Source organism: Struthio camelus, chromosome 16 (assembly GCF_040807025.1).
Source record: "Struthio camelus isolate bStrCam1 chromosome 16, bStrCam1.hap1, whole genome shotgun sequence".
In the NCBI taxonomy this organism is placed as follows: Eukaryota; Metazoa; Chordata; class Aves; order Struthioniformes; family Struthionidae; genus Struthio; species Struthio camelus.
Window position 1 is genome coordinate 18,970,830 of NC_090957.1, and position 139,873 is coordinate 19,110,702.

The 139,873-nt window shown below is 53.5% G+C and overlaps 4 protein-coding genes across 19 annotated transcripts in view; 1 reads left to right on the plus strand and 3 right to left on the minus strand.

The window, feature by feature from the left end:
• The first annotated feature begins 23,179 nt into the window (after positions 1–23,179).
• Positions 23,180–32,988, plus strand: LOC138061235 (uncharacterized). 7 transcript variants are annotated; one of them, XR_011134931.1, is made up of 8 exons: positions 23,192–23,492; positions 25,168–25,407; positions 26,132–26,171; positions 26,482–26,612; positions 27,041–27,134; positions 28,477–28,543; positions 31,175–31,368; positions 31,880–32,988. XR_011134931.1 is itself a non-coding variant. In XM_068910226.1 (7 exons), exons 2-7 carry the CDS (start codon positions 25,250–25,252, stop codon positions 31,236–31,238), a joined length of 513 nt encoding a protein of 170 aa, XP_068766327.1. In that variant the 5' UTR covers positions 23,180–23,492; positions 25,168–25,249; the 3' UTR covers positions 31,239–31,363. The 7 variants fall into 7 exon arrangements, 5 of the variants coding, with proteins under 5 accessions (XP_068766327.1, XP_068766322.1, XP_068766323.1 ...); XR_011134932.1 differs by having other exon boundaries at positions 31,178–31,368; XM_068910226.1 differs by lacking the exon at positions 31,880–32,988 and having other exon boundaries at positions 23,180–23,492; positions 27,041–27,093; positions 31,175–31,363.
• Positions 32,989–34,111: 1,123 nt separating this feature from the next.
• On the minus strand, positions 34,112–62,482 carry TBX4 (T-box transcription factor 4). The gene is made up of 9 exons (XM_068910220.1): positions 62,198–62,482; positions 60,451–60,609; positions 59,630–59,724; positions 48,182–48,301; positions 46,610–46,757; positions 39,987–40,139; positions 37,128–37,216; positions 36,563–36,804; positions 34,112–35,144 (listed from the first exon to the last, which is right to left on the minus strand). Exons 2-9 carry the CDS (start codon positions 60,604–60,606, stop codon positions 34,519–34,521), a joined length of 1,629 nt encoding a protein of 542 aa, XP_068766321.1. The 5' UTR covers positions 60,607–60,609; positions 62,198–62,482; the 3' UTR covers positions 34,112–34,518.
• A 25,455-nt stretch (positions 62,483–87,937) lies between these two features.
• TBX2 (T-box transcription factor 2) lies at positions 87,938–99,172 on the minus strand. Its single transcript, XM_068910230.1, has 7 exons — positions 97,979–99,172; positions 96,590–96,857; positions 93,880–94,026; positions 92,699–92,775; positions 92,428–92,597; positions 90,228–90,841; positions 87,938–89,509 (listed from the first exon to the last, which is right to left on the minus strand). Exons 1-7 carry the CDS (start codon positions 98,341–98,343, stop codon positions 89,063–89,065), a joined length of 2,088 nt encoding a protein of 695 aa, XP_068766331.1. The 5' UTR covers positions 98,344–99,172; the 3' UTR covers positions 87,938–89,062.
• A 17,857-nt stretch (positions 99,173–117,029) lies between these two features.
• BCAS3 (BCAS3 microtubule associated cell migration factor) overlaps positions 117,030–139,873 on the minus strand; it is a 386,186-nt gene continuing 363,342 nt past the window's right edge. For 4 of the 10 annotated variants that reach the window (XM_068909660.1, XM_068909667.1, XM_068909659.1 and 1 more), the window contains 2 exons: positions 134,598–134,663; positions 117,168–118,062 (listed from right to left, as the gene is read on the minus strand). In XM_068909660.1, the coding sequence (XP_068765761.1) occupies positions 117,914–118,062; positions 134,598–134,663 (215 nt within the window). In that variant the 3' untranslated portion in view covers positions 117,168–117,913. Of the gene's footprint in view, positions 118,063–134,597; positions 134,664–139,873 lie in introns of all 10 variants that reach the window. The other 6 variants (XM_068909668.1, XM_068909666.1, XM_068909665.1 and 3 more) reach the window with 2 other exon arrangements.

Genomic DNA, 139,873 nt, shown 5'->3' on the forward strand with positions numbered 1-139,873 from the left:
TGGCTATTCCAAGCACTTTACTGATTTTACAGAGAAATGTGTTGGATATGCATTCACCTGTATTTTAAACCATTTTAAACTTTCTTTTCTAAACTTTTTCTTCTAGTCCTTTCTTTGTTCTTTGCTTTTTGGATTGCCTTTTTTAAAAAAAAAAACTTTTGCACGGTGGTGCTAGCTATAGCAGACTTGCTTATGTACCTGGATGATTAGTGTTTGACCATCGAACTAGCAATAAAATCCACACTGAATGTACAGAACTTACTTTTTAAGATAGAAGAATATTTTTGAAAGAAAATAGGTTTCTTTGACACTAATTAAAAGTGATTGCTAGGATCCAAAGCAAATTACTTTGGCATGTAGTTTACATATTCCTTATGCTATTTTATTTAAATATTTGTATCTAAAGCAAACTCTTCCAGAATAAAAAAGTACTGTAGATATTACGGTGTTGATATTTAGTATAAGGGCATCTTAGAACGACAGTTGTCACCTCCTTCATGTATATGTCATTGAAGCATCTCATCAAAACCTGAATGCACTGGCAGTTGTGGTGCTTCAGTCCCTCCTGCCTAAATGCGGATTTTAGTACACAATAATTACTGTATTCCTGGGAGACCCATGAGAGATTTTATGAAAGTAAAAATAATTATATTTGTGGCATTTTTGCTCATTTTGCTCTTCTCCTCTTTTTGCTTAAGGTCCAAATCAGCAAAAACACACATGTGACATCAGGATAACACTTGTTAAGTCTTGGCAGTCAATTCCTCTGTTTTGTGGATAGAAATCTGAACAGACAACTTTTTTACTTTTCCCCAGCAAGTTTTACTTTCCTGTTTAGAAAGAATAGTGAATTCATATGGTAGTGAGTATAATAATAACAACGGTCACAAGTATTTAAAATTCAACTAGGAAAAGATGCTCACCCTGTTTTGCAGGGCAGAGCCAGTAGTGAGGCTCTCTGGAGAGGTTAGCTCTGTGAGGTTGCTTGCTTTCATTTTCCTAGACCTCTGTACAGGAAGCCGTGCAATTCGCTCCTGCGACCATTGAATCACCAGGAGGTTCTGCCACCAGAAAGTTGCATTTATCTAATGTGCCTGTTGCCTGTCTTCTTCCATGAGAGCGTCCTCTAACAAGGGCTTCTGCATCCCTCTAGCTGTTTGTTCTAGATTCCTCCCACTCTTTTCTTCACAGTCCACCACCTTCAACGCTTACTTCGGCCTCGCTCCCTCTGCTGTCCATGGTGTGGATTTTTGATTTAGGGGGCTATGAGGACAGAAGAAAAATGTATGCTTGCTTGCTTGAGTCAAGTATGTGCTGCAATTGCAGTGTTCCCAAAGGGTGAGAGGGAGAGTAGGCAACCTGCACGAGTTAATGCTTTTGCTTTTACCAGCAAAGACTCCAGGAAGTGAATCTCAGTACTGACATTTGGAACCCATTTCTCTAAGTAAATATTGGCCTAGATCCCTCTTTCTTCCTTCTTTCCTTCCTTCCTTCCTTTCCTTCTTTCCTTCCTTCCTTCTTTTGTTCTTTCTTTCTCTCTCTTTCTCTTTCTTTCTTTTGATAGTAACTTTCTGTTAAATTCAGCTTCTCAGACCCTATCATGAATTATCATTTGAATTGACTCCAGGTTCAATTTTTTATACTGCACAAGGTTTAATTGTGAAATGAAAATTTCAGTTCCTTTCAACAAAACAGCCTGCACTGGTTTATTGGAGACCTGAGTTTTTGTTCAAACAGCAGCTACTGCTCACAGCTAGCTGAGTGGTGCTGGGTGCGCAGCTGGATTGTAAATTCTGCCCTATTTGTACGTGTTGGGTAGAGACTCGTATGAGTCAAGAGGGGAATGGAACTGATACCAGGGTGTGTTGGAACAAGGGTCTCAGCTATGTGAGAGGCAAGCACCAGGCTTCAAAAGCTTGGTACAAATGAAATCTAAATTTCAGTGGGAATAGTTTCCTTAGGTTCCATTCCCCCTCTTACCTCATGATTTATTTGCTCTCAAGCTATAAGTTGTTACGTCTTTGCTTTAAATTCTAAGTGAAATATAGTCCTGCCTTTAGAAATGTCTTAAGGTTCCAGCAATGTCAGCACTATCCTCTTCTGTTCACCAGGAACTTTGGAGGTCAGGTAATTCACAAAGGGGTTTTGTTCCTCATCATAACAACCTGCCCCACACACACATGCACACTGTCTCTCTTAATTTCTGTTACCGTTTGTCTTAATGTATGTAGATGAGTTTGATTTTTCCTCATAATAATTAATTATATTTTATTTTATTTTAGAACATTTTTGGAAGAGGGACAGAGAAATAATCCTTGTATAGCTGACTGTTATTGCAGGTATCAAACACAGAAGCAAATAAACTTAACCTTTCAGATAAGCGTTTTCGGTGAAAAATCTAACAATTTTTTGTAATAGAAGCTTGGACAACTCTATAAACCTTTTATAACTTAATGAATGTTTCACACCAGATGCTGACTCCCTAGGTAAGCAAATCTGTAGTTAGTGAGATGCAGTCTCTTCTCGTGATTTAAGTTTGCTGAAATCAGATTGAGACTTTCCAGACTTGAGAGTGGTCGCATTTTTCATAGCTTAACTGTAAATCATCTTTCACTTAGAAGATTTAGAGACAGACTGAGGAGCTAAATCTTTTAGTTTGCCTTCCTAACAAGTTGAAGCCACTAGATGAGCCTCATTATGTTGTTTCCTAAAGGATTAGATAAAACAGTTTGGTAATGTTCAAAGCAGGACAAATACCATTACAAGTGTAACAGCTTTATCCTTCTAATGATTTAGAAGTAGAATTAGGTGTGATTATAAGACACTTGGAAATTGCTTAGATTGACAAAATTGATAATTAAAATGTTTCAGCTGTGAAATCAACAGTAATAAATGATATTGCCAATAACAATGAACTAAAATGCTTGAAATGAACTACATATACTTTTGAAATTATAAGCTAAAATAGTTTTGTTCTAGTACCAGTCAGTGGCCAAAAAGTGGAGTTTTTAGTGTCAGTGCTGGAGCTTGCAAGACTGCACTCAAGTGAATAGTCCTGTTGATGTCAGTGAGACTGCTCGCATACTAAAGATTTAGAGAAAGTGGCCTTTACTTTGGAAATTTGTTTTATGATAATTGGCTGCTTAAACATTTGCTGTAGGTAATGTACAAGTGAGGACTAGGACCCTTCAATATGAAACAGATTCAACGGCTATTAAATTGTAATAATAATGGTAATAGCTGGTTATTGCCAATTCTGCATGTTTGAGTTTTGTTCTGGATTTAAGCATTTCGGCTGAGATTTTCAATCTTTTCATTCTTCTTGAAGTTTAAGTATTAAAGCAGTGTTACTTAGGCATCTTTATTCCTTCTTTAAGTTTTGATTTTTTTTCCATTTAAATAGTGGAGTCCCCTGTCTGATCTGATTATTTAAAATTCAACTAGGAAAAGATGCTCACCCTGTTTTGCAGGGCAGAGCCGGTAGTGAGGCTGATTATTTGTATGTATTTTGAATATGTCTATTTTTAATACTCAATTTGTATTTATACTAGTATTAAAGCAATTTAACACAAACTCTTGGCTAAAGAAACACAAAATATATTTCACAGATTTTCTACAAAATAGAAAGCAGTTTGGAACACCAGTGTAGAGGTTGTACTAACCCTAAAGCAGAACCAAGAATAAACCTTCTTCTTTCCACCCCTCCTCAGATAGTCTCTTTTGGAAGTAAAGAGAACTCCTTGAAAATGAATTGTTCTTCTCTTTGTCATATAAAACAAAAAAGCTGACAGTAAGATGAAATGAGACATTGCTCATTGACCTTCTTTAAAAATAATGCTTTGTAAATTAAATCCATATAGTGAGAAATACACCACTCAATCACGTTATATGAGAATCACTTTATGCACTTCTTGTGCAGACACAAAGATAAATTAATGACCATATTCTCTTGGTGTTATCTCAAGGCAGTAAAGGGGCATTAGTGTTTTAGCCTTAACAGTCTGGTGTCTTCCTCGAAGGGGCATTATAATTCTCTTTATGTTAGGTAACAATTTAAACTAAAACAACTGGTCTTGGTATCTAGTAACTTTCTATCTGGATATACACTGTTTACAGAAAGAATTCTGCTTTATGTGTATCGCATTGTGAGATGTAGCTGTAGTAAGCTGCAAACTCAGTACCCTAAGGAAAAGACCCTTTTAGGACTAGGATTTAGTGTTCCAGTTACAAGTTCTTTTGCTGGAAAATAGCAACTAAAAGATAATTCTCACAGGCACGTTTATGGATTTCCCCCTCTGTAAAATGGTAGTGTAATTTATTTGAAAGCTGCTTTTGTTTTATTTTTGATAGTATAGAGAAGCTCTTAGTCTTATGAGCTTTGTCTGATTAAGTGCGCAAAATGACAAACAAGGTTGTCCTGTGCTCATCTTCTTCCTTCTTTAGGCAGATAATCACCTTTAGAAGCCTGGATCCTATTCAGCTACTCTGTCAGTCAGCAATACCAAGACCCTCGTAAGCCGCATTTATCAAACTAAACACTTGATCTGTATCGGCACATCAGCTGGTGGCAAGGCCTAAGACACAAGATGAAAGTTGCAATTAGGATTTAGGAGGACATTTTATTATCTGAGATTTGAAATAGGTTTTCTTAGTTAATCCAAACATCTTTCCACTCAGATATGTTGACAGAGCCCTTCTGTACATGTACTTACTTCAGCTTAAGTGGGAACTGCTATGGATGTTGCCAAGATTTAATACCACTAAAGGAGAATGCTGGTCAAGGGCAGGACAGCGAGGGTGGAGCTGGAGCACTGACTATATTCTCTGTTTGTACAGTCTTTCTTTAAATGAGACCCAAAAGCTGGATAGCAGTAAAATTTTACTGTCCAGCTTTTCCTGACAAAATAAAAGTTCTTTCCTAATAAAAGATAATTACTAGGTTGAAAGATTAAAATATATCCCAGCAGCTTTTATATGTACATAGCACGTGCAAGTCAATAGATTGTGTATGAATTGTGTATGTACCCTGCTCAGGCATGACAGAGAGGGTGGCTTTCCTAAACCCTATGGGGCAGAATAAAATTCTTACCTTTCTCATGGCCCGTGAAGTTCCTCCTTACTTTAATAACAACCCTTCCTTTTTTCTTTTTTTCCCCCCATTGGCATTTGTAACCCTACCTTTAATATTTCTCCCTTGTATGTAAGATTGAGGCTTGGTGATTAGCAGGTCGATCTGGCTGGCTCATGGTTGGGGCTCTCGTGCCGTTTGAGCTGCCCTTGAGCTGCAAGTACCTCTGCCCTTCTGGAGTGGCAGCTCGAGGCCCCTGGGCATCTCAAAGAGCCCTGGGCATCTCAAAGAGCGCTAAACGCCCACATGTGGGCAGCTGGATCAGACACCAAAGGCTGAAGAAAGCGATCTTCTTGCTGCTGTCCCAGGCTTTGGGGTTTCAGGGGTTGTGGTCTGCCGTAGGCCTGAAAGATGGAGACTCTTCCTATGTAGACAGAACTGTGCAAAGATTTCCGCCCATCATCAGTTTGATTTATCAGTGTACAACACATCAGACTGTGTATGCCCTCGCTCTTGGGTGCTTCGATGACTCCAAGCTTATCTATGAATTTTTGCTTACTCCACCCTGTTTGGAATGGTAAAAGGAAAATATATGCAAATCTCCTAAAGTTTCACTGTCAGCATGCAAATCTAAACGTGTGAGTGATACAAATGTGGAATTGAAATATTGGCTATTTAACTTTTCACGGCACAATCTCCAACTTTCTAAACGATAGATAACTAGATAGAAAAGACACTCTCTTTACAAAGTTACTGAGGATATCATACTCGATGAAATAGCCATTTCCAAATTTCAGTGTGATCGCAATATGTACAGCTAGAGTAATTGCTAAAGAGGAGGCAAGACTGTTCGCCTCTGCTCCTGAGTGGAGACGATATTCTGGACATCTGATTGCTACAGTGCAGTGTCTGAACAGCAGAGGTCCTCAAGAGCTAGCTGTTCAGTCTCATGTAGAAATTTTACACTAATTACATTCCAGTAGTTATTTTCTAAAACAATTTTACTCAACAATTTTGTCATGCAGTTAACCAAAATGGTCATCTTGTTTTCCTTAAATATTTTTTAATTATTGTGAAATATTATCTGATATTATTTCTCTTGCAATATTGCAGTAATATTTTAGAAAAGCACTGGGAAGGTTTAAGTATTTTTCCAACAACCCTTCTGAAGAAACATACAGCTATATTTTAGCAAAGTAGTTCCTGTGCCTCCTTCAGTGTTAAATGGCAGTGTCTAGAAATATATTTTTTTATTATTAAAAGCCATACAAGCACTTGAAATATGATGGTAAAATGTAACTGTGCTACCCACAAATTATCAGTTCATGTTCTATTAAGACTGTGATTAATTTGTACTTCACTGTTGAGATACTGCTTCAAATTATTTGAATGTGCTCAGCAAGTAAAAAGTTGGTATAGTTTATTGAATTTATGGGCTTAGACAAAACTAAAATACTTATGCACTTATACACTTAACTATATTGCCAACCTCTTATTCATAGATTTATAGAGATATCTTGTTAAATACAAGGGCATGGACATGAAATGCTAAATAATGAGAGGTTTTTTTTTTTTCCCCCCTCTACCTATTCTGTTGTCTGAGCACCTTAATTATTTCTATCTGGCCTGAGATCCCTTCCAGCTACAGGAGTGAGTGCATGGTACTTGTATTTGTTACTATTAACTTCCAAATAACCTGGACAACTAAGCATTGAATTGAAAGCAAGAATATAAATTAAAATATCTGCAGTTTAAAATATTTTCCATGATTAACGCATTTTAATGGCAGGAAACTCTCAGATTTTGGCTTCATCATTAAATATGCTGGAGAATTGTTTCTGCATTATAATAGTTGCTAACTTTGTATCTCCACTCAGAATTATTTCCAAACTGTCACATTGCTTACCCGTGCTACTAAAATCAAGTTGGTTGGTGATTCACAGATTTTTCAGAAGAGGAAAAAAATTGCATTTTGCTTCAGGTTAGTTCACTACTGTCTTTAACCTGTCATGTTTTCTGGAAAATCTCATGACAGTGCCTTTTTATAAAAGCTCTCCAAATGATGGATTAAGATCTGTCTTGGATTTTACATGGATTAAGTTTTAAATTAACATAAAAGAATAACAATGTGAATCAATTTGATCAAAGAAAAAGTGTCACTAATTATTTAAACAGGACACTTACTGCAGAGGTTTAAAGGCAAAGAAGCGGATTTCCCTTGCATGTGGATCAAATCAGAAGTATCCCATAATTGACTCTTTACAAGACCTTGCTGCAGTGTAATGGACTAGATATTAAAGCCTTAAGTATTTAAAGCTAGTTTCCGTCTTTCTCTAAATGGGGGTCTACCACTAAGAGCTATTTTACAAGTCTGACACATTAGCTACATCACTGTGAAATACACTGGGTTCTGGCTTCTCTGGCCCGGAATTTCAAGAGCTTTCAATAGTTAAATGGTGTGAAATGGGTAGCATTGAACCTGTGAGAAGGAATGAGCATCCTAAAAATAAATTCCAGATGGGGATGTCTGTTAGAAAGGAACGGAGATAGTGGATGTTCGTTTTTATAAGCATTTAATTAATTTTTATCTTTGCCACCTATTTTTAATTTTGTTGGTGCCACTTGCAAGATCTCCCTCTCTAATAACAATCTCTCTTATGGCACATGAGACTTCTTTTCCTTTCTGTGTTCTGAAGATGTCGTCTGCATTTATTTCTGTTTCTATTTCAAAATTGGATGAGATGAATGCCATTGCAAATAAAATACTGGTTTGTACACGAAGGACTTTTATATTTTCTCGTCTGTGGAAACCAGGCCAGGGATTTTTTGGGGGAGGCATGCGTTAAAGCTATTCCAAAAAAAAGACACTGCCATCCTGTTGTCCAGTCCTTCTCATTTGGGCAAGGAATATTGCATGACTTACTTAAACTTTCAAAATATTAGAAATGTTATTTCTAAGGCAACTGAAGGTAGTTCTGTTTATCCAATCTTAACCTAACAATCACAAATAAGTTATGAAAATGTGAAGTTCGGAGGTACCCTCCTTAAAGGACTTGCAGGATTGAGCCTATGCTTTTGGTTGGTTTTAATTTTTGTTTAGTCTTGCTAAATATAATATAGTATGTGCTGCATTAGATTAGGTTTCTGTCAATATAAACTTTTGATTGTATTGATCTGTGTTTAAATTGTTGGTATGCTTTGCTCTAGAGTCAGTGGATATCCTCCATGCTCTTCTATACTCCTCAGTAATCTTTCCTGCAGTATACCCCAGTCTTTACCCCCTTTTTAGACAGCCCCGGCTATGTGGTTTCAGTGGTGTTGCATGGATAGAAGAAAGTTGTGTGCTGTTATTTCTCAGTCAGTTTCTCTTTGTATGGAAATATTTAATATATAAATATTCCTTTACTATAGTGGTTTGTACTATATATACTTATAGGATAATGTTACTTGGCAAGCAGAATAATTCCTTAATATGATCCAAAATTTACTTTTAGCCAATTTCTCTCTTCTAATGTCAGGTAGAAATCAAATCATCCTGGAATCGACTGGGCTTCTCTTAGCGGAAACTGGGGCCTTGTGAGTGATGAAATTTTGTCCCATAGGCCCAATTTAAGATTCTGAAAGATACAAAAAGTCTGAATATCTTAACTTCCCTTTTTAACATGTGTGACATCAGACCAGACAATTCTGATTGAATTATGTATTTCATGTTTTCTCAAAGTAACATGGAAAATATTAAAGTCACAAATTATACTTTAAAATGAGATTGGACATTGATTATGTTTACTCTGAAAGATGAAGTATTTCATACACTAAGATCAAAGTGTGCTGTGTTCAAAGGAGAAATACTTTCTAAAAGTTAGTGAGAAACTTTGGCTTATTGATTTAACTGTTCCTTTTTGTGTAGGTGAAGAAAGGGAGCCAAGTTTTTGAGTATTTATTTTAACAATTATTCCTTAGGCTTGTCGTCTTCTCTGAGGAAAGGACCTCCCATATTTTGGTTAAACCATGTGTTCATCGTGGGAACGTTGGGGTTTCTTCACTCAGCTGCAGTCAAGGTTTGAGCAGCTAATAACAAGTAGCTTAACAAAACCTCATTTTTTATATTTGGCAGGTTGACACCGTCTGTCCAACAGGGCTACTGCTAGGGTTAGAGTAATATTTTCAGCAAGCATTGGTTTTGCAAAATTATTTGAGTTTTGTGCAGTTCAACCACATACATGATCAAATGAACCCAGCTGACCACATCCTCTCCAGGCCTGGCAATGAGGGCTGGGACCCATCTTTTTATAGTCTAGACAAGGCCCTAAGAAACACACTTATGTTTGTCTGAGTGATTCTAGGATTTCTGCTGTTCCCTTGAGACTGATGCTGGATCGGTCCTGTGTCTCTGTACAACGTCTAGGAAAAGGGTTTCGCGCCGTTGTGCAGAGCGGCCGACTAGGGGAGCATCGCCAGAACGGTGATGTTCTCCCAAACTGCTAGAGCTGCCCTCCCCCTGTTTGGGCTGGTTTTGTGCTCATGGCTTGCATTCCTCAGTTTTTCCCCAATGGTTTCAAAATGGAACAAAATGGAGTTCCTACGGCACATATTTTTTCCAGGGACCTTCCAACTTTCCACATCCGGCTCCCGCGCCATCACGGAAACATTCTCGCTCTTCTGCTGCTTGGACTGCAGGGGTCTGTTGAGTTGCTAAATGGTAGACACTGTATATCTTTCTTTAAAGCTAGTGTCAAGGTTAATATTATTAAGGAAAAATTTGTTCACTTAGATTGTGTCAGAAGGAGATAGTGGGGCCCTCAAGGGTCCTGAGCATCACTGTACCAAAAAGAGTGCTTGTTAGTTTCTACCTCCTCCAGAGAAAGCAAAACCAAGAAAACCCTTAACTCTTAATCCGGTTTTAAAATCTTACCAGTCTAGCTTTTCAGTCATGAGATTTCTGCCTGAAATGCTTCTCCCAAGCTAGCTTTGTTTTACACCAAAACAAATATTTTAAAAAAAACCATTTTCCATTGATTTTCTTACCCAGAAAAGCAGCAAAGTGCTAATAAAAGGAGGAAGGCTGGTCCAAAGTAAGCACTGTGGCTGATGTAGATTTGGAGAGCTGGTCTGGGGAGCAACAAGAGCTGCTGTTGGACTCCTTCCTTTTCCTTCTTTCCAAGGCACAGCTGGAGAAGATCTGGGCATGTACCCACATTGGGGCTCCGCTCCAACAGCATCCAAATAGAGAGAATAAACTAACATAAACCTTAATTTATGTTTAAAATTAACCTGAGTAGCCAACAAGAATCATATGAGACTAATCAAGAAAAAGCTGATCACAAAAAGAAAAATAAACTCTTTTGCTAAAGGTCCTTTCTCCAGAGGCGCTGATACTTTCCTTCAGCTCATCAGGTCACATCAGGACTAACTATACATACTAAAAAAAAAAAAAAAAAGTAATTTCTCTTTTTCTCTTTTAACTACCTACCCAAAAAACTTACTGAAGTAAATAGCACAGAAAATAATAGGTATCAAACTGTCAGGAAAATATATGCAAGGAAGGGAGGAGGAAAGTCTCTTATAGCTCTTATAAATGACAAAAATTTGCCTGAACCTCCATTACCAGAATATTAGAAATACAGCAGTCTTGCCCTCATCTATCTTTTCTATATATTTGTATATACAAACATGAAAAGAGCCATTAAAATAATTAACTTGAAAGGTATGTGAAGTAGATATGCAGATTTAAAAGATACATAGACTAAGCAGAACACCAGCATGCTTCGTACTATATTTTGAAACAGCTTAATCTCGCCATAACTGATAAAGGGTGGGTGTGTGTGGGTGTGTGTGGGTGTATGTGTGTGTGGGGGTGTGTGGGTGTGTGTGGGTGTGTATTAGTTCATAATTATCTCTTAATTCAGGTTGAAGCCAGTGCATTTATTTTAAATCTCGCATACTGGTTGCCCTTAGAAGACACCAACATTTTGATTTCCTAAAGAGATTTCTTGTGCTTCTTTGTGTCCTGAAACAAGACAGAACTTTGATAGGTAAGGAACATTTTGTTCCTCGCTGTATTTTTTGAATTTCCAAAGAACTTGTGATACCTGTTTTCCAAGGTAGGGATTGGAGAAGTTGTGGTTTCAGTTATAAAGTCCTGGTTTATCTTATGTACCAAAAAGTTTGTTTTGCCCTCCTCTCTGATGACTTTGGTCCAAAGACCCATTTACCAAATGCAGCTTTCCCAGGTCTCATTCAGGCTGAAGAGCTACCAAACCCTTGCCATTTGGCATTCCTGTCTCTTGCTAACTAAAAAGAGAAAATGAACCGTGTTTAAATAATTGGAGCAATGCTTGGAGTTGCAGCTGGCAGAAAAGCATACCTGTATGCTGAAGGGGAAGTGCAAGGAAGAAAACATTATTAACAGTAAATTATTCATTAAAACAATAATACATTGTTATAACTATTACTATTTTTTTCTGTGAGAATAGTGGTACCTATAATCTAGGAGTTCCGGTCCTATCGTAGGAGGTATTCTGTTAGACAGTAAATGAATGTTGGTCCCAGAAAACTCTTAGTCCAGGTTTATGGCTGAAAGAAACTGATGAATAAACACACAAATGTAAATAGGTTAGAGGGGAAGCAAAAATAGAACTGAAAATGTGCAGCATTCACAGGGGCCACCAGTGTAGCCAGTGACCGCAGTCATGATTTATAGTAAATCTGCATCTTAAATCTCCCCAACTAGTGATTATCCAACCATCATTTGCATTGCCTAATCTTCCTGGGAAGTACTACTGGGGATTTTAGGAATCTACTACGTTGGGCAGGTATACTGAGCAAAACTGGAGATTTCTGAGCCATTTTGGAAGTTCCTGGCTGACATTGCCTTCTCCCAAAGACTGTCTCGTGTCCGGAGGTGGGCAAATTCTAACTGCGATGCCCGAAAGCACCAAGGAATACAGAGGCGGGAAAAGAATTGAATCCGCATCTCCTAGGCCTACCTAAGGTCTTGATCATGAAGCCGCTCATCCTGTATTGCCAGAACAGACAGAAGATGAGTGATTGACTGGAGCTCTGCTATGATCCCTCAAACACGAAACACCAAAGTTGTTAGGGAGAGCAGAGGAAGAGAGCAGCGGCTGGGTAGTCCTGCAGCCTCCCGAGCCAGGCAGGGGCTCAATGATGGGATATCAAATACAATCATAAATTAGAATATTTTAATAGGTGCACACTAGATGGCTGCCTGCTCTGCACTTGCTGCTGTGCATCTGTTCCCGAGGTGGAAACATGGGCCTGCTGTTTGTCTTATGCAGACGCAGGGATGGTTTGGGCAAAAGCTTTGTGCAGTTATCCTGAACCTGTTTATGCGAATAAGCAAGGTATACTCAGCTGTTATCTTTACGTTTTCAATGCCGAGTTTCTCTAGCGGATAAAGACCTTAAGGACCCGTTAAGTTTTGTCTAAGTCTTTGTAATTACCAAAAGAAACATTGGAGCACACAGAGACAAGAATCGCCTTGGTAGTTACGAGGCAGACCATAGACAGCTTAGCTAGCGCTTGCTAATCTGTCCAACATAAAAAACATGAGCTTGTGTGTATCGACTTTCTTCTGAAATTGCAGCCTTTTAAAACTTCTAATTACGTAATTATTGATGCATCCAGTCTTCTTGTTAAGCTTTCTTTGCATACTGGCTTTCCATCAGCTCCCATTGGATTCTTGACTTGCATGCAACTGTGTGTTTTGATCAATAGTGTTTCAGTCAGTCCAGTCTTAAATCGTACAGCATTTTGTTTTTACAGGAAGTTCTATAGGGAACCACAGAGATTTTCAAACCTAAGACAAGCAACCTGTTCGTTTGGGTTTGAAACAAAATAATATCTTTTTTTTTAAGGCTTGATTTAATTTTCAAGCATTCTGTAAGTGCCCTTAGAATCTACCAAACTAAGCTAATGTAAATTTATGAATAATATCCTCAAGATGCAAGTAAAATTTACTTGTGCCTTTAAGCTGTTAGACTCTCTTAAAGACTGCAACCAGTTAGTGTGCCCCAGGCTCTGCTTCCCTCAGTCCAGCATACCCTTAAGAACATTAATTTAATTGTGTTAAATTTCCTGGGGGTGTTAATGGAAGATATTGGAAGTAAGGGTATGAATCTTAGTTCGCAGTCACAAACGTTTTATTTCATGTCCAGATAGATTATTTTTAAATAATAAGTTATTTGGTTTTCATTTCCTCTCTGTTTAAAGATATATAAAAGAAAAAGCTTTCTGCATTGTTATTTGCTGTTGCAGTTAAGGTCACAGCAGAGAAGGCTGGCATGCTACTTGGAAAGTTTAATCCATCATCCTTTGTTTATTTGTCATCTGTTTCGATTTTGATCACTTTGAGTCACATTCTCTACTCTCCAACTTGCGTATGAAGTACCAGATACGTTGGAGATAAGTATAGAAGTTTGTGTAGGTGTGTACCTGAAAAGCTCTATTCTGGTAGTCAAATATTCTTTGACTCGTTTCTCTCATTTTCCTCAAGAACATGACTGCAAATCAAGATGATCTTTTTTCCAAAGAGATCACAGGAAGCTAGCTGGGTAGGAAAGCTGTCCATAAGCCCTCTAACTGTATTTGGGAATCTCAGGTTTAGTGCACGCAGTGCAGACAGATCAGCTACGGAGCCCATGCGTACCATTTAGATGGCTGTTTCTGAACATTGTCATCACAGATATTTTTGATGAAAAATACTTCCACCTTTTCACACTCCTCCCTCCTTTTATTACTTGATTATATGTATATATATATATTTATGTGGTAAATAATATGTTGACAGAAGGCAACTAGAGCATTCATGTGCAAGGCAAACCGTCCCCTGTTTTTTCACATTAGGAATATAGCATATGAAGTTATTTGTACGATGCTTCCGCCTTGCAAACTTCTTCATCATCACAGACGTTTTCTTAATATTATCACGTTCACAGCGGGTCAATAATCTTTATGTAAACTGATAGATTATCCTGATTATTACTCAGGGTTGCTCCTTTCTCCAGTCATTCACAGGCTGACCCATAGCTCCAGTGTCAACAGCTTTTCAAGGATAGTTTCTGACTGAGAGTTTCCAATTGAACGCAATGCCCGTAGGCTCAGGTCTGCAGTTCTTCCCACCCGTAGTACCTTGTCACTGCGTAAGAAAAGGTGCCACTCAAAAGGAACGATGTCCAAGGAAACTCCCATCTTTCAGCTTATGAAAGCAAGAAAGTTGCCAAGTGAGTGGAGCCAAGTCAGTGGCATAAGCTTGAGAGCACTGCACACCTCACTGTTTGCTGAATCCCTGTTGTTGCTTTTCATTGTAACCAGCTGGGAAAAGGATCTTAACAAGCTCCAGAATATGGCTGGGCTCATCTGACCCAAAACGACGTGGCTGAAGCAGCGTGAGATAAAGGAGGAATCCTACCACCAAAGAGGACCTATTTGCACAGTACCGCTGACACATGTGAGTACCACTGCTGTCAAATACTTATTTGCCACAACCAGTGTATTTCTGCTCTTAATATTAAAAGCGTGTCATAATTAATATTAAAAGTGTGTCATAATTTCCATTATAAAACACTTATTTTGTGGGTTTATAGCTTTGCCATAAAAACACACCTTGGGCTGAGTCTTGGCATAGAGCCATTTGGCTTTTGCCAGCTCAATATTAATTCAGAACATCCAGACAGCGTTTTTAAACACCAGTATCTGAAACATGTTGTTGCTTCTTTTCTTTTCTTCACAAGTACCTTGTTTTCTGCAGAAGTCAAAGACTGTCAGATACAGTTAAAACAAGAATCTGCAATGTCCAGATACCTCCTTGGAAGGACTGAGACCTGCAGTGAGAAAGAAAAATCTGGGGACATCTACAAAATTCTCCGGCTGGACTGGGACCTGAGTACAAACCTCCAAGACTGACCTGACCAGATCCGTGTCTTGCCCAGCAATCTGACTGCCGTCACCTGGAAAGTCTACCAGAAGATAGCAGAAAGCAAGAAAGTTGTGGCCAACCTGGAACTTCCTAGCACTGCTGAAGATATAAGCTAAAATATCTATTCTGGAATGAAATCAAAGAATCTTAGATCATGTTTGAAGTCTGTAGCTTTAGAAAAAGTTTTTCAGTCAAAGATCTCTGTGAGATGGGAAATTAGGAGAAAAAAAAAAAAGTGCTTGTAATTTGAAATTTACAGATACTCAGATGGGATATTTCAGGTCAGCTCAAAAAATACAAAAAAGCAGCTTTTGAAGGAAAAACATCCATGAGGAGCCCATATGGTCCATTCAAATCACAGCCCAGATGAATGACTGGAAAGATGGACAGAAAATGGGGCTACTAGCAGCCAAATCCTGTAACTCAAACACTGTTTATAAAGTGAATGATGAAAAGGGGTGATCCTAGTCTGATCCCTGGCCTTACTGCACAATTAGAAAAAGTGATAATCTTGGTTTGTAAAAGGAGGAAAATTGGCAGCTGTGGAAAAATTAAAGGAAGTAGTTCAGTTAAATATTAGACCTCTGAAAAAATTGGCCATAAAAGTTGTTCCGAGGCTGGCCAGGACACAGCCTCAGAAATGTCCAGGGAAAGTTCTTCAATCAGTTCAGGAAATATGAAGACATGAAGCTGAGAGTGCTGAGCTCCAAAGGAATGAGGATAAAGCTTATAGCTTTTCTCTAGATTTGGTCAGTTTACTTATTGAATGTATATTAGGATCTGTGAAATGAGTAGAATAAAGTAACCTTTCTCAAACTTAAATTATTAGGTGTACTGAAAAAGAATATATTGGTCTGAAGCAGAGACAGTGACTGCTGGGAAACATGACGCATCCAAAAAGTGGGAAAATTGATTCTGAAAATTGGACCTCTGCTTGTGAGCAAGAAATGTGACTAGAATGATGGATAAGCTATGAAAGATTTGGATTTCATTATGGCTAATAACAGAGTAATACATGCTGGAAATATTGTCTTACAAATTAAATATCCAGAAGTTTCCTTGAAATATGTGGTCCAGGTGAAATGTAGTATTTGTGGATAACTGATTTGCAGTGAGCAGGCTTTCCTACTACAGCAGTGAGTTAAAACAGCAGCTGCTTGTTGCAGTACCTTTTTACTCAAGGAAGAGTGATGCAAGTCTTGTTTTAAGGACCAGATCTTTGCAGAAATCTTACCTGCTAATGCATTTATAGACCTGAAGAAGAGGTTAATTTTCTCTGGCGCTAAGAAATTTGAATTCTGAGTTCATTTAAATGCATGGCAGCAGCATCTTCTAAAGTATTTTCTTCACAGCATATGAGGAGGTAAGTAGGTATGCTCGCCCACCCACCTAGCACAGGTAAACATAACTTGAAAATATGACAGCTCAGAGGTCAATACAAGTTATAGAGGTCCACGAAGTGTCTCCAGTCTATCCTGAGATTGCTAGCCTCTACTGAAATTACATTTGCCATTACTATTAGTACTTGTGCTAATAAGATTAAAGACAGCATGTGCCACAATCACAATTTCAGCTTGCTGCTTAGATCCCTTAAAAGTTTTTCCAGTAAAAAATCTGTTCTCTGGATCCAATAAACGTACTGCCTGCGCGCAGTGGTCTACCACAGGCCGATTCCGCGGGAAACCAGCACCTTGCGCTGCACCTCGCTGTTTAGCAAGAGTAAAGTGGGAAGAAGTGCTACTGGGCATCAAGGAAATGAACTGGGATGGGATAAGTGAGCTTTCAACAATTTTTGGACCTCACTCGCAGTTCTGATTAAAGTCAAATGGGGCCCTACCAGCTCCCGTGAAGCCACGGAGCAGGAGGAGGGGCAGGAGCTGCTTTCATAGCAAGACGAGACCTCCTGCAATTTAAAAAGATGTCTCTTGGCACAGCACCTGCTGCATTTTAGGGGATGGAGAGAAGGTATCGTACGGCGTGCCTGTTTCAGATTATCTCCGGATGATATCTAGGTATGAAGTAAAGCATTTGAACAGGAACTGACGTGTTTACAAATGGTCTGTAATACGCTGAGAGTCATCAACTTGAAATCAAATCCGAAGACAAGTGAATCACTGCGAGCAGAAGTAATTAATTACGAGCACATAGTCAGCCAGGGAACGCTCTGCCCGGAGAAAAAGAAAATGGAGGCAACACAGTCCTGACCAGCTCTCCCAACAGGGGCAGGCAGGTAAAGGGCTTTTTTTTTTTTCCTTTTTTTTTTTAAACACAGATTACTACGACTACCACTACTATTTCAGAAGTTTATTTGTGGCTTTGTTAATACCGTAAAACCACGGCATGAACTTGGTGAGAAGGAAACCATTTCAGTGGCTAGCATAGTGTGATTTAACATTTTCAGTTTTTAAAAACGCTCTTGTAGCTGCTCCCATTTTAGCCTCCCCATGTTTCAAACACCTTTCAGGCTGGACACAGATGCTAGCGCTTATGGTCTGAAGGCAGCTTTGACAGAAGAAATCAAAGGGCTTGAGAGGATGGTGGCTTATTACAACGAAAAGTTTATGTTCTCTGGAGAGAAATTAATATTCTGCTCAAAGAACATCTGACAGTGGTTAAATCTATAGAACGTTTTCGCTGCCATTTCTTTAGAAAAGGATATATGGGGTTGGACAAATCATCAGCAGGCTGCGGGGACGCGGGAGGGCGCGTTGCCTCCCGCCTGGGGGAAGCAGCAGTGTTATCCTGCCCAACCTGAAACAGGCTTGTGCACAACCTCGTCTGGAGAGCAGCGCTGGAGGGCCGTCGCAGGCACTGCCCCATCCGAGGGAACAGGGAACAGGCTGCGCGAGGAAATCCTGATGTTGCCATCACGTGCAGCTGTCCGCGGCTCTCCTGGAAGTCTGCGTTCCCTTGGGACAGGGAGCCGGACCTGTGGGCAAAGGCAGCGTCTCCTGTTATTTTTTTCCTGCAGTAGGCAGGGTCATGGACTTTTCTGTTAGTAAATAAACATAACTGTACTGCAGAAATACATGGCTCTATCTTTTTTTTTTTTCCTACCAGAAATAAGCTGCAATACATTGAATATTGTTAATTGCTTAATGTTAAAGGAGGCATATTGCTGTTAAAATTCTCCATCTCTATTAGTGGAAGAAGTAAAGAAAATCAGTACCTTAGTAAAGGAGTGATACAATACTGTGTGGCTGAAATACATACATACATACATACATACATATATATATATATGTGTGTGTGTGTGTGTGTGTGTGTGTGTGTGTAATTATACACACATATATATATCATTAAGGTTACTTGGATCTATCTGTGAACTAAGAAATAGACTGATAATTTTCCTGCTGTAATAAAGCAAGTGCTATTAAATGCTGAGTCTGTTTGCTGTAGCAAACAGTGAATCAACTTTAAAGTTATTGTATCTAGATCCGTGGTTTCCAAGTTGTGCCCTGCTTTTTTATACCTGAGCCATCATAGAGCCGTCATGTCACGCTGCTAGTGTCTCATTGACGTAGGCAGCAGCTCGCAATATCACGGTTGCAGAAGTAAGGACAAGGCCATCATTATAAGAAACTTCCTCTGAGCGCAGGTATCTGAACTGCTGGGCATCGAAGGCAGCTGCAAACCAAAAGGACAAAAGCTGGGAGAGTAGGTGCTTGTGAATAATCTCATTTCAAGAGAGCTATTCCATTTTAATCTGTTTGAAGTTTTCTTTAGGCAGTAGGTGGGTTCAAACACTGGAAAAGCAGATGTGCAAAGATTTTTCATCACTTTGTAAAACTCCTTTTGAATAAGCTTGTATTTAAATCAGTAGTATTGCCAGGTTACTGTGGGTTATCCAGTAGCGTTTAATTGTATCAGCAGAGTTAACATTTCATGAAGCACTTTTTATTTTCATATGTAAGCTGTTGATGTATGTTTTGTATACAGAATAAGCGCCAGGTACATTTTTAAAAACGCAAGTGGGAATGACAGCAATAGAAAGCTAGCTCTGAGAGTGGGAAGCCCTCCAGCAGAGACAAGGACATTGCCATTAAACAGTAGAGTCAGTTAACTATTATTTGTGCCTGACGTTTGGGGCTCTTTGGAGCAATAACCCCAGAGGATTTCTGCACTTGGGGGGGGGGGGGGGGGGCCTGGATTCTAGAGTAATCAGAAATCTTCTGAGTACCTAGACAGAGTTCAAGGAATTAGTGCTTTAAAATTTGACCTGGTGGTGGCTGCAGAGAAGATTTGAGGTTGCTTGACGTTGCTTGATGTGACTTGTCCTCCGTTCCCATTTTCACCTTTATTGTGCCTGTTTAGCTATCCAGTGTGATAGCTCTTCCGTAGAGCGCCCTGTCCTCCAGGGGTGGGATCGATGGGCTCACCCAAGCCCTTGGAGCTCCCTCCTGGACAGGCTTCAGGGGCTCGATGCAGGACGCTGTGCTGCATGTCATGCTCAATGGCAGATTGAAATGATTTCTTCTGGATCCCTTTAAAGTCCATTAATCTTTGTAGGGCTGGGAATTTAACAACTAATGGTCCATTCCAGCAAAGTGCTGAGCTCCCTCAATTCAAAACATCTTGCAGAATGAGGCCAAAGACCGTGAGTTAGGAAGAGGTGTGAGGAGAGCTTTATTAGTATGGCACATATTTAACCCATAGGAAAACCCACAAATTTTACTCATTTTAAGTGTATTTCACACTTTTTGACTATTTGAAATAACCACATTTGTAAAAACTTCTTTTAATGAATAGAGCTCTTTATGTACAAAGGCAAACCTTTTTTCCCCTAAGTACAGTACTTTTAAAATACTCTTTCTTTTGTAGGTCTGGCTGCTTCCATCGTCTGTTCATTATTGCTTACTGCTACAGACCCCTCAAGAACTGAAAACAGGCCATTTAGATTATACTTTATCTTAAAAGATTTTGCTGATCCATACCATATATTCACCAGGACTAACAAGACAGATAAGTGAAGGATTTTGTTATTTAATCTGAACTCTGATAACACTATTCTTCGCGCAGTTGGCGAGGCAGCACACTCTGTGCGTGTAAGTGATGGGAAAGAGCTACCTGGTTACGATTCTGGCCCCATTGGAGTCAGTGGGAGTAAAGCCACTGACTTCAACAAAGCAAGGATTTCACCTTATGTTTAAAAAATATTTCACTGTGAATCTTGTCAGAATGCAGGTAAATACATAATTTTTAAATCCACCTTCTTTGTATCATTTGGATGTTTATTTGCCTTACACGCACTTTGAAGTAATTAGATTAAAAAATTTCTCATCAATTCCATGTTCTTTCAAGGTAGTTTTGAATTGGTTCATTTTTTTTTGCTTCTTGTGCATTCAGAGACCCCCACATTGCAATGTCTGAGCTAAAAACACGGTAAAGGAATGTTCAAATATTTTGTATTGCTTGGATTTAAACTGAATTAAAGAAAAACAGAAATGAAAACATTCACATTTGTTTATGTAATTAAAAAAAAACCCATATAAATTTGGACCCAAGCTAGCTGAGCGTATCCCTTTAATGAACGCAAACCTTCATGTCTTCTTGCAAGCACACCATAAATGGTGAGGCATATATGTCATATCTACCGTATCAATGTCATTTTAGAGTATGCAAAAAAAAAACACTTTATTTGTCTTAGGAAATATCGAAAACTTTTATAGGGAATTTGGAAAATATTTTTGGCTAGCATGAAAGGTAAAATCCTGCAGCACAAAGTACAGACATGGGCACAGAGACTGAACAGACGGGCTGCTGTAAAACAACCATTTAATAAGGCATTAAAATGCCATCGACTTGGACACATAAAAAAAAAAGCTATGAAAACAAATGCCTTTCAAATAATTAGGATCTTATGCTTGAGACCAGTGTTGATCTCTATGCAGAGATTTTCCTGCTGAAATCAGACCAGTCTAAGTCTGATCGTCTAAGGAAGGAATTAGCAGCGTATAAATCGGCTGCTGCTTGAGATTTTTCTGTTTCTGCCATACATAACCATTCATATAAATGATCACTTTGGACTTTCTATCTCCTTCTTTCTGTTTCCTAAAGTATTCTGAAATACATTTGATTTAGTAAGTCAGAATAATTTTTTAATTGAATCCCAGATTTTTATCACGAGTGTGTGAAATGGTTGAATTACTAGCTTTTACCCACACTATATGAGGGAATCTGAGCCAGGCTAACTATATGCAGCCAGAAATAGCAACAAAACCCATTTCTGTTCTCAAAAATGTAGTGTGACTTTGCTTTCACTTGAAGTAATGTACTTACATTGATTTTTAAGGTTTAACAATAGTTTGCAGTGATTGCTGGTGTGTAAAAAATGCATCAAATTGTCGTATAAATTTATCCTTTAATGTTGAAAGAAAATTCTTCAAGAACAATTTTTATCACTTGTAATGTTTACAAATACAAAAATAGTTATTATAATTGCCCATTCCTGTTCGCGTGGTTAAGCCTGGGTCACTGCTGTCATGATATTCCTCATTTGCACAGCTCAGAAAAGCTCCACTATTAAATAAGAACATACTTGGAAGGCTGTGCATCTGTGCTACTCTAATTAACTCCATAGTGAATAAACTAGTAAGCCAGTAAATAAATTTAACTTTACATCGTGACTGTAACGGAAGAATATTTTGGTTTTGTTGAGCATGGTATGTCATTGCTATGTATTTTTTTTTCCCCAAAAAAGTTGGTACCAAAAGGATTATTTTCATAAGCTTAAGGTTATAGAACAAAGTAACATAGACATTATCTAAGAGATGAGCATGAGATTCTCAACTTTCACTTGGAATTTAATAGAGATTTAGTACAAAAGTAGTGATAAATGAATGTTACTTTTCTTACATAATAAAGCTATTCTTTTGATCTTCATTTCACTGTCTATTAACATCAATGATCCTGAAGAAATTAACATATGTGCCTTTGTATTTTTGTGTTACGCCTTGTTTTGCGGCAGTCGACAGCTAACCCCTAAGGCACGTATGCTTTAAACTTCTCATGCAGTGTGCGTCTGTCTTTCAAATCTGTGCTTTCAGATGCAGCTAGACTGGGTGTTTTTAGCACACAGCACTGGGTCACATGCTGAGTCCTGTGAGTAACTTTCACAACCAGTCAAAATAGGAGATCTTTCTCTTGACATTGCAATCTCTTCCATTAACCGCATTTTATATGGCTTTCCTGCTAGCCTTCTGCTAGCTTTTAAAGGTGTGAAAACTTGCGCTGCAGAGGAATTTTATAGATTGCGACCATAATTTCTGAATAAGATTCTAAATTAATCAATAACTGCTCTGGTTATAAAACTTGGTGCAGAATTTTTGGATTCCAGTCAATTTGCTGTTAAACCTGTGTTGCCATTTGGCTAGAAGTACATCCCAATTAGTAACCCTGCTATCTAGCAGTAGCAGTAAGTGATTTTTTTTTTTTTTTTTAAAGTCAGTCGTAAATGATTAGTCCAAAAGAGTAGCATAAAACTTCGAACTAGTCCCCTGCAGGAGTCGGCTGGAGGAAATTAAAGGATCAACGACAGGAGGGAAGCACTGAGGCAGGATTGTTCCAGGCGGCAGCCACCGGCTCTCGCGCGCACTCAGGAAATTGGCTTCATCAAAAGCCGAGGACGCAGGATGAGGATGAGGACGGTGGTGCGGCGGATGGCTCTAAATCACGGCTCAGCATCGCATCGGTTGGTGAGGAAGCAGTTTCCTCTCTGTTGCTAGAAAGCAGCTTTTCTGTATAAAAAAATGCATCTTGTCCCTATGAATCGATGAAAGTTCAGCCCAAGTGCGGGCTATAAATCTAACGTAGCGTAATGAATAATGAAGACTCAGTTTCCCCCAAAATAATATCAGTTGGACGGGATTTTTGCACAAGTAAACAGATGGCCCCTTATAAGCTCGGCTGCGCGTTTCAGACGGTTACTGCTCCGTGCGCTGGGTGTGCGTGCGGGTGTGCGTGTGTGTGAGCTGTAAAAGAAGTGACTCACGAGTGCTTGTGACTTACGGTCAGGCAAGGCACATGGTCTTTAATGTCTTAAGTAGAGTCACACTGCAGAAATTTGGATCTTTCTGGGCCTGAGCTGAAGCTGAAACCTTTCTAGTGGAGCAGGAAAGAGTCACAAGAGGGGAAATGCATAAATCTACATCTGGAGCCAAGTATGCTGGGAAGGCGTAAAGAGACGGGGAGCCGCCGTGCCAGAACAGGGCTGAGAAAGAGCAAAATTCCGCGGGGAAAAGTGGAAGAAAGAAACAGGAATGTCCCAGGAATGAAGCACTTAAAATGTTCAAAACTTGCATCGGAAGTAAAACACGGCAAGGCTATAATCCAAATAAGGAAATTAGAACAAAAATTAACAATATTCAGCTATTCAGATGTCAAAAGAAATAGCACAGTTATTGGTGTTAGAGGTTATTGCCAGGAGGCAAAAGCTCAGCATGTCTTGGGTAATTAAGCTTCACTGGAGAGCATGGATCCCTTCTCCAGGTAAGAAATGCTTTTATAACATGGCATCTTTTGCTATTGTAATTAAACACTGTGGGCTACTCTGCATATGATGAAGTCTTAAACACTTTAGTCCTTTATCATGGGATTTTACTGGCCATGCATGTGTGTTCTTACGGCAAAAAGTATTGACTGCTATAAAAAAAGAAACCCAAACATTTCTTTTTATTACTTGACTTGCTGTATTTTTATATATAGAGAGCCAAATTCATCCCTTGTGTAGTTCAGTTGAAGCCAATGAGGACAGATTTGGCCCAGGTCTATATGAGAAAGGTGGTGACAATTAAAATATATTGTTTAATAATGAGAGCTATGGTAGTGAAGTGTCTTTGTGTCTATGAAATTATACACCCCGACACCACGTTGCCAGTACAGAGTGGGACTAGCAAAACACATAAGACCAGTTTTTGATGGTAAGGCAAAAGCACTCTAACTTTTATTATTATGATTAAATATCACAAAAGCGTTTGAACAAGACTAATTTTGGTAACATCTCCAGAAGCCTCATTTATAATGTAATATTTTACCACAGCGCAAGACATTTTTAAATATTTCTTGACTGTTATTATATGTGGCTATCAAGGACAGTGTGACTGGCTGTTATTAGCAGTAAGTAAAAGAACACTTTATTTCATTTATATTTTAGTGACTTTCAGTAATACTGGAAAAAGGAATGCACCCTATTAAATGAAATGTGTGGACAGCCATTATTATCACTTTATGCTGGTAATTCCCAGGGCTTCCTCTGTGTGAGGCATTGTACAAACACACGACAGACATCGTTGATACGCTGAAGCTCTTGACATCTTGCCCGTTTAGGCAGGCAGATATGCAAAGCTTCATGCACAGCCAACCGGGTCAGCTGTGCAAAACCAGAGCAAACGGGTTTTGTTTGGCGTACCCACACGGTGGGCGGTACAAAGCCATTCTGCTTTTGTATCACTATTGGTGAGTTATAGCCACTTTTATAAGCCCAAGCCTGTAGTACTGTCTACTGCCCTTTAGCCCCTTTCTGGAGCTATTGTTTGGTTAATGGATATTTGTAGCCAGTAACCATGTCCCTAATTCCAATGTGTGCTGCCAGGAAACCTGGCTCAGCTCTGCTCTGCTTAGTAGTTGTCCTGAGTATTTGGTCGAAGACTTTACTGGGCGCTGGGCGGCCTTCGTGCCAAGAGAGGAGGTGGAGGGTGAGAGGAGTAACCAGGGCAATTCCCCCGGCCCCGAGGACTCAGGAAAGTCTTTACCCCAGAGGCCTCCTGCTCCTTTCGGTCCGCTCCGACCCTTTGCGGCACCCCGGGGCTACCTGGCAATGTACTTTAGCAATAGGGCTGGGGAATAGGTCAGAGCAATAAGAGGACAGATATCTTGTTGACCCAAGAGCTGAACTAGCTCCTGATGGCCCTGCCCAGCAGCATAAGGAGAAGGCAGCATCTAGCCTGCTTAGCTAATGGGCTCCCACCTGGGAAGGTGCCTCTTACATGCAGGTGGAGACCTAAAATATCACAAATGCAGTGAGTTGCTCAGTTCATATGATGCTACTGAGCCTCCAAGGGGACCGCCTAAAAATGGGGGGCGAAGGGAAGAAAATACAGAAGAACAGAAAAACCCACCTTTTTACTGTAATGCAATGATTGTTGGTTCTGAATGTCTTTTATAGAAATCTGACCTTTGGCATTGACTTCAGATAATATTTTATTAAAAGAAGGCATGATTAATTAAAAGGGTGCGCTTCAGTATCTATGAAAAGGAGACCTGGGAAAGCCACAAAAGCAGCCAGGCTATGGAAAAACCAATGCAAGGAACCGTTACAGCACAAAGGCTCTCCATCTGCAGCAAGAAACAACAAAAAGGAACACAGTATTTCCAAGGAAACATCTGAGCACAGTGTTGGAGCCAAGTAAGGAGTTATTATTGTATTAGCCTTTCAGGAAAGGGCCATACAGTATATGTGGAAAGAGCAAATCTTGTCATTTTGGAATTCATAGGAATTTTGTTATTAGCATCAATGTGACCAGGACTGGCCCATTTACATTTGAAATTGAAACTTAACTAAAGAAGTAATTAGAGATTCTGGTAGGTTTAGTCTGTCATAAATAGCAGGAGTTTTGTGTTTTTTTTTAAACATCTTCAGAGACATATGTTTCTAAATCTAAAAAGCATAGTTATGTTATCCATAGTTCTTTACCTGTTATGAGAACAGAAGTGGTTAAAACAAGTAAGCTTGGAGCTCAACCTAAAACTTGATCCGTAACAGTGAAGTTGCTGACTCCACACTAAGTATTACCTCATAGTAAGGAGTTCATAATCTCTTTTAATATTGCCAAACTTTGCAATACGTGAATACAGGAGAGTCCCAGTACCAAAGCGCGTACTCTGTGCTCACAGGCCGGTTGTGTTACTCGCAGTGTGTAAGAAGTACGCGGATAAAACATTGCAAAAGCAGAGCTGCAGACAGCTTGCTTGCCTATTGCTTTTGATCTTTGATGAGAAGAGGTTGTGGGTTTTTTTTTTTTTTGTTACCCGCTTTCTCCCTTTTGCTCCTCTTCTTCTTTTTCTATTTCACATTTTCCTTGTATTTAGTTCCTGACCACTGATTTCCTATTTCCCTTTATTTTGCACAGGAGGAAAATTGAGTTTCAAACAATTAGCTACTTCCCAGAGGTGAGTGAATATTATTTTCATGTTATGCATGAGCAAAGCAAAGCAAAAATTACATCTTTTACTAATGGCTTTACAAGGAATCGTTGCTGAGTGCATTAGCCTCTGTAAATCCTGAATTTCACTGGCGTTCTTCGGCTACATGTTGAAGGTGTTTTCTCCTTTGAAACCACAGCTAAGAGGAATACAAATAAGTGCGGATTTTTAGCCTCACGCACGCTGATTTGCTTTAGTAGCCTGGTCTAAATCAGGATTTAGAAGTTGCTTCTTTGTGTCAGGGGAATGATGTTCTTCCGCTCTTTCCTCAACTCAGCGTCACTCTGCGGCCGGCGCTCCTGCCGTCCCGACTGCTCCTGGGTGTCTGTGTCGTGCTGGGGAGAACGGCCAACGCAGCTGTCAAGACGTGAATATGCTCACGCTCACTTGCCTCCTGCTAAATATTCGGTATATGTTGAAGTGTGAGATTTGCCCTCTTAGCTTTTTCGTGCATCCCCCTGCCGGTCTAGTTGCACTGACACCTCCCAGGCCTGAAGCGCTTAGATAACATCCCTACAGAAAGTTAAACCTCCCTTTCCCCTCACATGTTACTGATGAAGAAATGTAGAAAAACTACAGGTCACCCAAACATTTATGTAACAGGCCTGGGCTCAGTTTTAACGTTAAGTGCAAGGCTAGTCCTTCTTGGTGATACTGTACAGAAATCCCAGAGGAAGTTTTTCCTGCTTCTAACCTGTCTACTTGCTTTCATAATGATAGATGGTGGGAGGGAAAGGGTGAGGGGGGGGAAGCTACCTAAGCTTTGAACTGATTGTTTTTTAGGAAGGATGGGAAGGAAGAATGTGGCTTCATTTGAAACAGAATTTTTGTTATAGGGCTAAACTCTTTGGTGTTTTGCTCCTCTCGATGACCTTTGGTGCTCTCATAAGTAAGTCTTAGACAAACCCCTACCCAAAGATTTCTGTTCAGGTAAGACGTTGTGGCTACTTTTATTTTTTACTTCGATTTGTGCTGAGTACATGTCCCCACTTCAGTTCGGTCCTGCGCGTGGCGGCTCCGTAGCTGTCACCTTTGCTTCAGCCCAGGTATCCCTTCCACGCTGACTGTTTCGTATTACTCCTGATGCACCGAGCAAGTTCATCACCTCTCCAGGACGTCTCATGATTGATTCCTCATGTCTAGCGAAATCTGCTCCAAAGTTTCAGGCTAAAATGAGTGCTCGGGTTCAGAGTGGATAATCAGTGGTTCGAGACTTATTTTTCTTATGCTTTGCACTAGTCATTTATGTGTTAGATTCAAGATTAGTACACAATACAATAAAATGTATTAAATTCAAAGTTTTATTGGCCTCTCAGTAGCCGCTCAGATGCATTGCGCGTGAGTAAATCCTTCTTGCAGAGCGCGCCTGGGTCCGGCGGCAGAGTCGGAGAGGCTGAGCCTCATACCCGGACTGCACGCTGCGTAGCCAAGGCTGAACGCTTGGCTTGGTGCAAGAAAAAAAAACCCAGAGGCCTGGCCTTGCCATACTGAAGTCTATAAAAGTTTTCCTATTGACTTCAACAGAAATCAAAAGACTGGGCCTTAAATTTTTGGCATGAAAACATGTTAATATTCTTTTTCATTTTTCAGCTGAACGCTGAGCTCCAGTATGCATTGTTGTCTGCCTTACGTAAGATAGAGGCTGTTAAAGAAAAACAGTAGTTTTGCACATGTTGTTCTCTAGCAAATATTTACCAAAGGATGCAGCCATCCCTGCTGGCAGTGGCTAAGGATTTGTACACAAATTCGTCCCAATTTAGTACTATTGGTGCAAACCTCTCAAGTGGATGCTACAATTTGTCAAATTTTGTCTTTTAGAATTGTTAAAAACGGTCCTTTTCCAATTGGACAGTGTGTATAAGGATGGCCATTCAATGAAATTCTCCTTTTTAAAAAAAACCCTTCCTCCAGTTTTTGAATATGAACCCCCCCCCCCGAAAATGTACATTAGAACAATAACAATGTATGGCTAAAAATAGAAAATTGATATTTGCTGAAAAAATGTGGAAATGGCAACAAAAAACACAGGTGAAAGCCTGTTGACACGTACAGAATATTTGTGCAGGCCTTTTACCTGTTAGTATTTTTGTGGAACAAGAGCCTTTTGACCTGTCCTAGCTATTCTTCCTGTATTCATTCCAGTGAGTTTTATTTTGTTTTTGTTTCAGCAGATTTCTAATTAAAATAAATCAAAGTAAGGCAGATTTCAATTGAACCAGCGTTATCCGCTCTTGGCATTAATATCTCTGCCTTTTTATTTACCCTATCTTAGGACCAGACGCCAAAGGCGGACTGAGGAGTGCAGTTTTCAGCCCGGGGCTGCCTTGCTGCATGCCCAGGTAGGTGCCTGCGTGGTGCAGGGGCTGCTGAGTTGAGCCGGGTGCCAGGGAGCCGCTGCGAAGGCCGAGTGAAAAGGAGGCTTCAGACCCAAAAGCCGTAAGACTTACCTCACCATCAGCAGCGTTCGTGGCCGAGAGCTCTCTGCTGGAGGACAGTTCTTCTAGCAGAAGCCCCGAGGAGCTGCTGCTGCTCCCCCTTAGCCAAGCCCCACCGTGGCTATAGGGGTCCCATGGGCCAACCCCGGCGCTGCAGAGCTCCTTGGTCCACAAACAGTCTCTGCTGCATCGCGGGCTTCAAACACTGACGTTGCTGTGGAGGCCGTTCCACTTTGACAGAAATGATCACCTATTTAGTGACGGTGAGGCCACTGCCCAGGTCACACAGGTGGAAAGAAAAAAAATCTGGGTCTAAGCCCCAGATCTGAGCTAGGACCAGCATCAGCAGGAGAGTGAGAGGATTCAGGATATCCATTAAGCTGTGCTTAATGCCATAACTCTGGGAACCAGCTATTGTTTGGGGCACGTCCTGCTCTAATCTGCGTGCTCGTGAGGGAAAGGAGGGCAGTGGCGGTCCCTGCTCTGGATGCTGCCATACGTGGCACCAGATGTGCTCGGCACCAGGCTGCTGGCTCTGCCTCTTCAGCACCTCTGGGTCTCTTGTGGGACTTGGGAGTAACAGTTTGCTAGCCCTGGCAAGAAGATGGTTTTGTACGTTCCCCTCCCCCCCGAGGGGGGGGGTGGGGATTATACAAGTTTCTGGGGTTGCATAAAGGTCTTGAGGGCTACAGTTTGGCTTCAGAGACCTCACTGTTGTTTTAGACACTTTAATCTCTTGGCAAATCTAGCCCCTGGTTCTTCAGTCCTCCTCCTTACCTTGTTTTTACAGCTGGCTAGTCCTTTGCAATTTAAAAACGCAAAGCAAAATTAAAATACTGTGTTCACCATGTCATTTGAAAACTCGGCCTCAAATATAGACAGAAAGGTATATTTTTCTGATCGTAATTGGAATGATGTTCTTTGTGATGGAAGGCAAGTATGTGACTGAGCATCCTGGGGATTGCTTGGCTGCTGTCACCATCAAGCAGTCATAGCACAAAGCTCAAAGTGAATTAACCTCCCTAGCAGTTACCCAAATAGTTTCTCAGCTGGGTTGGGTAGCCCATGCCAAGTTTAATTTTAAACTTCAGTTTAGTTTAAAGCCAACACAGGCTGGTCTGTAGTCCACAGCGCTGGTGTAAAGAATGGCTGTGAATCCTCCTGTGAAACTGCCATCTAAGTGCCAATGGCTACAGTGACTTTTTTATAGACGGAGCCCAAGGGGCAGTTTCTCGTATGACAGTGCTTTCACGTTAAAATATGGTTCATGTTGGACAGGGCTTTTTGCTTTTGTTGTACTGTTCCCAACATTTCCTTCTCTTTTATTTTTATTATTGATCCTGTACCTTGTGGAAAGGAAATCACTTCAAATCCTTGCTCTCGCCACCAGCAAGTCATGGAGGCAGGATTTCCCATATAGCCTCAAGCATTGTTGGGGCTCCAGCTATCAAAGCAATGAAAACCCTCAAAACACATTGTAATCAAGCCGCCTCTTGTCACAGTAAAGTGACTGTACCTCCTTGGGGCAGGTCCTTAAATTAAATTATTGTCTTTCTTTTTTTTTTTTCTTTTTGGTGTTTAAACACTACTTCAGAAACTTGATTGGCTAAGGAAGAGATGAATTTTTTCCTCCTGCTGGAATTTTTCACTATAACCACCCTCAGGGGACTTCTCATCTTCAAAAGAAACATTCTTTCTATACAAGCTGCAAAAAGAATTATTTAATGACATCATAAATTAATAGAGAAGCACAATTTTTCCAAAATGTGGAGAGAGAGGAAAAAAAAAAAATAGTGTTTGCCAAAAACACCCCAGCTCTTCCAGACTTAGGCCTCTCTTGAGCCTGTGAGCTGCCAATGATACCAAATTGAATGGTGGGGGTTTTGGCATGACTTAAATTTAGCTTGTTTAAATTCTGGCAAATAGTCGTATTACTCACATACTCAGCAAACTGATACAAATATTTGTTCTATTTAGAGTGAGGTCCAAACTCGGTGTTGGCGTAAGTGCTGTTGGACCCGGTGGAACTAAGCTTGCTCGTGCCAATATTAAATTTGGACCGTTACCTTAAAGAAAAACAGGATAAAAAATCCTCGAGCCTGTTAGGCACAGATTAGAACACATCAATGGAAAACAGACCTCATATGTATTCAAGTTTTCCTTGCTTGCTAATTTTTGCCTTAATGTGATTTGAAATGGGCCTAGGTTTGCTGCACTTGGGTTGCTGTTCCCCGTTACGATCTAACAAGCAATCTAGTCAGAGCTAGGACTGAAAAAGCCTTCATACCCATGAAGGTCTCTGCATTCTTGAGAAGTAAGATCTGTTTAAACTGTAGTAAATCAAACCTGCAAGCAGAAAGCATACTTGGTCTAATTTACTGCTGTACAGGTTGCTGGGTCTTTTAATGATGTCCACCGTTTACTCGTTCAGATCTGAAACACAAATAGACCATTAACTTCCTGCCCCCAGAACGGTGAGTCCCAAATCCTCCGGAATACTTAGATATTGCTGTGCTCTCTATTAATAACGCCCAGCAGCGAGGCAGTCGGCTGCTGGATCGGCATCGCCAGTAAGGACGGCGGAGAGCTGGGTGCCTGACGAGGAGTCTCAAGAGAGTGGAGTCGCCACGGCCAAACCCATCCGGACCTGAAGCGCAGAAGAAACAAAGTGGGACTTGGCTGCCTCACCTGGTCAGAGCTGAGCTTCCCTCCTCAGATACACAAACCAGGTTAGAGATTTTGCAATGGAAAAAAAAAAAAAACAACAACAAAAAAACCAAAACCCAATACACTCCCAATACACTTCTATTCCTTCAATGAATACAGCCAGGATGTGCTGCAGAGATATGATAGCTATGGATTCGTGCTCAGTTTGAATATGGGTTGTAAGCTGAATGCTATTTGAATGCTTTCCTAAATGTCAAGCAGAAGTGGGATCCAACTCACTAACTTCAGCCATTTAGAAATCGGAAATCTAGTCTAAGCTACTGAGCTAGATTTCTCTGTGAGTGGAAAAAGATCATCAGCAGAGAATGAGTCATCCCATGTTAACCTACATGTCTGGGACGAACTTCCCCTCTCTCTCCATTGACTATAAAAGGAGTCTAAATGACCAGATTACCGTAGAGCCAAATTTTGGACATTTATGTGCTAACTCAGCCTTTTACAATTGCGTTCGGGACTGGCAAACGCCATGTGCTATTTAAAAAAAAAACACTAAAAGCTTGTCATTTGCCACAGGACTGTCCAGAGCACTTGCTTAGCTCCATGGCTAGCCCGGGCGCTGAGTGCCCAGCACCACCTGGGCCTGGTCCGAACATCCGAGAGCGATGCCTGAGTGAGGGCTCCTCCTCCGGCTCCGGCTGCACGTCAAAACTTGGGTTAATCATGTGTCCACGTCTCCTCTACACGGCTGGTATTAGCAGAACAATGCTTACATGAGTTGCTTTTAAAACTACCTGAAATCAATCCACAGTGCAGTGATCAACAGGATGTATACAAAAAAAAAAAGGTTAAAAATGGAAGCAATGATTATTCATAGAAAAGGTTATTATTATTCTTTTAAATATATTCGCGAAAAAGGAGAAAGATCCAGACTAGCTGGTCATTTGGTCTCTGGCTCATGGCCCCCATACCTTTGAGGACAAAGCGGCAGCACTTGTCTAGTCTTGATTCAGTGTCACTATGAGCAATGAACTGAGCGTTTCAGGTTAGGGTTCGTGACACCCTCGCGCCTCCCCTGCCTCCCCACCCTGCCAACCCTTTAATTCTTCAGCTATTGCTTGTACTTTTAACTGAGCTGCACGTAAGTACAGGAGCATCATTCTTCTGGTGCTTTTGTTATCAGGCCAATGGCAGCTTTTGACTTAGTCCTTTGCTAACGCTCTCTGTAGTCAGATCAGTTCATGTGTCAACTAAAAAACAGACAACACCCCAAAACACTGCAAACAACCCCCCCAAATCCCTTAGCTTTGCAGTGGGCAGTTGAAATTTGTCCGTGTAGTGAGGATCTGGTGAAACGGTCAAGTGTGCACCTTGGGTAGGTGGGCGATCGGTGTCAGGATGGGACCGAAGAGGGATGAGACACCCAATGATTCGCCAGGGAGCGGTTTTATACTCATTATTGAAATGCACCCAGAGACAGTTCGTAGTAGTAAAATGGCTTTATGTTCTGATATGTAAAATAAAATGTCCATGCTATGTAACAAACATTTAAAAATTCCACACCACCTGTATCTAATGTGGTTTCTAATAAAGATTTATCTGTAGTATATATGATTTTTATCTAACCAATTCTTAGTTTTTACATCAAAGGTGTGTAATAAAAAAATCTTAAATAGATGTCTTTCAAAAAAAAAAAAACCTTGCAACATTCATTTTTATTAAGTATTTCACTTGTAAAAAGCAAAGCTGAATTGGACACGTGGCCTGCATTTGTGATATATATATATTTTTTATATATATATATATATAATATATATATGTATATAAATAGCTATTCAGCATGCAAAAATTGTAGTGATTTCCAAAATCTGATTACAAAATCCACACCGGTCACACATAACAGTCTGCTGAATGGGTGTATAGGATTGTCCTGGTTGAAACATAACCTCCACTTTAGTGGCCTCAGGGTTGTCTAATTGCAAACAGCTCCCCTCGTTCACCAGCCTCGCGGCACTGGAATGGATTCATCGAAACGCAAAAGGACCTTCTGACTTCCACATCGCTATCTCAGGTTTGTGTCTTTGCCCATGTGGGAAGGAGTCAGTTCGAGACGCTTCCACGGTAAACCATAGTAGCAACATATATACTGGTTACAGATTTTACCTGCTCTACAAATATTTGTACATTGTAAAGTCTGACAGGTAATGGGAACTCTTCACCCTCCCTTAATTAAGAAAACATTTCTCTATGACTCCTTTACGCTGAAAACAATTCTTTCCGATTTAGCTGCAAAAGAAAAAAAAAAAATCATAGCACAAAAGGCGCATTTCGGCTGAGTACGAAAGAAATCGAGGACCAGCAGATACAGAAAGAGCGTCTGAAAAGTATTAGCGACTTTTAAGCGTAAACTTCATAAATATATTGCAATAAGCAAGTGTGGTTCGATCCATGGAGGAGCATCTGCAGACACTGGCTCGGTCCCTAAGGCTGCGATTAGCTTGCTGCAGGGCCTGGGCCGTTATCGCCTCCCCTCCGAGCTCCCCACTGCCACGACCGCCCGTTTTGGGGGAGAAGAGGCATTTTTGCCACGGGGCCAACTCCTCCGCGCCGCGGCCCAGCCGGGACGCTGCCCGGGAGCCGCCTGCCCGCCGCTCCGCACCGGCTCTCCCCCGGCTCCCGCGTTTCCCGCGGCAGGAGCAAGCTCTGCGGGTGGAGAACAGAGCTAAAGAAGCGCTGTTGTAGCAGTCCTCGAGCTACGCGACTGAACAGATTGTTTTTTCCTTTGTTGTTGTTTTTTTTTTTTTTTTTAACAATTCTCTGACTTCGTGAACTGAGTACGTACCATAAGAGCGAAGCTCGTATTTTTCCCAAATAGCCCAAATTTGCTCATGGATGTTTGATATTTTAAACGAAAGGAAAGGAACTAGTTACTTTGCTTCCTAGCCATGAAGATAGTTTCTACCGGATCGGTAACGAAGGCGCGAGAGAAATTAATTTATTCAGAAGTCAGGAAGAGACCGATGAATCCAGCCCACTGCGACCAGAGTTATTTTGGACGGCGCTTGCCACCGGATCGGCTGCGTGCCTGAAGATACGGGCTCTTCACCCACGCAGGTGCCCCTCGGAAACGCCCGTCCGTCTCACCGAAGTGCAAGGTACCCACAGGTATCGACACGGATGCCACACTGTCCCGCCGCGGCGTCTCCTCGCCGGCGTCACCCGTCCGTCCAGTTGTCCGCGGTGCCCATGCCCGCGTGGTACTGCAGCGCCGGCTCCCTGGCCAGGGAGAAGCTGGGCGAGTAGAGGAGCTCGTTGGCGGCGTTCAGGTGGGGCGAGGGGGGTTTCCGCTCGCACACGGCCGGGTGCCCCCGCTCCCGCGGGAAGGCCGGGGCCGGCACGCGCTCCCGCGCCGGGGACGGCGCCAGCTGGTTGTAGACGCCGAAGGGGCCGTTGGCTGGCGGCTGCGCGCCTTGCCCGCCGAGGGAGGGCAGCCGCGGCATCACGGTGGCGGCGGTGAAATGGGCCGGGAAAGGCTGGTAGGGGACAGTCTCCACCGTCTGGACGCTGTAGCCGGGGTAAGGCGCCACCGAAGTCCACATGTTGCAGCTGAGGGCGGGCGGCGGCGGCGGCGGCAAGTCGTCGACGGCCGGGACGCCGGCGATGTCCGCCCCGGAGCCGGAGTACATGCAGGCCTCGCGCGGCGGCACCTCGCCGCAGTAGGACGGGCTCAGCATGGGCTGGTCGTAGGGCGGCGGCGAGCGGAAGTAGTGATCGTCCCCCACCGACGAGGAGGCCTCCAGGTAGGAGCGCTTGCAGGGCAGGTCCAGGTGCCGGGCGCTTTCTGCGGAGAAGAAGACAACCGAGCAGTCAGGAGCGGCGGCCAGCCTCCCCCAGGGAGACCCCCCCCCAAGGTTTTTTGGGAGCCCCCTCCGAATGCCAGCACGCAGCCTATGATTCTTTCGCTAAACGCTCTTTTTAAAGAGCAAGTCTCTAATTGCAAACAGCTCCCCTCGTTCACCAGCCTCGCGGCCCTGCAATGGAGTCATCGAAACGCCAAAGGACCTTCTGACTCCCACATCGCTACGGTTGAACAAGTCTGCTTTGGAAGGGCACCGCGTAATTTCGAAAAGACGCAGCGCTGCGAACGTCAGACTGATCCCACCCGCCTCAAAGCACCCCGATGACATTTATCAGTTTAAGTAAGCGACTCGGGCTACTATTCTCACATCGGAGATTACTTTACGTCCATCCAGATAACCGCGACACTCCGGCTGCGTCGCTCCTGACAAACTCAAGAAGTCTCTTCAAGGGGCTTATCGCAACCTTTCTTCCTGTCAGTGCAAAAACGACTATACATTTCCCAGATATTCGTGTCAAAAGCTGCAGAAATATGTCAAGATAAAGGAGCCCTTGGCCAGCCGCCGGTCCCTCCCTGCGGCTTCAGGCGCGGAAGCGGCGGCCCCTCTCCCACGGCAGCACGCTGGCAGGCGTTAGCAATGCTCTGCGGAGGAATTTGGGGATTCATCTGCAGATCGCTAAAATTAACCATTTTCTCACAGTCCTTATTCCCAGGGCTGTGAGGGTCTCCGTTTGCCCATGCCTGGGGGGCTCTTACAGCTTAGATAGATGAGCAGCCCATCAGACATGCAGACAGAAGGCTTTTTCCTCTGCAAAATTTCTCCACTTAAGCCACGCCGTGGTATCATCTGACACTGGACTAAGAGCAAGAGACTGTAGTTGCAGTGTGCCTGTACTTAAAAACTGGCTGCCCAGCAGACAAGGATACATGCAGTGAGCTACCGGAGTCACACTCATCTGCAGACATCAAGATAAGTAGGGGCTTCGGGCTGGAAAAGCGCTCATGTCTTAATGCCGTTCAAATTAACGGCAGGGTCAGACCTTTGCAGCACACGGCTTCCTCTGAACAAGAATTATTCATTCAGCTCATTCGAACAAACAGACAATTATCCAGTGCAGCTTCATTCCCTCAGAAACACGTGTTCCAATTTTCACCTTTTGTGGGCTCTAACCCAGAGTCTGAATCCACCTTCTATGGGACAAGATAGAAGCAGGGTAAATATATTATCTTTTCTATTATTCCCACTCATAGCTGCCCGCCAGCTCAGCTCTGGGGCCCTGAACCTCCTCAGCGTCTTCGAAGGCGAAGGCCTACGAGACCGACCCAGAACGAGCAGGACTTAACGGGACGCTCTCAGCTTTATCTCCTGCACTACTTTTCTGGCTGTAAACACTAGCTACCTCTTCTTTTCAGGCAATGATAGAAGAGCCCCGAATCTCTCTGCGCTGTGAAGGTGTTGAGTGGCAGCTCTTGCGTCTCCGAAGCGGCAAACTGCATGTGGGCGCCGTTCTCGTACTGGTAGTGCTGCAGGGTCTGGTGATTGCCATGAAGCGGGTTAACGTCTGGCTTGGTCGCAAGCTGACCATGCGTGGACACCAGCCTCTGCCTCATGATGCTCTTGGAAATGACTGGATACTCTTTGCTGAAGGAGGTGAGAAAAATTATTACCAGTTAGACAGCAAGCAGCGTTAACCGGAGGATGAAGCATTAGTCCGGCTTTCCCAGAGCGTTTCCAGCCAACGATTTCCACCCCCTTCTCCACGCACGGTGCTGCAACCCTCACCGCCCGCTCGTCGCGGCGGGCGCTCCTGCTTTTCAGGAGATTTTTTTTTTTTTTTAGCGCATTAAGCCTCCTGTCGCCCACAAACACAAGCACGTTTGATGCCCCCGTGGCAGAGGCACCTTCAAAAACCTTCCCCAGGCGGCCACATGAGGAGGAAAGCCCCGCTCCGAGGCCGTCCGTACCTTTGCAGGCGAGCCACGCGCAGGTCGCTGTCGTCGCTGCCCCTGAAGCCCTTAGCGAAGGGGTTGTTCTCGATTTTCAGCTGGGTTATCTTTAGAAGAACGAAAGCAAGCGTAAACGGTTTGAGAAAAAGGCACCCGAGCCGCAGGCAGGTGGGCGCGTGCTGGGCTCGGGGCGCCCCCGCCGCCCAGGGAGGCCGGGCGTTTCAGCCCCCGCAAGGTGCTGCGGCAGCCCCGGCTTTTTTAATGCAAAGAGAGAGAAACCGCGCTGAGAAGTTTGGGTCCGGAGCTGGCAGAGGCAGCTGGTAGAGCTGACAAAATCGCCAATACTGAATGAGGGCAGGAATGCAAATTTCCCCGAGTCTGGACCCAGCGGATCCAGCAGATCCTGATTTAAAAGGAAAACGTTATGTGTGGAGAGCTGCGCTCCGTAGACGGCGGCTCTGCCCCATTTCGGCATCAATTTTATACATCTTCACACGCATGGTCACTGACTCTGGCCCCGTGCAAAGAATCGTAACCCAAATCCTGCTTTGCGTGTGGGCAAGGGGGAGCTGCTGCCTTCTGAAAGACCTGCCTTTGCCCCCAAGAGCTGCAGTGTATTATAATGCTCAAAATACCTTAAGATTAGCTTAGAATAGACTTAATTTTGACTGAGCTCAGCTTCTGTGATGGGACTATGAAAGATCCACCAGGTCATGAAAATTCTGTAAAAAAAAACCCCACTATGTTGGCCGAAGTGAAATTTTCCATTAAAGCCAGTACCTAGCTCCCTAGTTCAGCTGTCGCGTAGCCCTGGCAGACATCCCTTTCCCCAGCCAACCCGCTCCCGCATCCCTCCCCTTCGCAACGCGGGCCCAGCCCAGAAGCCCGCGGGGGGACGCGGGGGGGGACGCCCCGTCTTCCAGCTAAGGGACGGCTCTGATATAATCATAGCCCATCTCTTCCAGAAACACAGCAAAGCAATTCCCACGACACGGTTTTCACAAAACAGCCCCCAGCACCGTCCGGGTCCCTCTCCAGTGGTGCTAAGGCAAAAACCACCCCTGTAATTTGGGTAACAGCACCGGCACCCCGGCTATCAGGGTGGCGACGCGGGGGCCTCCCTCTTCCCCGCAGCGGCGTCCTGCGTCCAGCTGATTTTGCAAGTGTGCTGCTGTAATTAATAACTAGGCTTTCAGCGACGCTGGAAACCAGCCCTCACCCAAAAGGCTTTTCCGAAAACCCAGCTGGCTGGTATTTGTGACGGAGCGGGGACGTGCTGACGCGCGAATTTAACCCGCCGCGAGCGCCCCTCGCAACCGCGACGTCGGGCGCTGCTGGGGACCGACGTCGTCGGCTCCGTTCGGCCGGCGTCGCGGCTCGCGTTTCTCTGCTTTGATCCCGCCGGCGGCGGCGGCTCCCGACTGGCCGACGAAGCGCCCGGCGCGCCGGGCTGGTCCTCGTCCCCAGCCCCGCTCCGAGCACCCAAGTCCCAGTTTCATTCCTTTATTTAGCGCCGGCTGCGCGCGCCCTGCGCCGCGGCTCGCTCGGGCACCCCGAGCCTTTCAGTACGTCCGATCCTGCCCGAGACCCGCGACCTTTTCCCTTACTTTCCTTCTCTTTGTGCTTTTCCTTTTTTAAAAGTAATTTGCAGTCGCTGCTAGGCTGCAGGACGTGAGCGCACCAGTACCGATGCTCTGAGAGGGCATTTGCACCCTTACGAGGAGCCTTGTTTGGTGGTGAAATCCCAGCTCCGAGGGCACCGGCGGACGTTGTGCATCGTCGCATCGTCCCGCCCGGGGAGCGCGGGGCAAACCCCCTGCGGGTTCCTCGCAGGGCTGCCCTGGCCTTACCCCCTCCCGTTTCTGGGGGCCTCAGAGCCAGCTCCAAAACTCACCACCTCTTTGGTTTCGTTCAGAACGACTGCTGTTTGCAAGGATATTTCTTACTAGCTGGATGCTCCTGAGCTACAAGCAGCCTGGTGCTTGCTTGCTTGCTTTCAAGACGCCCAGACCGGGTCTTGTCGACGCCTACAGAGCAACTCAAACCATTCTGCCGCGCCGGGAGGCTGCGGCTGGCTCGGGCAGAGCAGGCGTCGGGTAGCCGCCTTTCAGGCCTCTTTTCCCAAGAACCGGGGCTTCTTTGGGGCGCTTCTCCCGAACCTGCCCGCTCCAGGCAGGGCGCTGCGCGCCCCACGGCGCCCAGCCGCTGACGCCCGGCCAGGAGCGCCCGTCTGCTCGTGACATTGGAGGTACTGAGTTTACGAAGCACTTTGGGCGCCTTTAGGGATGAAAGGCACTATTGACACGCGAGACGTTTTAAGTAGGTTATTAAATAAGCTCCTTCGTGCTTTTTTTGGTTAACCATGTTTGGCCAACTGGTCATTTTACGCCGGCAGCTACAACTTCTCGAACAGGATTCGCGTGAGCGTCCGAGCAGGGCGCTGCTCTCCCCTGCCTGCCCCGACGCGCACGCAACCGCGCTTCCCCCCGCTCAGCAACGGGGAAATGTCGCCAGGCCGCTGCGTTTGGAGCATCGAAGGGCTCGCAGGCGTCCCACGTGGGAGGGGACGGGCTCGTCAGACTAGTGGCGAGGAAGGATTTCACCTTTCTCCTTTTTTTTCCCTTTTTCACCTTTTTTTTTTCACCTTTTCGCCAGCTCGGCTAGCCGTCTCCTGCCTCCCCCAAAAGGAAACGCGCGCGCCAGCCCCCCCCCCCCAACCCCTTTTCGTAACTGCCTTTCGCTGCCGGTTGGCGAGCGAGCTTTTTAACTCGTCGTTCTTCGCTTTGCTCGCTGGTTTGCGGGACACCTTCCGCGTTCATGAGCGCGCCGACCCCCGGGCCGCCCGCCCAAACCCCGCCGCGGACCCCCGCGCCGCACCTTGTGGTTCTGGTAGGACGTCACCGAGATGAAGGAGGTCTCCGGGAAGACGTGGGTGCAGAAGGCCGTGTTCTTCGAGCCGAAGGCGTTGTTCTCGTCCGCCTTCACGATGTGCAGCCGCGGCTGGTACTTGTGCATTGAGTTCAGAATAATCTGCAGAACGATCGGTACCGAACGTGAGCAATCCGGTTCACCCCTCCTCCCCCCCCCCCCCAAAATAAAATTAAATAAATAAATAAAAGGGAAAAGACTCGGCTATTGGCTAATTCGCTAACGGGACACATGAGCGCGCTGCCACGGTGCTGCCAAGCTCCGGCTTTGCTTTCAATTTGGGGAAAAAAAAAAACCCCACAGGGTGTAAACGCACAGGAACGCGGACGGAAAAGCTAGCTGCCGTCCGGGGGAGAGCTGCTCTGCTCAACTTTAAGCTTATTCTGGTCAACTCATTTTCTCACTACTATTGGGCAGAGTCAGTCTGGGGAGGGGGAAAAGAAAACAAGATCATCAATGTTTTTTTTCCCCCAGCTCCCCCAGCACAATATATAATTCACCAGCAGACTGGTCCATAAAGAGTCCTAATAAACACTTTACTGAGCTGAAAAACACAGAGTTTAGCACAAGTGAAAAACCATGGTGGAGGGGGAGGGGGAAAAAAAAAAAAAAAACAGGGTGTTTTTCGCGGCAGCCCTAGCGGGGAGGCGATTTCCCGGCGGAGACGCGGCCGGGGTTCAACGGGGAGACGGCGGCAGGTCCCCGGTCCGGACGCCCTGGGCCGCCGGCGGGACTCGCCGGGCTGCGGCCGCCCCGGCCAGGCCGGTTTGATGGCTGACGTTGTCCAGACGACCTTCCCCGCTCCCCGAGCGAGCGAGCAGGAGGCATTTTTGGCAGGTTATCAGTCGCGCACCACGCTGCCGCGGCGCGGACCCCAGCGCGTCGCCTCCCGTTCCAGCGACGCCGGCGGCCGAGGGCCTCTTAATCCGCCACAGTGCGGAGCCCATCGGTAGTGGTCTCCGGCCGCGGGCGTCCCGCTCCCCGCACGCGCCTCGCCTGACCGCGCGGGGACCCAACAGCGGGACTGGGAAACCATCCGAAAGCAGGGTTTCCCCGGGAAAACACCGAAGAGCCGGGGCGCAGGTCAAGGCGCTCCGCGGGGAGAGGCGCTCCGGAAGGGCCAGACCGGCCGCCGAGCTGCCCGGCCCCCGACCCTCGCGGCCGGACATCCTCTTCGACCTCCTTTCCAAAAGTAACGCCGCTGCCGGGGTTCGGGGCCGGGGCGCAGCCCCCAGGAAAGGCTTCCTGGCGGAGGCTGAGGGATGCAGCTGTGACCTGCAAACCTCCTCTCCAGCTGCGCGGCCTGCACGAAGTATTTTGGGTTTTTTTTTGGGGCGGGGGGGAAGGAAGGGAGAAAGGAGGAGGTGAAATGGCTCCAACCTGCCCGCTGCATTTGCACGGTTTTTCGCACGTCCGCCCCCTCGCAGCACAGCGCGCGCGTCCCGCGGCGGCCAGCAGAGCCCCGACGTTGGTCACGTCACATCATCGGCCATCGCTCATGAGGCCCGAGACGGGAGCAAAAGGCGCGGGAACGGCGGGGAGGGCTCGCGGCCGCCGCGCAGGACGGAGCCGGTGGAGGCCAAACCGGAAAACGCTCGCTGCGGTAGCGCGGCTGGCGCAGCGCCGCCGGCCCCGGCGGGCTCCCCGTGGGCCTTCCTCCCGCCCTCTTCCTCCTCCCGCGCAGCTACCATTCCCCTCCGCCAAAGCTGCACCCGCTCGGGAAAAATAACAATAACAGTAACCCTCCTTCCTTGCTTTCGGTTGTGTATTCGAAAAATCCTATAAATAACAATAAAAAAACACACACACACACCAAAAAAAAACCCCCGTAGCTGCCTGCGCAAAGTCCGGTGCCAAAAATCCAGACTAAATAGTTTTACAGGCTGCTGTGGAAAACTGCTCAGTGCGATTGGCTAAAAATACCCAAAACAAATGTAAATTCCGCTCCAGTGACGTACGTCAGTGGAAACGTTAACTTAAAGAATTGTGTCAAAAACGACAACTATTTTAACTGCCGGGCCAGAGCGCAGGCGCTGCCCTGGGCGCGGGGCAGGAGGCGGCCCGCCGCCCCGCCGGGAGCCCCCCCGCGCCCACCCCCAGGAACGCTCCTCCGCTTTCCCCCTTGCGCCTCTTTTCCGGCGTGAGCGCAGCGGGCGACTAACTTCAAACCCTGCCACGTGCATTTCGGGAAATGTGCATCTTTCAGCTCAAACTTCAGAGAATTTGGAGCGTCAGCTACGGGCACGCGCGCGGGGGCTAGAGGGGAACCGACGCCATAAAGGACGAGGGCACCAAACCAGCAAGAAAAACCGGACAGCAGCGCAGCTCTGCCGCCCCCAAAGCCTCTCCGCGACCGGCTGAGCCTGCCCGCAGGAGGGCCCGCACCTGAGAAACGCCGGGCGCCCGCGGCCTCGCGCCAACGTCCCTGCCCTCCTCCTTCCCGGCCTCGCTCCTTTGTGCTGATCGCACAGTTGGCACCAGCTGGAACTGAAAATGTAATAACATAGCTCGATTTTTTTTTTTCTTTTTTTTTTTGGCGTTTCCCCAGTCAGCAACAAACGTCAAAAAAATGGTGTCATTTGCTCCTTCCATTTAATTTGACTTCGGAAAACATACTCCTTTAGCGTCCAGCCTTGCACGCTGCTGAGTAATGTCAGCTGCGGGCTCTGCAGCCTCCTGCCCGTTTGCAGGATTGGGCCCCCCGGGCCGCAGCTCACGGTTGGCCCTGGGACCGCGCTGCTTGCTGCAACGCAAACTTGCCTCCAAATCGCTGTAAAAATGTATTTACTTTCATATGAAATTTGGGGAGTTGATTTAAGAGCGCTCACTGTTTCTCCAAGGTATCATATGTCATATGATGCAGCGGTTGCTACGGCAACTACCCTTTTTATATTGAATAGTAAATGGCTATGAAAAAGCCACATAATTTTATGGCTGCTCCCAGGGGATCGCATAACTAATATAAAATCTCTCATTTTAATATATTCTCTGCTTCTTTCTTCCTTCCTTCTATTCTGTGTAAACCCAGAAAGCCTTCGCGCTCCGGAGGGACGCGGTGCCGAGCCGACCGGTCCGCGGGGCCGGGGGGGCGGCGGCGGAGCCACGCAAGCCCCGATGAGTCACTCTCCTCGGCGGAAAAAAAGAGCGCCTTCACCCAAGAGAAATCTGCGACCCAGCCGCGGAGCCCTTCCCTGAAACAAGGGCGAAAAGGGAAAAAGACAAAAAAAATAAAATAAAACAAAACCAAACCCACAAGAGCCCTGCGTCCGCACCGACCCCGGCCCTCGCCAAGGGACGGTCGCGCTGGTCGCGCAGGCCGCCGCCGGGGGTCCGGGGCGGGTGAAGCGGACGGGGCGCTCAGCTGGCCGGGACCCGCCTGCCGGGCACGAAGCTCGGCCGCTCGGTCGGGGCTTCACCCGCTGCTCCCGCTCGGGACGCGCCGGGCGCCCGTAGGGAAAGCGGGAGCGCGAAGGACCCGGAGCGCCCAGGCGGCCCCCCCACGGGCTGCAGAGCCCCCAAAGGGCCTTTCTGCAAGCCGCCACCTCTTCCTCCTTCGGGCCAGCTTCGCACGGCAGGCCGAAAGCCGGCTTCAGGCTCTGCCTCTAAGTTAAAACTTTAAACAAGGACATAAATAAATGGACGTCCCTGCGCTTGACTTGCGGCGACCAGCAGCACGGAGAAGACTTCGCGGAGGAGGCGTAAGCCCCCGTTTACATCCGCCGCCGCAGCACAGGGGACCGCGCAAAGCTTCACGTGCGGCTTTACAGCTTGCTTGTGCACCGGCGTTTGTCCGGTCAGCTGTAACGTGTTGCCCAAAAACGGATGGTTTTTAAAAAAAAAAAAAAAAAAAAAACACTTTGCCTGGATATCCTGTTAGCAGAGGAAAACGCAGCGATGTCCCCTCCCCGCCCCGGCCAAAACCGGCCGCGGTGTCCGAGCCGAGGGCCAGACGAGAGCTTTTCCACGTTTAAAAGCGAGTGAGGAGGAAGCCAGCCGTGGAAAAGCACCATGCCGAGGCCGGAGGACGTCGAGCTGCTCCCCTGCTCGAGCCGCCGGCAGCGAGGCCGGGCCGCGCCGCGCCGGCCCGGAAACTCGCCTGCGAGGAAACGGCCTGGCCGCAAGTCATAAAGCAAACAAATAATAATAATAATAATAATAATAATAATAATAATAATAATAATAATAATAATAATAGTAATAATAATAATAATAATAATAATAAAACCTAAATAAAATTCAGGGGTTTATAAGATTAATAGGACATTAACATAATTAACTCGCTTGAGCGCGCCTGCCAAGCAGGGAGAGGAAAAGGCAAAAATCAGATTAATAGAAAAACAAGAGGGCGACCCCAAGACTAGGCAAAAAAAAAAAAAAAAGAGAGAGTCTTCCAGTGACAATCAAATAAAACCAAGGGAGCAAGTAATAAATACGGGGGAGAACTAATAAAAACTCATCAACGTTAAAAGAGCGAAGCGGGTCAAGAAGAGCGGGAGCGGGGCCTAGGCAGCCACCGCCGCGCGCGGAGGCCCAGGCGCCCCAGCGGGCTCCAGTCAGAAGTCGGCTGGGGAAGGGGCTTGGGCAACGCCGCTGCCTCAGCGTTACCCCTGGGGGCCCTGAAGGACGAGGCTGAGTAACTGAACTCACGCAGCAGCGGAAGGTACTGAAGTGAAGCCTCAGGGGCACCCGCGCCTGCCGTCGCCAACGGGGAGCGCCGGCCCGGCCCCGAGGCCCCGGCCCGGCGGCACCAACAACCGGGGCGGCTTTCGTGGGGTTTTGGTGGGGTTTTTTTTAATTCCTTTCTCCCCCCCCCCCCCCCCCGAATTAAGCACCTGCCCAAACGCGGTCAAGGCGGGAAAAGGGCTGCTGAGGGCCCGGCAGCAGGTCTCGCCCCGGTTGACGCCTGAGGAGAAGGACGGGGCGAGGGGAAGGGCAGGCGAGCCGCCCCGGGGCAGCCGGCAAACAGACCCTGCGGCTTTTTCTGACTGTCGGTTTTTGGCTTTTTTTTAAATTTCATTTTCTTTAGGGAGCGTTCGCCGCTCGCAAGCCGGGGGCAGCGGGACGGGCGCAGGAGGATCGCCTCCCCCGCAGCCGGGGCAGCGGTGCCGCGGGACGAGCGGCGCGGCGGCACGGCCCCGGGGCTGACCAAAAGGCGGGTGGCAAGGGAAAGGTCTTCCCTGCTAAAATCCAGCGCGAAAAGTGCAGTTTTTAAAAAAAAAAAAAAGACAAAAGCCAGGAAAAGCAAACTTTTCCAGTTGCAACAACAGCACCGCGCATCCTGCTTGTTTTATGGCCACGTCGAACATCCTGCACGCTTTACGGTTTACAGTTCGCAGCATAAACAGCAATATATTAAGCTGCACAGCTAGCCAAGGCAAAAAAGCAGGGGTGAAAAAAAAGACACGTGCGAAGCAACCAGGCCGGTACGGCTGCTGAGACCTTAACTTTGGCATCTGCAGGCTTTCTGGGACTTTTTACTAGGCAGCCTTTAATGTAGCGCTTCGCATTTGATTCCTGCAGTGTCTCTTCCCCCTTCAAGAAGAGGGAAGGGAAGCGAGGGGAATCGCCTGTGATTAATACCGCCAGCATTAAACGGGCCCCGATCAGGCTTTGAAGCTCACACATGTTTCATTGGGGTCAATAGGTTGGCGAAGAGGGTCAGTTCCCCGCTTCGCCTGCCGGCTCGGGGCAGCGCCGGGTTATCGCCGTGTCGCGCCGCGAGAGGCGGCCCCGCTGCGCCGCCGCAGCCGCCGCGCTCCCGAGCTCCGCGGCTGCTTTTTGAAGTTCGGCGTTTGCAGAAAAACGACGAACGCAGCAAAAAAAAACCCACCCACCCCCCCCGCCTCCCCCCTCCCGGGCTGTGTAAGAGCCGCGCAGCCGGCGGGGTTATCCCGCCTCCGGACTTAACGCAGTTAACGCCCACGGTGCAGAGTTTTGCTCTCGGGGGGCCACGGGGACAGCTCAGCCGGAGCTCTGCTCTCGGTCATCCGTCGCGGCCTCGTCCGCGACCGCTGGCCCCCGCCGCAGCGCCGGCCCGGCAGGTTAAAAACCACGGTACCGCCACGAAGTGGATTGCCTTACCTGCGGTGCTAGGAGCATCTGAGGTCGCTAAAGCTAAAAAGCATTTCAAAACCCCCATCTTCCCTTTCTGCAGACAGTGAAGTTTGTTTATTTTCACACGCCTCGCAGCTCGGACAGCGCAAACCAGACAGGTCAGTGTTTTTATGTGTATTATACAAAGCGCTCCCTTGCCTGGCAGGCGGCAGGGCCCTCGCTCTAACTCACTACATCCGCTGGGGTAGATAACTGCGCGCTTCCCGCTGCTGCGTTTGCCATACGCATGAATTAAGATTTTCCAAATAAAACCCTCCGTCTTTTATAGGGCTGCTGAAGCCAGCTTGGAAAATAGGGAGTTTATGCAACGTGCTGCGGCGAGCCGCGTGCGCCGCGCGCAGCCGAGGCCGCGCTGCAAACCCGGCGGCGCCGCCTGGAAACGTCCGGGGCGGAAAACAAACACGTCCGGCACCGCGCGCCCGCCTCCAGCAACGCCGCCTGCGCCGCTTCTCTCTTACATGTCCAAAGGGATCGAGGTGGTTGTTGGTGAGCTTCAGCTTCTGGAAGGAGACGAGCTGCCGCATCCAGTGGGCGCCGGTGGCCGGCGAGTCGGGATGGACGTACAGCCGCCCCGGCATGGCCGGCTCTGCCTTCCCCGCCACCATCCTGCAAACACAGCGGGTGCGCTCGCGTCACCGCTCCCTCCCAACGCCTTTTGTCCCCCCCCGCCACCGCCCCGAATCCAGCCCGGCACCCCTGGCCCAGCTCCGCAGTCGGCGCATGCTCCGGCTCCCGGCGAAGCGCCGGCGGCCCCGGCACCGCTCCGGCACGGCCTTCCCCGGGGCGCGGGGCAAACGGTCAAGGAAGTGGTGAAATCGGTGAACTCCCCCTGCCCGTGCGGCGAGTTTCCCCGATTTTCACGGGTAGCAGGTCTAGCTACGATCCGTCGCCTGACGGCGTTGCCGCGTTTTGTCCTCCTCTCATGAAGCACCAATAAAAGCAATATTACCAAAAACAACAGAGACTTTCCAGCAGCTGTAAAATGAGAAGGGGAAACAGCTCTAGGGCTGGCAAAAGCTAAATTAAACAAGAGTTAACGACTATCCACCGTGTAGGACTTAATGGTTCAAACACGAGATGGACTCGGGGTTTGGAGGCCCTCGGCCCGCTCCTCTTCCCAGCGGCGCCCCGGGGCAAGCGCGAGAGGAAAAGGCATTTTTGAAAACTAGAGCAGCTCTAACGTGCAAGTGAATTACTGCCGTTTTATAGGATGGCACCAGGCTTGTTCCCATGAAAATCACTACTAGGTTTTCCATTGCTCGTCTTTTCATCGCTCAGCAGCAGCCAGGCGGGGAAAAGCAGAGCTGGGGAGACCGCTCAGCGCCTTTTGGGGTAAAAATTACAGGAGAAAAAGGAAGCAAAGGCGCTTCCTTGCTATCAAAGACACAGGGAAGGGAAGCAGTATAGGAGGGAAAGAAACTCTGGATGACGAATAATAAATTAAAAGAGAGGAAAAAAAAAAAATCGAAGTTGGATTGGGAACCGGCTGCAGCGGGTTGAGCCGCCGGTTCCTCGTTCTGCTGGATCGCCAGGGCCGGACCAGCGCTCTGAGGAGCCAACCACACGTTTGTACCTCATAGCTGGTCTCTCAAAACAAATATGACGAGCGAAGAAAGGAATTTGGAACCGCTCAGCTCGGACCACAGGATCGTCCAGGCCGGTCGCTGGTACGACGCCGGCTGCGGTTTCCCCCAGCTGCCCCTGCCCGTGGCCCAGTCACCGACAGGTGACCTACAGCATCTCTTCCAAAGCGGCATCTGATCTCAAACGCTTCAGAGATGGAAAATTCACTGCTTCTATTAGCGGCTTTTTCCCACGGTCAATCACCCGGCCTGTTAGCAACTTTCAATTTTAAACGTCTCTGGTTTTTAGCTTCCAGCCATTTGCTCTTGCTGCACCTACTGCTGCTCCGCCGAGGAGTCCCCCAGGACCTTGGCGCTCCCGGCGGGATGGGATTTACCTTCGCAGCGCAGGCAGTACGACCGCAACTTTCGTTTTCTAACAAGGCAAACGCAGAAAAATTTTCTTACCATTTATTGTCACAGAACTTATACCGGTGATCATCAGCTGGGACGATGTCGATCAGCAGGATGTACTTGGTCTTGGGGTTCATCCCGGTTACTTTAACCTTGTAGCTCGGAAACATCCTCCTTATGAAAAGCAAAAGGGTCAACACGTTAGCGAGCGGACCGAAAGAGCGTTCGACCCGGCGGGACGGCGGAGCAGGGCTGCACGCGAGGCCCCGGGGCACCCACGCACCATCGCCGCTTGGCCGCCACCTGCGCCGAGCCGGGGCCGAGCCTCCGCGGGCCCTGCTCTCGCCTCCCCGACCGCCCAGCGCGACCGCTCAACGCTGTCCTAGGCTGCAGCATCCTGCGGCTCCCTGCCGGAAAAGCACGTGCCTGCACCGAAGCCCAAAGGCCTGCGTTTAAAGCGCGCTTGGCTTTGCTGGAGACACGGCCACCTAGCCCAAACGGGGAATTTCACCGAGAATAATATTTTATTAAGGGATGTTTTTATATAATATAACATGAATAAAGAGTATTTGCACTGTTGAAGACTATGCTGCTATACCGCTGCGGCAGCGAAAGCGGTCTGCGCCGGCGTGCGCCGACGGCACGCTCGCACGCGGATAGCCGCGGGCTTCCTCCGCACCACAGACCCCGTCGGGACCGAGGACTGCCAGCATCAGGCACCTTAAATCCTCTGAGCAACTTTTTTCTTGGCTCCGTATTCGCAACCTCCTCCTCATCCAGAGGGGGGGGTGGGGGGGGGAAAAAACCCAACTAAGTCATTTGAGCAAACTGGCTGCCGCAGCCCGGACGCCACTGGCCAAAACAGCCCCGCAAGGCAGCAGCGGGCTGTAAATCCTCCTCTGCACCAGCGGAGGGGCAAAGATGAAAATCTCTCCATCCTGGAGTCACTATAATCACCCTCATTAGCCAGGGGCCAAATCCTGACGTCATTTCCCCATCAGATTTGAAGTCCCTTTAGCCTCCCCGCCTGCCCCCCGCCTTTCCGGAGGGGTTTCTGCGGCGAGCGGCGGGGGCGAGGGCGGCCGGCCGGTCCCCGGGTCCCGGCGCGGGGCGGCGCGGCGGAGACCGCCGATGTCTGCGCCACCATCTTACAACTGCTGGGGGAAACGGCCACAAAATGGGCCCTGTTAGAAATCACTTCAATTGGCTCTTTTAAAAAACGCCCTGCATAAATTCCAGATGTTTGCCATGTAATTAGCGGGGACTAAAAAGGGGTGGTTTGCCAATGTCCGTCTTTGATTTTCATTCATAAACCCTGCGCTCCTCTTAACCTTGCCCTCAGACAGGTAAGCACCTGTATAAATACAGTAGGACATTTCAATTTGCGAATACACAGCCCGATTCACACGTCTGAAAAAATGGCAAAAGGAATCCAACCTGAATGCCAAGGACCTTTTTTTTTTTAATTAGGCCTTAAAATTACTTTTTACCAAAAAAAAAAAAAAAAGAGAGAGAGAGAGAGAGGAGTTTGATTAAAATTGATTAAAACGCAGAAACGCGATGGACACAACCGGACGGTTCCTGAGTCGCACCAGCGGGACGCTCTACAGCCGGCGTTTTTATAACATCTAGCTTCTGAATTTCTTTTTTCCCAATCATTTCATACGCTGCAGTACATCCAAGCTGCTAAAGTAGCTGGACTGATATATTGTAAATGTTAAGTGCTTTTTTAATGGCATTTAAAATTAAGCTTCAGCATATGGAGTTCATATAGCATAGACATGCCTGAGTTTATAATGTTCTTTAGTATAGCCCTCTAAAATAAATACAAAGAGCCAAAGTACTACTATAATATATACAGCCGAAATTCTTTAAGGATAACAAATGGGAACTCGCATCTGATTGAAGGTGTTGCTTAACTTGCAAACCGTTGAGTATCTCGCAGTGGTAGCACTGCGCTCGGCGAGGCAGCAGCCCGGGATACAATGACGTTTGCCAACTCGCCGCATTCTCTTCCAGGAAAACACGGGGTAGATTTTAGTAATTTGGCTGTGCACGGACATTTCATCATTATTATTAGCTGCCGCATTTTGGCCTTTAAAAAAAAAAAATATGCGACTAATGTGCTGTCCAGGGACTTGTCAGTTTAATTTTCTTAATGAAAACATATTTCTCAACCCCTTGGCAGAGGCTCATTTAGCAAATATCTCTTTGCAATACGATACAAACATGGGCAGTGTGTTTCTGGTGAGAAGGCGTGACAAACCGAAGGTCTGGGTCCAAAAAAGTGCAGTCATCGCGTTTCAACTTTAAAAAAAAAAAAAAAAAAAAGAGAGTGAGAGCACCCAATATCATGTCCTGGCTCCTATTAAACATCCCGTTTGAAATAGGGGAGCAGAAAAAGCAAGCGCAGCCACCCGGCGGCGTGAGACCAGTGGGCTACAGTGGGCCTATACAGCTCACTGGTGAGCCCTGGGAAGGGGCCAAAAATCTGCCTGCTCGCCCAAATTTACTACAGGTCAATGGAGCTACTCACAGCGAGCGGCTCTACGTTCAGTAGTAACTTTGCATAAGCGGCCCCTCTGCCAAACCTCTGCAGGCAGAAATCCTCTTGCGGATGGGCGTTCTCAATAGAGAAAGAAGTGGTATTCTCGCGCTCGCGCGCTCGCTCGCTCGCTCTCCCCCTTTTTTTTTTTTTTTTTTTGGCATCGGCCACATTTCCCTGACAATAGCTCGCTTCAGCCTCTATCGCTCACGGCGCCGAAAACGCCGAGGAGCGCTCCGGCCTATATGAAAAAAACTTGCCGACGCCTTTGCAACCCCTGGCAAAGCTGGGCCAGGGTTTTCCAGGCGGGCGGACGGGTACCCGGTTCTCCGACGTGCCTCCCGCGAGGCCGGCGGCGCTCCTGCGCTGCGGGGGGGGAGCGCTGGGGCCGGGCCACCGCAGCCCCTGCCCAGTCCAGCGGCCCTTTTGCCCCCCGCTGCCCCGGGGGACAATCCGGAGCAGGACAAAAATAACCCGGGGAAGGGGTACGTGGTCCCCCCCACCACCACCACCCTTCCAGCACGTGCGTCCCGCGCAGGGAAGGCGGCGGCGGGCCCGAGGCACGGCAGGCATCGGCCCCGGGAAGCAGCCCCTTGGCCCCCGAAACGGCCGCCGGGGCAGGAAGGGAAGCCGGGATGCTCCCGGCGGGAACGGCCGCGGAGCAGCTCGGGCCCAGGCGGACGCCTCCCGCCGCCGCCGACCTCCTTTCTTCCCCCTTTAACGCTCTTTTTTTTCCCCAACGGCGCAAGGAGGCCTGAGTCCAACCCGCTGGGGGCGAGGGCGTCCCCTGCCCCTGTCCCGGCACCGGGGCGCTTCACGCGCCCTCCCGGAGAGCCTCTTCTCCCGCGACACGGGCAGCAGACGCCAACTCGGAAACGGTCAGAGCCCCTCGCCCGCCCCACGCGGGCCCACGCGCACTTCTTAGCGCCGCCTCCACGGCTCTTCTCCTGCACCCCTCCAAAACCGAGCAGACCGAGACCTAGCCCGCGCCCGACTCCCGCGCAAGGCACGCGTCGGCAAGAGCGCCCAAACGCCCCCGGGGTCTGGCGCCCGCTGGCCGGGGCGCAGCCCGCCGCCGCCGGGACGAGGAGGCCTCGGGGGGCCGCCTGGGCGCAGGCGCTGGCAGCGCGACCCGGGGCAGCCCCGGCTGAGCCCTTCCCTGCAGCTCTGCCCAGGCGAAAACGTAACAAAACCAGTAAAAGCCAGGAAAATAAACAAGCAGCCCAATTCTGTAGCCCTCCCAAGCTTCAAAGATGATGTGCTAGTGAATTATTTGTTCTGATAGTGAAGCAGTCACTGCTTAGCTAAGTTTATGCTAGGCGCATTTTATCTCTCCATGATATTCACAAACTGTTTTAAAATGAACTGTTAGAATAAGCATCTCTTGTTTATTTATTTATTCTACGACTACCCAATCGCCTTAACCATGGAGCAGTTACTGACACAGAGCCAAAGCTTCTATTACGTTCAAACAAAGTTTAATTAATGTGTAATTGGCTGGTTGGATTTGCAACAGAGCGATAAGCGGGAATGCATTGCTTTCATTTAAGGCACGAGTTCCCAGCCTTTCGGGCTCCCCGGGCCCGGCCACTTTGGGCATCTTCCCCAGCTCCTTGTGGCTGAGTCCCCACAGGAGCAAGTTCGGTTGGACACTGGAGAGACGAGCAACGGCAGCGGCCCCTGGTCCACTCAAGTCTTACTGTAGGTGGCGGACAGGAACGGAAACGTCGAAAGCACCCGAGCTGAAGGAAGCACTGGAAATGGTCGTCTAAGCGCAGGGTGTCCCGTGCCACATCCCTCGCTCAGACACAAACGCCATTTCTGGCGCGCCTCGTTACGCCCGAGGTAGGAAGGGGGACATGGCGAGCAAGGAGGTGGCGGGAAACTTCACCTTGGGTCTCCTTCGGGAAACCCGCCTGGGAGCCAGACACCGCGGTCCCAGAGGAGCCGTGAGCCCACCTCTTCCTCCAAGGATGGGGTCGGTGCTGCCCGACGTCCGCGGGAGTCTGGGGATTCGCCCTAGCCGCGTCGCGGTGCTGGACGGGGGCTTGGTGACCCCCGAGCATTTCACGCTGCCCTTTGCGAGGGTAAAAACGTCCTGCGGCACTTCAGCAGGTCGGAAGCTGCAGTCCTATTTTCCAAAGGAGTTTCAGTAAGACAAGGATTTCCAAAAACAGCCGGTGACTTTACAATCCTCAGTCTTGGGATGGCCAAGTAAAGGTACCTTGAAGGCACCAGATTTTTGGGAACTCCTGCACAGTGCTCTCTGAAAAGGCGATGTTTATAGCACGTCAAGTTGTGAAAGGATTGGGGAGGGAAAAAAAAAAATCAAAGTATTTGAAAACCTTGCCTAAAAAGCCCTACGTTGGCTGCAAGACCAACTCCTCAAAAGCGGCTGGGCATGTAAAGACGCATCCAGTGATGTTTTCGAGGTACCGAGCCAGATTACACACCTAAATCCCCAATAAGGAACAATCTGGCCCCAAATTCTGCTCGAAAATTGGCCATGCCGGCTTACAAACGTTATTCCTTGTCTTCATTGTTTAGGAGAGAGGAATGGTGGGCAGAGACTTCAAGAACCGCATTTTCATTTTGATGACCCTTCTTATTTTTTCTAATTTCCCTTCTTCTGACAAATATTTCTTCCATTGACTTAACGCATCTTTAAAAAGAATATTCTCCGGGGCAGATTAAAACAAATTTGGGGATGTCAGCTGTTTCTTTTAGCTTTTTAAATGGCATTTCCTTTTTGATAGATTCTTGCTTTCAGAAAATACTTTAAAGAGATCAAAGAGCTTTCCAACACGGTCCCATTTTCCCAGTGTATTCTAACCCTCCAGTCCCTTATTTCTCTTATCACCCGCGCCACTCCGCTATGACGCTCTGTATACAGAGTAAGAGCAGTTAACTTTGAAGTGCTGGATTAGCCCATGCCAGATCCTTGCCTCAGAATAACAAACAATACAGGTTCAACAGGAGTTCTCATCAGTAGTTCATTTTTCAGCCCCAAATTCACTGTCACTAACACAAGCAACATTGAACTCTCAGTCTATGGCCAGATAGGGGAGATTTATCTGGTGGCAGGACCATGACCTAGTGATGAGAAGGTCAGACAGTTAGGGAATTTTTATATTTTGGAATGAGGAGGTTTGGGTTTTTTTTTTTTTTTTCTGGCTAGCACATCTGATTTTTAAATAAAACATTGTTTCTCACATACTTGAGAACTTGGTTAACTGCAGGGCTGCTTTCATGGTCCAGAAACATTTCCTCTCTTTGCCCCCCAGTAACTCAAGGCGCGGGCAGGCCCCTCGCAGGGGGACGCGTCTCCGGTGGTTTTGTTTTCCCACCGCCGAAGCGCGGCAGACAAAGTCCGAGCGAGCCAGAGGACGGCAGAAGTAGAGGTAGCCAAGGCCAGAGCGCGAAGGGGTCCTACGGGGACACCGCAGAGCCCGCGGGCCGCGCCGGCCGGAGGACGATGGACATCTTGCCCTTGAGCAAACCGGTCCCCGAAGCCCGCTGGGGCAGCCCTCGCTCCCGCCTGCCGCCAGGTGAGCGGCGAAGGCTTCGGAAACACGCTTAACTGCTAACAGCCCAAATCTGTTGACCAACCTAAAGCCACGATCGCTGTTTGAAGACAGAAGCGTTTTTTTTTTTAAAAAAAAAGGGCACCATATCCCTGCCTCGCTCGGCGAGCACGGGCTCTGCCTTCCTTGCCAACGCCGTTGACATCTTCAGCAACGCGGCGGCCAAGAGCCGTCAGCGTTTGCTCCCGCTCCTGCGCTGAACGCAGCACTTCGCCCTAACAGGGTAATTCCAGGACCCTGAGTTTAGGACGAAGCAGATCAAACATTCCTTAAATATCTACTTTATTTCCAAGTTTTAAATTGAGGGCTCACATTCCACTGCTGATCTAGGATATTAAATAGGTGGGTTTGCTTTCGGATCAAAACCCTTTACAAGAGATTTTTGTAACTGCCTCAAAAGATTTTGGACAAATATTTCCCTTTAATTGTAATGAGAACTGGGCATCCATATGCCCTACAGAGCCATGGAAAATGTAACTTTTAAAGGATTATTCACAGAAGAAAGCTGCACCAGCTTAGCCAAAGCGTTTATATTTCTTCAAACCCTGATGTCCTAAGAACTAGTTTTATTTTGGTTTACTAAAGTTGATTGGTAACAGACTTCTTAAAACTGAAATAAACCACTTTTAAAATGAAACTTGAACATCTAAAGGGGGGGGGGTGCGTCTTTTCCACACATGCAAGCTGCTTTATTGACTTTTTTTTGTGCAATATTTTCCTACGTATGCTTCTTAAAACCTGCTACCCTACAGAGCGAGGCCACCTTCGTACCCCTGCGCATCCTGTATTACAGTCAAAACCGAGCTGCGGCGTCCCAAACCCACTGCTGACACTACTAGGACGGTTGTGCTACTTTAGAGGAACTATATATTGTTTTCTTGCAGTAACTGCCATGGAAAGGTGTCCAGACATCCTGTGAACTGATATTTCTTATCGATCAGCCATAAGCTACATCACATTGTTCGCCCCTGGAAACGGTCTGGACAGAAAGCGCGTGCTCCAAGACTGGCACCTTCGGAAAACTAGAGAACGGGCTAGATCTAAATAAAGAACAACAGAATAAAAAGAAATCCTGAGCCAAGACGACTACGAAGATGAATATTAACATCCTGCGGAAATCAGATTTGGAAGATGGGATCTAACAAAGAATTGAGAGACAAAGTGGGTTTTGCCAGAAGGCTCACTTAAAAAAAATAAATTACATATATATATATATATATATATATACACACACACATATATATATATATATAAAGATCATTCAGTTAAATAGCACCACGTAAGAGCAAGAAGACAAAACTGGCAAGAAAGGCTTGTAACGAAGTATCTCAACTGCTTTCTGCTTTACCCTTCCATATACAACTTCGTCACAACAGAACGCCCAAAAGGCAAAAGCCGAGGAGCGCGCCGGGGCAGGACGGGCGGCCCCGCAGCGCGCGCGCGCGGGGGTCCAGCGCTGCGCAGCGAGGCGGGCGGCAGAGGCAACGTACGCATCAGACGTGCGGCTTCAGCGCCATCTCCTAATATACTGGGTCCCCTTTATCATCACCCACGTTTATGAATTTAGCAGGACCTCACGGTTTGGAAAATGCCCTTATTGCAATCGGGTTTTTTTTTTTTTAATTAAAATCTTACATATATATATATATGTGTGTGTGTGTGTGTGTGTGTGTGTGTGTGTTTATACTTATACATTTTATATATTTATACATAGGCATGCAATGCACAGCTAGATGCAAACGCCAGGTTAATTAGCGCTTCCCAGCAAGACCAGGCGGACGCGCTGCGAGCGCCCGGGGGGAGCCGCTGCCGCCGCGTCCTCCTCCTCGTCGGGGCTCGCTGCAACGAGCGGCTCGCGCGCCTGCACCGCCAGTCGGGTAAAACAACCGGCTTTCACACGTGAACGGCGGCAGCCTCCGAGCCCCTCCGCCGCCAGAAAAGTCTGCTTCGGAAAACGCTGGTTCTGAATTGTCAACACTTACAGAAATCGCAGAAGGGTAGTTTTAGTCCAGCTTTCCCTCAGTTTCAGGCAAGCCGGCACACTCGTGTACCCTCGACTCTGGGCAACAGCTAATTTTTGCATTACATTTAATTCAGCCCTTAAAAACAAATAATAGAAAATCCTCTTGGGTACAAATTCGTAATTAGAGCAAACCTCAAACAGGAGGAACAAGACAGAGATGCTGATTTATGTACCGCAACGTCCCATCCTCTGGATACGGCAACGTGCAGTATTTTATGTATGAAGGAGGCGAGCGGTTTTATGCAAAGTTCAGGGAACTCTGCTAACATAAACTTTTTATCTTTTGATGATCCTTTTAATATAAAATAATCTCTTTTTTTTTCCCCTCCCACAATGAAGCAGTCAAACATTAAAAAGATAGCGAGCGCATTTTAAAGATGTTTCCACTTTATAAATCAAGCTTTCTTGGCAACAACATGATTTCTATTTCAATGCTGAGCTTGCTGCGTTCTCCTAATGTCTCCTACAGATCAGTCCTAAGAGGGAGTAATAATCCCCCAAAGTAATTCTCAGCCCTAAATTCTCGATAATTTATAGTTGCCTCGTTCTGTGGAGCTCTACAAAGAATGAAACAAATGACTCCCTCTCTCCCCCCCCAGCAAGTTATCAATATTTGCCTTGTTTATACAAAAAGACTATTTTACACCATTGCCATGGAATTAACGCTTCCGCTGAGCTTTACATTTCCTCTCCACTGAGTGAACTTGTCATTAAAGTCACTTTTTTGGTTTGAAATTTAAAAATCAGGCTTCTATTCCTTTTCGTTTGTGCCCCTTGAGGTCAGACAGACCGACATTTAAGTGATTTCAACAAACTGCATTCAGGGGCATCTCTGTGCCTGCTGGGAGGGGGATTAAAGTCCCTAATTAGTGCCTGCAATTAGCCGTTTTCCTCCCCCCCACCCCCCAATGCTAAACGCAAGTACACACAAACCTCCATTAACCATCATTTTTTTAATTGGGTCAAGGGGAGGTTTATTATTGCTACTATTATTTAAATGGCTGGGGCGAAATAAAATCCGTAGTAAGTAATAATTTTCATTTCATAATTTGCATTATGATTAACTGCATATTTACACTTTTGGGCTGATCTGTCTAGACCCGACAGCAAGGGGCTTAGCGGGGCGCTGTTACGAACGCCGAGCCGTAATCGATCTCATCTTCGCAGGAGTTAAGTTGGTCGATTATCCTGCTGTTCTCATGCTAATTATTTTGTGCATTTTTACTTTCTGCTGCCGGCGGCCGGGCTGCAGCGGGACAGAGCCCGGACGCCCCGGCGGCCGCTCGGGGCTGCGTCGCTTCGGGAAGCGGCAGCATCCTCTCCGGCGCGGCGCTGCGCAGCCAGCGTCTCCCGCGCTGCCTAGTCTCTGGGCTCACTGCTCACCCCGGCAAAACTGAAGTGACTATTTTGTTTCATGTTATTCACCAGCATTTCAGCCTCAGGGTCTTTTTTTTTTTTTTTTTTTTTGCTATTACACATTAAAAATGCTCTGCTAACTCCACGGCACTGCGCTAATTTTCACCAACAGAGAATTTGGCTTGATAACTTGAACAGAAAGTTTTGTGCATCTCGGGGTCACCCCCATCCGTTCTGCTCCCTCTGTGCAATTATGGGAGGCGGACATGACTACGCCATTCGCTTCGTTAGGCAAAAAATGTGGGATTGAGCCCTATACATATGGATTTGCTTAAACAATCCACATTAAGACCTACAAAGAGATAACATGCACATTTGGGATGCTTAGGGTCTAGAATTGGGTAAAGATATTACATGTCCCGCACAGACACACTCAGATACTATAAATTAAGGGTAAAATATTTGAGGTCTTGATCCTCCAGTCTTAACTGACTTAGGTAGCAGACCCATCACAACGAATCTGGCTCCTCACACCAGCAGAGGCTGCAGAACAAGCCCTAAGGTTTGATATGCCAAAATACAGCGCGACGAGGACAGAGTTACCTGCGCGACCGCCTCGCAAATAGGCCAAACATCAAACAAATCAAACGGCACCGGGACGTAAACCTCCTCTCCGGAGGAACTAAGGGAATATCTCGGTTATTAGACTGAAGGTTTACTGCACTGTCCAACCGCTGCCAGCCCGCGTGGAGCAGCACTTCGGGAGGAAAAGAGACGGGAACCTTTAATCCCTCCAAGCCCGCAGGGTCCCGCTTGCCCCATGCAGCTGGCGAGGTTGGGGCTGGGGTCTCCCAGCCGGAGCAGCACGCAGGGCACCGCGCTGCTGCTCCGATCCCCGGCGGGGAGGATGGAAAACCCCCGGCTGCCATGCACGAAGAAGCAGGGAGCACGGCGAAAAAGCTACAGATATATGGATATGGTTTTTTGGGTTCCCCCCCCCCTCCCCGATTGCTTCCCGTTATTTCAGGTATCCTCCTCCACAGCTCTCTGGCATACTTGGGTGTAAAATGAGCAATCACAGGGCAGGGCGGAACAGAACAGCTGCGTCAGAATTAAATGAATTTTCATACTTAATTCTGGCAATTATTGTTTTCCAGCAGCGGTGATGCAAGCCACTGCCGCGGGAGCCTAGGACAGATGTTTCAGTGCCCGCAGCCGGCGCTGGCTATTTTTGTGGGGAACAGCCTGACTTGCGCGCTGGGGACTTTCAGCTGTTTACAGGTTAATTTTGCTCCACCTGAACAGCGCAGAGTGGAAAGGGAGGTCTGAGCGGATCCAGGGACCGACTCCCGCCGAGCCGCAGCTCTCCCGCGAGCTGCCGGGCTCCCTGCCGCCGCAGCCCGGGGCTGCAAGCTGGGGGCATTCAGCCTTAGTAAAAATTTTGTTTGCTTCCAAGGGAAGGCATAACTTTTTCACATCTAACAGTCCAAAAAGCAACGCCTCTAGCTCTTACAGATTCGTGATTAAATGCATATTCTAAGCCTTCACATTGCTAAAACTTTGGCTCAAAGTACCCCAGCACGGGTCTTACTGCACTGTGCAGTGCAGCGGGTGGAGGGGGGGAACTCGCTCTTGAAAAAATTATCAAAGTGGAGCCACTATAATGCTAACGGCTTAAAAAAACAAATACTAAAATGAAGCATTACGAAAGAGAATTGAGACTAAATCTTTCAGACTGTGAAATATCGTCCATGTCTTTCTTGAATCCATAATCTCATTGCTGCCACATTCAAAAAGTCAAACACCCGCTCGCTTTACACTGCCAAACGAGCTCACCGAAATTTGCAATCAAAAGAATAATTTTTAAAACACTACTCATTGCAACAACTCTGCATTACTTAGAAACTCTGCATTATTTAGGTTCGACTCAGGGCAAACAGGAACATTTCATATAGATCAGAAGAAACACCCGTCCGTGGTGTATTTTCACTAACCTGCCTGCTTTGGTTATTATCATTTCAGTGCCGGCCTCATGAAATTTCTTCCATAGCTCTTTCTCGTGGAGATAGACTTTGATATTTTCTATTGTCTGGGGGAGAAAAAAAACCAGAAATAATGAATAAGCAACAAATGAATAACCAAAAAAAAAAAATAGAAGGGCCAGAAACCGCACGACCCGCACCAAAACTGCCCTGCCCTCTGCCAAAAACGAGCGCGACAAACCGCGCCCGGCTCAGGCGCGGAGTCACGTCCAGGCGGGCGGCGGCGGCCGCCGGGACCGCTCGCGGGCAGCGACGGCAGAGGGGAGTTCGCTGCTCTCCGCAAAAAACACCGGCCGGGGAGCGAAAACGCCGCGATGGCCCGAGCCACTCGGCGGTTTATTTTGGGGGAGGGGGGGAAAGGAGGGGGAATTATACAAAACGCCGCCGGGCCGGATCCTGCCCGCGAGGAGCGGCCGCGGCTCTCCGCGCCCGCGCAGCCTCCGCGCTCGGGAGGGCTCGTTACTGAATTACCGCACCCGACGGCGGGGCGCGGTGCAGAAGTGTTTTGCAGGGGGAAAAAAAAATTAAAAAATCCGGCAAATTCCTTGCAGTTCCCTCCCCGGCTCGTAGCCGAAGAAGATGCGCGGCTGGCGGCGTAAGAAAGAAGAAAACGGGGGTCGGAGAGAAATGGGGGGGGGAAAGAGGGGGATTGGAGGGAGCGGGCCGGCGGGGCAGCCCCGCCACGACGGCGGCGGCAGCCGGTGCGCGGCCCGCGGGGCGGGTGGGGCGGTGCGGTGCGCGGCGCTGCGCAGGGGCGGCTGCGCGGCGCGTACCTGCTCGGGGTCGGGGCCTTGCGGGCTGCTGAGCGGCGTGCTGCTCACGCCGGCTACGCCGAGGACGGGGGAGCCCGCGGCGGAGTCGGCATGGCCGGGAGCCGGGGCCGCTGGAAACCCTTCCTCGGTTTCAGCCAGGCTTTTCTCCTGGAGCATTTCCTTCGGGGGCAGAGAGGTGCGCGGTTAGCTCGGAGCCGCGGGGGCCCCGTCCAGCCCGCCCCCGCCCCGGGCGCCTCCACCTGCCCGGCCGGGCCCTGCCGGCCCAGCCGTCCTTCCTCCGGCAGCGGCCCCAGCGCCTGCGGGCGAGCAGACTTGGGGGGGGGGGGGGACACGCTTCGGCCCCGGGGGCAACCCGCTGAGGCCCGAGAGACCCCGGCCGGGCCCGTCCTGCCCTCCCTCCTGGGGAGCCGCCAAGACGCGGCTGCGCTCGCTGAGGCCGGGGCAGCTCATCTCAGGTGTGACCCGCAGCCTCCGCAGGTCCGATGCTTCCTCCTTCCTCCCCCCTCCCTCCCTCCACCCCCGCGATTTTCCAGCCGCCGATGCGGGGCCGGTACCTGTCGGAGAGGGCGGCCCGGCCCGGCCCGGCCCCTGCTGGGTCGCTCTGCCCCGGCCCGGCCCGGCCCGTCGGGTGGGCGCAGCGCCGCGGCCCCGCGACGGCTCCCGGGCAGCTCGGAGCCCCGGGGCCGCTGGCCGGGGCTCTGGCCGCGGGGGGAGCGCTGCGGCGGAGCCGTCCTGCGTAAACACGCGGAGTGCAAGGCTCCGAGATAAAAGGGCCCCTCTTAAACTTGGACGGAGACTGGGAAAAGCCAATAAAGATAAGGCCTGACAGCTCCGCCGGGGCTGCCGCGCATCAACCCCGACTTTTACTGCGCGGAGGGACGTGGCCGCCCGCCCCGCTGCCTGCCCGACGGCTGGGCTCCGCGGGCGCGCAGCGGGGCGGCCCGCAGGACGCGGCGGGGGCTCTACCCACGGGGGACACGAGGGAAACCCGCGGGAGGGGCACCCCCGACGGGCCCCCCCCCCCCGCCCCGCGCCGGCTCCGGGGCTGCCCGTGCGCGGAGCAGCCGGGGCAGAGCTCGGCCGACAGCGCTCCCCGCACAGGCCGAGAGCCGGCGCAGCTAGACGTGCGGTACATACACACTACACGCGCGGTGCGCGCCCCGCGGAGCGCAGCGCGCAGCCCGGCCCGGCCCCGCGAGGGCACCGCCGGTTTCGCTCGCAGCCCCGCTCGGGGGGGGGGGACGGGACGGGACGGGACGGGACGGGACGGCGTTTGCGCCCCCCCAGCCCGGGCTCCGCAGCGGCTGCGGCCCGGCCGAGGAGCGGAGTTTTCCGCGGCAGCGCGGGGCAGGGCGCAGGTGGGAACCGCCGCCTCCGGCGACCCCCGAGGGCTCCCGCCCGCCTGCCGCGGCCCGGGGGCGGCCGGGCAGGGCCCGACGAGCCGGGCGGCGGCGGCGGCAGCGGCGGCAGCAGCAGCAGCAGCAGCAGCAGCAGCAGCAGCAGCAGCAGCAGCAGCAGCAGCAGCAGCAGCAGCAGGGCCCGGCCCGGGGCGCCGGCACGCTCGGGGGAGCCCGGGCTCAGCCCGGCGGCCGGGCCGACGGAGGAGCGGCCTCGCTGGGTCCCCCCCCGGGGCAGGCCGGGCTGCCCGCCGGGGCCGGCCAGGCTGCAGGGCTCTGCCCGGGGCACCGGCGCTACTTGCCCCGGGGGCGGCCGGGCCGCGCTCCCCCCCGTCCCCGCGGGCACTTACACTGCTGGCCGGGGGGCAGGAGGCGCAGCTGGGGGCTCGGCGCTTCGCCTCGGCGCGGCGGCGGCGGCTGCGGCATTAACGGCGGCGGCGGAGCGCTCGGGGCCGGCGCGGCTCAGCGGCCCGGCAGCCCGATGGCAGCGGCGGGCGGGACGTCCCCCATCGCACCGATTCACTTTCCCTTGATCTCCTCGAAAAATGTTCCATAAAGATCCAGTTTGGGGCCTTTCGACTCCCTCCCTCTTTGTCTCACCCCCCCCCTCCTCCCTTTTTCCTTCCCCTCCTGTTGCTGACGTTGCCGCTGTCAATCAAGTCCCCAAAGACCAGCTCTGGCCCGCTCCCGCAGCCGCCCCGGGCGCCCGCCCCGGCCCCGCGCCCTCCCCGCCGCCCCCGCCCCGCCGGGGCGAGCCCGCACGCCCCGGCCCCGCCGCCCGGCCCGGCCGCCCGCCGCCGCCAGGCCCGGCCAGGCCTTGCCCTCGCTCCTCGGGCCTGTTTGGCACGGCCAGGAGCCGGCGGGGCGGGGGGGGGAGGCGGAAGGGGGCAGCCAGCCCCGCCGCCCCCTCCAGGCCCCGGCGCTCGCCGTCCGCTTGCGGGCTCGGCCAGCCCAGCGGCCCCGCAGCAGCCAGGCCGGGCTAGGCCAGGCCCGGCCCGGCCCGGCGAGCGGCCCCGGGGGCAGCAAGGCTGAGGCCGGGCCCGGGGGGTGAAGGCCGGCGCGGGGATGCGGCGGGCGGTGCGGGGCCCGCGGGACGGGGCGCGGGGCGCAGCCCGAGGCTGGCGGCCGGGAGCCCCGGCGGGGGCAGGATGGTGCTCGGCGACAGCCCGGCGGCCTCGGGCCCGCTGTCCCGGCCTTTGCTTGCATGGCCAAACCCCCCCCCCCCAACCTCCATCCCGCCGGCGGGGGAAGGAGGCTGCTTTGGGGCCCGCGGGTCTCGCCGGCAGGGCCGAGCCCCGGGAAGGGAGGACGCGGCTCCCCCCTTTCTGCCCTGAGCGCGACCAAAACCTCCCGGCATCGCCTCCACCAAGGAAGGAGCGAGCCGAGCGCCGACAAAGCGGCGGCCCGGCCCGGCCCGGCCCGGCCCGGCCCGCCGGGGCCGCCCCGAGGTAAGAGCGGGCCGCGGGCGGGGAGGGGCGAGCGGGAGGCGCCGCCGGCCCCGCGGGAGCCCCGGGGCAGGACCCCCCCCTCCGGGCCGCGGCCCCGGCTCCCCTCCCGCCGCCGGCCCACCGCGAAACGAAGCCCAAAATCAAGGGGAGAACCCCCTTCTGCAAGTCACCGATTGCTGTCGCGACCTAACGGGCCACCTCAGCTCTGCTGTCGCGATTACCGAAAGGAGAAACGGTCCCCAAGAGGAGCTTTATCGAAACGAGGCCGGGCAAAGGGCATCTGCGGCCGCCCGGCGCACCCGGGCATTGCCATGGCCCTGCGCGAGAGCGGCACGCGCTATCGCGACAGCCCCGCCCGGCACTGCCCTATGTCGCGACAGCCCCGCCGTGCCCGGGCAGCGCCCGCAGCCGCGCTCCCTGCGCGGAGCCGGCCGCGCACCCCGAGCCCCCGCGGAGCCTGCCCCGCCGCGCCGGCTCCCGCGGGGCGCTGCGCAGCCGCTTACCCGAGCCGCTGCCGGGCCGGTGGGCGCCGAGGTGCCGCTCTGCTGCCCCGCCGCGCCGGGCCGAGTCGGCGACCGGCTCCGAGCCCCGCGTTCACAAAGGCACCGCCATAAACCACCGGGGCTTTATGGGGCGAGCTTTTTTTTTTTTTTTCCCCCAAATCGGGGTTTTCTTGAAAGTGAATTTAAACCCAAACGCACTCCCACCGTCACGTGGTGCCGAAATTGGGAACAGGAGCAGAATAAAAAGTAAACTGGGGTCAACCTCTTAATGAACCATTTTCCCACTCACTCCTACGGAAAAAAAAAAAAAAAAAGCCCAGGTCGGGGGGTTGCGAGCGAGGAGGCGGCGAGCGACTCCCGGAGGAGCCGTCGGGCCGAGCGGGGCCGGGGCCGCGGCCGGGCGCGGCGGCGGCGGCAGGTGAGAGCGGGCCCGGGCGGCGGCGGCGGCGGCGGCGGCGCGACGGGGCCCGACGTGCGCACGGCCCGGCGGGACCCTGCGCCCGGGCGGCCCCGAGCGCGGCTCGCACGACGAGGGGCTGCGCCGGGCCCCGAGGTGGGAGCTGTCCCCGGCGGTGTTTTTTTTTTTCTTTTTCCCCCGGAGCTGAAGCGTTTGCTGGCGGGGAGGGCGCACCGCCGGGGTCAGACGGGACCTGGGCTCCGGCGGCTCCGGCCCGGGCCGAGAGCCACGTCCGTCCCGGCCCAGACCCGGTTCTCTAAGCCCCGTCCAAGCAGGAGGGGAGGGCCGGAGCCGGGCTCGGGGCCGGCACCCGACGGGCACCGCCGCCGCGGGGCCGGCTCCCCCCCCCCCCGCCCCCGGTCCCCACCTCCGGGCTGCGCTGTCCCCGCTGGCACCGGGGCCCGGGACGGGCGCCGAGGTCCGGGCTCCGCGGCAAGGTGAATTTTTGTGTTTATTCTGCAGGCCGGCGGCGCCGGGGCTCCGCTGGGCGCTCCGCTTTCTTGGGGTCTGGGTCTCCCTCCACCCCTTCCTCCTGCAGCCGCGGAAAGAGACAGCAGAAATCATGGACGTTTCCTGCGCTTTCTTACGTTAAGTGCATTTTTTTCCCCCTTGAACCAAAAAAAAAAAAAAAAAAAGGGGGGGTGTCAAATACCCAAATGGGGAGGATTAAAGAAAAAACAAAGCAAAAGCCTCCCCCTCCTCCCCGCCAACCCCTCGGCCCACCCCGCCCGTGGGGACGGGACGGCGGAGCGGCGACTTCGAGCCGCTGCCCGGCCGCGGCCGCGGAGCACGGCGGGGCCCGACGGGGCCAGCCCCGGCCCTGCGGCCCGCCGGGGGCGGCTCTCCCCGGGCCCCGCACCGCGCTCGGGAGGGCCTCGGCCGGTTGCATCTTTGCACCCAAATCCGCGGCTGGAGCGAGCATGGACAGAGCCCCCCCCCCCCCCCCCGACGGCCGCCGCCGCCGCCGGGCGCTTCCTGGAGGCTCCGGCAATTCACGGCGCGGCTCCAAAGCGCCCCGACTGTCATCGCCCGGCAGATAAACGGCCGGATCCACGACGGCAAGGTGGCTCCGATTCAGGGCTCATCATCGCCGAGTCCGAGGAGCAGGCAAGGGGAAGGATAAGCCATGCTGCCCGGGACAGGCACTCCAGATCACTCATCACTGTCACCGATCTTGTTCATGCTTTGGCCCTAAACACCGACGATTAATAGTAGTTCACTGTCGCTTTTCTTCCATAATTACATTCGCACTCCGTCTCCGGGACGGGGAGGGGGGGGGGAAAGGCGGGAGGGGGGGGATCAAATCTGCGAGTTACCTGCTGGGATGCTTCAATATTTTTCGAGCCGTGGCGGGCGGCGCTTGCTCGGGAGCGGCGCGGCCGGGACCCGGCCCCGGCTGCCCTGCAGCCCCCGGAGCACCGCGGGCGCCCCGGCCCCGGCCCCGGCCCCGGCCCCGGCCCCGGCCCCGGCCCGCTCCGCGGCGGCTCCGAGCCCGCGGCGCCGGGCGCGCTCGGAGCCGAGTCGGGGAGCAGAGCCTCGGCCGTGCAGATCCGCGCAGATTTGTTGCCTGGCGCGGAAAGGCACCGGTTTACGCTACTGCGGAGGGTTTGAATGGGCGAGGGCTGAGAAAAGTTGCAGAATTTGGCCTGTAACGACGCTGAAAGAACGGAGTGCGAATACAGAATTATTCATGTATTCGGTAGGAATCACAGAGCATCTAACTCGGCTTTATAAACAGGGACAGCGCCAAATTTTTAATAACTTTGTAATATGCTTATTTATACCATACAAGGACTTACAAACCTCATTGTGCATAGCAGCTGGGTCATATTTCTTTACCCTTCCATTCCTCAGGCTCCTTTGCCAAGAGACTGGTATCAAACACTTCTAGGCTGAAAGGGAAACACAAAATCAAATTGCAAAGAAATGATGACAGGAAGCATGGGTAAGATACAATCTGACATGCGGCTCTTTAATCTTAAAACATCTGCTGAAAATAGATGGACTAATGGCGTATTTAAAATATGCACGTTTTTAAATACAAGTGATTCTCCACATATAACAAGTTCAATCGAATTATTTGCATGTATAAAGCTTCCCCTGTGCACATTTGTAGGATGAGTCTTCTTTATACCTTTAAGAGAATATTTTAACAAATATTTTAAAACATTGCAGACTGATGCGTTATTCAGTCTTGTAGAAATCTGCATTGAAACTGGATAAATCAAATGAACAACCATATTCCAATTTGCTTTTTACTATTTTAGAAACTTTCATGATTTTATCCCAGCATACCAAATGTATGATTTATCCCCTCATAATTTCAAGCAAAGCTATGTAGCTGCAGAACAGACAATACTCATTATGTAACCAGTAATTTTTAAACAATGCACCAGCATTCATCTACTCAGAATTTTTTTTTAAGCCTAAGTATTTTACAAATTAAAATAAATCGTGGACTTATTCTAATGTTTAAAACTAACACTAATTGTGTCCGATTGCTCTGGATTTATATTTTGAATATGCTGCCTTCTTATTTTTAAAAGTAGCATTTAGAAAATAACATTGCAAGTAAATTGTGCATTTTGCACAGAAGAGACTTTACAGTGAGCTCCGAAACGTTCTGTAGGAGAATGAATAGTCCAGAGCTCATTACCCTGGTGAACGTCAGCTGGAGATAGTCCCAAATGGTCTTCCCCAGCCAAAGGCCTGATTTCACTCTGATATATACCAACAAAATTGCCCCATCTGCCTTGCCATTACTTTTTCTTTCTTTAGTGCAAAAAAAGGCAAAGCCCCGGTTTGCTGGAAGTCGGGAGTAGGCAAACCGATCCACATGCAAATGGAAATAATGGTTTAAAAAACAAAACCCAAACCCAATGGCCAAGAGCTTTATGATTTTTTACGCCGTCTGCCTACAAGCGTGACGATGGCCACAGTTTCGCTCCGCTTCCTGAACAAAGTCAAAACGGTGCCGCCGGCGAGAGCGGCCGGCCGGGCCCCACTGTGGCCGCCGCAGGCGTCCGGCAGCCTCCTCCGCCGCCGCCGTTTACGGCAGGTCAGCGGGTCAGCGCCTCCGGCTCGCCCTGCGCGGGGACGGGGAGGAATCGCCGTTTGAGGCTGCCCTTCCCCAAACGGGGCTGGAGCCCGGGGGGCCGGGCTGCGAGCGACGGGGCTCCGGCCGCTCGCGCGGGACGGGGCGAGCGGCGCGGGGCAGCACCCGTCCGCAGAGGCCTGCGCGCTCTTCCCACCCCGCCGGAAGAAGAGGGGAGAGCTTTGCCCCTAAAAGCTTGCGCCGAAGCAAGAAACTTGCTTACGCGGTAGCCCCAAACTGGGCCGCGGCGCTGCTCGGAGGCGGCGGGGCTGCTCCCCGCGGCGCCCGGCGCTGCCCGCCCACTTGCAGCGCGGGAACGTGCGGGGCTCGGGGCCGCTCCTGCCCCCGGGATCGTGCTATTTGTGCGAGCAGTCGCAGCCAGCGGCTTTCCAGTGCTCCCAGGCACCAGGGGGTTGATTGCTACGGTAAAAGACGGACGTTCTCCGGGGTGAGCAGAGGGGAAACGCCGGCCCGGACAGCGCGGGCGGGCGGGCGAGAGTCTCAGCAGGAGGGAGGGAAGGAGCCGGCGACGGCCCCGCACGTGCCGCAAGGCGGGTGATGCCCGGCCCGAGCCCCAGCGCGGCGGGACGCGCCGCTTCCGCCTGCACCGGAGGAAGCGGGAGCACACGGGACGCGCTGGGGTTAGGCGGCTGCCGGACACCTGGAGCGGCCGCGTACCGCAGTCCCGCGGGAAACGGCGGTCCGACCTGGCCTGGGGCACTCGCTAAATCACCCAGGGCAAAAATGAAGCAGTCCGAGGCCTTCCAGGCTCCAGGACGGAGAAGGCCAGCGTGATTTAAAAGGCAGGAGGGAAAACCTGGAAACAAGGGCAGATGGAGGAAGAGGTGAGAGGCAGAGGGCCAGGAGGAACGTGGAGGGAAGCAGAGCTAATTGGGGAGGTCTGGGAAGAGGGACGCTGCCGCCGAGCAGGACGTGGAGGGGAGTGGTTACGGGCCGGGGGACGGGGACGGCATCATGTTTCCCGTCTGCACGGTAAGGGAGGGAGCAGCTCTGCATCCAGGCCGGAGCCCTGGGAAGGCTGCAGAGCCGTCGGGGAGGTGATGGTGGAAAGGGAGAAGGGGAGGGGGGGAAAGCAGGAATAAGAGGCAGCGGGCTCTTCCCGGGAAGAGGCAATGCCCATGGAAATCACGGTAGCGTCCCTCTCCCACCGGGACAGCCTGCACCTTCCCGGCCGTCCTTCTTCCCGGCTTCCCTCCGGACACCGGCATCCCTCTCGCTTCAGCCAGGGCCCTGGCGGCGCCCGCAGGCAGCTGCCCCGCCGCCCAGCTCGCCTGCCCCATCCGTTGCCCTTTCTTGCCTTTCCCCCCCCGCGCTGCGCTAGGAGCCCGAGGGCAAGGGAGACGAGAGCGAACTGCGGGGTCAGGCCCAGAAGCGGGGGGCTTTCTCCCCGTGCGAGACGACTTGCTGCTGGACGCAAAACTCCTAGAGGTAGAAGGAGGGAAGCGACAGGAAAACCGGAGAAAGGGAAAGAGACAGACGCGGGAGCAGAGCGTTATTCCCTCTCCCGCGCCTGCCCTGCGCTCCAGCGAGGAGAGACGGGGCGGCCAAGCGAAGAGGAGAGAGGAAAGGGGCCATCCCCAGGCGGCCGCAGGCCCGCGCGGACCACCCCCAAACGCTCCTCCGGGCTCCGCGAGGCCGGGAGCCGCCACCGAGCCTACCAGGCCGGCAGAGCCACGGCAAACATGACCGCTCGCGGGGGGTTGTTTTGTTTTTGGCCCGGGATGGGAGACGAAACCGGCTCCAGGTGGAGAAGCGAAGACGACGACGAGCTCCTGGGAAGGAGCAGCCCGCCTCGGGCGGCGCGGAGGGGAGGGGAGGGCCGCCCGGCGCCCGGCAGGACGGGAGGGAAAGGGGCTGCTCCGTCTGCCCGGCGCAGAGCGACGGGACGTGCGGGAGCGGGCGCAGCGCTGGGGCCGCGGCGGGAGGAGGACCCCGCGCCCTGGGTCCCGCGCTCGCCCCGGCCGCCGCCTGCTGCAGGAAGAGCCCCGACGCGCGAGACAAACGCGGTGCAAGCGATGAGATGGGACGCGAACACCCGATACGCATCCCCGCGAGGTTACTGCCGAGGTCGGGAAACTAAGGAAGTGCTGCGCTGGCATGCTGGCAGCAAATCAAAGAAAATGACATTAATTAAAGCGTATGTTAGGAATAGGAAATTAGACTAAAGCAACATTTCATCCACGGCGTCGTCTCTGGGCACTTCAGACAGGGTATAAGTTTACGGTAGAGCAAGAGAAATGAGGAGGCTCGTGCAGAGGATAGATGGGTGGGAAGCTAACAGAATTAGAGGAGGGTTTTAAAAGCTTTCGACTATACACTCAGGGTCACGTTCATCCCCGCTATTTATTGTGAGTCAAGAGGGACGAGGAGGGCGCAGAGCCCCGGCTGGCACCGCGCGGGGCCTCCGTCCTGGCGTCAAAACACCCTCCGAACCCGTCGGGGCGGCACCCGCACACCCATTCGCAGCTTGGGGAAAGAGTCGCTCTTTCCCCATCTCCCTCTTCTTTGGTCCAGCGCGTGCCGAGGGGCGACCCCGCCGCCGCCGCCGCGCAGCAAACCCGCGGGAAGCCGAACCGCCCCCCCCCCCCCCCCGCCAACCCCACCCCGGGCTTTTCCCGCGCCGGGTTTCCATCACCGGCACGCGTCCCACCTCGCCGGGTCGCCCGGCCTTTCCCGACGCGCGGCTCGGGGGCCGCCTCTCCCGTTTCGCCGCGCCGGCTGCAGACGGGGCCGTTCCTCCCGCCGCGAGCCGTCGGCCCAGTGCCGAAGCCCCCCGGGGGTGAGGAGGGCGGGGGGGGGGGGCCGAGGGCAGCAGGGAGCCGCGTCGCCTGCCCCCCGGACCGGGCCAGCGCGGCCAAGCCAACGCTCGCCGGGAAGCGGCCGGCCCCCGCGCACGCCGCGGCCTTTCCGCCCGGGAAGGGCCGCCTGCCCCGGGCCCCGCTCGCCCCGTCCATCGCGGACACGTGGGGAACGGCCGCCGCGGGAACCCCTCTGCTCCCGCGGACCGCCAGGCGCCGCGTGCCGTTAGCGTGGTGCTTTGCCCCGGGGAAGGCGGGCAGGTGGCTTGCTGACAGCTTCAGAAACACCTTGTAGCGGTTGCGGTGATTCCTTAGATCCGCCGCTTCCCCTTTCAATTCACACGTCGTGATTTCCAAGCCTCAGCCTGCGCCTCCGCGGCGGGGGCCCCGAGCGGCGTGCGAGCGGGAGCCTCCAGCCCGCCTCCGACACCCGCCGCGGCCAAGCGCCCGCGGGTGCCCCCGGTGGAGGGGCAGCGCCCGGGCCGAGGGGCGCGTTGAAGGGCCCCGCTGCTTTTTGCCGCCACCTGGGGCCTGCGGGCAGGGGCGACGGGGGGAGACCCCGGTGCGGCCGCCGGTGCGGGTGCCGGCTGCTGGCCTCGCGCCCCTGCCCCGGAAGCGGGAACCGGAGCACCTCGCGCCCCTGCCCGTTCCTGTCCGCTCCGTGCACCGCGCTACGTCGCCCTTCTGCAGGGTCCGGGCCTCCGCGTGATAAAAGGAGTATGTTTTTCCAATTAAAAGAGCCACATGTGTTTTCCTGCCGGCGTTTAGTCCAGCCTAACACGCGCTGCCTACGTTTTAACCTCGAAGAAGCCTCTAGAGACACTGCAAAACAAATCAGTGGTGGCCCGCGTGCGAGAAAACAGAACCAATAAACAGGGTCGCCACAGGTTTTGTGTTTGCCGTACGAAACCCCCGTCCTTGGCGGGGGCAAACGCGCGCCTTGCCCCCGGCTGGGACGGGCAGCGGGAGGGGGACGGGACGCGCCTGGGGGGCGCCGGTCCTCCCCTCCCGTTTCTGCTGCCCTGCCCCGGGGCCGAGCGCGGTGGCACGGGGCGAGCCCGGCGGAGCAGCAGCATGTCTCAGCCCCCCACCCCGGCCCCGAGCAAAAGGGTTTCGCGCGGTGTCTCGAGAGCGCGCGTTCTCAGCTCTCGTGGCGCCCGCCCGGCTTCGGCGGCTGCCGGCCTTGCCCGCGTCCCTGGGCCGCTCCCCCCGCCCCTGAAAACGCTTTGCCTTATTTATTACGTTTCATTTAACCCCGGCCACGTCCTGCAAATAAAATTTATTTTGCAGCTGTCATTCAGGTTTACTCCGGCCTTAACCTCGTAATCCTATCGAGTCCCTCATTATCGGCGGAGCGCGGGAGCGAGCGGGGGCCCTCCGCGTGATGCGGACCCCGACCGCCCGCCCGCCCGCCCCGGCGCCCGACCCCGCCAGCTCGCTGCTCGCCCCCCCCGGTCAAGCCTACGGGTCCCGCGCTCGGGGCCGGGGCGCAAAAACCCCCGGACGCCGCGGGAGCCCACCTCCGGGCCAGCGCTGCGCCGGCGCCGAGGCCCGCGGCAGAGCCGCTCCGGGCCGGCAGGTACCGCGCGCGTCACTCGCCCCGCCGAGCATTCGATATCCCCCGTCGGAGCGCGCAGCGCCCTACAGTATATGGAGGAAGACATGACCCCTGTCATAGCGGCTTACAATAAAAAATAGGCAGACACTCCAGTTCAGACACGTCATAAATCCAGCCGAAGGGCCAAACTCAAATATTTCGGCTGTCTCCCCCCCCCACCCCCCCGCCCCATAATATATAATTGTCTTTGTTGGATCAATACAGAGGGGCTTTGTGGCAGGAGCGCGCTCTAAGGGAAGATTAATGTCGTGAGTTATGTATGCAGCGCGGAGGAATTCGAATATTGGACTTCCAGGAGGAGAGGAAAGGTCCGAGGGGCTCGAAGCCTCGTCCCGGGGCGGAAGCGGCTGCGGGGCGGCGCGGGGGGCAGCGGCCCAGCCCCGCGTCCCCGCGCCCCCGCCGGCAGCCCGCCGCGACCCCGGGAGCCGGCTTCTCCGGCCGGTCGGCCCCTCAGGTGCTAAAAGCCTTCCCGAAGATGCCGACGACCATCGCCGGAGCAGGTGGATCCAATTAGCATCCGGACTTAAAAGCAGCCCCGGCACTGCCAGGGCCAAGCTCGTTACGGCCCGGGTCAGGGGTGCAGCAGGGGATGGACGGACGGACGGACGGACGGATGGACAGATGGATGGACAGATGGACGGACAGGACACGATGTGATCGGCTGCTGCCCGCTCCCGTCCCACCTGGGATTTCAGCTTTTGGCCTCTAGGCAAACCGGGGAGCAGCAGCTACAGCGGTTGCTAAACCGGTGCTGTATTTATCCCCGATAAAGACCCTGGGACCATTTCCCTGGATGCACGCGCAGCATCCATTGCTCATAACATCATAAGCAGATTAATACCCCTAATCTCATTAATGCGCAATAACAGAGAGGTTGAGCCCTCCCCTCTGGTTACCGGTGAAATATTTCCTGAGCCGCGCCGCCAACCCGAGCGAGGTGCGTAGCATGCGCGTTGCGTGCCTATCATATGGAATAAATTTAACCCAGTCGAGTTTTGATTAAACGCAATAAATATGATTGATTCGGTTGCGCTCCCTCCGCATGACGGTCTGTTTAATTTATTTTTTCATTCGGAGAAGGGATGTCGCATTGATCCCAAACATTAGTTTTGACCACCACAGTAAATTCCGATTTTTGGGGAACCTGCGGCAGACTTATTAATATTTTTACACTTCCCGAGCAGTCGCTGAGGTTAACCCTTTACCGACACGCCTGAACGACGCCCTGCAGCGGGCGCAGGGGAGGTGACCCGACGGCGCACGAGGACCGGCGCGAGCAGGGAAAAATTACGGGCTTTTTTGGCTGCTGCTTGAAAGCCTCCAGCCCCGGGAACGCGCGCAGAGCCCTTCAGCAGCTTTTTGGCTTTTTTTCCCCAGCCCTGTTTGCAGGGACCCGTGGGCCAGGAGCCGCCTCTGCCTCGGAGCAGGCGACCAAAAAGCTTTTTTTGCCCCAAAGCCTTTGTGCAGCGCTTCCAAGGAAGCGGCCGCCAGCAGGCAGCTTTTTGGGATGACCGTGGGGCCTCCCCAAGGCCCCGACGCCGGGACACGGTTTTCCAGGTTGGGGAGGAACACGTGCGCCTAGGCCAAGGCGCTCGCACGGGGAACGCCGATGCCGGCGGCGCCCGCGGGAGCGCCGGCGCCTCGGTTCCCGCGGCCGCCCGGAGGCGAGAGCCCGGCCGCGCCGCAGCCCCGGGGCGAACGCCGCGCGGCGAAAGCAGCCTGTTTGCTGTCTCTGCGCCTACAAAACCCAGAGCAGCGCTCGTCCTCCGCGCCGCGCTGGAATTTGGACCAACAGCGCTACAGATTTCCTTATCACAGCTTCTCTATCTTTCTTCTTAAAAAGGAGGGGAGAAAAAAAAAACCACCCAAATATTTTTTATATTACTAATAAATTGAAAAAATGCTTTATGTTTTCAATATATTTTCAATTTGCTGCCATGGTCAGTATCTTGATTGCTATGTATATTTTATAAGGAACGTCAATGATAACCAGATTTAGCTGTTAGTTTCTCCATAAATAGAGTGTTATCCACCAGCAGTGATCTCTGGTAACGCAGCATCGTTAAAAATAATGCTGAAGCATATCAGAGAAACACCAAAAGTGGAAAGAATAAATTGCTTCCAAGCACATCTTTGAGATACTGGAATTTCCGAGTTTTTATTTGGGAGGTAAGTAGGGAAAAGCTCATTTTTAATATGCGTTTTAGAAAGGCTCCGTAACACGGGTATCCACGCAGCCCTGAGGAAAGGCACGAGATGCCGGCACAGCCTCGCGGCTCGCCTGGACGGGCTTTTTAATGGGCTCGGACTGCAGATCTTGGCAAAGCTGCCGCGAGCCTGGCGCAGCCCCCGGCTCGGCGGGATCCCGCGCAGCCCCGGCACCGGGCTCGGCTCTTGGTACCTCGATATATCCCCTAGGTCGAGCCGATAATTAGAGTTTTGTCTCACAAGCCAGGGCCAATGCAGCCGGGACGGGAACCACCGTTTCTCCGAGTTTTTTTTTTTACTGCTCGAGTTCTTGCTCGCCCGGCTGCAGCTCTGGGAAACCATCCGAACGTCTCCCCATACGGTTTGGGGAAACTTTTCCCGGTAGCCAGCGTTGCGGAGCCGCGGGCACCCCAGCACCCCGACGGCCTCAGCGCCTCCGCTCTGCCCGCGCGCCCCCTCGGGTTAGCGCGCCGGCCACCTAAACGAGCCAGATTTAGTCTATATGTTCCCCGCTAGTTTAAATCACGACCAAGTCAGCAGCGTAGCGGGCTGCCGGCTGGGAGCGGGCAGCGGGAGAGGGCCGGGAGGGCTCCCGGCGACGCCGCGTTATCCGGCGCCGCGGCCCCGGCCTCCCTGCGCCGCCGCTGTCGCCGGCCCCTCTCCGTCCCCGCGCCGCAGATTTTCCCCGCAGGCGCGAGAACCCTTCGCAAACCAGAGCTGAAGGCGCCGGGGGAGGAAAGCTGGCGCCCAGCCCGGAGGCTGGGGCCGGCGGTTCCCGCGGGCACGGCCGCCCTTCGCCAGCCGGGCCTCGCGCCCAAACCACCCCTCTGCTTTCCGGGGGCGAACGGCACGAATTCGCCACCCCCGACCAAAGGGCAAACGTTCCTATCCAGCGAACTTCAGTGCTGCCAGAGGCAGAAGAGGTTTCGCTCACCACAGCTATCTTTTATGAGCCGGACAGTTTGTCCTCATTAAAATCGTGCACGTCTTTTACAGCGGTGCGCCGTAATCAGGGCAACCAAAGGAAAGCGTCCAAACGGCTTGGCCCGCGGACCGGCACGGCCCGAAACACCGTACAGCTGGAAGTCACAAAGGTCCCAGCGCTGAGCGGGGTCCTCGGCAGCGCGCCCCTCTCCCCGGCCAGGGAGCGTCCCCCAGGAAAATGCCTTTTTTTTTTTTTTTTAAACCCCTAATTCACAAAAGAGGAGGCTGAAAGCTGGCAGAGCCCTCCCAAGGGCCACGCGGAGCTGAGGCAGACCGAAACGTGCCTTTGCACCGCTAACCCCCGCCTGCGCGGATGTTCGCGGGCGCGCAGCGGGATGCACCCAGCAGTCCCCACCAGGCCTCTTGCAAGCGCGCCCCGGAAAGCTACGTCCCCTGGAAATGAAAAAGCCTCGGGGGAAGGTGGGCCGCGGGGCGAGGAGCCGGCGCAGCGGGGCGCGAGCTGCACCGCGGGACGGGGAGCAGGAGGAAGCCTGCAGGAAAGCCTCTGGCTTTGCAAAGGAAGGCATGCACCCGGGACGATTTCTGCCAGGTATTTTCCAATGGCACACAGGCTTTCTTCTCCCCCCCCAACCCCCCCCCAAAAAATATAAAGCTTTCATAGCCCCTTTTCATCTAATATTTAGCATGCAAGGGTTTCTGCATGCCCAGGTTAGGTAAACATTAGAGAAGATTGTTTATAGAAATTATATACAGAGCAGTGCTGGTTTAATTTATCAAAAAAGGTTTTTGTTGAAATAAATTGATTTTACGGTGGAACCCACTTAAACCCGCGAAAGGGATGGCCGTGTTTGAAAGGAGCGGTTTGCTCTTCACCTCGAAGGATTCTCCGAGCCGCGTCACGATATCATCTTTAAACATAAATATTCCCCCACTCACGCCCCCGCTGAAGCAGAGGGGAGAAGCAAAAGAAATTCAATGCACGTTTTAAGGGCAGGACACGGGACCCGCCCGCGAGCCCGGCAAAGATGCGCCCGGCGGCGCCACGTGTTTCACGCGCCTCGGGGGCTGCAGCCCGCGCGCCGGTGGCGGGGACGACACCAGCCGTCGCAGCAGGAGCGCAGAGCCCGGGACGCGGCGCGTGGCGGCAGGAGCTCGCCGGGTAACCTCTGCAAGGGTAGAGCAGGCACGGGGAATACCCTCCAGCTTCCTGCTGCCCCCATTACTTCATCAGACATTCTGCCACTGAGAAATAGCAATAGTAATAATAATTATTATAATAAAAAAAATCCTGTAGCCATGTTCCTCCTATCCTGGAATTTATTGTGAAGTTGGGAAAAAAATAGGATCACGAGCTCTCGTGTTCCCTCTACTGGCTCCGCCAAGCTGCAGCACTTGACTCCCTTCCAGTTTTGTTCCCGTGCTTTAAAAGAGTTAACCAACACGAAGCCAAATCGGGACTACTGCAAACGCAGGGGGAAAACCCATCAGCAGCGCTCCACCCCGACACGGGTCAGATTAACAGCGGGAAATTAATGATAGCACGTTTGGCGGAGGATGAACGGCTTCACGAACGGGCAGACGCACTAACTTGAAGCACGCACTAAAGGAGTTAACGCGAGCGAGCAGCAACACTGGAAAGCACATTCATTCATTCACAAGGCATCAGCCAGGTACGGGGCTTTGTGCAATTCCTAGATGCTGGGCTAGATGTATTTATAGCCTCGTTGGGGTGGGGAGCGGGGGAAGGACAGGATAAGGAAAACTCTGCCTTGGAAATGATCTATGCAAAATCCACCAAGGCAGAATTAATATTGTCTCGTTAACGGAGGGAGCAATTTGAAATTATATGGGAAAGGTGGATAAAACCTGGAAAGCATAAGAGGCAGCTCTGATTTCAAAGTCCATGGGAACATTCCAAGCCGGAGCTTTAAAATTAGAAACAGCACACAAAGTTACTTTTCCATTGAAATGTCATGTTTTCCTTGAAAAGAGCTTTTTCCATCTCAAGAATGCATTTTGTCACTGGGTAATAAGAGCACTTCTTCTGACAGATTTTCTGAAGCAAGAGGCCTTGGAAAAGAACGGGAGAAGCACATCCGTGCACTAGACAAACGAATCAAGGCCATAAACAGAAGAGTCTGGCAGCAAATTTCAAGCCGCGGAGGAACATCTAGTCATCTGCTGAGCATTCCCCCACCTTTTCCTTAGGGGGAGGGAAATAAAAATAATAATAAAAAAAAAAGCAGTGCAACCTCCCTGCACAGACGGCGTTTCCCACTGGGGACCCGACCCGCCAGGCTCCTCGGCCCTGCTCCCTCCAGCGGTGCCGATGCCCCTCGTTTTAGGGACAACGAGGACGCCTTATTTTGCCCCCAAAGGCATTCTGGCTTTTGGGGAGCTTATTCCCGGAGGAAAGGCACCCCTTGTACCATAAACGGGTTGCACACCTGGTATTTCTTACTCGCGGAAGAGTCAGAAAAGAAGGAAGGGAAACGACGACCGTCGCCTCCCAGAGTCTTTCCGTTCAGTCCGCTGAAATCGCCATCGCTGTAACCCAGGTGTCGCCTCGCGGCCGAACGCCGAGCCGAGCCCCCGGCCCGCCGGCGGCCCCCAGCGCCTCGGGCAACGCTCCCGCTGTGCCGCGGTGACACAGCGCGTCGCGCCGGCGGCTGGGAAAGCCTCGCGGGACAGGGGAGAGAGCGAGCAGCCAGCCAGCGACGGGGCTTTTCGGCTGTCCTCCCCAGCGCCTCCCGCTTCGAGGGCCGCATGGCGTCGTGCCTCAGTTTCCCCCCAGCCCGTTACCAGCTGGTCCCAGTCTCTAACGCCCCGTCGCGCCCTGCGCCGCTGCCCAGGCGCTTCCCGCGGACGCCCCATCGAGAGCCAGAGGTGCAGTTAAGCACAGCAGTACAGAGCAGATGCAACACCCCCCCCCCCAAAAAAAAGCCCTCCGCCCCGGCCTGGGCTGCGCCCCCGCTCCGTGCTGCAAGGCCGAGCTCAGCGAGGCAGGGAGGGGGCAGGAAAGGCAGCGAGCCCCCGGCCACCGCGGTGCCCCGGCCGGCTGCAGCCTCGCGGCTCCCCGGAGGGAAGTCCCTCCGCGCCGGATCCGGCTTGGGCAGGAGGCGCAGGTGCCGCCGGGGCCTCCCTGCCCGCTCCCGCGGCGCTGCCGGACACGGCCCCGCTGCTGGAGGAGGCGGCTTTTAAACTCAGCGCGAGATGAAAAGCAGCCGGAAACGCGTGCAAGGGGCGAGCGGAGGGCTAAGGCTGCTGCGCCCCGGCTCTGCCGAGGGGCACGGCCGCAGCCGGCTCCGCAGCGACGTGGAAAAGCGCTCGGTGTCCGTGGAAAAGCGACGTTTCCCGCCCCGTCTGCCCCGCCGGACCTGGCTTCGAGCCGCTGCCCTCCGCCCTCGGCCGCCCTCGCGCGCACGCGTCTCCAGGCCGCTCCGAAACAGGGCGATCCGCCCCAAAAGCGGCCATGGACTCGGCAGCAACGAGGGCTCTCGCCCTGCGCGTTTCCCGCAGGCGTTCGGGAGGAAAAGCGCTGGGGACGCCGAGGGCATCGCTGCCGGGAGGCGAAACGCTCCCGTCCTCAAGGGGCTCGGAGCTGAACGGGCCGTTCCCGCGTTTTCTGGTCACCGGCCCCAGCTCCGGGGACGTCGATCCCTGGTCTCCAGCGCGCCCAGGGCAGGAGACCTGGCGCCCGGGAGAGGAGCCGGCCCGGTCCGGGCCGTCCGGCCCGCGCGGGGCAGAAAGCGCCTGGCTCTCGGCGGAGAGCATCCCTTCTCCCCGTTTCCCCCGCCGCTCCTGCCGCCCCCAGCGCCCCGCACCGCGGCACGGCCGACGTCTTGACGCGAGCGGGGCGGAAGCGCCCGCAGTCGACAGGAGGCGAATCCCCGCGCTGACGCGGCGACCAAAGGTTTCCATCGGGTTTAAAGTAGCCGAGGAGCTTGGGCGGCTTTTTAGCTACGAGATTTCTGCGCTTCCTCCTGCTGAGCGTAACGGAAGCCGCTCTGCGGAGAGGAAACCCAAAGCACCACGGGGAAGACGGTCCCCAGAGAGGCTGGATATTCACCTCCAGCCAGAGCCAGCGGCTTTCGGAAAGAGCCTCCTGGCCCCTGCGACGGCGCGGGGCCCCTTCGGCGGAGCTGCCCTGTGACACGGCAGCAGCACCCACCTAATGAGCTTTGCACTAATTCACGTGCTCATTTATAAGCACAGCCCCACGGCTAAGCCACGAGGGCCGGCGGCCCCCGCCTTCCCCCCAGCCCGGGGAGCTGCGCATCCCCCCGCCTCCGCGGGAGCGCCGCGTCTGCTCGGGAAAGCTGGGCACGGATTTGGCCCTCGGACAAGTCTCGCCCCGGCTGGCCGAGGGCTCCCGGGCGGCGAGGAGGGCGCGAGGGGCATGCAGGGCGCGCGCAGGCTCCGGGGCGAAGCAGCAACGTCTTCTTGACCCCGCCGCCCGCGCTGGGCACGAGCTGGGACGATCCAGGTTGTGTGCTTCTCGCAGGCGGGATACGCCGCACCGAAAAGCAGCTTCTGCAAGCGCTGGAAAAGGAGGGGCTCCTTCGCGCGGCCGGGCAGCTGCGCCCGAGCTCGGAGACGTGCTGGGACTTTCCTCGCAGCCCTGACGGACAAAACTGTTGTTGCGGCTGTTGATGTGTGTTCCTCTTTTTTTTTTTTCCCCTCTCCTCCTCTTTTTTTTTTTTCAAGCTGCAGATTGTCTGAGCCCTCCTCGAAGAGCTCCCGGAAAAGGGGAAGGTTACCCCAGCAGCCAGCCGCGCGGTGCCAAAGAGTCTGCACGGACCTCGGCGTGGGACTCCCTGGCTCGGGGCGGGGGGGAAGCAGACATAAATACGGGTCTCTAATCTCAGAAGTGCTTGCTGATAATCCGCTCGGCAACTCGCGGATAGGGCGGGCTGAGCGCCGGGAGGCTGCCAAGACGCTGCGGGGAGGGCAGGCGAGGGGCCGGGGGCAGGAAGAGCCGCCAAGGTCCCCTGGAGAGCCGGGGACCCGTCCGTGCCTCGACCTGCGGGACGGGCAGCGCTCCCCGAGCGCCGCATCGCTGCCTCCCTCGTCTTTCCAGACCCGAGGCGCGACGCCCTGCAAGAGCGACGGGCTCCTGGCGCTCGCTGCCGCCTGCCCCGCGGCCTCGCGCTCGCGGCGAGCGCCGGGTCCCCCGTGCCCTCCTCGCGCCCAGACTCGCCTGGCCCGGCAAGGCAAAGCCGGCTCCTCCGGAGGGGTGTCGGGGCGACCTGGGCCTTCCTGCTCTTGCAGCTCAGGAGAAACGGGAGACGAGGGGGCAAAAAGAGAGGGAATGACCCGCTCCGTTCCTGCGGCGGGGCCTGGCAGGTCAGGACCAGCGGCGGGATGCTGGTGGCCTCGTGCCGCCCCGCGGGAAAGGCCGGGATTTCCCACCGTCGGGCTGCCGAAGCAAAGCACGTGGAAGAATGACCACACGGCCGTTTTCTCGGGAAAACTGAGGTTTCTGCCCAGCTCTTCCCCTACGGATACGGAGGGTTTCGCACGGGCAGAGGTCTTTGGGAACCAAGGTGGGTTGGCAGGAGCTTTGCCGCTCTGCCCATTCCCGCTCGCGGAAGGTTTCCTTCCTCCGAACCAGCCGGCGGGGCAGGGCAGCGCCCGCACCTTCGCCCCTAGCCGGGAGGGATGTTTCTCTGCGGGAAAACAAAAAAGGGAAGCGGGGAGGGGGGAGCGCAAGCGGGAGAGAAGTGCCTGCACGCACTCCCTCTCGTGGAGGGCTCTTCTCCCTGCCTTCGGGATCCCGCAGGCACCTTTTCCGCTTCCCAGGGCCGGCCAGGCCTGGGTCTCGCCCGAGAAACCGCGCCGCAGCCCCGAGGGACTCGTTCGGCGCAGAGCGAGACCCTACCCGAGGCCGGTGCCGCGCAGAAGCCTCGGGGCGCTGCCAGCCGCCTCGGCAGGCTGCGGGTCCGGACACCCGCTTCCGATCGCGACGGGGGCAGAGGCGCTGCGCCAGCCGGCCGGGGCAGTACGGCGTCTGGGCTTGCGGCTGAGCCCTCGCTGGGGCAGCCCCCACCGTCGGTCATTTGGGGATCTCCAGCACTTTATAGACTTTAATGGCCAAATTCCCTTCCTTTCCCACTGACGTGGGGAGGAACTGCAGGTATTTAGCACTGCAGGGCGCAGAGGGAAACGCAGCGGATACCTGTTGATATTTGTCTTGGCTGAACGGCCTCGTGCGTGTCGTTTCTCTTAAAGGCATTTCAAGGGAGCCCCGGAGCCCGGCAGCCTGCGCTGGGAGCGCCGGGAAGCAAAGCTCTCTAGCTGCAGCAGACCAGGGGCGGCGGCACTGCAATGTCTCCACCAGCTTATTATTTCCCAGCCTAGGGAATTATTTCCCAAAAGTCTTTAACTGATTCCCCACAACTGTGCAGGATTTTGCACTGACAACACCTTTCTACTGGGAACCGAGCCAAGAGCTCCGCAAGGTCATTTTGCAAAGACAATTAGGCAGTCCCTTGACAACACTGTCTCATTTTAATTAGATCTTATTTCCCAAGAATTACAGAGCATGCCAGCCCAAGGCTAAAGGCAAGCACCATTTACAAAAATCAATCAGAGGCTGAGGGCGGATGTACGTGTGCTTATGTCAGTGCTTACAGTGGTGCCAGCTGAGCTGGAGAAAGGAACGGCCTTTCTCGCGCAGTTTCACGAATCGGTACTTTAGGCACTCTAAAATCCAGTATGCTGAAGAAAGACTCCCACCACTTCTGGCCACTTTTTCACGCTTAGCTGCCCAAGAGCAAGCACTAGACTCTCTCCGCGATGGGCTGAGTTGGTCTCTAGTTACGACACATAGCTCTTTGGCACAGCCCACAGACAGAGCAGGGGAACGGCACTGGGGCCTCGCGCTCCTGGAGCCGGGGATTGCTGTTAGCACTCGCTGCAGCCCGTAACGCAGCTTGCAGCTGTGTCCTTCCCCGCAGCCTTATTCTGCTGCACGGTGAGACAACCTGATTGCGACCATTTTCCAGCTGCAGCCTGGAGGGCAGGAGCAAACCTGAGCCACGCGTGTGAGCAAAGCGGCAACAGGAGCACGTAGGCGTGTGCTCACGCAGGGCGCGCATACAGAAAAACGAGCGTATGCCCACACCACGGCTGTCAGCAAGGTGCAAGCACAGACAGCAGGGGCTGGGCTACGCTGATGGGGAGCAGAGCGCAGATGGGGGGGGAAGAGGAGAGGGACTAGCTCCCTCGCCAACCGGGGGAGCCGAGACCCACGGCTGCCCCTCGCCCCATCAGGGAGGGAGCCCCACGCCTCCGACAGGAGCCGAGCCCTGCCGCCGCCTGCCCTGCGGGGCGCCCCTCAGCCCTGCCCCATGTCCCCGGGGGGAGCTGAGCCTCGTGGCCACCACTGCCCGCCCCGTCGTGGAGGGAGCCCCACGGCCCTGCCCCACGCCTCCGACAGGAGCCGAGCCCTGCCGCCGCCTGCCCTGTCGGGGCGCCCCTCAGCCCTGCCCCATGTCCCCGGGGGGAGCTGAGCCTCGTGGCCACCACTGCCCGCCCCGTCGTGGAGGGAGCCCCACGGCCCTGCCCCACGCCTCCGACAGGAGCCGAGCCCTGCCGCCGCCTGCCCTGTCGGGGCGCCCCTCAGCCCTGCCCCATGTCCCTGGGGGGAGCTGAGCCTCGTGGCCACCACTGCCCGCCCCGTCGTAGAGGGAGCCCCGCGGCCCTGCCCCGGGCCCCCGAGGGGAGCCGAGCCCCACGGCTGGCTCTGCCCGCCCCGTCATAGAGGGAGCCCCTCGGCCCTGCCCCGGGCCCCCGAGGGCAGCGAAGCCCCGCGGCCGCCGCCGCCCGCCCCGTCGGGGCGCCCCGCGGCGCGGCGCTGTCCGGCGGCGCCACCTGGCGGCCGAGCGCGGGGCAGCGCCGCCGCCGGGCCCGTTCCGAGCAGGGGCTCCAGGAAAAGCTGCATCTCGGCTCTAGAAAAAGCGGGTTTTTACCCCCGTCCACGCCACGCGGCTACCGGAGGGAGAGCGCGGCCCGACGCCGCGGTGCTGCCCCGCTGGCCCGCCAGTCCGCAGAGCGGCACAGCGGACGGCTGGGCCTTGGGGGCTCGCCCGGGAGCCCCCGGCCCGTGGCCCTCTGGTGTCCCGATGGCGGGCCCTCCCGGGAGGCAGTCACGGCTCGTGTCAGGACGTGAACTCTCCCGGCGACTAAACGACGAGCCCCAGCAGTGGCTCTGCCTGGGAAAGGCTCTGGTTTGGGGCGAGGGACCTGACTCTCCCTCACTGTCACCAGCCACTATAAATAACAGAAATAAACCGAGAGACTCCCCTTTCCCCTTTTACATCCTGCCCTTAAAGCAAAGGGAGAGTAAACGTTGCCTGTTGCTAATAACAAGCTTTACATTAAAGTAAACAGCTCTTCCCCCCCCCCCAATGATGTTTTTAAACCCCAAGACGCCTGCACAGATCAAAGCAGTTTTGGGAACGCGGCAGGGGGAAGGGCCGGGCGGCAGCTCAGCCCTGCTTGCACCCCCAGACCCCCCCCCGGGCCCCGGCAGCCGCAGGGCTGGAGTTCACCCAGCACAAAATACCGGCGGGATTTCCGGGCCGGACCCTACCGAGGGGGGCGATGAGGACGCTGCTGTGTACAGAGAAAGGGCCTGGGCGTGGGGGCCCCACCGGGGGCAGCGGCCCAGGCCAGGCAGAGCACCGGGGCTGGCAGTGGGGCGCAGCGGGCTTCCCCCCACACCCTCTGCCCCTAAGGGAGGGCAGCCCGCTGCGAAGGCAGCCTGCACCCCGCACGGGGCTCAGCGCCCCCCCCCCCCACCCCGTCGGGGCCGGTGCCTGGGCAGCCCCAGCCCCGCTAACGGAGCAGGGCCGCAGCAGCCGCGGAGCGCAGCGACCTACTGACCTGGCGGCGATCAGCGCCGGCAGCCCGGGGCGGGGGCGCACCCCGCGCAGCCCCGTAAATCCCCTCGGGCCGCAGGTGCGCGGCCGGCAGCAGCCGTCGGGGCCGCGCCCGGCTCCCTCCCTCCCTCCCAGGTGCGGCGAGGCGCGCAGGTGCGGCCCGGCCGCAGGTGCGCAACGCCGCGCAGCGCCTGCCCGCCCGCCCGGGAGCCGGCGAGAGTTAAACCCCGGCGGCGGCCCCGGCCCCGGCGCGGTCCCTTTGTCCGTCGATCCCCGACGGGCGGCGGGAGACAAAGCCGCGGGCCCCCGGCGTGCGCGCCCCGCCGGCCCGGGCTCCTAATTGGCGATAAGAGGCGGCGACAAAGCCCGGCCGCCTCAATGCGGGTCGCGTGATGCGAGCAGAGAGACACAGGGGGAAAAACAGCCAGCGGCTCCCTAATTGGGAGCTGCAAGCGGAGGGCCCGGCCCGCTCCGCCTTTGTCCGCGGGGCGCGGAGGCAGCGCGCCCGGCAGGCAGGCGCCAGCGCCGGCACAAAGCGCCGTCTGCAGCCGCCGCCCCCCCCCCCGGCCCCCAGCTCCGCAGCCGGCTTGTGGGGGGGGGGGTAGGCAGCAAAATGCCGCCGCCGCCCCTTCCCCGACGGCAGTGGTTGCGTGGATGGGGCTTGCCGCGGTGGAAGGCAGAGGGGCACGGATGCTGGTGGAAACGTTCAAGGGGGTGCAAATGCGTGCTGCGCCTACAGACGGGTCCTGCAAACCCTCCTGGGGGGCTCCGAGGGAAACTCTCTGAAGGGGAGCCTGAGCAAAGCGAGGTGGGAGCACACCGGCTTCGCTACCCCTGTGTGCATTACACCCAGGTAGATAAGCAGCGAGCTCTTATAAACACTGCCACCAGCAACAAAATGCACTGCCTTCCCTCGCCTCCCAAGCAGCCAGGGGATGACGCTCTCCCTCGTTCAGCGCACCGGCACGGCACCGCCGCCTCCCTCGATGCAGGCCTCCTGCCCTGCCGGGAACCCAGCGCGCTCAGCCAACGCAGCCCTGGAGCGCGGTGGCGCGGGGACGGGCGCACGGCTGCTGCAGCCTGCGGCACAGCCCCGCAGGCTGCCCAACGCATGGACTCAGGCCTGCAAAGACAGTCCCGTGGCCTTGTGCGCAGATGGCAAATAGCTATACCGAGCTCTTTCTAAAAAGCGCCAAGATAGCCTGGAACGAGCCCTTGTTCCTGTTTACAAACATCCACCCGTGGAGCCGTTCCAACGGCGCTATTGTGCTTTCCATCAGGTCTGCGGCCAAATTAGCTGGGGTTTGTCTATCGGGCTGCTGAGACAGTTGAAGCAGGATTTCTATTTTTAGCTGTTAGCAGAGTACCTTGGGCATTTAGCTGAAGAAACTCAGACTACGAACAGGGGCGATCAATTCAAGGCACTAACAACATCCTCGGTTCGCAGGGAGCTAATTGTGTCGGTAAAAGACTGGCTCCGCGTCACCTGCCATCCAAGAACCAGCACGAAAAGTGCCTTAGAAATACCTGGGGCGGATGGAGCGGTCACGGGAGCCCACCGCATTTTATTTCTGTAACTTGACAAGGAGCGCACCAGGCAGGGACGGCGGAGCCGAGCGCTGTCGCGTGCATCGTGCTGCGCAGTGCAGGCCGTGCGCTGCCGCCGGCCCGTCGCCTCCCGGGGAGCACGCGCAGCCTGCGCCCCACGCCGGCTCCGAGGGGCTTTTCACAACAGCAGAAAAATAATAACAGCGCCATGCGTGACTAATAGGTAGCTGCTAGCTGAGTTGTTTGAATAGGATTTATCAGGGCCTTGTTTGTGCCAAAGCGGGCCAGAGGCGACTTGGTTCCTGCTGCAACGCTTCGCCGCTGGGCACACAGCCCCCGCCGCCCCCCCGGCTGGTGGGGAGCCCCGCAGAGGCCTGGCCCCGCTGCTGGGCTGCGCAGGGGTCAGTCCTGCACCGGGTCCCCCCCCCAGCATTTCTCCCCTCCTAGCAAAAAGTGGCTTCCTGCTTTGCATGGGCAGGTTGGAAATAGCCCTCGCCAGCGCCGGAGCTGCTCCAGCGTCCCCATGAACGCCTCCGCGGAGGAAGCGGAGATTTAAACATTGGCCGCCCCTCGCCCCACGACAGACAGCCTGGCTGCATTCCTGGCCCTGGGGAGGAGAGCAGGAACCGCCAGGAGATTTCCCTTGCGCTGTTTGTTTTTAGCGGCACCATCTCCATCTCCCCCTTAAGCTTGCCCTAGCCCGGCTTAGTCTAAACACGGCTTTAGTAGGAAGTATGTTTGAAAGGGCCAGAGGGAGCCCCCGCCACCAGGACACGTGGAGATCAGCCGGGCGTCTCCCCCCCCACTAAGAATAGAGCCCATTAAATTATTACTCATCCTGAATTATGTTTATTCAGAAATAATCCTGGGAGCCTTTTTTTAGTAACTACATTTCCCTCCTCCTGTTTAAGTGGTTTCCACCCCGCCGATCCCCCAGCCGGCGGAAACAATCGCGCTGCTCTTGCTGCGCAGATAAGGACAGCGGCTCCTCTCTCGCCGTCGTCGGGGGGTGGGGGGGGAGAAGTTGGCTCCGGCCCTCCCAAGCCCGCCCCCTCGGGCTCTCGCCTCGCCCCACAGCTCCTGCCACGCAGCGGGGTCCCCGGAGGCTCCGGCCGGTGTTTCGGGGCGGTGCTGGCGCACCGAGCAGCACCTCCAGCGCCGGGGAGGAGCCGCGGCCGCGCACGGCCCGCCCCGTCGGGGCCGGGCCGGCGGCGGGTGCGCGGCGGCGCGGCGCCAGCAGAGGGCGCCCCGCGCCCGGCGCTGCCGGGCCCGCGCCGCCGGGGACGCGCCCCCTCCCTCGGGCCCGGCCCCGCGATTGGGCTAATAAATCTTCGCCGGAATGAGAAAAGGGTAATTGGTGAAGAAAAGGGTTGTTTATGTCATCCGTGTCCGCTTCCCGCAACGCCGCCGGGCTGCTCTTGAGGCGGAGAGAGGCGCAGACACAGCTCCCCCCCTCCTTCCCCGGGGCGGGGGTACCGCTGTGCCCGGGCATCCCCGGCCTCGACGGTACCGCTGTGCCCGAGCAGCCCCGGACGGCACCTGTGTCCATCCCCGAAGGCACCGCTGTGCCTGGAGCACCCCCATCCCGGGTCGATACCTGTGTCCATCCCCGACGGGACCTGCGCTCCCAGGGTGCCCCCATCCCGGGTCGATACCTGTGTCCATCCCCGACGGGACCTGCGCTCCCAGGGTGCCCCCATCCCAGGTCGATACCTGTGTCCATCCCCGACGGGACCTGCGCTCCCAGAGCACCCGCAGCCCGGCTCGGAGCCGGTGCGCATCCCTCGCGGCATCCGCATGCCGGGGGCCCCCCGAGGACGGCGTGCACAAGCAACCCCCCCTTTCCCGCACCCCTCGCAGCGATCCGCGCCCGCGCAGCGCCCCCGCGCCCCACCGCGCACCTGCGGCCCGACCTTGCGCACCTGCCCCGGGCCGGGCCGGGCCGGGCCCCCACCCGCGCGGCCGCGGACCCCGGGCCACCCCCGGGCGCGGCGGGGCCGCCCGCTCCCCCCCCCAACTCGGGGCGGCTGCGGGGGCCAGCGCACATCCCAGCAGCGCGTTGACAGACGAAACACAAAAATCTCCCCGAAAGCCAAAGGAAAATAAAAGGCTTCCTTTCTCCGGAGAGGGGAAGCGGCCTCCCGCGCGGGCCGCGCCGCGCCGCGCCGCGGAGAGGGTCCCGCCGCTCCGCCGAGGCGCCGCGTGTGCTTACGCACGTCGGGGCGTTTTAACGTTTCCTGCTCAAACGCGGCTTTCGGGCGGACTTTCCGCACATCCCCTGGCTGGAAACCCCAGGAGCGGCCCGCAGGCAGGGGCCTGGCTCTTCGGTGCGCCGAAGCGCGGAGCAGCGCGGAGCGACCCCTTGCCCGCTCCGGGCGATTAACCCCGACGGGCACCAGCCGGGCACGCGCCGCCCGTGCGCGGCGCTGCGCGGAGCGGAGCCGCCCACCGTCGGGGCCCCTCGGGGCGTCGCGGCGCGGGGACTTGCGCACCCGCGGAGCAGCCCGGGGGCCGCGCTCCTGCCGCGCGGGCGGGAATTAAACACGCGGAAGCCAGCAGGACTTCTCTGAGTATTTTTTATTGAAAGATGTGAGAGAATTCATCAAAAATGAACAGATAGATACCCGAATAACCAGCACATTTCAAATCATGTAATTTTTTTTTATTTTAAAACAAATATAGAGCACAGTCCATGTGATATTTAAATTTATTATAATTTTTTTTTTGTTCTGGAGTGAAAAATAAAAACCTGAGGTTTATTCCTGCATTCTCTATACCCCGCACTGTAGAGATATTTTAGTTACACTTTGAATTCGTTTTTTTCTTGTAAAAGTCCGTTAAGGAATTGAACTCTTAGTTTCAGTGACTCCAAAAAGTGTTTACTGATGGCACATGATTGTCCTAGAGAACAGGCGGGATAAACAATATTTTAAAACACGGTTAAAGAAACCAATATCTCCTTCAATCACAAAGAGCTAAATAGTTTTCATTTACAATATATATGTTCATGTAAAATGAAAAAAAAAAACTTAAATGCGATGAGTTAAACTCTAAATATTATGTACACACCAATGTACAACTCTGAATAAATTAATACCAATTTGCATATTCTGGGATCCTTATAGCTTATTTACACAAATTACCATTTATTTCATAAATATTTTTTCCTGGTACGCAGATAGATGCCACCCTCCCGCCGCACTGCCTGGTACCAATTTTGAGTGTCGCTGGACATCGCAGCCCAGCGGCGGCTGCGACTGCTGCAGAGACGGTGCGTTTCCCGTGTTTCCTTCCTCGGTTCCTTTTTTTTCCTCCCCCCCCACCCTCGCACAGATGAGGTTTCACACCCCCCCCCAAGGCAGGGGTCGGGGCCGGGAGGCGGCGGGCGCCCGCCCCGTCCAGCGGCGCCGGGGGAGCGCGCTGGGCGCCTCCGCGGAGCGGAGGGGAGGGAGGGGGCTGCGCGGCCCCAGCGGGGAGCAGCTCCCACCCCGCAGCCCGGACGGGGCGGCCGGCGAGCCCTGCGCTCCCCTCGTCCGCCCCGGGCCGCTCGGCCTCCCCTCCAGCGCCCCTCTGCCCCCCGTCCGCCCCCACCCCTCGCTCTTCAATAAATATTTATCCTCGTGTGCTGTACAAAAGACCAGTGCTTGTCAGCCCCGCCGGGGCGGGCGGGCGCGCGGCCCGCCCCGCCGGTCACTTGGGCGAGTCGCGGCCGGGCGACAGCTCCCGCTGGCTCTCCAGCCCGCTCACCAGTCTCTGGATGTTTTGCAGTTCGTTGAGGGACTCCTTGAGGGAGCCCTTGGGCGAGGCGGCGGGGCGCTGGCCGGCCCCCTTGTGCGGCGGCCCCTCGGGCAGCGGGCTGGGCTCGCGGCTGCTGCCGCCCTTGGCGCCGTCGGCGGCGGGCTGCAGGCCGGCGGGCAGCCCCGTGGTGAGCAGGTTGGTGCTGGGCGGGATGCTCACCGGCAGCTGGTAGGGGCTGAAGCGCAGGCGGGGCCGGCTGCCGCCCAGGAAGGGGTTGCGGGAGAGCGGCCCGGCCGCCGCCGCGCTGCTGGCCGGCATGGCCGAGGCGGCCGCCGCCGCCGCCGCCATGTAGGTGTAGGGGTAGGGGAAGAGTCCGCCGAAGGTGGGCATCGGGATTCCCTGCGGAGAGACGGAGAGCCCGTGAGAGCCGGGCCGCCCCCCGCTGCGGCGCCCGACGGGGCGGACGGCAGCGGTGCCCCCCCACCCTGCTCCGGCTGCAGAGCCGGAGGTGGCTGCAATGCCCCAGTTTTCCCCTAAAAAGAAAAACCAAAGCCCACGTAGGGGGCTTTCGCAGCAGGAGCCGGAGGGAAGAGGGGCATCAGGGGAGCAAAACCCGCAGGGTGGGATGCGACGAGGACTGGAGCGGGTAAACGGGCACGGAGCTGGCGGGCTGCTGCCCCCCTCGCGCCCGGCGCAGCCTCACCCACCTTTAACCGCATTAAAACACAGTGCTAAGCAGCATCGATAAATTAGGGGAGTTCAAAGGCAGCTTTCTACGGCTCCGGCGCAGGGTTTGGCGAAGGCAACGCAAATGCTGCCGGTGTCGCCGGCGCCGTTTCGCCGCTGGCGGGAAAAGCGCAGGGAGCTGGGGGCTGCCTACGCCCCCCACCCCCAGCCCCTCGCCTATATAGAAACCGCCACAGTGGCTAAAAAACTCCAGATTTTCCCCAAATCAGCCCTCGGGCCAGCCCTCCGCCCGTTTCACCTCCTCCCGGGTGGTGCCCGTGGGACGGGGGTGCTGGGGGGCTCACCCGCCCCGGCAGCGAGTCCCCGCGGGGGCCCCCCGTCCTGTCCCCGACGCGCGCCCCCTCGGCGGCGGGGGGGGGGGGGGGCTTACCTGAGAGGCCAGCATGTGCTGGGAGAGGTGGAAAGGGAAGGGGGTGGCCGCCCCCGCGGCGCCTTGGGCGGAGGAGAGGGCCCCGTTCTCCAGGCTGCCGCCGCCGGTCACCGAGGCCAGCAAGTGTCCCATGCCCATGGCGGAGAAGGCCCCGGGGGCCATGGCGAACTGTCCCGGGTGGATGAAGAGGGGCTGCCCGGCGCCCAGCGGGCTGAAGAACTGCTGCCCGTGGAGGCCGGAGAGCGCCAGGCTCTGCAGGTGCCCGGCGCTCAGGTGCGGGGGGCTGTCCGTGTGCACCATCAGCGGGGCGAAGGCCTCCTTGCCCAGCCCGCCGCCCTCGGCCTCCTTCTTGCCCGGCTCCGGCTCTTTCCTCCGCCCTTCCACCTTGTCCTTCTCCAGGCCCCGCAGGCCGAACAGGCCCTCGACGGGGCCCTCCTTGGCCGACGCGCCGTCCTTGCCCTTCTCCGGGCTGCGCCTCTCCTTGCCCCGCTCCTCCGGACACCGGGGGCTGCCCCGGGGCGTCGCGTCCTCCCCGCTGGGGCTGGCCGCTCCGGCCGACCGCTCCTCGGGCGCCTTCTCCACCTCCTGGTCGCTGTCGGCTCCTGCTTTCTCCTCTGCAAAAGGACAGAGGTGTCGGGCACCCATGCAAAGCCGCAGCCCCCGCGGGCAGCCCCCTTCCCCGGGCGCAAATGCCCCAGGGAGCAGCGACCCTCTCCCCAGCCCCTTCCCCAGGCAGCGGCGACCCTCTCGCCGGCCCCACGCCGGAGGGGACCCCGCCGGGTGCTGCACCCAGCGCCGGCTCGCCCGCCCTGGCCAGCGCCTGACAAAAAGGCAGGGGAGAGGTGAGGAGCGGGTCACCAGCGAGAGCCCTCGCACTAAGGAGAAATCGCAAAGGGAAAGGTCCTGCTCGTTACTGATGGGAGCAATCAGTCTATTTAGGGGCCGAAATTGGCCCTTGCGCCGCGGTAATTCTGGGGAAAGGGGATTAACAACAGCAGCTCTGTTGCGCTGCCAAACAGGAAAAGCATGTTTGATGGAGGACCAAAATATATTACAGCATCGTCCTCGTTAGCTGCAAACTCAAAGCGGGCTGCGGAGCAGGGAGATGAAGAAAACGCAGGCGGGTGGACAGTGCTAGGAGGAAATGATTCTGTATATATTTAATTACACGGAGCTGATCAACAGGGCTCCGTGGATTTATTCCAAATGTGAAGGTTGAGTCAGGTTAAAGAGCCAGTTTTAAGGAAAGAGGTATGTTACACTGTTTCCTAAAAGAGCTTTAATTTAAAAAATGCACAGAGCTCTTGCAGGAGGAAGGGGGAAGGTGGCCGGAGCTGCAGTAATGTGAATTTATAACAAAGCAGAGGGGAGCAGAGCCCCACTGCTGCAAAAGGCGCCTCCGCTCCCCCCGGCGCAGCAGGGCCCCCCGGCCCTCTGTGCACGGTCTCCCACCAGCTCCCAGTAACGAAAGCACCACCGTGCTGCAGGTTGCGTGAAGCTCTGCAGTCTGCTCCGGGAAGCCTTCGAAAGAGGTGAGGTGGTGTAATAAACCATCCCCCCAGGTCAGCGGGGTTTTTTGTAGCTTTGCTGAAAGTTTTACAAAGAATCAGGCCCGGGGGACTACAGCAAGTTTAAAGAGGAGCAGATTGATAGTGCGGCAAGACTGAATCCAGTGTCTAAAATCTGCAACGTGGGACGCTCATTTTAATCCACTAGCTTTAAACCCCTGGAGATACAACATTTTTCCCTTTTCAACCCCCCCGCCCTTTTTTTTTTTTTTTTTGCAAGGGGTTTGAGTTACCCATTGAAGGCAGGGCGATGCCCCAGCCAGGGGTGCCGAATAGGAGCGCGCAGCATACGGCTTGCATTGCTATCACTTGGTGTTTACACTAACGTATAAACAGGAAAATGTTGCAAACCGTAAATACCGCACGCGTTTTCTCACCAGCTCTATTTCTGCCGTTCGGGACCCTTGGCTACCTCGCGCCCACCTTCCCCCCCACCCCAACCCCCCCACGACCTCGCTCTCATCCCCCCCCCCCCGCTTTTCCGCAGCATCGCACCCACCAGCCCCCGGAGCGGCGGTCGGTTTGGCAGCCAACCTCCCCCCCCAGCGGGCTACCGAGGGCGCGGGGCACGCCGAAAGCCGACGCCGGGGGGGGGGGGCGGCCGCCTGCCGTCGGGGGGGCCGCGGCGTTACCTCTGCCGCTGCCCTTGAGGCGCAGGGGGCTGGGCACGGCCACCCCCGGGGAGTGCAGGGCGTCGCGGCCGGCCGCCGGCTCGCAGGAGGAGGCGTCCGACTCGCCGCCGTCGCGGTCGGGCTTGCAGGGCTCCTCGTACATCCGCAGCGACGGCAGCGACAGCTGCTTCCTGCGCAGGGGGGCGAGAGGCAGCGGCTCAGCGGCGCCCCCTCCCCCGGGCCTCCGCGGGCGCGGAGCGGGGCTGCGCGGAGCGGGTGCGCGGCGCCTTACCTCTTCTCCCGCCGGCCATTGCCCGTGTCCCGAAAGCCCTTGGCGAAGGGGTTGTTGTCGATTTTCAGCTGGGTGATCTGGGGGTGGGGGGGGGGGGGGGTTGAGAGACGGCGTGAGCCCGGCTCCCCCCCACCCAGCGCGGCTCCCCGACGGCGCCGGGTCGCGCCCCGGGCACGGCGCGTTGCAAACGCTGCGGCACACGCAGGGGCCCCCGGTTTAACACACCGCACGCTTTATTAAAAATGATGCTGAGGTTTTGGCTTGAATTATTAATAGAGTTTTAATGATGGGAAGTTATTTTTCACGGCCCCCTGGAGGGAAGATGGCGACTGAACCTCGCCGCGTTGGTTAAAAGCTATTCTTATCTCTGCCCGCGACGAACTTATGGGGCCGGCGACATTAGGGCGTTCAATAATGCATGCCTTTGAAATATGTCCCCGAGATGGGCGCTTTAAAAATGCATGCCTGATCTCCCCCGCCTGGGAGCGGCGCAAACCCACGGCCCGGCCGGCCCGGCCCGGCCCGGCCCCGCTGCCCGACGGGGCGCACCGGCGGCAGCCTGCGCCGCTTGCGGCCGCCCAGCGCACAAAGTGCTCTTTAATCGATTGTGACTCTTCGCCATAAACTTTACGAGGGAAACAAGCCCACCAGGACCCTCAGACAGAGCTGTCAATTAACATCAGCAGCCGGGGTGGAGGTGGGGGTCAGCTTTTGGGTTAAAACACACACACAGAGAACTCTTGGAGAGGGCCGGCGGAGGCTCCCAGCTCCCCCGTGGGGCGCTCCTGGCTGCGCTGCTCTCAGGGAGACACTTGCTAAATCACAAAAGCAACTAAAATTAGCTTATCTTGCTCTATTTTTTGTCTCCTCCCCGGCCCAGGACACCTTCCCCGCAAGGCGGCCGAGGGCTGCAGCGCTGCCTCTTTGCTACCTGGGGGCCGCAGGAAAGGCACCGAGCAGCGCCAAATAGGTGCGGAAAAGCCCGCAGCAGGGAATTAATAAAAATACATATTTTTAAAAAGTAATAGTAATAAAAATGATAATAATATGCCGAGTGCCGCCTGCTCTAGTTGCTCCGAATTTAACCTTTCTCCTGTTGCTCCCTTTTGCCCCAAACCTGTCCTGCTGCCTAGGCTCTCGGCACAGGCGGACAGACAGACAGGCAGACACACAGGCCTCACCTTGTCGTTCTGGTAGGCGGTGACGGCGATGAAGTCGGTCTCGGGGAACACGTAGGTGCGGAAGGTGCTGTAGGGCAGCTTGAGGATGTCATTGGCCCGGACGATGTGAAAGCGGGGCTGGTACTTGTGCATCGAGTTCAGGATGGTCTGCGGGGTGGGCGAGAGAAAAGAGCGAGGGGCGGCAATTAGGCGCAGATCCCATGCTATAAATACACCTAAATCTATCTACACATCTATAAAACACTTCTTCTCCAGAAAAAAAGGAAAAAAAATCATTGTGAGAAAACAATGCCGGCGGATGCCAAAGGGAGATTTCTTCTTTCTTTCTTTCCTTCTTTTTTTTTTTTTTTGTCTATGTCATTGTACAATTTACCCCCAAATAAGGAGGTCACAGGGAAAAGGGAGGCACAGCAACCTCATCGGAAAGGCGGGATGTTAAAGATAGTAATAAAGCAGCCAAAGGTATCACCCCGCTTTATCACAATCCTGAAAACGAGAGCCGATTTTCCGACACATTTCTAACTGTTTTTATTATTCCTGTCCTTTTAAAAAAAATACTCTACCTTATTATTACCAAAAACAAAAAACAAAAAACCACCAGATATGCAGTTGGTTGTAGCAGAAAAAATATTCTAGCTACCAAGCAAGCGACTGGACCCGTGAAAGGAGCGTTTCACCGTGAGCCATGTTAAATGTATGTCTGAGAGCAACGCTGCAGAAGGAACGGACATTTTTTTCCCCCAACCAGGTGTCTGAAATTCTCGTCAGCAGTCAAAGCAATTCTCTATCCCCTCGCTTTTGGGGGGCAGGGGGGGGAAGTATATATTGCGATTTCGCTTAGGGTATTTGGAAGTAGCTGAAACCTCAGAGCTGCAACCTGGGAGCGAGAGCAGGTCCCGGCAGCGCCGGAGCCGGCGAGCCGCACCGCTCCCCCGCGGGCTCCCGTCCCCCGCCGACCGCACTGCCGGCCTTTCCCCGCCTGGGAGGGATTTAATAATTCCATAACCTGGTGTGGTTAGGCTGGAACACAGTATTAATAACACCGAAATGGTAGAGGAGCGGCGAAAGCTTGAGTAATTATTGTCAAATAACATCGGCCAAATGGCTAAATAATTATCACTTCATTTCGTTTTAGAAGGCAATAAAAAATCTCCCCCTTTTTTTAACCCCGGCAATAATCACCTGCTGATGAACTGTCAGATCACTGTTATATTGGTATAATCTAGCTGGGATTTATCATGAAAACGGTGCAAAAATTCTCATTCAGGCGTGCAAAGCTGCATTCCTTTAAAAGAAAAAAAAATCATCTCTCTCTGACCAGATGGGCACTGGCTAAACCCTCGTCTCCCAGATTTAACACACTGTGGATTTTGGAAAACGACACATACCAGAAATCTTTAATTGAAGGAGGTGAACCGTTAAAAATGCTCAACCAAACTAGCCTTCCCCAGTATCAAAAAATGCTATTTATTAGACTCCTTTGCTATCGATTTACCTTGCAGTCTATAAATAGCCTCGCAATGTATTATTTAACATACACGCTGTTTCCTGACTTTAAAAAAAAAATAGAAAGAAAGAAAGAAAGGAAAAAGTTACACGGGGACCTATTTTCCCCACCTGAGCTCTCTTTCACGCCTCACACCCGCTTACGCGGCTGCGGCTCGCAGCCCCCCCGGGTGAGCGCTGCCTCCCTCTGCACGGCATTGACTGACACACCGAGGGCTTCAAATCCCAGTTAATTACCATATCAAAAACGCAGGACGATGAACTTTCCCTTTATCGCCCTAAATGCTTGTCCAGAGGCTAAAGATAGCTTGCTTGTTTGCTGTGATTTTTTCCCCCCCGTGCTTTCACGGAGGATCAAACTCCCGTCTCAGAGCGACCCCGCTTTCGGGGACTCTCTGCAAATCGCTAAGACACTGCCGGTTTTGTTCCCTCCGGGAGGTGATGCAGATGTGATCAATAAGGAAATAAATTGGGGCGTCTGACAGCCTTTCGGAAGCGTTTCGCGCAAAGAGCCGCCGGGGCCAGCGCGAACAACCCCGGGGCCGCTCCCGGCGCCGCAAACCCCGCGCAGGTGCCTCGCCGCGCCGGCACCCGAAACGCCCGGGCCCCTTCGGGCCCCCCGGATCCGCCCCCGAGCCCTCCCGGCGACCCCCGGCCCGGGCGGCACCTGCCCCGCGGGGCCGTCGGGGCTGCCCCTCGCCGCCTCCCCGCCGGCACTGCCGGTCTGGCCGCCCCCTCGGGCTTGGCCCCGGCCTCCCCGCGCCCCTGCCCCGCACATCTCTCCCGCCCCGAGCTCGCTCCCCAAATCCTGCTCCCCGCCGAGCCCCGGCAGCGGGCAGAGCCGGCGGGGCCGGCTAGAGGATGAGGCAGCGGGGCCGGGTAGGGGCACCCACCCTGCCTGGGCTCCCTGCATCCCAAACCCCCCCGTTTCTCCCCGAGGGGAGCCGTCCCGGGATGGCCGCGTCCCAGGAGCTGCCCCGACGGGGCCGGGGACGAGGAAGGGCCGCGGGCGCCTCGGGTCCCCGGCGGCGCCCTGCAGGGCTCCGCCGTCCAGCCCGGACAGCAGGGCCCCGGGGGGCTGCGGCGGGCGCGGAGCCGCTCGTCCCCTTTGCTGCCGGGCTGAGCCGGGGCTGCCCGTGGGGAGCGGCCACCCGTGCGCCCCGGGGGCGCTCCCGCTGCTCGAGGACCCCGCCGCCGCACTTACAAAGCCGTGCTTGTCCGAGATGTTGTTGGTGAGCTTGAGCTTGTGGAAGGCGACCGGCTTGGCCATCCACTGCTCGCCCGTGGCGGGGCTGTCGGGGTGGATGTACATGCGCTTGGGCATCTCCGGGTCGGCCTTGCCGGCGACCATCCAGCGGGAGTTGTGGAACTTGTACCGGCAGTCGTCGGCCGCAACTATATCCATGAGCAAAATGTACTTGGCCTTCTTGTCCAGGCCGCTGACCCGCACCTTGAACGGGGGGAACATCCTCCTGGGGAGAGAGGCAGAGCGCGGAAAGGGCAGAGCCGCCTTTCGGGGCCGAGCAGCAACGGGCAGGGGGAGGAAAAACCCACGGGGAGCTGTGCTGCAACCGCCTGCTCGGGGAGCTTTGCGGGAAGGTGCCCCCAGTGTGTGTGTGTGTGTGTGTGTGTGTGTGTGCGTGCGGCCCCCGGGCCGGCCCCGACGGCGCGTCCGGCCCGCGCCGCAGCCGGGCCTCGCTGCCCGAGGGCCCGGGCCGAGCCGGGCGGCTCCGCACAGCGAGCCCGGGAGCTGCGCACGGAAAGCCCGCACGGCCCGGGGGCCGCCAAGCCTCCCCTTCGGCCGCCTCCAAAAATACATTTTTGGGGTTGTTGGTTTTTTTTTTTTTGGTTTAGATCGCACAGTAAATTCTCAGCATTTTTCACGGCCAGAATTACCCGCTTCTTCTAACCCAGCTCGGCTTCATCCACGGGACAAAAAACACGGAAAAGTCTCAAAAAAAAATCCCAATTCAGGAAATCAAGGGCAGAGATGAAAACACATCCCGGATCCAATTTAACCCTCTTCCCCTTCCCTCCAGAAAGACAACTTTCCCAGCACAAACGAAGCAAGCCTGCGGCCCCGAGCAGGGCTCCACCTTCCCTCCGTGCCAGGCTCCCCGGGAAAGGCAGGAGCCGGGGGAAGGGCTCCAAAGGCGGCGGGGAAAGGCCGGCAGCCCGGCGGCGGCGCGGCCCGGGGGCGACCCCGGCCGCGGGGGAAAGTTTGGAAGTGGGAAACGAAATGCTCCGGGGCGGCGAGAAGCCGCAAAGAGAAAAGTAAACACATGTAATCGGGGATTAAGGGGGTTTAAAATTATTGCGAACAAATTTAATTTGGGATCGCGCTTCAAAATGTAATAATTGGGGGGCGGGAGGAGGGGGAAGCTAGAAGAAGGGGATGAAACGCGTACGGAAAAAAATCAAAATATCGAAAATCCCGGCTACGCCCGCCCGAGGTTAACTCATTGGGGTGGATTTTATAAGCGGCGAGGGGAGAAGGGACCAAGTCGAGGGGAAAGTCCGGGAAGCGAGGGGCGCTGCGCGGTCCCGCAGGTGCGGGACGGGCTGCGCGGGGCTGCGCGGGGCCGGCTCTTACCTTCCGGACTTGGTGATCACCATCTCCGTGCCCAGCTTGTGAAACTGGTCCCAAAGCTCTTTGGCTTCCAGCGTCACTTTGGGGTCGTCCTCCACCTCCTCCTCGGGCTCCAGGCTCTTGAGGGAGCGCAGATGGGCTGCCTGGTGGTGGTGGCCCAGCGCCGAGACGTGCAGCCCGGCTTCGGCCGCCCCGGCCAGGCTGGGGTCCGGCATGGGCTTAGCCAGCGCCGCCGGAGGCAGAGCCAGAGCGGGGAAAAAGGACGGTTGGGCGGCTGCTAGGAAAGCAGACATGGGGAAGTCGGCTGGTCTGGGTGCGTGGAAGGGGTGGTAAGCCATTGCAGTCCCCGGGAAGGCTGGATCTCTCATCGGTGCATCCACAAATCCAGGAGAAAAAGAGGGATTCCCTTTACAAAAATGTGTGTAATTTTTTTTCCCCCCTGCCCAGCGAACTCGCTCGAGTCTCTGGTAGAGGAAGGAAAATCAAAAACAAAACAAAAACAACAAAAAAGCCGAAAAACAGCGGAACTAGATCTGGAAAAAAAAAAGAAGAAGAAGAAGAAGAAGAAGAAAAAGAGAGGCAGTTCCCGGCTCCTGGGACTCCCGGTCTGCGGAGGGGAGACAGTAGGTCCTTATTTTTTGTTGTTGTTGTTGCAGCTAGAGAGAGAGAGAGAGGGAGCAAGCTCTCCCGGTAAAGTCCTTAACAACACTAAAATAGAAACAAAAGCCGGCGCAGGGCTGCGCGGAGGAGCCGCGGGCGCGGGGGCCCTCACACCCCCGCGGGCCCGGGCTGCGCCCCGGCGGGGCCGGCACGGCTGCGCGCTCCGCGGACGGCGCTGGGGCCAGGGCTGCCCATGGCTAAAGGAGCCGGAGTGGAAACGGTTAGATCTTGTCCTGATCTCTGTAAAACTGCGACTATCTCACATGTCCTTCCTGCTCTGATCCGCCCGCTAATGAGCCAAGCCCCCTTGATTGCTGATTTTACGCGTTTCAGACCAATTGTGGATCTGCATAGGCGTGGTTTTGACAGCTCCGGCCAAGCTCTGGGGTGCGGGGGGGAGGGTGAGGAGGGAGGGAGGAAAGGAAGAAGGAAAAAAAAAAAAAAAGAAGAAGAAGAAGGTGTCGGAAGCATCGGCAGTAAGAAAACATGTCAACAGAATAAAATATTAACCAATGACAGAGAAAAGTGCTCGAAATCCCACCCCCGGCTCCTTTCCGCATACCGGGTCAGCCCTGGCTGCGCCGCGGCCGGGGAGCGGCCGCCGCCGGTGCGGGGCCAGCGCGGAGCCGCGCCGCCGCCCCGGCGCAGTGAAAGCAGCACACGCGGCCCCCCCGCGCCCGCCCCACGCGCGGCCCCGCGCCCGCGTGGGGGCTCGCCCGCGGCCGGGGAGGGCGGGGGGAGGCCGCGGGCAGCTCCGCGCCGCGCCGCGCCGCCGATTTGCGCGGGGCGCTCAGCGCAGCGCCGGGCCCGGCCGGCGCGGGGCGGGGGCGGCGGGGGAGGCGGAGGCGGCGGGGGGAGGCCGGCGGCGCTCCGTGCCCGCCGCCTTACGCCAGAGCCCGGGACGTGGAGCGAGGTGGGGCCCGCCCCGCCCGCAGCTCCGCCGGCCGCCGACGGGGCGGCCCGGCCGCGGGGGCGGCCGCCGGCAGCGCGGCCCGTCGCCGCTCTGCGCGGCGCCCCGACGCCGCCGGCACGGCTGCGAGCTGCGTGCTGCAGGGCAGGAGCGAGGCAGCGGCGGCGACTTCCAGCAGAGCACGGCCGAGCCTGGGTGAGTGGCGGAGAGACGCTGCCGGCGCCCGGGCCCCGCTGGCACCGACGGCCCCGCGCCGCCGCGCTGCCCCCGCCCTGCCAAGCGCCGCTCCGCGGGGGCTGCGCCGCGCCGAGCCCCCTGCGCCCGGCGGCGGGACGGACCGCGCCGTCGGGCCGGGCTCTGCCCCCGGCTGCGCCCCGCGCCCGTCGGGGAGGCTGCCGGGGCTCGGCCCGGCCCTCCGGCGGCTTTATCAGCTCGGGGAGCTCCGGGGTCCGCCGGCTTCAAGGCTGGCGCGTCCCTGCCCGGCAGGACCGAGCCGGAGGGTTTGTTTACTCGGGCGAGTGGATGCAGATAATCTTGAAGGAAAATCCCAGGGCTGTTTGCAGAGGGATTAGCGCCGGTCCCCCTGCCCCCGGCTGGCGTGCGGAGGTGGCACCGGGGGGGACGGAGCCGGCGGGGGGGCGGGCAGGGCTCTGTGTGTGTCCCTTTGGAGAGGTCCATTTGGAGATCTGTTCTGATTAACTGAGGGCTTCGTTTGCTGAAGAGGACCTTGGCGCCAGGCGGCTGAGCCCTCACAATAAAGACCCGTCTCTTGTCACTTCATATTTACCCCCAAATCTTCAAAAAGCGCCCTGCAATCCTTCCAAGGCTCCGGCCCCCGCCGCCTGCGCTCCGGCCCAGACGGGGAGGGGGGGGTGGATGGCGGCGGGGGCAGGGCCCCCTCGCCCGGCCCCGAGCTGCTCCCCGGCCCGTCCGCTCCGCGGGTGCGCACCGAGGCGCGGCCGCCGCCGCCAGCCCGACCCTCAGCCGCGTTGCGTTTCGCTGCTTCCCCGCTGGCGCTGGGTGCGCGGCGGGACGAGCGTCCTGCGGGGGTTGCAGCCGCAGCCCCCCCACCCCCGGGATGCCCCGTCCCCACCCTGCTGCCCTCCTCTTTTTCTCTCTCTTCTCTTCCCCCCCCCCCGAGGTTACATCTTACTGACAGCAAACCCTGTTCGTCCCCTCCTGGCGCCACGGAGAACCCAAATCAAAGCCCTGGGCTGTTATCAGAGGCGCTTTACAACCTGCCATTGTCCCGTGGCAGGTTCACCTTTGCCTGGTGCTTTCCGGACCTCTCTGCCGCCGCCCGACGGGGCGGACACAGCGCGTCCGGCCCGGGGCTACCCGCGCTCGGCGTCCCAGAGCCGCGGGCTGCGGTGATGGGCGGCAGGTCGGGGGGGGGGGTCCCGCTGACCATTGAACGCAGCGCGGGGAGAGGTGGCGAGCAGGGATTGAAATTTAGACCTGCTCTGGACTTTGCTTCCTTGCCGCTGCCGAAATGTGCTGACGGCAGCTTTGGCAAAAATGGGGCTTGCTTTTTTGTTTTTTTGTTTTTTAATTTTTTCTCACAAAGCAAAATCGGAGCTTCTCGTTGCCCCAGCATGGCATCGCCGCACGCCGGCGGCAGCTCTCCCGCGGCCCCGACGGCGACCCGCGGACACCTCCGTCGCGGCTCGGAGCCGAAAAGTGGGGCCGGTGGCCCGGCGAGCGCTGCCAGCAGCCGTGCCCGAGCAGGGGAACACGTCGCCTCTCCTCTCGCCTCGGGGCTGGGGGTGCGCCCCCCGCACCGCGCTGCCACTGTAACGTCGCAAACGCCCTCGCCTGCAGAATAAAACCCGAGCCTGAGCAGCCGGTGTCTCCCTGACCCTCTGTGGCCGCGCCCGTCGGTGGGACTGTCGGGGGGGAAGGTTCACAGGGAGCCCGGGCACCCCTTCCCCGGGGCAGGGTCCGGCCCGACGGCGGTGTCTCCCTCCCCCGCGTTGGGGCGAAACCCACTCGGGGGGGTCCCGCGGCCCTGGACGGGGCGTGCGGCGCGCCCTGCCCATGCCCACGGCCGGGAAAACCCGACGTCGCCCTGCTCTCCCGGCCGATTTCCCGGCACCGGGCGGGCAGAGCCGTCCCGGCCGCGGCCTCCCGCCTCGTCCGAGCGCCCCGAGGCGGGGGTTCCCCGCTCCAGGCCAGCCCTGGTCGGGGGGGAGGTGGATGAGAGGTGTCTCCACGCCACCACCCCCCCCCCACCTTTTCCAGGGAGGGTTTTCCTCCGGCAGCGCTGGGGCACACGGGAAGCCCCGGGGCTCCGGGAGAGCGGCCGCAGGCACCGGCCCTGCTGCCCGTGCGGCCCCGGCGAGCGGCTCCCCGGCCGCCCCGCGGAGCGCCGCATCGCGGCCGGCCCGGCCCGGCCCGGCTCGGCTCGGCTCGGCCCGGCTCGGCTCGGCTCGGCTCGGCTCAGCTCGGCTCGGCCGCCCCCGCGTCCCCGCGCCGCGCTTCGCCCCCACTCGTTCGTCCCCTTTCATCTCTGCCCATCTCCACTCATCATCCCTTTTCTATTTTTAGCCTGTAGACTTAGGCCTTGGCGCCAGGCCGTTTAAGACCTGTCAAAGTCCTTCATATTTCCCTCATGTCACATGGACCTTTCGCTCCCTTCCCCTCGCCATGCGAGGCCCGTAATTTGGATCTGTGAGCTGCTGAGCAAATGCAATTTGCTCTTCTCCATCGCTGTGTTGTCTCCGTGACCCCAGCCAGCAGGACGGCTGGTGTCCTGTCCTGGGCACTTACACAAATTGCGGGTGATTGATGAAAAATAACAATTCTCACAAGCAGCCGGGCCTCCGCCTTCCCCTCCTCCCGGGTCGGCCGGGCTGCGGCGCGGCCCCGCGCCCCGCGCAGCGCTCCCGGCGCCCCGGGGGCAGCGGGGCGCGGGCCGCTGCGGAGCGGGGCGGAAACGCCGCGCGGGGGGGGGGGGGGGGGATTCTGCTTTGCAGGGCGAGCTGCCGGGTCCCCGCTGCCCGCCCCACAGGCCGGGGCAGGGACCCCCCCGGGAGCGCGCTGGGCGGGCGGCCCGACGGGGCGGGCGGGAGAGCCGGGGGGGTCCCCAGTGAGGGTGGGAGAAGGGCTGGGCCGGCCCGGGAGCGGGGACTCGGCTCAGCTTCTCGCTGTTTGGGGGGAGCCTAACTCCGGGGTGGGGGGGGGCACCCCGGGCTGTCCGGGAGCAGATAAGGACTCCAACGGCGCATTGGGAGATAAAACGCGGGGGCCGCGGGAGCTCGCTGACACCTCGGCCCGGCACCCCCGGGCTGTCTGCTGGGCCTCCCCCCATGCCCTCCACCCGGCAGGGCTCGACGGCAATCGCACCCGAAACACCTCACTAGACGGGCCGCCCCCCCTTCCCCGGCCCCGCTCTGCAGGAGGGGAGCCCGGGGCGCCCGTCCCGCCTCAGCAGCCAGGACTCAGGTCGCTGCGTCCCGTCGGGGGCTCTGCAGGCCCCCCCGGGCGGCCCGATGCGCCTCGCAGGGAGCCCCGCGGGGAGGAGACGTCGGGGCGTCTCCTCCGGCCTGGGGGGAGCCCCGCAGGCGCCGGGCCTGGAGGGGAACCGGGGCAAATAGGCAGGTGCCGGGCGGGGAGGCAGGAGGCGCCCGGAGCCGCGGGCGTCCCGTCGGGTGCCGAGCGGCCTCGGGCGCACCCCGGTCCCTCGGGGCACAGCGGGGGCTCCGGGGAGTCCGACCGCCCCCACTCCCACGCCGCTCCTTCACCCCCTCCACGGCCAAAGCGGCGCCGGTGCCGCACCTCGCCGGCCCAGGGAAGGGGCCGCAGGGAGCACGGACGGGGCAGGACCCGAGGCAGGCGGGGAGCGGGCGAAGGGCGGTACCAGCGGCCGGGACCCCCCCCCGACACCCCAAGACCCGGCCGGGTGGCCGCAGCTTCTTCCCCTCCGCTTAGAGGGGTGGTTAAACCGGGCTTTAGCTAAGCGGCCCTCCTTTGCTCTCGCCCCGGCCGCGTCCGGGATCTCTCTCCTCCGCCTCCTTCCCCGAGGCGCTCTGGGCGCTGCACCCCCCGCTCCCAGCCGCTCCGAGGGGGCGGCAAGCGCTGCCCCGCCAGCAGGGCCGGCAGCAACGCGCCCCCCGCGCCCCGTCGGGGGACGGAGGCGGCGGCCGCGGCCGGGAGCGCTCCGCTCCGCTCCGCTCCCCGCCGCGCTCGCAGGTGGCCGCGACGGGACGGGCGAGCTCCTCTGCCCGGCACCGGCGCCCCCTCCACTGCCCGCTGGAGCACCAGCCCGGCTGCCGCCGTCCCTCCGCCCCGCTGCGCGCCCGCGAGCGGAAACACAACGAGCCCCGCCGGAGCGGCAGCCCCCGGCCCCCCGGGCCGCCCCCTCGAGCTCCCCCTGCCCCCGGACTGTTTAGATTTCTCTCCAGCTTTAAAGAAAATATTTCCAGTAATCCAGATTTCTGGAAAATAACAACACGCGGGGAGACACAGACCCAAGCGCTGCTGAAGTTTATCCAGAGTTTGAACAACTTATAAACACATTTTCCAGCCTGTTTGTCAGGGGCGGCGGCGAGTGACCCCCAGACCGGGGGGGGGGGTCCCGCGGACGGGGAGCGCGGCCCCTGCCCGCCCCGCGCACGGGAGCGCGGGGAGGGGGGGCGCATCCTGCGCGCTCCGCCCGGCACCCCGCCCTCGTTACCTCCGCGCCGCTTTGATCCGTGAGCCCTCGCCAGAGCCGCAGGTTGATTGATTTTTTTCAATTACGGAAAGCCCTCCCCGCGGGCGGCGGCGGCATCAACCCTGGCCGCCCCCCCCCCCCCCCGGCCGCGGTAGCCCTCGGGGCAGCCCGGCTCCCCACGTCGGGGCCCGGGCGCCTCGCACGCACCGAGCCCGTTGCCTTAAAAGGCTACGGGAGCCCTGGCCCGGGCCGTGCCAGCGCGGGGGGGACCCGCACCGCCGTGTGAAACCCGAGCTGGCACGGAGAGGAGGGCAGAGGAGGGGGGAAATCACGTAAATCCCTCTGTTTAAAAAACTTCCATTTGAGAAAGTGTGTCACATCCCGGCGCGGGCGCGTAATCCCCGGGCTAATGGCATTACCGCCGCTTCATCGCCGTAATGGGATCGGGCCGGGGGACGAGCCGCGGCCAGCGCCGAGCACCGCGCCCGGCCGCGCCGCCACGCGTGGCCCGACGGCCTCCCCGGGCCCGGCTCGGCGGCGCCGCCGACCCGCGAGTTTGGGGCCGGGGGTGGGGGGCAGCCGGACGTGGGCCAGGCAGGGAGCTGCGCGGGGTGCGCGGCGGCCGCCGGCGCGGACGGGGCGCAGCGCTGCCGGGGCCGCGCGTCCCGTCGGGGCCGGGTGCCTGCTCGGACCTGAGCGCAGTGACAGCCCGCGCGCAGGTTTCCAGGCGGGAAGTTCACGCAGCCGGGTGGGTTTGCTCGCGGGAGGGGCGAGCTCCGAGGGCGCCTCCAGCCAGAGCTGCTCTTTGTGGCCGGCTCATCGCTTAAATAAAAGAGATTAACAAGCGACGTTATTTGATAAAATAATGCTGTTACGGCTCCTGCCCCCTTCCTTTGCAGGATTAAAAGTGAGGATTTGGGACTGTTAAACGGTCTGACCTGGATCGTTACAGTAACAGCAGGGATGAAACAAAACCGACCCCCCCCCCCAACCTCCACCTCGCTCACAGCGCTACCATTCTAATATCGCCATTAAAAAAAAATAAAATAAAAGCCGCAGAAATGCGAATTATCGTGGAAAGGGGCGACATTTCCGAGAGCAGATCAAACGGGAGCAAACGCCGGGGCGAGGACGGGGCCGGGGGGGGGGCGGCAGGCGCCGGCGGCAGCGATTTCACAGCATCGATTCGGCAGAAGGGAAAAAAAAAAAAAAAACCCAAACGGAGCCCCCAGCTCCGCGGAGGAGGCGCGCAGGCAGCGCGCAGCCGCCCCGCAGGGCGCAACCTCCGCCGGGGGCGCCGTCGGGGCCCTTCGCGAAGGCTCCCAAACCGGCCTCGCGAAAGCCGGCCGCGGAGGGGCTGCCCCAACCCCGCCTTTCCCCCCTCTCCTCCCCTCTATTTTTAAGGTGCGCCTGAGCTGCGCAGCCCCCGTGCGCGGCAGCCGGAGAGCGGACGGTGCCGTTACGGAAAGCGCCCCGCTTCCTCGGGAGACCGTCAGCGCGTGGAGGCAACCGGAAACCTCCCGCGACGCCCGCCGGCGCTCCCCCTCCCTTTATTTGCCTTTCCGTCGGGCTAAGGGGGGAAGCGGCCGCGGCCCTCGGGGCTCCGCGCTGGGCCCAGCCTCCCCGTCGGCGTCAGGTGCCGCTCGGGTCCCCCTCGCTGCTGGCGCGAGGGCAGCGCGGAGGCGCCGGGCGCGCACACCCGCGCGTTGCGGCTCGACGGGGCGAACTTTGGACGTCGGCAAGACGGGACTGCAGGCTTCCTCGCCTCGCCTGCGTCTCCTAAGCGGCACGTGCAGCCCTGGGACCGACCTCCCCGCTCACGCGGAAGGCCAGGAGGGAGATGCTGAAGTCGGACGGTGAATTCCATCTTTTACACTGCTATTACACCGCCGGAGTGAAAGAGAGTCCTGACGCCATTTCTGCAAAGCGCTTCATAAAAGTCTCTCTCTTTTCTCTGTGCGTGGGGCAGTGAGCTTTCAAAAGGTCCAGCATTCAACTAGGGGCAAGCTGCCTGCTCCTGCGCGTGGAGAGTTAAGCAGGGTTTGCATCTTGGGCCTATCATCTGCTTTAAATGCAATTTGGGAGCATATTTGAAATCAAATCTAAGCCAGGATCTGACGCTGCCGTTCCTTTGTCACATGAGTTGTGTTTTCCTTCTGGGTTTGACTTTTAGGACTGCAGAAAAATCACTGTCTCATACGTGTAAGAGAGCAGATTTCACTGCTGAAAAAATGACGGCAGCCAAAATAAATATGGTGCTGGCCACGGCCAGGAATAAAGCTTCCCTATTGCTCGCTCGACCTGTCCGTTGCGTTGGTATTTGATCGTGAATGGACGTGACCTAAATCCAGGGCTGCCCGGAAGGGCCAACTCTCATCACTTTTATTCACATTTGCTCACAAAATTAATGCTCCCCCGAGCTGCTCTTTAACGAAGACACTTTTACAACTCAGAAGGGTGGAGCTGTGCGCCGCGGCGCGGCGTTCGGGAGGTGGGATTAACCCTTACAGAGACTTAATTTTGTTAAAAACAGCCTGCAAACTCAAAGGGCGGCTGGGACTCAGCGCCCACCTTTCGTGCAGGGTGACGCGCCGCGAGCGGGCATCTCGCAGCCGCGTCCCCTGGTCCCCAGCCCCGGCGCCGCTGCTGGGCCCGACCGGGCAGCCGGGAGAGCCGGGCCACCCGACACCTCCGCGCTGCTCACACTTTTCTCACCACGCGGCTTGTCCTCGCTTCTCCGAGCTCTCCCGCCACCATCGCCGGGTGATTCGATGCTCTCGGTATCGGCACTCGTCGAGCGCCAGGAAAAACCGCTGCCCTAAAGCGCCTCCGCGCTGAGCTCTTCCCCCTGGCGCGCGGCGCGGCTCGGGCGAACCGCGGCCCCGAAGAGCAAGGAAGTAGCCCCGCGGCTGCACAAAGCGGCAGTCGCCCGCCGGGCAGGTCACTAATCTCTTGACACATGGTCTTTGAGCCCGGGGCCGCGGGAAGAAAGGCTGGAAGGGAAGAAAGGAGAGTGGACACAATGGCGAGGCCGCCGGCCGGTTAATAACCCCGCTCTCCGCTTTGTCTGAGCGCACTCAGCGCTGCACCGAGATCAATTAATCTCGGCAGAAAAAAATCCACTCCTGGGCCGCGAAGGGGCCGGGGACTTGTGCCGGCCGGGAGGGATGCCGCGCTCCAGGCCCAGTGTAACGCGCCCGGCACCGCGCGTATTAATAGTCCCCGTTTTACAACCAACAATAATTTCCTCCCCTGTTTTCCCCTCCACGCCGAAAACAAACCCTTCACTTGATCCGTGCGTCCTCTCCAGTTGCCATCTGTCTTCCATCCTCCAAATCTCACCTTAAAAGCAGTGTCTCCGCAGCAACCCCCCCCCGGGCCTCCTCTCGGACTGGAGAGGGCCCCGAGCGCCGCGGGATTAAGGGCACAGATTGCGAGCTCCCCGGGCCCCACGGCGCCTGTCTACCTCCGGGAGGGGAGAGGACAGCGACCATCCGCCTTGCCCTGCAGCTCCTGCGCCGCGCCGGCTCCACCGCGGTCCCCTGCCAGCGCGGCCGCCAGGTCGTGGAGCTCCGGAGCGGGTTCGAGGGAGGCTGCGGGTGGCTGCAGCTCGGCTGAACCCAGGAGCGTCTCCTCCTCGCCGGCAGCGGGCGACCGCTGGCCCTGTGGGCTCTCTGCTGCGGGCGCGCGACCAACGGGCTTTAGACGTGGGCTCATCGCCCCGAGGTCCTAAGGTAGCGCAGGACGCTGGGGCCTCTCCCGAAGCGCCTCTGCCCACATCTCTGAAGGCGTTGAGATACCTATCTCTGGAAACCAAAGCTGGTGAGGACATCTCCAAACACTAGGGAGAAAGTACTTGATGTTCCCAAGCGCCTGCGTGCTTGCAGCGGTGGTTCCTGGGCAGCTGCCGGTCGTGCAGATGCTGGGCCGGTGCGCGGGCCCACCTTGCTGCGGGGGCCGGCGCGGGGACTCGTTCAACCACCCACCAGCATCCCGAGCAGCAGAACCGGAGCATCTGCTGGGAGGCCCCAGCCAAAGCCATGAATCACAAACATCAAAGGGAAGGCAGCTGCGGCATTAACGAAACCCGCAAACATTTCGGAGTGGACAGTGTCTAGGCAGATGTTCATCAACAGCTTTTCTCAATTAAAAAGAGCAGCAGAATTCACCAGAAAACGCAAGGAAGAAAACAAGCCTTGGTCAGCGGCGGGGCCACGGCCCCCCACGCGCCCGCGGCAGAGCGGTGCCACCCGCGCGGCCAGGCTGGCGGCGCTACGCCTTCGTGGGCCGGCCAAGAGCAGCCCATCACCAGCTCCCACCGTTTCAGCACCCGCCTCTCTGCGCCCCTGAAGCCCTCGCTGCTGCCATCGCCTGCTCCTGCGAGAATCCTCGGCTTGGGGGGGGAACCCATCGCAAGGCTTTCTGGGAAACGGAGAAAAGCTCACAAACATGACTCCAACCTGATCCAAACCTCCAGAGCCAATAAGACTCCTGCTGGGAAAACCCCCCTCATGATTTGCAAGCCAACCGCCGGCCTGGCCGGGGTGGTGACGCGTGATGCTCGCTGGTTGAGACCGGCAGGACAGCCCTGATCTTGCAAGGCTCCCGCAAGCGCCGTGAGCTAGCGGCGGCGCGAGCCGCGTTCGCAGGAATCTCGTGGTCCCGGCGACCCCATGGGTGGGACAACGTCTTAACGTTTCCACGTGACTGCTGGACTTTCCCCTCCCGGCAGCAAGGGGAGGGAAAGGCACCGGCCCTCAAGAAGGGGCAGCGGTAGCAAGGACGGCCCTTGCACAGGGACGAGCGGGAGCAGGATCTGCCCGTGTCCATCCCCTCCGCGTCCCTCCTGCGGGCTAAGCGAGGGCAGACACGACGAAAGGCGGGCAGGGGAGGCGGGCGAGACACCAGGAGAAGCAACGCTTCGCTGCGGGCGCTGCCGCCGGTGTTCTGCTTGAACGAAGGCCGCTAGCCGCGCCGCGGTTCACACCTCCCGTCCCCGGCTGAGCCCTGCCAAAGTCCTCTCCCCACGCCGCTCACCCACCACGTTCCACCAAGGGTGCGCTTGAGCCGCCCTCCTTATCGCCGCACGAGGCGGGAGCGAAGCCACACGAGCCGCCGCGGCTAAGAGCCCGGGGACGAGGGACCAAGCGGCCGGCCCCAGGGCAGGGCCGGGGGGGCCGCGAGGAGACGCGGGGACCGGCTGGCGCCCGGCCGGCGCGCGCGCCCCGCGGTGCTGCCCGCCGGCTCCTGTTGTACTCCCAGGCCAGCGGTGTAGATCCTCGCTGCGAGGCGATCACTTCCTCGGGAAGGAGCAGCAGCCTGTGGTTTGAGCCAGGACCAGTTCACGACACTCGTTTTAAAAGAGACGTTTCATGTCTTGCTTATAGATTAGATTTTAACCTGACAACCTTTTAACATTGTATTAAATTAGAAATTAACTTCATATGACTGCTCAGCGGATAATTGACCTACTGATAGGCTGCGAGCTCGAGAATATTTAAGATACCTCTCAGGCGATGAAGCTCCCGAGAAAATTCAAAGTCTTCTCCTTGATCCAGACCAGGGCCTGGCTATTAATCAGCATTCGCTGCCCGGTGGCAGGAACGGCTCCCTCCGCGCGCCGCCGGAGGACTCCCAGGAGGAAGCGCCCGTTGCCCCGTGCTCAGCGCCGGCAGCGCCGCAGGGGAAGTGGGAAGGAGGCGGAGGGGAAGGGATGGGGCACCCGGAGCCGGGAGAGCCGGGCTCCTCTCCGCCGACGGGGACGCCGGGCCCGGGGGCAGCTGACAGCGCCGATTACCGGGCCGCGGCCCCGCTTGCGCCGCTCGCCCGGCGGCTCGCCCAGCGCGCCTGCATAACCCCGGCTCCGGCCGGCCGGCACGCAGCCGCGGCAAGGCTCATCGCGCCGACGAAACGTTCGCGATGAAAGCTTTTCAGGGGCTTCCTGCTAAGCAGCTGACGCGTTACAAGGTTGCGTGATCTTTTTCAGCATTAATTTTCTTGTTCCCCACGAGCCAAATATGGCTCTGGGGGGAAGGAGAGCGGCTGTCAGTCGCTTCTCCTGGTTAGGCCAGGACTGGATCTGTTCCCAGAGGCATTGCTCCAGCCTGATGACATGCAGCTGGTATCGCGTGACGAAGGTGGCTTTAAGACTTTGATCTCTTCTTCTGCCTGAAGCCTTTTGCATGCAGCAAGCCCCATCCTGCAAGGCGCTGAGTGATTCGTGCTAAGAATTGCTGAGCATCTTTAGTTTCCAGCTACTTCTAAGATCCTGGGAGACCTGCAGGAGTCAGTTCAAACGCGCTTTGCCCTGTGCAGGGGTAAAGTAACGCAGCAGGAAAGCCAGGAGCCAGCTCAGCGCTCGCGGTCCTCTATGCCCTGCAGCCAGAGGCACAGGCTCCATCAGGGTCTCCATCACGGCCTCCGTCACGGGCTCCCCGGCTGCGCTTTGCTCTTTTAAGAGAGAGCTTACTCGTTCTTCCAGGACAAGGCTGGGCTGGGAAGTCCCCGATGCAAATCCGTGTGGGCCTCAGGTGGTCACAAATGGAATTTATGATTAAGACTGGTGCTTGGAGATCCACAGTTGACAGCAGACTTCACTGCATGGCTCTAAGGATGCGGTGCCGTGGGCTGCAGCTACCGTGTCCTTGAGCCTCTCCCAAGCCTGGGGGAGGACATGTCCCCTTGCGCCTGCGCTGTCCCTGCAGCCTGGCTGGGTGTCTGTTGGTCACAGTGTCCCTGCAGCGATGGATGGTGAGGATGGAGGCCGCCAGGCCAGGAGCAGCCAGGCACGTGCAGGCGGGGTAGATGTGTCTGCCCGTTCCTGGCCCCGTGTGGCACCAGGGCCAGCCTGGGGACACGGGATGTCCGGCCAGGCAAGCGCACAGCCATGAACACGCTGTCGATGCCAACGCTGCTTCCCTTGGCCTGGTCTGGTGACACCGATGCCTGTGACCTGCCCACAACCCGCACGGAGCTTTTAGCGTTTCAGCGTAACATCCGGCAGCGGGAATCGCCAACAAGGCAAAAATTCTGCGCGAGGACTCGGCGGGAGACGCAGGGGGATGCAGGGGATGCGGGGGACATCCAGGCGCAGCGAGGCGGGGTGGCCACTGAAGGGACCCATATCAACGAGCACGCACAGCGATGACCAAGCGCGTGACGGAAACCCAGGTCCGAGAGACCTTGGGGACTCGCCGCACCTCCCGCCCAGCTCTACCACCCCCAGCAGGAAAGAGCAGCTGGGCCGCTGAGCCCGCTGCCGCCCCTGGACGGCGCCAGAGCCGAGGCACCAGCGCTCCCCAGTCTATCCCCGCCTCTGCTGTTAACATGCAAGGTGGTGCTGGGCACAGCATAACATTATTTCCAGTTTTACCAACTTGTAGAATAAGGAAGATACTAACCTGCTCCCCGAGACGATTGCTCGAGCGTTAACTGCTGCCTCTTCAAAGTGGGGACCTCCGTGCTGTAAGTCTGAGGGGCTGCCGTTTCCCTGAGGTCCGAGGAGCTTTGTTTTCACTCCGTGACAAAAAAACAACCAAAATCCCAGACTTGAGCTCCCCAGAATTTACAAAAACTCGCAACCCTGCCGGGGTCCCGGACCCCACCGTGGTCCCAGTCCAGCTCGGGAGCTAGTGGCTCAGCTCCGCGTTAAAACGTGCCCTTTGCTTTCGCTAGAGTAAAGTCATTTTCTGGTATAACTGAAACCAGCTCTGAAAACGTGCATAAGGCAAGAGCATTAAGCAAGAACAAACCCCAATAGTATCAACCAAAAGAGATTTTTATCCTGCTAGGCTAGACGAGCAATCTTCAATATTAGCCTCACTTTGCACTTAGCTGTATTCAGTTAAAGTTAAGGAACAGCATTAGATTAAATGGACATGTTGCTTTATAAAAGGCTCAGAACATGTTTACAAACAGCTTTGCATAAAGCCAGGCCATCAGCAAAGATCCAACAACGCACGCACGTACGCACACGTACGCCCGCGCTGGCTACTTGTGGCCCCCCTTCAGCAGCGAGGCCCTGCGGGGACTTTGCAGACCATCGCCTGATCTACAGCAGCTCTGCCAGATCCTGGCTCGGCCTGCACGGTGGGAGGATTATTCGGTGGGATGCTGTACGCGGCCCAGACGAGCTCTCCTGTCTCCAGAGGTGTCAAACCAACCTTGATCTTTAGCTGTCTCATTTGCCCCAGCCGTCAAATGCGCTAGACATGTGCCATTTTGCGCAGTTAATAGCTTTCTCTGGCAAAGCGATGCAGACATCCCCTCCTCCCCGGTCCTGGCAACGGCGCTGGAATGCAACACCTTGATTTCCTAATTCCTTACCGTTATGGACGGCGCTTAAGGCATTTCTGCCAGCTGAGGAAGGTTAAAAGCCAGGCTAACGCTGGGCCAGCCAAATGGTTGTACCAGACCAAAATCGGTGCAACAGTGGCAGGAAAAACCCAGCCTGTTTGCACCACAGCTTCCTGGCAGAGCGACGGGTGACAAACGCAGCTGAAGCCTCTTGTCTCCTGCTAGTTTTGTTCTCATCAGCTACAGCCGTATAAATTAAGAGCAGCAATAATGGAGGGGGTTTCGTGCAGTTAACGGGACAGAGGCTCAGCTGCTGCAGACACATGCTTGTCCTGGTGCCTTTTTCATCTGTGAAACAGGCCAAGCAGTGGATTTAATTATTTTTTTCCTAGCACATAAACCACTAATCATTTATTACATTTAAAAAAACCCCTCATCTCCATAACTTTCATTCCTATTTTATCCAAGTTAAACTTGAAAAAAAAAGGTTCATTTTCTTTTTTTGCAATCACAAAGACACGATCTTAGCCCCATTGACTCGCTAATTGTAAGCATTCAAATGGTTAGGTTTAAAGTTACACTTAGCAGCTGTGAAACATTAGGGTGAAGTGATTACAACCTACTGGAGGATACCGAACATTTTTACAATATCTCAGGAGCATAAGGGAAAGACAACAGGAAATGGCGCAAACTTTCCTACCCTGCACGGTAACAAGCCAAAGCAAAGGAGCTAGAAAAGAAATCTAGAGAAGTAGCGCTTACGCAGCTGGGAGCCTCAGAAAGTTCCAGTCAAACCCCAAAGCAAGCAGCGCGCAGTTGTGATGCCCTCTGCATTTGGGGAGGGCAGAAAGGAGGGGCAGTGGCACACAGCGATTTCACAGCTGCGCTTAGCAGTAAATCCTGCTCCAGCCTTTTTGAGAGGCAGTGGAGGAACGAGGACAGAGACCTGGGCGATAGTTTTGCACTTGGTCGGTTCCTCTCGTTGCCCTGCCTTCTTGCAGCCTCATTACCAACCAACTTTGAATTTGGTTTGGCTAGCTTTGCCTGGGGCGAGATAACCAGAAATTGCTATTTCATAGAGCGGGATGGAAGGCGGCGATTTATGGGTTTTGCTTTGGTAGAGCAACGTGCTCTATCAGCAGCTCATCAGCGTTTTGCTTTGCTCCAGCTGTGCGCTGCTCCAGCTGTGCAAACCGGCTGTGAAAAGGCTCACCACCAGCCCGAAATGGGGCTGCAGCCGTCGGTAGCCACAGGGTAACAAAGCCAAAGTGCTCGAGTGGGCGAAGCCCAAAGTATTTCGCATTCAGCAGCCTGCGGGCTCTGCAAAGGACTTGGGAACGCCAGATCTGCTGGTTGCGGCCAGGCTCTAGATTCACTGTGAGATTTGATTTCATTTGAACTTCAAACTGTCACATTTGGAGAACCTTTGACTTTCCACTGCTTTTCAAACAGCAAAACATTCCCCCTCCTATGATTTAAGCACGCTACATGCGTGTGTTTATTACAGAAACCAGGGTAGAATAAGAAAGCAATATTTCATGTTAATTCATGAAATCTGAACTCAGCTTTTAATAGAAGAGCTCCACTTTATACACAGAGTGATATACAGTCCGCCCGGCTTTAAATGAGACATTTTGCCTTTTGAACTCAGCAGGAGGCCACTGCTTACTACTACTGGAAACAGTTTAAAAACTTGCAAGTCCAGCATGTCTTTTGGGCTCTTTTCGAGACAGTGTTTTATGTCATGGCACAACATTCTCGCTGCGCTGCCTGTGACCGTCTGCCAACCGCGCTGCTTGGGAGTTCGGCATTTCAGAAACTCACCTGCACTATTTCCACCACAATGTGAGACAGTCATCCAAAATCAGGGAAGACATTAAGACTCTCCCTGATTTTGCTTGAAGTTGGGTTTGGATCAGGTCCAAAGATTGAAATCCTGCTTCCATTAAATTCAGGGGCAAAACGGCCTTAGACCACAGTTTTACTGCAAAAGCACATGGCAGAGCTTGTTGCTGCTGGGTGCTGGAAAGGAGGAGCACAGGCAGATCTTAAGGACCAGTGAGGGCCCCAGTCCTGCACACACGTATGGCCATGGTGGGTCTGCTCAGGGCAGTAAAGACCCTAACGGCACCGAGAGCTGGGTGCTGGTGGCTCAGAGCGAGGCGGGTGGCTCTCTCCCCAGGTCAGTACAACACCTGAAGATCCAAGTGGATAAGCTGCAAGGAGGCCTCTAGCAATTGTCAATGAGCAGTAATCTTCTTTCTTGGTGCCCCAAAAGAATATCGCTGCTGGGGGTGAAGCAGAGGAAAGGTGTTGTTCCATGAAAGCACTTGGCTTCCTGTTCAGAGGGAACTTTCTAGGGCCTGCCTTTAGCAAGGTACGCAAGCATGGGGCATCAGTGGGACCACGCGTGCCCTTAGAGCAAGACATACTCTTCGGAAACTCATTGAATCGGAGCCTACAGTGTTATTGCTGCAACATACTCAGCTCTCCCTGGCTCACTGAAGAGCTGGAACTTGGTCGTTATTCTGCTGGGTCATCTATGAAAGTATCAAATTAAAGCTAAATTAGCCACCTCACTGCAGTGCACTTTTCTTTTCTTTTCTTTTTTTTTTTTTTTTTTAAGTTCAGGGCTTTCTTAACAGCTTGGCTACGGGGCTATCAACAGCAGGGAATTTAGGACATTCTTTTCAATGAACCAGACAGAAAATATTTTGGTACAGCCCCAGTTTGTAGGGTTTTTTCCCCCCCCTTTAAACAAAACATCCTGATTCAAAGAAGCTTCTGCAGACTGGGAATTTCCACATGGCCGTATTGCAGCACTTATAAAAAGTGATTTAATGCCTGCCAACAACAAATACATTTCCAATGACACCACTCTGCATTATGCACTATCCTACTTTGTGTGTTCATAAAGAACCAGCAACTGAGCTGTTTGAGGCTACAGTAATATGAAGAACAGCAGTCGCTTTCCTTTAAAAGAACTCTGTCCCTTATGGCTGCTCTTTGGAAAGACTGAAAGGAAACAAGAATCACGGTGACAACAGAATCCCTTCTGTATGTGTTAATCTGGATTTTGTTTGAACTTTTGGAGCTGACCTTGGCTTGAACTGTGCTAAAAATCCTAACTGGTGTGGACTGACTTGACCCGGTGGTTCCATTTGTTCCCAGCGCCAGCCCTACCCTAACTCGCTTAGCTCAACCCATTATTTTGCAGACATAAAAGAAAAGTAGCATTACAGCGGAGCCTGTTAGCACAGATATAGCCAGTGGGCCAGAGCTACAAGTACTTACTTACGGGCAAACTCTCCTCTGATTTCATCCCAAGGAGGTTTTTTGCTTGAGAAAGGACTGACTGAAAATCAAGCAAGAAACTGAAATTATTGCTGCAGACTCTCAGGTTTTATTAGTGGTTTCCAACCCTGAAGAGAGAGAGAAAAAAAAGCTGCTGCAATCTGAGCAATAGCATTACAGTTAAAGAAAATCAAGCCTGAGACTGAATTTGATATTTGGTGTTTGGGGATGGAGTAGGAAGAGGGTGGTCAATTTTGCATCAGTCAGTGTGGCTGGTTTTAAGCTATAGGAGTGCAAAAAGATTTGTGGGTTTAGATAGTTTCCTCTCATTTCCATGACTCAAACAGCTTCTATTAAACAGAAGTAGTGGGAAGGAAATGTCATAAGCTGATAGTCCCATCTCAGTTTCTGCTTCGCAACATAAGTTGGCTGAGATAGAGAATTTTATGTGGCTGCTATGTGTGAGCCCATCAGTATTTATCAACTGAATTGCGCAGCACACGGTTTTACTGTGCACAGTCAGTACATTTCGTGGCTTCAGTATGTTGTGTGGGTCCTCAAGGCTCCTTTATGTGACCCTGTAATACAACAGATGTAGGTGGGCACTGCTGCTGTGAGAGGGTGTGTGGACCTCTGCTCATGTAAATCAGTTAAGCTCAGTGGGACGAGCAACCAGAGTCTCAACCAATATAAGCAGCGCATGTCCCGCTGGCTGTGCCAGCTCGTGGCAGGTAAAAATCTGACCCACTGTTTCACAAGGAGCCACCAGCATATAAAACGGAAGTGATTCAAAGGAGCCATCAGGATCCCTTCTGTCCATGTTCCATGTTTTCCGGATACCGTGTCTTGGGAACGCTGATGTTACAATTTCATATATACATATACCTACATATATAACTATAGTCATGATCCTCTTCACACTGCTAGGCTTAAAGAGACAAACGGAAGACCGAAGCCTGGCTCGTTCTCTCCCTGGGTCTAGCAGATAAGCTCACTCCACCAATGAGTGTTACATTCTAAGCAATTACTTTAAAGAAAAAAAAATTAACCTGCAAAAGACTCTGGCTATAATTGTCACACAAGGACCTGAAGTAAGACACCAAAACACAGATATAGATGCTGATTTTCAGAGGTGCCAGGTTGGTGCAAGGAACCTCATTTAAGTCTTTTATATAAAAAATTCTGTCCTTGCACAAGGGTATGAGAAAACAAGGATGCAAAAACAAGCTAGACTGGCTGAATAACATCCACTGATGGCTTTAATTAAAGCCCTCAAGTTAGTATATATGCACATAGTCTTTGGTACAGGAAGATATATGAAGCACACATCAAGCCTAGTAACTCTCCACGAACATTGACATTTAAGCAGTTTCTTGTTTAACTTAGATTTATTCAATGACACATGCATTTCTGGACAGATATCAGCGTTTCAGTGAACAACTTTTATAACCAAATATGAGAAACTGGTGACTGCAGTTAGTCAATTAAGTTATATTTCTAAAATACATGACTAGAATAAAACTGGAGCAATAGAGATAATTCTTCTGAAGAACAAAAAGAAACATTTCCATTTGTAATACTCCTGGCATTGATGAATATCAGCGGGGAAGGAGGGCAGCAAGGAGACGCAACCATGAAGGAGTAACTTTATCAACCCTGTCCACAGAAAGTCCTTGAGTTTCCACTCTCTCCAGTTCATTCTTTAATGCTCGGCACTTTTGCAAACGGCTAGAGTTCCTGGCTGGCGCTCGCACCACTAGGTTACAGAGATTCCCTTTATCTTTTAACACGAAAAGCAGATAGTGGTTGTGAAACCATGTGCTTAACCAAAAATGGCTTAGAAATATTTCTCCTCTAACATCTCTTCCTGAATACAGCAAAAAAAGAAGCCACAGAGCTATCAAGATTGAAGACAGAGTCTCTTCATATTGCACAGGAAAATAAAGTCAAGATTTTGTGAATATGTTTCAGGAAGGTTTACGTGGAAGAGTCGTCAATATTTATCGGGGTAACAAGAACCATCCAGCATGGCAGCTAACTGGTGGGTGAAACACATATCGAGATTGTTTAGGTGGAGAGACAGTTTGTTACCCTGTCTTGATCTCTCCTTGTATGTCTGACTAATTTAAGGGAATCCTGTGGGGAAAAGACTGAGCGGCTGGTTTTCGTTAGTCGGGAGGGGTGATCTGTAACCATCAAAATTGCGTGGAATACTTCCGCTGGTGGAACCCGAGCTGTTACTTAGCGTCTCTATGCTTCCCTCTCGCTGAAGCTCTGAAATGAAAGAGAAAACAGGTCCTGGTTAGTGTTTCAGATAAAAGAACCAAGAGTGCCATTAGAAAGCCACTTTATTGACAAATCTGCTTATTGTATCGTTGCGCTAACATTACGTTTGCTTGTCATCTGTCTTTTCCTGGGTGATTTGACGAATCGCTCCAGAGGCATCCCGACTCCTGTTTCTACTTCTTTGCTGGCCTTGTATTTCAGTCTGAATAGAAACAGGGCTGTATGAAGACATTGAGCACTGCCTGGCGGAGCAAATCCCTTTCCTGGGGGCGAGTCCATTGATCTGTGACATGTCAGGACTCAATAGTTGGGATGCTCATGGCTGAACTGAGCAGGGTGCAACAAGTACAGTGAGAAACATGGAAACACCTTTCCCCAACAGCACCGCGGCTGAGGTGGGCAAGCTGGGAAAGGAAAGCGGTAGCAACACCCGTTACCAGTGAAGTGCAGCAACAGTGCCTAAGCAGCGCAATTCAACATCTTGTGAAAACCAGGGACTTTCCATAGCCCTCCGTGGTGCATAAATGGGCAAATATAGCTCTGCTTTTTTTGAGGCAAAGAGAAAAAGATCACCTTTCCTATATGCCAGGCAGCTGTGCCTCAAAGCAAAAGAGAAAGCAGACCTAATTGTGGCTTTGCCTCTTGCAGTCACACACAAGGAGCCATCACATCATTCCTCCCCTTGCTGACCTCCCAAAGCCTTTGCTGCCTCCTAATCTCGAAACACTAGAATTTGTGTGTGCGCCGAATATCCTTGCTAGCTGTGGCCTCTCTGTGAGCCACTTGAACCCGGCAGTTGACTCAGTGGCAGCGTGCAGGCAGCGCTGCTGGGCAGCATCACCCTGCCCGGCACTCAGCGGCGGCATGCAGCGGCCAGATTAGGCAGAGCCACGCGGACGCGACCCCGCTCCTCTCCCAGACACTCGCTGACAGGCTACGAGAAACGTCCTGGCGAGTTGCAGCGTGCAGCCGTAAGTGCAACTTCCTCGCTCTGTCTGCGCGCGGGCCGTAGTCGGGGAAGGGGAACAAGCCGGGTTTGCCGGGGCGCCACGGCGGGGGTGTCACGCCTGCCCGGCACGGAGCAAACGCTGCGAGCGCCTAGGTGGTTCTTCCTGCTGCCTTTCACCTGGAACGAGGGCTGCTGAGGAAGTGAGCGATACACTTCAGGAGCTGGGTCACTGCTAAACACCGCTGTGTGGCTGCCGTCTGCAGGCCTCCGGCCGGCACTGGGCTCTTCGCTCCGTATAAACGTCGCGACAGCCCCTTTGCTGCAGCGGGACTCCAAGACAAGGCCAAAACTATGCAGAAAGCACAGGGCAAAAGCTCCAAGTCAATTTGTCACTAAAACAGAAAGCATCCCATGCAGGTATCCTTGGAAAACTGCCCAATTCGTACCAGCTAGCCGGGCACGGAAAGGCTAGCAGCCACCGAATTTCTGCCTCAGCAAGCGAGGGCCAGCAAACGCAATGTGTTATCACGGCGGGGACTTGCAGTGCAGGTCATCTGCGCTGGGCGCATGGCAAACAAAGCTGCAGGAAGCCAGTCAACCTCTAAGAAGCAATGCTAATGACCTCAGCTGTATTAATCACGACTTCTTGCCCGTATTCTGTTAAGGAATGCACACGTATAAACCTCTCCATCTTCCTCACATCCTTACTCTCCCATGAGTTCAGGAAGTAAAAACAGTAATTTAAATCAGAAATGAGTGGCGTATCCCACACTAATACTGTGCTTATCCTGTCTGATTTGGTGCTTTTATCTCGCTCCGCACACAGCTGGCTTTGGTTAACCGTCTCACGTCAGAGCTTTCACTCGCGGCGCGGCCGTCCCCAGCAAGGCAGGACGCGCTCCGGCCCCAATCAAACATCATTAAGGCTCCTGAACTCCTGACGAGGTTACTTCTCGCTCGCCCTCCCTCTCTCTCTTTTTAAGCTATAATTGATTTTCGGGCAAATGTTGTGTTTTCAGTAACCGTAACAAAAGAGGAGAGCGAGGCAGAGCGGGAGAGGGGCGCGTGCTCTCCCTGCGAGCGGGGGCTCCGCACGGTCGCTCCCGCGAGCGGCCCGGCCGCTGCGCCCTTGCCCGGTAACGCTGCCGTCCTACCTCCCGTCCTCGGGCTTGCTCAGGCTCCTACATTGCCGTTAGGACTTTTTTTTTTTTTGTCCTTTTTTCGCGCATTGCTTCCCGCAGGGCGCCGGGCAGGGCCGCAGCGCCGGCGGGGAGCAGGCAGCGCCGGCGGCCTCGGCGCGCAGGCTGCCCCAGTGCCCCTCGCTGCCAGGGGGTGGCACTGCCGAGGCTGATGCCAGCCGCAGCAACCGGACGGAAAAAGGATGGGAGAGGCAGCGAGATGGGCCCAGAGCCGTACCGGGGAGGTTGGGGCGCCTTCCCGGCCTGCGAGCGCCGTCCCCGTCCCCGGCAGACGCTGCAGCGCTGCTCCAGGCCGTTTCGCTCTGCGCGTTTGTGCGGCTCCCGGCGCAACGGCGCCGCGAGCTCTCGTCGCTGCTGCCGGGCAAATAAAGCCATTTAATTAGGGACGGGTAGGGACAAAAGAGAGGTTACAACAGAAGCAGAGGCCCGACAGGAGCCGGGTGGCAGTGTGCCCCCCAGCCGGCGGAGAGCCCGCTGCCTGCTCCGGCGGGGGTGGTGTAAAGCCCGGGCAGCCGGCCGCATCTGCGAGCTGCCATCCCCGGCTCCGCGGACGGCGAACGCACACGTTCCTCCTGACAAACGCATCTCGGGGCTCGCAAGCGGCTCAGCACCGAGAATACGCTCGTTCTGGAACTAATTACGCAACACGGCAGAAGAGCAACGTAGTTGGATACCTAAGAAGCCATTGTAAAACTCCTGAAGGCGGCGTTAGAAGAGGGCTGCAGGGAGGAAATGAGGCTCTTGCCCTCCCCGGCCCCGGCTCCTGCTCCGCACAGCTGGGTCGCTCTGCAGCGGCCGCCGCCGAATTAGGCATTACACGGTCTCCAGAGACTACTGGCACTGCAAGTATGACCCCTTTTACATTAGAGCACCACGTTCAGCACTTTCCTGGATTCCCCAGATTAGTCCAGTTCATCCAGTTATTTCATTAATTAAAAATATGCATTTTTAAAAAAAAATCCAGTACAAACTATTGCCCTTTGCTTCAGACCTTCCCCACAGATCGAGGGCATTTCAGAGGCAAGTGCCCAAAAGCATCAAGCCGGGGGCAGATTTCTGGCAGACCCAAGTCCTGGATAGGCCCGACAAGTGCCCAACCTGCCCCCGCAGCTGAGCGGAGGCAAACTCCAAGAAAGGGGCAATGCAGGCTATTGCTGGGACAACAGCAGCAGACCCCTTAGAAACAACCTTACCCTACACACTTGAAAGGTGAAACAGCTCCCAGGCCTAATAAGAACGTGCCACACAACAGTTAGACCACCAACGTCCTACGCTCTGGGGAGAAACTTCAAAATAAAAAATGCAAGCACAAGAAAGGATCCAGCCGCGAGAGACAAGGCAGCGTGGGCCGTCGCATGGCGGCGGCTGCATGGGATCACCGGCTCAGCGCTTCTCAAATAGAGCAGGACAAATCCATCCTGCAAGCGATTGCGTTTGCTTCGGTGGAGTTACGCCAGGAATGGACTTGGCCCCAGCCTGTCTGAGGGTTATTGTATCTGCATTCCCCCATGCATATACTGTCGAGATGTATTAACTTCCTTAAATGTACCAGTAAAACAACCTCTTATGATACACTTTAATGAACTTGTACAGTAGCCAACAAATTGTGCATCATATAAAACCCATTCTGCCTTATAGACTCTCTGGCTATTTTGTAATAACTGCAATTTGCTTCTGCTGAAGCAAGATAACCAGGGTTGAGAAGTCAGGCTTTGCAGAAACCTAAATATTTGATTTGGGGGGGGGGGGAGTGGGTGGGAGAAGGAAGAAAGGGGCCTCTGGGAGCTATTTATGGGGTCAAAATAACATGAGACCTGCTCTTCTCGTAGTATTTCCACCATCAAGGAAATGAAATACTGTGAGAAGACCAGCACTTGCATTATTTTGGCCCCATAAACGGCTCCCTGAGGCATTCAAAAGCCCGTGAAAAACAAACACAAATACAAATAAATGCTAATACTGGAAACGTAAATACTGCAACCTGCCCCTGTCCCCAGAGGAAACGACTCACAAAGTTCTAGCTGCTCTAAAAAAAAGACAGGAAAAAAGCGAAAAGAGCAGGGACATCAGCTGAAGCGATGAGGAGAAAGTCACCGCAGGGGAGACGAGGCACAGCCCTGCCCGCGCTTTTGACGGTAGCAGCGACAGGCACCGCTGGCACGTCGAGGGTCCCAGAGCAACAGTGATTTTCACTGCGTTGAAAGCAGCAGCAACGAAAACCACCCCGGCCGGGCGCATCCGGCGGCGTCGGAGGCCCGGCAGAGCCCGGGCTCGCAAAGCGGGGCTGGCAGGCCGGCGGCCACCAGCCGCCGCAGCGGCTACGGGCAGGCGAGCCTCTGCCCCGCTCGGAGCAGCACGAACGGCCCAGGCGCCCCAACCGGGCGCCCCTCCCCGGGGCCGGACGCTGGGCCAGGGGCCGCGCGGGCGGTTTCTGGAGGTCTGACCCCTTGGTGACGGCCGTACAAACCAGACGTCCGTGCTCACAGGCCTCTTGCGTGGCCTGGGCTCTCGTCTCCCACCTGAACAGGTCCCCTCTCCATCCCTGCCACGTTCAGACAGCCCCGAGCTGGGCCCGGCCCCGCGGGGAGGCGCCGCCGCTCGCGGGACCGCGATCTCCGCGGACGTGACCCCGCGGTAACGATTGCTCCGGCCTCTGCCGACCAGCCCCCTTCCATCAGCCCACCGCCCTAGCCATCCTGCTGCCCGCGCACCGCTGCTCGCCGGCTCGGCACAGCGCGGGGCCGAGCGCCGCTGAGCTCGCCCAGCCCGCGCGCAGGGGCAGGCCCGCTCCCCCGTGCTCCGTGTCGCAGACGCCGCTCAGGAAGCACTGGCAGCTCCAACACGTTGCAAAGCAAATGCCGGCCGCTCTGCGTTTGGCCTTTGCCAAGAGCGGGGACCCGCCGCTACCCCAGGCCTCCTTCAGCGCCTACCACGGGCCGCGTTTGCTGCAGGAGGCAGAAACCGGAAAAGCCTCACGTGCAACACTCCTTCCTGTTCACGTTGCTCAGCACCATGCACGTTCGTGGCCCCTGTTCTGCCACTGAAGTCGCGCGCTGGCTTCATTAAGCTCGCTACCGAAGCGGGGAGGAGAGAGGGAGGAGCTGCGGCGGTGAGAGCCTGCGAGCGTCTCCAGGTGCACGGCAGAGCGCGACAAGCCCCGTGCGGCCCCGGCCCGAGCGCGCCCGCTCTACGTTCAACTCCAAAAAGCTCCAGGAGCTGTCAAAGGACTACATCAACTCCAGAAAGGTACAAAGCCCTGCCAAGCTTAAATGTGAAACCATTTTCTATGGCACATTAATTCAATGCCTGAAGAAAATCTATATAGCCCTCTTTTGCCCGGAACACTCATAAATTATGCTGCCTTTCTTATTCGTGCTCTCTCTGTAGCGGTCCACTTGAAGCCATGGTATCTCCTTTATGTCTACTCAAAAGTCTCATCTCCAGTGCATTACTTCTTCTAATGGTTTTTCCTTTCTCTCTGTTTGCCTTCCCCTACAACAGGCTGTTAAGCACAGTTTCAAAATATCCTCAAAAATCATTTGCTGAAAGCGCTGACCCTTTCCTCTACCTACTGAGAATTGCACAAACTCCTGCGCGGCACGGCCGAGATGGAGCCGGGATAGATGATACAATGACAGCCAGCCTGATGTGTCGGGCTAGTGGGGAAGCAGCAGCAACTCTGAATACAAGAATTATTCTTCATCATCTCAAACTGTCACAACACATTACGCTCAAAGCCTCGGCTCGCTGGAGGAGTGACCCTGCGCTGAATGGGAGAGCGCTCGGGGAAAGAACTAATTGTAGCCTCTTTTCACACGTCAGTCACTTTTCACAGCACCAAGCCTTTCAAGCTCAACTAATGTCAAGTTCCCTTTTCCTTTTTCTGGGCTGAGTATTTCTGATTTTTTAAGGATGGCATTTTTAAAGGAACAAGGTCTCTGGCAAGGCACGAAGCCGGGGAGGGGCGGGAAGGAAGCGTCAGGAGAAGCACGCATCAGAAAGCCTATCGGACATCTGAAGATTCATTAGGAATTATACAATTAACAAGGAGGAATGCAGGAAGCGGGGTAACGGCCACGAGGGCTTGGGCCTCCCTGGTTTCATTTCGGCCACTCGCCGCAGCCGCCCGGGCGAGCTCTCTGGGCTCACCGCGAGCGGCAGGGCCGGGCGCGCTGCGGCCACCGAGCTCGGACGCAAGGCTCGCCCTTGCTCCCGCTGCGGGACAAGAGAGACAACATGCTGCTGCTTAGAAACGTTGAGCTAGTTCCCACTTCTCCACAGCCACGAGCAGGTTTGGAACAAACAGTTAAAAGGCCGAAATTAGAGCCTCCTTTCGAAATGAAAGATAATTTCCTTCATTTTACAGCGCCGTGAGAAGACTCCCTGCAGATACTCTTTGCAGAACGACAGCCTGCTCTGCGCTCTTACACAGACACGTTTAAGGGTACTTCACACCTTCCTCTCTTTAACCGAAATTACAAAATATTCTGTGGCAAGGACTATTTTTTTAACTCTGTATTTGTCCAATGCCTATCACAGGGGACGTGCAGAGCTGACGGCGGGGGGGCTTCCAAGTGTTACTTATTAACTGTAATGAATAATAATTATGTAGCCTCTGCCATCTGGATTCTCATTCAAAAGGATCCTATGCAAAGCGAACACTAAAAGGCAATTTAAATTAACACAATGGAAGTCTTGAGGATCTCTTAAACTGTTTGTAATTTACACAACGCTCCCTAGCGAATGGATTAGTTAAACATTTTTATTTTACTGATTGCCGCTGAAGCGAACGGCAGCGGAGGAGCTCTCGCCCGCCCCAGAGCGCCGCTTCCGCTCCCCTTTACGGCGACGCGCACTTTCAAACCTAAGCTCTCCGTCTTGCAGTGTTTAGACAACATCCCAAACTCAGCTGGACGCTTTTGGCTCTATTACCGTACGCACATTCACTACTAACATCGCATCTAGTCTCCACTGAAGTCGACGCTGCTGCCTGGGACTTGCACAGTGCAGCTGAAGGCAGAATATAGCTTAAAAGTTGCTGTGAGGTCGTATAACTTCACTGGCACGTAGAGATACTTCCCCTAATCTAACGGCTTTGATAATGTGCTACTGGTGGTGCAGTTGTGCTTTTTTTCTAGGGTATTCCCTTTTTTACAAAATGCAGTGATGTTAGAAGGGAGCTCTAGCTCTAACTTCACCAATCTCCCGGGCTGCCTAAAGGCAAGGGGCTGCAGAGCGGGCCCTGGCCGCGCCGAGAGCCGCTGGCGCCCCGCAAAGGGCCGTGCCGTCGCCACCACCAGCTCCGGGCCAGGGCAGAACGGGGCTGCGCGGGGGGAGGCTGCTATTTAGATAAACACAAATCTTTACTGTTAAATCCTATTGAAACAGGAGCACCAAACGCTCATTGAAGCTTTTAATTTTCCTAGCTCCTTTTAATTCGAGATGGCTGAAAATAAATTTCTGGGCAAATGTATTTTTACGTTGCTCTTTTCTGAAGGGATCCAAGACTGCGGAGCCCTCTCCCCTGGGCCGCGGTGCCATGGGGTGCTGCTGGGCCACCCCGGCCGCCTGCCCCAGCCGGCGCGGTGGCCGCCAGCCAAGGGCTCCTCCGGCTGGGGAGAACCAGACTATTCGAATGGTTAAAAGAAGTCAGTTAAACCTGCTCTCTGCCCCAAGCCCTGTGTCTGTCTCTGCCCAGGGAGGCGGAGGCTGTTCGCCCGCGCAAACCGCAGAGGCAGCTAGCCGGCATTGATGTCCCGCAACGCTTCGGGTGACCGTGATTGAACTGCTCCTAAGAAAGACTTTTTTTTTAAAAACAGCAGTTTGGAAAAAAGAGATCTTAAATTACATTCAAAAGAGGAAATGTAATACTATGGCATTTGAACACTGAAAATCAACCCCCATATTAAAATGGTTTCATTGTGCTGCAACCTGAAAGATGTTGAGACACCACAGAAGCAACTCCATTAAATTTTCAAAGTAAAAAGGACTTGCAAACGCTGCCTGAACAACTTCTCTGAAATCAGAATTCAGTGGCCTATGTAAAATATTAGTTACTGTCAAATTATCTTACAATAACTCTAATGCTGAATCCGCACAGAGTTCTTTAATGCGATGCACTTGGAGATGAGACCTGGCATGTTGGAAAAAAGGTGGCAGGATCCAGCAACGAGATGGGGAGGCAGAGAAGGTACAGCACAACCAGGGGAATGAAGACTGAGCCGTCTGAACATCAGAACCCCTCTGAGACCGCCAACGTTCATTTCTAGTGCCTTATTTCAATGCTCAGATGCCAAACAACTAACACTTATAAAGCTGAGAGGACATCTGAACTTACAGAAATGTCTGGATTTGCTTCAAGCATGAAGAGATTGTTGAGATATGGACAAAGCATTTTCATGCATGAACTTCTAAAGAATTTTGTCTACAAAAAAGAAAAAAAACTTGTTGTGTTTCCTTTAGAAAGAGAAACCAAAAAAGCTCCATACAACTTGAGTCCATAGAGTATGAGACCCAAGACTTTGGCATCTAGCCAGGCTTGACTCTGAACATTTTATGGAAGGTTAAAAGTGCACTAGATAAAGGACTAGCATTTAGAGAGACAATATTCTTCATGATAGGCACTTTCACAATGACTGCAGTGCTTTTAAAAAATAATCTCAAGTTTCCTAGAGCTGTGTATTTTTGTAAAGAGGTTTAGGATGTTTTCCTACATAAATGGCACTTCAGAGGGATGACTTGCCGATTTTAGTCAGTATGTGAAATTTCAAAAACTGTAACAGTCAAATGGTTATAGAAAACAGATTTCTCTAGCCTATAAACATAATGTAAGCCTGCTAACTCCTTATGCAAGATTTCCAGAAGAGTTTTTAAAATGAATATGCAGATATGGTTGTTTTGGGTTAAAGGAATTCCCTCCTACCCCATCTTGAAAGTTTCAATATGCTGCTACCATAAATCCTATAATGTACCTTATACGTAACACACGCTTTCCTGTGCAAGCTACCATGTATACACGTTTTTTTAATGTATTTAGGCAGAATTATCTTGTATCTTCAGTTACGCAAGCAGCACATCTGTGTGTATCAGACCAAAAGCATTTACAGAGAAAACACTGTATTAAAATTCCTGGGTTTGGTCTCTCATTCCCAGGGTTATGGGAGTGCCTCGCATTGCTCAACAGTGACCCCTCTGTCAGCCTCTGCCTCCACAGAGGAAAATACAAAGTCAAGGGCAATATCTGCCTGTTTGTGACACCTACCAGCTTCCCACTTGGGGTCCCACATTCACAGGCTCTGGCTCTTGCTCAGACAGGTTGGAGGAGATGTGCAGCCTACCCCTCCCTTGCAACCACCGCGTTTCAATCCGGCCGGGCCCAGACCTGAGAACCTGCTTCTGAGGCTCCCCCGGTCCCGTGACGTTCGCCAGGAGCCGAGGTCACTCAGCATCTCGGGGACCTGGATCCCGTCTCGAAGATGGCTGCAGCAAACCCGCAGCGCGCATGAGTGCGACGGCCTGCGGCGCTCGAGGGGTGCCCAGGTGAAGCCTGCTTGCTCTCCCATGCTCAACTGAGCAGTCGTAGCAAAAAAGCTGGGTATGGAAAAGCTTGCGTGAATGTCAAAATAACAAATACGGTGATTACCTCACGGTCTGGGCAGCATTTCACTGATATGCTGAATGAGGGATTTCAGACATGCCTAAACCTCAAAACTTCAGCAATTTCTTTCATGTCTAAGACCTAGTTTTTCCCCTCTTGTGATGTTGCCTTGGTTATTGGATCCTCTTAATAATCCTCATTTAGGAAAACAAGACACAATATAACTCACGAGCAGGACAACTTCTGTGCTTTCCGTGTGTGCCTATGTGTGCATCTATGCATATGTGTGGGGAGGCTTATGTGCATCTGATAAAAACATATTGCTGAGTTCATTTTAAAAGGATAATATTACAAAGCAAAGTAATTCTGGCACAGCTTCTAGTACTTCTGCCACAAAGTGGCCTTTCTGGACAGCGAGGAAAGCTACTGATAGACGCCGGGCTGTCTTCCTGGTGCAGATTGATGCTGAGGAGGAAGCTAGAATGGACTGGAGTTTGGGTTTGATTCAAAGGAAAAGTTAAAAGTTTGGGGGAAGCAGATGCTCAGCTGGTCCAAATCAGAGGAGTTTCACTGAAGCGCATGCAGCCGCACAAAATGATGTCACCAAGGATCCAGCCTCGTCTGCTAATCTAAATGGTTCAAGCCTCTCGAATCTGAAAAACTTTGGTGGAAATCTCATGAGAAGAGGTTTTCTGCTTTAATTTCCCCCGTGCTGGTTTTAGTGTCATTGAGAAACTCCAAACGTATCCAAATAATTCTTGTTCCAAAGTGAACTGATTTGGTCAATTCAGTCAATTATTTTAAATATTACGTTGACATTGCTGCTTTAAGCAGATCAATTTTCTGAACACAGACCTAATTTTAAGAAGCACTCAAGGCTTCTTAAAATTGAGTCTCTACCTAGATTTAGTATTTGCTGTGCCTGGAGAAACGACAGGTCAGCCTTGTGGGCTCAGTCCTTGGAGGACCGCTTGAGGCTCTTAATACACTCTGTCTTATTTATATAGCTCCAAATTCTTATGTTAGACATAAATATGAAAAACACCTTGATAAAAGTGACATCTGAAGCTTAATTTGGCATTTTGTTAATGGAGTTGTTCAGCACGATAGTTTGCATTTGTTCTCATGAAACCAGAGAACAGCTATTGGAAGTAAACTGGATAGTTTCACTTTTAAAAAGTTGTAGTTTAAAGATTGTTCAAGTAGTGATTCTAACATATTTGGCCATTTCAGTTACATTTTAGTTGCATTTTTAGTTAAAAACACTGTCAAATGTGTGAATGAGTTGCACACTGTGGAAAAGGGTGCAGCAGAGGACAGCTCTTGAGTGAAATGTAGAAAACCTAATAGCAAACCAAGGCATTCCTGCAGCCACATCCCACATAAAACGCAAGTTAAATCATCTCAAGCTGTTCAGGTTCAGCTTTGTATTTGGGCATCTAGCAGTAGAGTTACTATAAGTATCTGCTCGTCATGTTGTACTTTTTTGGCATACTTTTCACTCACATTTTGATGGGTGAGCAGCCACACTTCCAAACGGTAAGCCAACCAAGTGATGGCAGAATACTGTCAAATATAATCTGACGATTTTTTTTTAAAGGGTGCTGATAAAGCTAGCCCTAAGTGAAGGCAAACGAGCATGTTCAGAGCTCAGTTAGGGGTCTCTTCTTGCACCGTTCATCCTGTCCACGGCTGCCTCTGTGGCTGCAGATTAGAGAGGAAGGCTACTAGGTTAATTTGTCTTTTGACTATCTCCTCCAAACATCATGGCCTTGACATAGGGCGGGGGATCCCGGTGGTGGGAATGCCTTGCTCCGTCCCAGGAGAGAATCGGAAAGGTGACACACGGCAAGGGGAGAAACTCCGAGCATCCCGCCCCAGCACGCAGCAGGAGACCACTGCCGGTTCCCCACGCGGCCTATGACGTGCATGGTGTTACCCCTAACCGGTCAGGAAACTGCCACCGTTTCAGGCGCTCACCTAGGGCAGGGCTCTGCGGGGCGCTCGCCGGCTCCAGCCGCCCGCGGCACCGCTCCAGCCGTGCTGCTGGCTGGAGCCGAGCAGAGGAATGGGGCTCGACCCGGCCGTGCAGCCCGCCGGCACCTTCCCGCCTCCAGCTTTCCCACAAAAACTGCTCTGCAAACAGCCAGAGAAGTGATGCTGACCCTTTGCCTTTCACAATACCATCAGCCTTTGATGTAAACACAGAGTTCATGTTTTGGGGAGATATTGAGAAAGTCACTGACCAAGGAAATAACAAATAAATACTCACCCCCCCCACCCCCCCCCCCCCGCACCCGACGGCGTTTCAGCATGTGGCTGCCATCGGCCAGGCCTAGACACTGCAAAATTTGGTATTTTTTTCACCACGGTGAATGGTTGTTACTACCTATTTCTATCTGCACGGAAAGCTAACTCCTTCGTCACTGGGATTTGGGACAGAGCACAATCAAACCATAAGGAAGCTGCAGACGCCCACTATGACGGGAAACGCCTTGGAGAAATCTCAGCGAAACAGAACCTGCTGCTGCCCGAGAGCTGCGGAGCACAAACTCAAGTCAGCTAGCAACAAAAGCAAAACCACCTCGGCTGAAATGAATGAATGAAATGCAGAATATAAACAGACAGCAGAAGTGGGGAAAAAGCTATTTACATTTTTAAAAAGTTTTAATCTTTTTTCTAAATTAGCTCAAGCATTACCAAGTATGTAATTACCAGTGATGTAATTTCAGAGGGCACCAGCAAAAACACCGGAAAACGCTGCCAGCCTACTTCTACCTTTTTTGTCTTTACCTTTTGCCTTAACATCTTTTTCGCTCTTCATGAAAGAACAGACAACTTTTACACAGCAACGTTTTTACAGAAAGAACATGCCTTTGGAGGTTTCTTTCTAAAACCACTTAAGTGGAATTCTGCAACAGCCTGAACCATGTCTCCCTTCTGCTGGGACAGTAGCCTAGATGTTTTTTCCACTTGCAAAATGCTTCCAACTGATTTCTAATTTTTCTTACTATTAGCTTTCTGCCAACAGATTGTGCATACAATATTTAGCAATAACAAACAGAGCAAGATAAAAACTGCTGCAGCTTGAGAAGTGAGCTCAGGATATGATTTCTCTTCACCGGATGCCTGGAAGATGTCACTGAAATTCTCTCTCTCTCAGTGCAACCCGTGTGGAGCCAATATGAACTCCCAGCAAAGTGCTTAAAAACCCATTATTTATAATAACTGTTAAATGATGAGACATTGTTTACCCAGATCGCAAGATAAATTCTCACTTACAGAATGCTTGCCTGACTGTCCTGAACGTCATCTGGTTTTTATTTAAATGCAAAATGTAATTAGGCTCCCAATAACACAGCAGAAGAATTCAATAAGATAGGGCTTTTCACTTACAGTTTAATATTAACATTTTCCCATAAATGTTAATGAATCAAAGTCTACTGTTTTATATACTATCCATGGTGGGGAGACATCAGGCTAGGAACAGAGGGAAAGATAATATTTTCATGCCACAAATTAAGATATATACTTCAAGGAGAACTACCTGCACCCAGCACGCCTAGGACCTGGCCACAGCACTGCGTCCTCCTGGCTGCACACACCAAACCTTGCCCCGCTGGAAGCACTCCAAACAGCAGCACTATTGATAAGCGAGAGCCTCCAGGAGCATAGCTCGCCTTTGTTTTTTTTCTCCTTTTTCCCTTGTTGTCTCTCCCCCATCCCACTTTCCGTCTGACCATCTCCGCTAGATACGCGCCAAGCATCAGATAGCCAGCAGCATAGCTGTTAAACAAGGATGCGGGCCCAAAGCCCTGATACTCTTAGACTCCAGATTGGATAGCAGGGCTAGATTATCAGAAAAATCAGGTTGCTATTTGTCTGATACTCTTTTTAGAGAAATGTACTGGGGTGATGAGAGGTGACGGCTTCATAGCAGACAAGACTGCAGACTACAGTACTGCGTTAGAAAATGATGTGGCATCCGAACAGACGGAAGACAGCCTTTGGAGTGCTGCTCTGCTCTGTGGAGGTGGCTTTGACGGCCCTTTAGCAGCCCATCAGGGTACTCCTGCCTCTCCGCAGCATTCCCTTGGGCTGAAGCTGTGGGGAGCAGCGCTAGCAGGAAAAGAGGGGCCTCTGCGGCTGAGAGGAGGAAAAGCAGCAGGGCCAAAGGCTTGTCTCACACTGGTACATTTTAATTGTTTTAGCTTTTGACCTTGCATTTACTGATGAGAATTTTGCTGTGCTAATGTGTATTCTGCTGTTTGGTGACTCATGCTTCATTGTATCACTCTAATAAGAAGTGTTCATTTAACAGTTTGACTACTTAACAATGTATTGCATAAATGGGTTTCCATTCTCCAGCCTTCTCCCCCGTCTCCCCTAAAGAAAGAGGGCCATACATACTTTATGAGAACTCTGCAATAGCTCTGGCTGTCTTCCACTCAGATCCAGGGAAGAGAAGATGCCCGTGACATCACTGTGATGCTAATGCTCTACCAGGGCACCAAGGGGAGTCTGCAAATTGGCTGCACGGAGCTTTGAGATAAAGAAAGGCTCAAACTTTTGAAGAGTTAATGCAACATGCACAGTAGATGTGCGCTGTATGGCCAGCGCTCAGACACACGAGCAGCGGTGTCAGCCCAGCGACCCACGCCGCAGAGCGCTGGGGTCGGAGTGGCCTGGCGATGCGCAGGCGGCTGCCGCACACCTCCCGCCCCGGAGGCACAGTACGCCCCAGGGCGACAGCCGTCTTGTCCTTAATATTAGGGTCACGTAACATTGTACGGTGATTTCTGGTCACTTTGGTATCTCCACTGTCCAGACGGCAAAACCGAGGCAGAGACAGAGCGGCTGCAGCGCAAAGCAAGGGAGCAGCAGAGCCAATGGAGACCTCGCACCTTCCCACAGCTAAGCCAGGCTTTAGGAGCAAGCCCCAGCCAAGAGTGCTCCTGTAAAAATCAGCAAAATACCCCCAGACCCCTGCTGAAAGGGTCTCTGGGCCTGCTGGATCTGTGAGGAGAAAGAGGAGCTGTCTTGCCTTTACTCTGCCATCACACCAGCAGCTGCAACAGGCTTTGGCTCACAAAACAGCTGTAAAAATATCAGTCCTGTTTCCAAGGCTGGCAGATGAGGGGTCTTATTAAGAAATATATGCTTGCCATAACGTAAGTTACGTCCTACACCAAAACACCATGCAAAGACTCCTAAAAGGAATAACAGGGGAGTTACAGAAATTAGAGATGGAAAAATCCTATATGGCTGTCTAGCCTCCTGCACCCTGCTCAGTGCAGGATCGGGCTGTGTGGGGCATTCTTCCGATCTTTGACCTTTAAAGGGAAGATTTAGTACACATGAATAAATGTTTCTAAACATTTAGAAAACCTAAAATAACAGATTTCCAAGCCAAACTGTACAGATAGAAAATTACTTAAAAAAACTGATAAAAACCAACAGCTTTTGTGTGTACCAAAACACATGCCTTGAGCAGCAAGAATCACTTCCTGAGCTTGATACTGCAGACCAAGGAGCTGTAAAGGTGCTCAGCCCTTTGCAGAATCAGGCCTAAAATGAATACTTACGATGGCTCTCTTCTTGTCCCCGCTGAAATCAATAGCAAAAGCTCCAGCGATGCAAAAAGCTTAATGCTTTACAGGGTACTCAGTGAAACAATCAAACATGAGCAAAGCCAAGCCTGACAGAACGGAGCTTTACGTTTTCCTGGGAAGTGCTGGAGTATTGCAGTAGGAGAATTAATTTGCTTAATCATCAGGGGAAAAAAAAGCCCAAACAAAATCCAACACAATAACAAATCTCTGAGGAGAAAGGGAATTGTTTCTCTGTTAACTACTTTGAGATAAAGCACTGGAAGAAAAATGTCCAGTTCCAATAATGTCATAACCTGATTATAGCCTGCACAGAAGAGCTAAAACACTTGCAGAACAATGAGTAAGAAATTAAGTTTCAAATTGAGTGCTGGCCCTATCTTGTGTCACTTCTTTATACTCTAGCAGAAAGGACACTGCTGAGCTCATTTCACATCCACCAGCCTGAGATGCCTGGATGCAGACATCATTTAGTCATCTCATATATGTTTTTTCCCATTTTTTTCTCTAGGAGGAATGACAAATCTAGAAATGCGACTGCACTTTGTTTTATTATGATATTGATTTTTCCTGCAAAGGGAAAGTGCATTTATCCCCTAGGTCTGCGTGCTGGCAAGAAAGGGTTAACAAAATGTTTATCACAAAGCTGGCTTCAGAGTTGAAAGTAATGTGATCAGTAATGAATTTTGTGTTACATTAGGTTGTATAAATGGACAGACAAGCGCAGACAACAAGTGGCCAGGAGTCGGGGCTAATCTAATGATGTAAAAATAGAGACAGCACCAATTATACTTGGGGCCAGCTCAGAGCTCCTGCAGGGACTGCAAATGAATAGGTACAAATCAAATTACTGACTAATAGACGCACTACAAGAGAGGGCAGTCAATGCTAAATACATTAGGGCCTTGTGACCTCTCTGCTCTGAACAGCAGAATCCTAAATTTGACTTAAAAAAAATCAAAGAAACTCTTGTTCATTTAAAGAGAGAAATAGAACAATGTTATTTGTGAAATGATTTGCAACACTCAGATATTTTTTGTTTTCTTCCTCTACGGCCACACTATGTACGTAACCCCACGAAATCTGACAAAGGGATTACTTTTAAAACTAGGAGAAATAGTCTTTGTGCAAAAGTAAAGACCTGATAACAATACAGTTATGTTACATACCACAACATTTCAAAGCCATGTGCCTCTTTGCGGTGATGTTTTTAACTGCTACTTCACCGGCTGTGTCTGTATCAAAAATAAAATATTTCTTAAAAAAAGCGCCTTGATTTAATAATAAGAAAATTAAAAGGAATCTCCCCAAACCAAAACTGATTACAAATAAATGCAGTTGACCAACTTGTTACCAAATGTAGAAAGTCAGAGTTGTCCCTTGGTATCAGCACTCTCTTTAGAGACGTCAGCAGACTTTTTCTACAAACAAGGAACCTAAATTCACACCCGAAACATTTGTAGTATCAGCATTCATTCGACGCCCCTTAATAATGCCTGACCTAGAAGAAATTCCACTAAAAAAATCCCAGCGCTGGTTTTTGAGCTCTGTGCATCACCCCGAAGGGCTGAGGAGGAAATGACCCATTTGGCAGGGGCTGGCTGCGATGCTCCGCCGCCCTCCCCCAGCCCAGGTTGACAAGTGGACAATAGCCAAGATTTGGCAGCCTGGGAAATAATTAGAGAGTTAAAAATGTGCTCGTTGGCCCTGGAAGGCTCCGCGAAGGGGCGGCCCGAGGCCAGCCTGCCGGAGGCACGTAAGGGCGTGCAGGGCTGGAGAGGAGAAGCCCGCGCTAAGGCGGTCAGCGCCCGCGGCGCGTGCCCTTCCTGCACACGAAGCCCTGCGAGGAACGTGCGCAGCACCGCAGAAGGAAGGCACGACAGCTCTGCTGCTGCAGAGAACGCACATAAGAAACCAAAACATGTTAAAATAACAGCAGCCAATGCGTGCTCTTCTCAGTCAGCACTTCAAAAAATGGTGGCTCTCAAAGGCCCTTGAAATTTCATTTCTTTTAAAAAGAGTCTCATTGTAATAAGCCTTTTGTAGGAAGAACTGCATTGAGCTCTGAGACTTATTTGAGGGCGTAATTTAATCTCTGACCCCGGGATGAATATTCCAAAAGTTCAAAGGCTGCTTTTAGCATCGGTGCTATTTGATATGCCAGGATGTTTGCTGCCCAAGCTGATTCTGCATTGAACCTATGCAGAAGCCTTTTTGCAGAAATGCTCTTTAGAGGGAAAATCAATTGTTCCGGGTTGTTGCGTTCCTATATCCCACGTCCCAGGTCGAATTAAGACATACTGAAGGGGGGAGGGAATTATCTTAGTAAAACTGAAAGCAAGAAGAAGAAAAGAAAGAGGGAAGGAAAGAAAGGTACTGACGCAAGCTCTAACTCTGGATAGGGCTAACTCTGCTCTTGAAACTAAATGCACAGATATTTTTTCTGTACAGGTGGCCGCTCATCTCTGAACTCAGCTTCTGATGACAGACGTTTTCTCTTTTGGAAAAAAAACAGCATCAGAAGATTTTTCCTGTGCCGGGATCAGAGGGATTGTTCCTTCCTCCTTTCAGGCAGAAGAATACCCTTCTGACCTCAACCAGGCACGTAATAAAGCTTGTGACTTCACTTCTTGCCATGAACTTCAAATTTAGACCCAGGCCGCAAATTTCACATAAAGATTTCAAAAACTTCCCCTTGCAAAGCTCAAAGGTGTCAAGTCCTGAGTTTGGCTGAGGCCACCATAAGCATCTGAGAGCCAGATGCAGCATGTGGCTTCAGAGGGAGGTCACCTTCCAAACTGTCCTGCAACACAGAGCCCAGGTTTTGGCAGGGGCTGGTTTCTAACAGCACGTCTAATTAGCTCCACTTACTTACATTCCATTAATCAGATTAAAGAGTTTGTTTCAAAATATGAACTTCATTCATCACATTACGGGTTTGTTTGTGAAATTCAGGAGGAGTTTGGAGCGTTTCTAACGAGGGCCGTGCACAGCTCTCTGCTGCTTTTGCGCCTCACCTCTTCTCTCACTAACTTTGCAAAGTTGGTGGTAGTTGACAGAGTTGGAGTTTTGTAGGAATTTTCAAAGAAAATGAGACATGCTGTGTGGTTTTTTTTTTTTTTAACTGAAACTCTGCTCACATTATGATGGGCTCAAATCACTTCCCTTTAAATTCTATAATAAATCTTCAAATCTTGTGGGTTTTCTCGATCATGTTGGTGCCATACTTAAATCTTTCCTGCTACAGAACTACTAGCACTGCTTCTAAGATGCAAAATTTGAGGGATGATCCGCAGTGTTTTAATGCAGGTTTTCAGTGGAAGTTCATATGTATTCCTGATACAGGATCGGTAGAGGAGAAATGTTCTTTTGTTCCATAAACTGAAGTGTAAACTGAGCTAACACAAGGTACTGAATTTCAGGATGAAAAAAAAGGATATATGCCCATGAAGAAAAATCTTATTCTTATATGACCATGGAACAGTTCCAACATTTGTAAAACACTGCAGAAATGTGGATTTGGGTATTGTTTGTCAAAATAAATTAGATGCAACTACAACATTCAGGCAGTCAAACAAACTGAAACAGAGAAGACACAGCAGACAGGCACAAACTGGAACCACAAACTGAAAAAAACAGTAAGCCAGGCTCTGCACCTAAAGTCGCGTGGACTCCTACGGCACTCCACTGATCAGCTCTTTCTTGCTAGCAGAACCAGGGCATCTAGCAGCATCACATATATTACTAAGGAAGTTTGTAGCATTGCCTATCCTGACAAAACTGGATCTGAACACTTATTTATTTTGCATGTGAGCAATAACTAATAAAAACACCTTGAAAATAACAACAGCAAATGCATGCTCTTCTCATTCAGTGCTTGAAAAAAATGGTGGCTCTTAAAGACCCTTGAAATTTAATTTGAGAGTCTCATTTACTTTATACTTATTTATTTTATAAACTCACAGCTCTCCCTTGGAAACCTGCGCTTTGTGTTAGCAATAAATCTCCCCCTCTGGCACTGTGCTTATCTATGTAAAGATGTAAAGATGGAGCTTGTTTGGCTACAGCAGAGATGTGCCTAGATTTAACATACATTAGACCTTTTGTGCCAAAGGAGGAAGGAGAAGTTGGGATGAACTCCCTGACAGTGGGAACACCTTCCCTGCTACTGCAGCACATGCACAGCAGCACCAGGTCAAGCTGTCCTGTAGTTAGTAGCCTCCGCTATGGGACTGCATGACAGGTCCAGCGGTTTTCTTTCAGATCAGCCTACATCCTAAATGGACATGAGTGGGGACCCAAAGAATCTGGATACCTGGGACATGCATCAACCCCCTCCGCCCCCCATGATTTACCTCTACAGAAATCAACTCCATGAGCATTGCGGTTTCTGAGGTGCTCCACAGCCCGGAGGGAAAGGGGAGAGAGCGCAAGAGGAACCCGTCTCACGGGATTCAGCATATTTAACTCTTACTGCATAGAAACCCGCAATTGTCACAGAACTAGTCTTCCTCGGTTACATTTGAGCACAGACCGTCAACCACACTATAAAGGCTTGGTCTCATATTATAGACTAATTTTCAATGTTATGCCTGGGGATGACCGAAACGCATTTGGAAGGTTAAGAAATGTACTTATTGAAGGACTACATAAATCAGAGGCTTTACTGATTACAGTAATTTGGAGGCAAAGAACTCTAACCTAGGCTAGCAATATTTGTATGACAAGTTTGAGTGGAATATTGTCAAGAAATTTGTTTCCTGGAAGCACAGTTTCATAAATCAAAATACTAGCCTTTTTTTTTTTTTTTTGAGAATGCAATGTGAAGCCACAGCACATACGCAGAAACTATACTGCAAACATAAATATTGTGGCTGCTTGAAAACAAAGTTTTGCACGCAAAAAAGGTCACTGACCACTTACATTTTGTGAATAGACCTTCAAATTTTTCCAGTCAGAGTCTGTCAGCTAGAGTCTGACAGAAACTGAAACAGCAAAAAAGTCTTTTTGCATCTTTGCCAATTTACGCCTTCTTTGGAATTAAATGTGTATTTAGGCTGACAGCTTATGTACAGCAGACTCCACTTAAGATAGGCATGGGTTGTCCGGATAATTGGATAACAAGGAGAAAAGCTGGTTTCCCAATCAACTCAACTCACTGTATGACTGGAGTTATCATTTAGGTCACAAGGAAAGTAGATTTTTGGGGGGTCATTTTCCAGACCTGCTTCTTCTCCAGTCCACTGTCCGACAGCCCTTGGCAACTAGCCAGAGTCATAGACAGAAAAGACACTTCCCCACAAATGCAGGATTGATCTTCATGGTTTTAATGGCCCCTAGTTCGATGTTTCCTACAGAGCACCTCTCGGTGCTCCCTGTGACGGACAGAAGCTAGGACTACTGCACGCAGTGCTAACACTGCTTTCAGTGCAAATTCTAGGTACAAATTGAGAAAAACTGTTAATATCTACTTCCCAAAGTATTATGAGCATGCGTTTCCTCTGCACTACTGTAGCGTATCAGCCCTGAATACTATATAAATGTATGTGTCAGCTCTGTCCTAACAGTTAAGGCATTAAAAGAATCTATTTATCTCTTGCCATTAAGTGTGTGTCAGGGCCAGTTGCGCGCTTGATAATGTCTCCCTGTCCATCCTACTTCCCATTTTTTCTTTGTCCACCTAGTGGACCTGAGCACCGTGCAGGTGTATATATTCACATTCAGCACTAAAAATGTTCTTTTTTTATGCTTCAGTTCAATTGGGACCTTATATGTTTCATTAAATTTCTGCAAAATGTGTTTAAGCACTGTCTGAAGAGAATTCAAGCAGCACAAACAAAGGTTAAAGGCATGCCTAGCATCCACTTAATATAAGTCATTTTAGGATTAGTAGAGGGAAGTTTATAAATTATATAATTTTGAGTCCAATGCAGAAATATAAATCCTGTATTGGGAACCAGTACCAGTATAGTAACCAACTACCAACAAGCAGGTTTATGGTGTCCTCCTCTGCTGAGGTCTTTCCTGTCATTTCATTGAGGTGAGTGGGCAGAAAAGGATCCAAGAGAGGAAAAGCCGGGCTAGAAAACTGTGCATTTTTTAAAGATCCATTCAGTTCAGCCTGAGCTGGTTAAGACGTTTGGGGGAAGTTAAAACAATCCTACTCGCTAGGAGCCAACAAAGACACCTCATCTTTGAAGCAGGGGTAATGTACCTCCAAATTGATCTATTTATTAACTAGCAGGCAGATGCTAGCGCTTTACAGCGATCCACACTGACAAAACAGCTGGCTGGCAGCCTGCCTCGAGTGGAGCCGCTCGTGTTGTCACTAGTGCTGGCCCCTCTCGTGGGCACGGGGCGCTTTCCAGGTATCCCCTGGGCAGTATAGCCCCTTTTATGGCCACCTGGCCATAAAAAGCACAGTTCAAGAGTCGTTAGGGGATGG

What these genes read in the sequence shown, in the direction of transcription:
- LOC138061235 (XM_068910221.1), top strand. Translation starts at nt 23,381, where the DNA reads ATGTCAAAAGAAATAGCACAGTTATTGGTGTTAGAGGTTATTGCCAGG. An exon ending in TGCCTCCTGCTAAATATTCG is followed by an intron (nt 26,613 to 27,040) that starts GTATATGTTGAA and finishes TTTTTGTTATAG; the next exon opens with GGCTAAACTCTTTGGTGTTT. An exon ending in CTGCCTTGCTGCATGCCCAG is followed by an intron (nt 28,544 to 31,174) that starts GTAGGTGCCTGC and finishes AATAACGCCCAG; the next exon opens with CAGCGAGGCAGTCGGCTGCT.
- TBX2 (XM_068910230.1), bottom strand. Translation starts at nt 98,343, where the DNA reads ATGAGAGATCCAGCCTTCCCGGGGACTGCAATGGCTTACCACCCCTTC. An exon ending in TCTCGGACAAGCACGGCTTT is followed by an intron (nt 94,027 to 96,589) that starts GTAAGTGCGGCG and finishes CCCACCCCGCAG; the next exon opens with ACCATCCTGAACTCGATGCA. An exon ending in CCTCAAGGGCAGCGGCAGAG is followed by an intron (nt 90,842 to 92,427) that starts GTAACGCCGCGG and finishes GTCCTTTTGCAG; the next exon opens with AGGAGAAAGCAGGAGCCGAC.
- TBX4 (XM_068910220.1), bottom strand. Translation starts at nt 60,606, where the DNA reads ATGCTCCAGGAGAAAAGCCTGGCTGAAACCGAGGAAGGGTTTCCAGCG. An exon ending in ATAATAACCAAAGCAGGCAG is followed by an intron (nt 48,302 to 59,629) that starts GTTAGTGAAAAT and finishes GCTTTTCATAAG; the next exon opens with GAGGATGTTTCCGAGCTACA. An exon ending in CGCGTGGCTCGCCTGCAAAG is followed by an intron (nt 36,805 to 37,127) that starts GTACGGACGGCC and finishes CACCTCCTTCAG; the next exon opens with CAAAGAGTATCCAGTCATTT.